At 35.6% G+C, this 144,179-nt stretch overlaps 5 protein-coding genes across 5 annotated transcripts; 1 reads left to right on the forward strand and 4 right to left on the reverse strand.

Moving 5' to 3' along the window:
* Positions 1-3,363: 3,363 nt before the first annotated feature.
* Positions 3,364-16,247, reverse strand: LOC135153886 (mitochondrial pyruvate carrier 1-like). Its single transcript, XM_064098511.1, has 5 exons — positions 16,213-16,247; positions 10,864-10,879; positions 8,817-8,897; positions 7,728-7,863; positions 3,364-5,089 (listed from the first exon to the last, which is right to left on the reverse strand). The coding sequence occupies exons 1-5, from the start codon at positions 16,225-16,227 to the stop codon at positions 5,068-5,070; spliced, it is 270 nt and encodes an 89-aa protein (XP_063954581.1). The 5' UTR covers positions 16,228-16,247; the 3' UTR covers positions 3,364-5,067.
* Positions 16,248-29,983: 13,736 nt separating this feature from the next.
* LOC135153887 (histamine N-methyltransferase A-like) lies at positions 29,984-38,739 on the forward strand. Its single transcript, XM_064098512.1, has 4 exons — positions 29,984-30,382; positions 34,139-34,456; positions 36,382-36,518; positions 38,372-38,739. Exons 1-3 carry the CDS (start codon positions 30,010-30,012, stop codon positions 36,465-36,467), a joined length of 777 nt encoding a protein of 258 aa, XP_063954582.1. The 5' UTR covers positions 29,984-30,009; the 3' UTR covers positions 36,468-36,518; positions 38,372-38,739.
* A 50-nt stretch (positions 38,740-38,789) lies between these two features.
* LOC129259443 (ribonuclease Oy-like) lies at positions 38,790-52,046 on the reverse strand (the record flags this gene model as incomplete). The annotated part of the gene is made up of 7 exons (XM_064099016.1): positions 38,790-40,897; positions 42,007-42,124; positions 42,530-42,649; positions 43,374-43,441; positions 48,996-49,068; positions 51,000-51,049; positions 51,948-52,046. Coding segments are annotated over 7 exons (654 nt in total), but the record flags the coding sequence as incomplete, so codon positions are not given.
* Positions 52,047-61,844: 9,798 nt separating this feature from the next.
* On the reverse strand, positions 61,845-101,898 carry LOC129258927 (uncharacterized). Its single transcript, XM_064099017.1, has 15 exons — positions 101,887-101,898; positions 91,260-91,319; positions 90,760-90,797; positions 89,022-89,216; positions 82,244-82,364; positions 80,302-80,394; positions 79,582-79,742; positions 78,938-79,020; positions 77,686-77,874; positions 76,799-76,923; positions 70,586-70,622; positions 69,951-70,099; positions 68,689-68,827; positions 66,198-66,282; positions 61,845-65,102 (listed from the first exon to the last, which is right to left on the reverse strand). Exons 1-15 carry the CDS (start codon positions 101,896-101,898, stop codon positions 64,886-64,888), a joined length of 1,704 nt encoding a protein of 567 aa, XP_063955087.1. The 3' UTR covers positions 61,845-64,885.
* Positions 101,899-102,729: 831 nt separating this feature from the next.
* Positions 102,730-105,985, reverse strand: LOC129258379 (dnaJ homolog subfamily C member 28-like). Its single transcript, XM_064098513.1, has one exon. It carries the CDS (start codon positions 105,955-105,957, stop codon positions 104,743-104,745), a length of 1,215 nt encoding a protein of 404 aa, XP_063954583.1. The 5' UTR covers positions 105,958-105,985; the 3' UTR covers positions 102,730-104,742.
* Positions 105,986-144,179: the final 38,194 nt, after the last annotated feature.

Here is a 144,179-nt window from a genome sequence, read left to right on the forward strand (position 1 = left end):
CTTGTTTATTTTGTTTTGTTTTTTTGAGCGGTTACCCCATTCCTCATTAAGTGCATCCCACAATGTCATACAAGTCAAATCATATTTTCTTCTTTGTTTTTTTTTTACAACATTGCTTCCGGTTGGAGCTTCTATTCAAGTTCATTGCTTTGATAAAAATGCAAAATACTGAGAAGGTATGATGGACAAAGGAGCTTCTATTGGAATGTATTGCTTTGATAAAAATGCAACTGAAGGGGCGATGGAAGAATTGAGACAAAGGGGGGGTATGGGGTAGAGATGAAGACAGAGGGGAAAAGAGATATGAGAAAAAATTATTAAAAGTAGTATAAGGCGGACCAAAAAAGATAGAGATGTGGAGCTGGAGATCGCATCAGTATCTTCGTCTGACGAGTTGTCAGGTCTTTTCAGACGTATTATCCGACAAGTACTGTTTTATCCGACAGTTACTATGGTAACAGTGCCTCTCAGCCAGTCATAATCAAGGAAAGTTATCAGACTTGACAACTTGTCGGACGAAAATGTTGATGAAACGCTCCCCAGACCCGACACTGATCTTTCCTTGATTCTTATTGGCTGAGATATTTACTGTGGTAACTGTCGGATAAAACGTCCGACAAGTCTATTCATGAAAGCTTCCCTGGACTTGATTGTGTCACCCCGTCCCCACCCTCCCCTCGCCCCCCCCCCCCCCAACAAAAAAAAAGAAAAATACATCTGCTTTATGCTTGTGTGATATAAACTATAGGTTTTTCTTAATTTTGATTTTTGAGTCTACTGAGTAAATATAAATTATGCCAGGGGACGCGGAACGGTTTTGAAAGTGGGGGGCTGACCATACAAAAATTCATAATCAGATGGTAATTTTTATGTTTTTGTACACGTTCTTTGAAAAAAGTACGGGGGCTGAAGCCCCCGCAGCCCCTCCCCCTTCTGTTATGTAATGTACATCACTCCCCTCAGTAATTTTGCAATCGGATGTTATTCGTTACATTTAAAGATCATTTCATACAGGAAGGAATGCAACTATGGTAGCTATTTCCGATTGAAAATCCATTCTTCCGAGAACAGACTTCGATCGTACCACCTTGCCAAATTTCTACAGATTATTTTGATACCAGTGGCGTACAGATGGGAGGGGCTTGGGGCGCTTGCCACCCCCCCCCCCCCAAAAAAAAAAAAAAATAATAAGACTGAGAAAAAAAAAGAGAAAAAAAAAAGAGAAAAAAAAAGAGAAAAAGAAAGAGAGGAGAGTGAAATATGGTAGGCCTATTATTTTCTGAATATTATGTCAAATTCTATCACAAAATTGTTTTTATTAATAAATATGTCATTTTTATATACATCCTTAATATACATTTTGATCGATACGCCAAATCTTGACTCCTAAAAATTTTCGGCTCATTACGGCACTGTTTGATAAACCCTCTCTTGCCATATGCCCCGCTACTAAGATGAATCATTGATAATTTTATTTTTATTTTATTTTTATTTTTTGATACATGAACTTTCTTTGTTGTTGCGGTGCTTCGTTCTGAATCATTCAAGTGTGGCCGTAATTTCGGTAAAAAAATATTCTTGACATGTTAGTGAAGTGTATCTGATGAAAAAAAACTATCAAATCATGTACCATAAAGTCAATAAAAGCTCCATTCTTTACATATGTCATAAATTGTGTAATGTGTAATTAGTTAAAATGGACGATATACCATATGTGGTGAGGGTAGCAACAACATCATGATCAAGCGACGATGCGAATTACAAAGTTAAAAAAAATATAAATTAAGTAATAAGTCGATTTCGATAATGCATTATCAGTCATCAAGCACTGCAAGTATACAAAACTTTATTCAGCAAATGAACCCCCCAAAAATGTGAATTGTTCTACAAAAGTCAATATTTTTACAAGGGCTCATCCAGGATTTTCCAAAAGGGGGGGGGGCATTTTCCCGATGAAAATTTGACAAGCAAAAAAAAAGGTCTGACTTTCAAATTAAAGGAGGGCACACTTAGGTAAAAACGGTATGTTTACATTACAAATTTTGATAATGGCTCTCAAAGGGGGGGGGGGCACGGATCGGCTGTGCCCCCCCCCCTGGATCCGCCACTGATTTTGGAAATGGTTGTTGTTTCAATTCATTCAGAATTCTACACTAGGTGTAGAGTAGCCTTTTCCAAACTTCCTAAACACTACCCATCCACCCATTCCCCTCTCTTTCTCGCTTACACCCCCCCCCCTCCACACACACTCACAAGCATCCATCTCACTTCTTCCTTCTATCTCTCATTGTCCCCTTCCCCTTCTTTCTCTCACGCTCTCTCTCTCTCTCTATCAAATACATACACTTCTCCCCCTCCCTCTTCACCGCATCCTCTCTCTCTCTTCCTCACTCTCCCCCTTTAGGGAGGGGGTGGTGGGGACGGCGGCGGTAAACTTTGCTAATACCACGGTCACATTTGCTCTACGGCGGCCGTACGGCGAGTCGAAACCAGCCGTTTTATTCATTTTTACTAAAACCAATGATGTAGCTGGTACAAACAAAATGTTAAAACGGCTGTTTCCGACTCGCCGTACGGCCGCCGTAGAACAAATGTGACCAAGGTATAACTCTCCATCATTTGACAGGAACCCTTTTCCCAACGTGATTCCAAAATAGATGGGTCGCACGATCATGGAATGCATTCTTTGCGATACATTTTGTAAAAGGTGTCAGAGCAAAAATAGAAATATGACAAAATCTTTAGATTTATCTAAGTGGGCAATTGAGTGTTATTAATAAATGTAGTAATCGGGTTGTCACAAGAGTTGACTTATGCAGTTTCGATGAAGAGTACGAGCATATATGACATAGTATGAATCTGACTTTCACTCTCGCTAGTTCTCTCATGCAACAGTATCACTCTCCCTCTCTCCTCTTTCACGCACACACACACTCTCACACCCAGGCGCTGTGCCAGTGATATGGGGGCTGCACATGCCACCTTGATAAAAGTGAATATTTCGAGCTCTCTTTTAATGAAATGTCATAGCCTCCATCTTGCGATTTTTTTTCACCCCCACCCTCAATCGGTTCCTTGGTTTACTTTGTATGAATATATGGTGCCCCTTTGAAGCTTGAAGTGTCATTGCCCCCCCAATGATTTTTCATTTTACCCCCGCTTCCTTCACTACCTGCAAAACCCCCCTCTCTCTCTCTCTCCCTCTCTCAGTCTCACTATCCCTCTAACCTTCATCCACCATCTCTCTTAATTATCTTTCCTGCTTTCACTTTCCTTTATTCTCTATCTTTTAGACCATTTACACCTTCACTCTGAATCAAGGTAATCTCAATTGGGCAACACAAAAATAATAAAGACAATATATTATTTCCTTTAAATAATCTTTATTTCGAATTGAACCACATAATTTCTCAGTCAAATCTCATGACTTGACAAGTTATCCCACCAGATTGATCACAGGGGCAATAAACCCCTTTTCAGCCAGTAGCATAGTAATAATAGTATGCCCTTTTAGTATACTTTTATAATATAGAGTAAAGAGCAACACTGCATTCTGCAGCTGTACAATATTTGAATACATGAATACTGATGTACCATCATTTCTCTATAAACTTTCAAAAAAATAAAACAAGTACAAAGTACAGTGAACAAAAATATAGTATAAACAGTAGTAGACATAAACAGACTTTAATTTGCACACACCAAGATTCACTGTAAGAAATCAAAGCTGTTAAATTGAGAGATCATCAAAATGCACAACACCGTCTTGTGCTTGATGGGCAAGTCTACAATTTATCATGTGACTCCCTTTTTTTACAAAGTGGACTTCTACATACTTATTAAGTATAGTATAAAGAATACTAATAGCATAGATACAGTGAAGGTGTCTACCTTTTGTGTCCATCTCTTCCCTGGTGCTGTCATTATGCTATTTTCCAAATCATAACCCTATAAAGGCCCGATCCGACTGCACTTACAGAAGCAGAGAGGATGTAAAACGGAAAAGAATCTTGCCATCCGTTGGAAAATGTTACGTATCCGTTGTGTACACTTTGCATATGTGTTTCAAACACTATATCCATCAAAGCATCCGTCCACTGTGATTTCATTGTTCGCCCATTTTGTCCAATGTCTGGAGCAGATGAAAACGGATAGAGCCACCCCGAAATTTCGCTTGTCCACTGTATCCGTTATGAATACGTTTTGTATCCGTCGGCCAGTGGGACCAGGCCTTTTTATCACAAATGCACATCATTGCCTACTACTGCATAGAAAACCAACTAAATAAATGATGGACCCCTAGTGTATGCACACATTTTCCTGGACTCTTTTTATCACCAACATAAACAAAAAAAACACAAGGTCCTGCACTTTAATGAATAAAACTTAAATCTTAAACAAAAATATTATACAATTTGTTTTAAATCTAGGGCCCCAGAATTTGTAAGAGCAGCATTTGGATGCAAACTTTAAGATGAGAGTGGCAAAACACCAATTATCAAAGGTGTCTTTCATAAAGAATTATTTGAATGCAATTATGCTTTTCTGTTTTCTTGTAACTGGTACCAAGAGTGAAAAACTCAGTGAGTGTTGTTACATGTTTATTCAGGCATCTAGTGGAATGATATTTAGAAATACATACCCTGTGAAGATCCCACAGATTAATTTACAACACTAATGGGGAAATCCTTGGAAATCTCACTCTCTATGTAAAAATAGATCTTTACAGCTATACAAAGTTTGTAAATTATTACATTCCAAGTTTACATTTCAGAAGGGACATTATGCCACTCTGAACTACCACTATAATAAGCTACCCTACAAAAATAGTTTTCTCACGAGATGGCACACCAAAATAGTGGATAAATAGTGGATAAATACAAGATAAATTAAATTTTTATTGCATTTAAACACAACACCTCTTATCTGACAACCAGACTCCAATAACAATGAAATAGTGAAGGAGTATAAATTTAGTCTGTGTAATTCATGTATTTATAATATATAAAATATTTTCAGAAGGTATCATTTATCTAAAAATATAGCCTACTTGAGAAGACGTGTCTTTCACTTTGATGGCTTTTTACTCCTGAAAGGAAAAACAAAGGAGAGGGAGAGAAACAAGGCCCAAAATAAGTTTTTTTACTTTCAAACCAGGAAATTATATATCACTATTAATCACCACTTTAAGAATGATTTCACTCTAATGAATTAAAACCTACAGCCATTCACATACATGTATTTATTTGTAGTTTGAAAAGTAGACAATAGATCAGTATAGTTTAGTCTATTTTCATTATGGACTTTAGTGCCTATCAGGAAAGAAAGAGTAAACAAAACTACTTGAAAAGGACAGGTTTGCAAGTGAGCTAATATAAATATTTGTATTATTACCAACATTTAATAAAAACTAAGCGATTAATTTCAAATTCAAAATTCCCTTAAAGGGATGGTACCAATCGACAACTTTGGTGTATCATAACAAATCTCACCAAACCAGTCACATTATTTTACCTTTCAAAAAGGAAATTTTGATAAATCATTAAGACAATTAAAAATATATATGTAAATGTAGGATTTGAAAAATGGGGGGGGGGCATAAGGGGCTAAAAACCCCATGACTGCCCCCTACTGCACAGTCATAACGGACCCACGTTTGTGTAAATCACTATGTGAATTCATTACACAAAATCTGCATAAAATAAGGTTCTACCAACGATAACAATATTCTTGTACGATTACGATATAATTTATATTTTCTGTTTATGTTAGTTTACATAGAGAATCCCCACTACCTCCCAGGTAAGCCTATGGAAGGGTGACGATGGTGTGTTCTGATATCAAGGTTAAAGGACAAGTCCACCCCAACAAAAAGTTGATTCGAATAAAAAGAGAAAAATCCAACAAGCATAACACTGAAAATTTCATCAAAATCGGATGTAAAATAAGAAAGTTATGACATTTTAAAGTTTCGCTTAAAGTGATTGGCTAACATTGATTCGACTTTCAAAAAATCTGAGCTAGAAGGTCATACTTGTCACCTGTGTGTGTGATATGTTACAAAAATGAAGCCCAGAAAAAATCGCGTCCGGAAATCATTATTTAGTGCTTCAAAGAGTGAAATATAAAGTGACCGGAAACACCATCTTAATTTCATCCCATACACTTATGTGTTCTATTCAAGCATCTTCAAGACACCTAATCACAAAATTGGGGTTTGCCTTGTATTTTTAGCTTTTCATTCTCAATAATGGTTGTTTTCAGGGTTTTTTAGTTCTAATACATGTACTTGTACACATGTTTCATCTTGGTTTGAGAATTTTTAAATCGGCTGCTCACAAAGTTAAATACCTTTAATTTCACAAAACAGTTATATTCACATCCTTGACGGTAGACTGATGACATCACTCACTCACAATTTCTTTTGTATTTTATTATGTGAAATATGAAATATTCAAATTTTCTCCCTGTTGTCATGTGAAATAACGATTAATTCCTCCCTGAACATGTGCAATTAGCATTGTTTAATGCTATATGGTTCAATCAAGTTGGTCCTTATTGTCAAATCTGTAAAAAATGAAATATTGTATAATTCAAAACAATAAAAAACAAAAGAAATAGTGAGTGGTGGACATCATCGACTGACTCACCTAGTTGTGCATATCACTGTTTTGTGAAAAATAAGCGAAACTTTAAAATGTCATAACTTTCTTATTTTACATCCGATTTTGATGAAATTTTCAGTGTTTTGTTTGTTGGATTTTTCTCTTTTTATTCAAATAATTTTTTTGTTGGGGTGGACTCCCCCTTTAAAGAAATCAACAGGAATAAGGAAGACAAACCAGGAAATTATCTTATCATAATGGGAGTATACTAGATCAGTGTCCTTTATAGAGCTCTTTCATTGAACATGTACAGTGGTGCAAAAAAATTAGTGAACCCCACCAGAAAATTCACTCCTTCATGCTGAGTGTTGAATGCAAACAACACTACAATACAAGATATTGATTTAATGAAGAATCAGTAAGAGGACACTCAAAATGTACTCAATTCTGATTTATCATTATTGGACAGGCCTTGTTCTGTTTTACCTCAGTGGCATAATGAGACAAAAAATTTGATGGGTCTGTGGTCCCCCAAGCCCCCCCCCCCCCCCCCCCCCATCGTTACAACAGTGCTCACCCTCAACATTGGAAGATATGGACCTATTTAATGATCTCTTCAAATAGATCTACCAAGGAAACTGTGCACTAACTTTAGTACAACAATGGGTGTTTTCAGAGGATACATGAAAAACCAACCATTCCTCCATTACAAAATTTTAGATTGCCATACTTTTTTAACAAATATATCAAACTGATACAAATGATATTTTCTTCTCTTTTGTGAATTATAAATATGGCTCTCTAAAATTGAGAAATGGCTTTCATGAGTGATATTGAGTGTGTGCTGGGCCCTAGTTTGTTTGTTTATTGTTGTTGTTGTTTTTTTTTTTTGGGGGGGGTAACAATAAGCAATAAACGACAGAATAATAAAGTCTTTTTTAATGTTTTTCTTTATTTCTTTAGTAAATTTTAGGTTCGGACCAGTAAAAATTGAAAAATTGGGTATCTACTGGTCCGACATGAACAGGTTGGACCAGCAGAAAAAAAGGGTTGGTGTGGAGCCCTAGTTATACCAGACCCTTCTGAAAGAGATCGATGTAAAAATATGGTAAAATAATTTACCTTGCATAGTTGACATATCTGCCAAGTTGTACTAGTTGAGCACCCTCATTGGTGACATGGCAGGCAAAGAGTAGCCAGTTACGGGGATTTACCATGTAAGCAAATCGCATGAAGAGAGCAGAATACACACATAGAGCTGATAAAATAGAATAAAAAAAGAGAAGTCCAAGATTTAAAAAATAACACGTTAACAGTATTGATTTAAAAATCTATGAAATTAGGAAAAATCTAGATAAATGCATGAAAAGCTATAAAGAGAAAATACATGTAAATGTATTGTAAATGAAAAGGTAGTGAGTTGTAAACAGACAAGGAAAAAGTTAGCAAATAAGAGATATGTGTGGTATAAGGAGTAACTTGTTTAATTTAATTTAAACTACTCAACACTTTCATCATTATAACCATCATTACCATCATCATCAACATAATCATCTTTACAAGTACATGCACTACATTATCATAACCGACCACAATCAACATCATCATTACCATCAACATCTTCATCATCACCACCACCATAACCATCATCATCGTCGTAATCACCACCATACCATCACTATCATCATCATCTTCATCATCATCATCATCATCATCATCATCATCATCACCATCATCACCATCATCACCACAATCTTCATCAACATGATCAACATCACCATCATCATTGACATGATCATTACCATCAACATCACGATCAACATTACCATCACCACCATTACTATAACCATCATCCTCATCACCATCATCATCATCATCACCATCATCATCATCATCATCACCACAATCTTCATCATCATCATCATCACCACCACCACCATCTTCATCGTCACCATCACTACCATCCACATTGTCATCATCATCATCACATTTATCAACATGAACATCAACATCATCACCATCATCATCATCACCACTACCATCACCACTACCATCACCACCACCATCATCACCATCATCTCCACCATCATCACCACCATCATCATCATCAACATCTTCACTATCACCACCACCACCATCACAATCATCATCATCACCACCACCATCATCACCACCATCCATCATCATCATCAATATCATAGTTGAGCCCACCTGCTGTCATCCGAGGGCTGATAATCTCAGGATCTCTTTTCATATCAGCTAAGGCAGCGAGCGGAATACCCCAGTTGGCAACTGAAATTTAACAGACAACAAACAGTCTCCAAATATCAACTTTAATTAAGAAAATCACAACATATAAAGAAAATACAGTTTATTTGAAGAAACAACAGGGGTGTTAAGAGTACTATATCTCATTTCTTTCTCTATTCTATTCAAAGCTGGTTGATTAAAATCAAAGAGGTAAGTTCACCTGTAAACACAAATGAAATATTTACAATTACAAAGAAAAATAGTATACATGTATGCTCTATGAATATTACCATTATATTATAATTACACTGTGCACACTTGAAAAGATTTATTTCTTTATTTATCTATTTATCTATTTATTTATTTATTTATTTATTTATTTATTTATTTATTTATTTATTTATTCATTTATTCATTCATTCATTCATTCATTCATTCATTCATTCATTCATTCATTCATTCATTCATTCATTCATTCATTCATTCATTCATTCATTCATTCATTCATTTATTTATTTATTTATTTATTTATTTATTTATTTATTTATTTATTTATTTATTTCAGTAAGGTGGATCCATCAGTAATAAGGATACTGTTGTCCTTGGAGGCCCTACATAGAGATCAATTAATATTTTGAAAACAGTGGTCATGTATAAAGTTTCATTGGATACTCAACTAAAAATGTACAAATAATTTTCTAAAAAATAAATCTACAGAACTTACATGTATTGAAAAGAAATGTAAAGTTTATTTTCCTTCAAGATCTCCTACCACTACACCATGTAGTTAACTTTCGTAGCACAATCTGATGAACTTTTTTTTTTTACATTTTTTAAAAAACATTTTATATGTCACTCACTTGTTTGTACTTTGATTAATTATTTGGTTTTCTAATAGTTTGCCATACATGTATTTCAATCAACTGAAATTCTATTACACCTTCATATAATTAATTAATTACCATTCCCCTTTTCGTGTAAAGCTCTCAACTTAGTTCTTGTCACATCAGGCCAATGCTTTGAATGTGTGTTTCATTTATGATTGATTATTTGATTTTCTAATGCTTTGCCATACATTCCCATTCTTCATATTGTATATTTTTTTCTGTTACACATAAATTTATTTACTTTTCTTGATATGGTAGCTTAAATTCAGTTGATATCTAAGAAGTCGTTTACTTTGCTTTTTTTTGTTAAACCTGCACATAACCGTGACAAATGTCATAATACAACAATTTATCTCAGACTCTTGAAATTCAATAAGTTGACCTACCATCTCTGTCTCTAATTTGATAAATGACTAATTTCTGATTTGACCCAATCTACATTTTTTTTCTTAAAGTATGAATTTGAAAACCTTGGGTTTTTTTTTTCATTCATATTACGATGAATGTTAATTTATATAGAAGTATTGTAATTACATGTTTGAATTTATTGCTATTTTGTGTTATTCCATGTAGACACCAGCCAATGTGGAGAACCTCTCGACAGAATTTTCAATTCTTTTAGGTGATCCCCAGGCATTGGCTGGTGCTAAATTTTATATTTCTTTTGTAATGTTTCTATTGCTGTCATGTTTTCTTGCCTGGAAATGAAATAAATAAAAAATAAAAAAATAAAAACTTCAAACAATAATACATGTAATGATACCCAATATTTATAACACACTTTTCCCAAATGGCCCAAAGCGCTCACAATTTCAAATGCATACAATGATACAAACAAACAAAACAAAACAAATACGGAATGCCATACATATAAAATGAAGGCAATTGCCTAGAACAAAAAAGTTTATAGGGACTTCTTAAAAGATTCAACAGTTGGGGATTGTCTTAATGTGAGGAGTTTGTTCCATTCAATTGAGGGTGCAACAGTGAAAGTTCTATCTCCGGTCTGTTTTCGTTTAGTTGGATATATGTTAATTTAAGTGGGTCTTAAGGGGATCTAGTTCTACCTGGGACATATTAGCTGAACAATATTAGCTAATAATGTTTACTAATTTACTTACCAGGACCCCAGAAATGCTGTAGGAAAGTTATGTAAAGAAAGAAACAGAAACAACAAAGGGTTAATATGTCAGTAGATAAGAATGCAATAAGCCAGTTCGTAGTTCCTTTCTGCACATGATCAAAAGATTCTACGCATGATCAGAGGAAGGTCATTTGTACTAAAGTGACATGGTGGTTTAAAATCTAATGAGATAAGCACCAACTTTGATTTCTTGATTATTCATATATTCTTTTGAATAGTGGTTTTCATTTACATCCACAAAAAACAACAATGCGTCCACGAACGACTGGTATTTCACAGTTTGCCAAGTACATTGTGCAACATGCTATGATATGCATTCAAAGTAGGAATGCAACAAATACATGTACCTTCATAAAGTGTTCATTGGTGCGCTATTCTAGTCACCTGGTCTATTCAATTTCTTCATCCTGCTATGTAAGGCAATCTTACATAATATCTTGCTTTGAAATCTGCCTATCATAATGAAAGAAATGAAAGGTCATTTGACCAAAATTGTCCCTGAAGTAACTACGAACTTGTCTATAGGACAGTGATTTTCCGTTCAACTGTAAATCAGAAATGGATTGTCTGTTTTGAGTTTTTCTACTTTTCATGTGAAAATTCATTGAGTTTACCTTTGCAAAACAGAATCCATGTTTCCATTATCTATGACAAAATTGACTTATGTTAGATCAAGTTTGAAACGGAATTCAGGTTTTCAGTTCAGAAAAGACCATATTTTGAAACTGAAAATCAGTGTCCCTACATTGTGTCAAAGAACATAAGACTTAATATCTGACTTTATATACGTTGTATCAATCATGAGGACCGTTAATTATAACACATTTAACATTATCATTATATCATTAATTCATGAACTTTAAAAAAAAAATAACAATCAAGATCTGTGAACTGGGGGAAGTGTGTATTTTTGTTTATCTCTGTTTGTGGCTTATTATACTTAATTCAGACGATAACTTGCTAAAATGCTCCATGCCAAACTCCTTTTTTCATGGGGAATGGGCCTAAAATATGAAAATGTGTAATTGTGCATACATGTATGATATATTTGGCCTTGTGCTAAGATCACTACACTGACACACATTAGCTCTGGCAACAATTGCTCCTAACTTTATTTTATCTATTACTAGGTTAAGGTTGCAACAGGGTTTTACATTGGGTTTAGGGTTAGGCTTAGGATAGGGTAGGCCGGTAGGGTATAGTTTTAAATCCAGGATTGAAGTTGGGGATGTCATTAATGAGTGGAATATGCAGCGGAGCAATTGTCATAGAAGCAATCACTACAAGTGTAGAGCTTGTACATGTATTTAGGAGGGACCTTGTAGGTAATTGTTATTAAAAATCAGACAATGGCTTGAATTTGAAAGCATGTACAAGTACTTCCTCATACCAATGATAATACCTCTACTGATCTGATCTCCATTCAAGAAGTTCTAACAGGTAATGGTCTGATGGGCATATATGGAGAGGCTGGTGATGTCACAGAAACTCGATTACAATCCTCCCCCCCCCCCCTTCAAGATGACTCAAATTTGACATAAAAAACAAAATTTGTTTAAAGGAGAATGAAACCTTTGGAACAAGATAGCTTGTGTGAAAACAGAAAAATCAAAGAAACAGATCAACGAAAGTTTGAAAAAAATCGGACAAATAATGAGAAAGTTATGAGCATTTGAATATAGCGATCACTAATGCTATGGAGATCCTCACATTGGCAATGCGACAAAGGTGTGTGATGTCACTTGTGAACAACTATATTTCACTTAAACTGCCTCTTTTATCACATCTATCAGTAGATCATGTGTTCTTTCTATAAGAGGGCATGTAATACAGATTTTCAAAGAATACATCATGAATAAAGAGTTTGTATCACCATGAGAAAAGCAAAAAGAGACATTTTGGGGGTATTTTATAGTCCATCAAAGGGAAAGTTGTTCACATGTGACATCACACATCCTTGTCGCATTGCCAATAGGAGGATCTCCATGGCATTAGTGATTGCAATATTCACATGCTCATAACTATCTCATTATTTGTCTGATTTTTCTCAAACTTTCTTTGTTCTTATTCTTTGATTTTTCCGTTTCGACACAAGCTTACTTGTTTCAAAGGTTTCATTCCCCTTTAAAGGTCAAATTTGAGAAATAAGATGAAATGTAATTTCAAATGCCCTTCATGACAATGAACAATAAAAAAGTATTTGTTAAAATAAAAAATTTGTGAATCAAAATCAGTGGTTTCATTATGGACTCTGGACAAATGACATACATGTATTATCATAATTTGCATTTTTTTGTCAGCCCAAAAAAATTACATGTAGGATAAAAGTGCTGTTCTGGTTCACCAATTTTAGACAAAGACCTCCAAGCTCTTCTTAGTCATTTGAAGGGCATTTGCAATATACTGTGTTCTTGAATCTATCGTGCACCTTGGAACGAAAACTCCTTCTAGGATGGAGAATGGAGATTATATTTCTAATCATAATTATGTGTGCATAGATGCAGCCAAAATGTACCACAGTAGGGTCGAGAGAATCTAGTCTAACAACTTCAGACTCTACATTATGCACTATGATGCAAAAACCAAAGGTCTGTGCCGGCAGACTACTCACTCCCCCTCCATAGACATGCACAATTATAAAATACCTATTTTGACAAAAGGAATCAAGTGAAATATGAGTTCACCAAAGTTGAAATCTCAATGTGTTTACATTTTAAACAAATTAATTTTTTTCTTCTATATTATAAAAAAATATATGCCAACTTTCCAAGAAAAACGCTAGACCTGCTCTGAGAATATGTGTCTGGCTGGGCTTAGATGTAAACCAAAGGCGAATTACAAGAAATTACACTTTTGTTGTTTCCTGTTGTCAATCTATATGACCTGTCACATAAACTGAAATGGAATGTAATTAAAAACAACTCTTATTTGCAAATATAAATGTATTTTACACATACAGTATTATTTATATTCTCATTTTTCTTATAATTTCTATTAAACTCTGAAATACACAAACTTTTCACCTGAGTCAGACAAATTTTCACTTTTGAATTCTTGAAATTTCATTGAGAAAAAAGGAAATAATGTGTGACACAGATATCATCGGCTGAATCATTTGAATGAGTGCCATTCATATTCATAAAGGATAATTGTTTTGAAAAACTATGAAGACAATTGAAAACAGAGTATATTTACATGTAAAATCTTATTACGAAGTTTCGATTGTTTTGCTTGTTTAAATTTCATCGATACTGAAACCAACATATTGTGACGGTGGACTTGGCCTAAAAATTAACTGCACATAATTTGCTCATGAGAGCGGAAGAATGCAACACAAATCCGAACAAAAGGAGCTCCATCGATGACCTGTAATGAGCTATAGGGATAATGTCTTATACAAGGAAATATCATACGTGGATGCTCAAAACACAAAACACGCCTACGTATGACTACCAACCAGCTATTATTAAAAGACAAAGGATAAAGTTTGTTTATGAGTACACTGTTGTCGTTTTTAAAACCTAACATGGCTTTATGACCTTCTTACTCATGAAAGGTTCAATAATTGCAATGCAAATGATATTGAACTACATGCATATTGTGCATGCATGAATGCTCAATTAACAGAATACTCAGTAACCAGGCAATATCATGATTTGTTTGTAACATTTTATGGTTACTGATAAGTACTCTAATATTGACTGACTCCTACGTGATAATGCAAATTTTATTTAACTATTCCAATGTTAGTGCATCTTTATGACTATCAATAATTTTTCATATTTTTTTTAATGATTATATTAACAAAATATGAACCTTTCTCATCATTAAATATAGTGCCTTCTTTCAGAAAAAAAAATATTTAGAAAGGTACCAACTTTTCCACATAACATTCAGAGACTGCAAAAGAGGTGTATTATTTATACAGAAAAGAACATTTAGTTTTATTTCTTTTACCCTAAAGTAATTGGCATACACCTTACTTATCAGGGTGGATAAAGTGCATACACCCACGCATATTGTGTGCGGACAACTACGGACCCGGATAGGGACAATGTTCTGATGTACTATTATAAAGTGCAAAGTGTAATACATATCCAAATTATTACTGTACTTGGCTGTTCCAAGCACAACTCTCAAGGGGGGGAAGTCTCTTCCATGACCTCAAGTCGCCAATCATTTAAGTGCGACTCGAAGTCTTTGTGAAACACCCCCAGGTCTAGGATTTGCATTTAAAGTCCACCCCAACAAAAAGTTGATTTGAAAAAAAGGGAAAAAATCCAACAAGCATAACACTGAAAATTTCATCGAAATCGGATGTAAAATAAGAAAGTTATGACATTTTAAAGTTTCGCTTAATTTCACAAAACAGTTATATGCACATTATGGTCGGTATGCAAATTGGCAGACTGATGACATCACCCACTCACTATTTCTTTTGTATTTTATTATATGAAATATTCTAATTTTCTCCTCCTTGTCAAGTGAAACAAAGTTTTATTTCTCCCTGAACATGTGGAATTACCATTATTTTAACAGTTTATGGTTATTAAGTTAAGTTGGTCCTTATTGTCAAATTTGTAAAAATTTAAATATTGTATTATTCAAACAATAAAAAAAAATAAAATAGTGAGTGATGGACATCATCGACTCTCTCATTTGCATATCGCGGAGTTGTGCATTTAACTGTTTTGTGAAAAATAAGCGAAACTTAAAAATGTCCTAACTTTCTTATTTTACATCCGATTTCGATGAAATTTGCAGCGTTATGTTTCTTTGATTTTTGTGTATCGATTTAAATCAACATTTTTTGGGGGGTGGACTTGACCTTTAAATAAAGTAAATAACAAATAAAGAGGCTTTAATAGGAGCCGGAGGTAATAATAATTTGTTAACAAATTTTCGGCATTATTCCTACATGTATGTGTTTAAGATCGCATGCTCGATCTGTAATGAAAATCATGAGTGAGAAAAAGTTGGAACCAGTGGGATTCGAACCTGTCATCTACTGCTTGCCGGGTAGCGACTCAACCACCAGGCTATTCTGGTTCACAAATAAGTCACGGTGAACTGGAATGCATTTAATGTATGCAATAACTTTTTGTGAAAATAATGAAATGCTAAAACTTCACAACTTAAATCTGTCTACTTTACAACATATTTTGATGAATTTTCAGTGCTTGTCTGAGCTCTCTAGTATCGAAACTCAGTTGAGGTTTTTTTTCTCAAAACTAGCATTGACGTAAACATTCGCACAATGCATTATCATAATGGTTGAGTGTGTTCCTTAATATCATCATGACCAAGAAAATATGAATGTACTTACCGTACTGAAAGCCATCGTAAAGAAACCATTGCACAGTCACGTGAGTTATCCACAAAGCAACAAGTCATAGAAGAAAAGAAAAGATGATAAATACATTGTCAATATTAAAGTATCATCATATCATGTCTGCTTGAAAGATGTACAAAAAAAACCTGATGGATTTTTGCCTCATAGACTGCTAAAAAGAGTTTTCTTTCCCATGAGCACTGTAGTAAGTACACTATTCAGTCATACACTGCAGGTCTTTGAAATTGTCCCAGGCGGGAGGGGGGGGGGGTTGGGGGGCACCCAAATTATATTATGATGGGGTGTGCCTCACGAAACCCTGAAATGGGGGTCTAAGGAACTGACTACAAGGGTAAAATATTTATAGGAACTAATAATATAACCAGGCTTTGTGAAAAACGGTCTACGCAGCGGGATCCTGGAACTGTCCTACTAGGTATACGGTGGTGCGTGCTAGTGCTTTGCATGTGGGCGCTAGCATGCATGCCTTGCGTGCAGCTGCAAGCTTTGCGATGCTCGCGCCGGACCATTTAGACAGGGCTTGGGAACTGAGATGTTTCGATGTTTGAGAGCAGGGCGCGCGGCTTCTGAACGGAACTCTTGTCATTCGGAGTCTCTACGGAACTGAAAATTAGGTCTGAAAAGGGGGTATTCAAAGCGGCACATCCCTGTATCAATATATGTGAGTGACCCCCCCCCCCCCCGGGGTCTTTGTACAGGCAAGTCTGCATTTTATGAGTGTAATCATTGGGACCACAGAAATCTTAGGATAAATTTGACTTCTAAGAAGCTAATCTGGGGCCTGTAACACAAAGCTTAGCGATGAATCATACACTTGATTTTCACGATTGATTGTACATTGCAGTCAATGCAATCAATCATAGAAAAAAGTTATACGATCATTGCTAAGCCTACTTCTTCCAAAGGTTTCATTCCCCTTGTCCTCGTGAATAAATGAATATGGACTTATACATGTATGTATTCAGACTTTATTGTAACATCATGACTTAATTTACATTACAGGTGAGCTATAGAGGGGTAAAAAAAATTGGTGATTTCAGAATCGATTTTATCTCATTTGAAACAAAATGTTGTCCCGATTGACACGACACAATTTTAAAGGAAATCGGTTGAAAATGGGACAGTGCAGCAAAAAAAAAAGATTTCGAGGGGGCGTGGCTGAAAAGTTCAAGTCATCGTTTCTTGAGAATGGTAAAAGTCCTACCAGTAATTTGTAGGCCTATTGAGCTGATTCTGCTGTCTATTTATATGATATATATAGCCCACCTCTATTTACAGATAAATGCCAGTTTGATGTGGTAATGATCTAAAAACAAGTTCGAACAGAATCCAATAAAATGACCACCCAAGTGTTTACAGTGTAAATGAATTGTGCCTTTAGAATGGCACTGGGAAAAGCTGTGTAATTGCTGAGAAATGAGCAAAATAAGCACAGATTTTTATAAAATGACGGATATTTTCCAAGCAATATCCATACTTCCCACAAATGTCTTATCGTGTTAGTGATCATCAGAATCATTGGTTTTCAGATAAGATCGTGATTTCACAAAGTTTATTTCAATGTACCAGATCTAGATCTTTGATGGTGGCAATTAACCTTGATTTTAAAGACTTTCTCATAAAATAACTATTTGCTGCAACTACTTTCTTTTACCTTTAGTTTAAAGTGCAAAAAGTAAATAGCACAGTGAGTGTACTGATAAAATAGCTATTTTGCCCAATATGTTCGCTTTCACTGGGTATGCGTCAGCAATCGTTAAAGACCCAGACAAAAGCTAAAAGTAAAAGTGAAATTGACAAATGGAAAATATAGTTCAAGCTACATAGTACAACAATGTATATTCACCGCTTGACAGCCAAGTATTTTGCTTAAGAAAAACTCAAATTGACAGGGTTCAACAAAAGGCTTTTTTGTGCTTTTCCCTGGCCTTAAGACTTTGACGTCATCTTGTGTTTAAGAAGCGTTGTGAACCCATACGCTTGTATACAGAAAGACTGGTTGATTTTTCTGCTTTTCAGAATATGAATTTGATATTTTTCTTACCATTTTCAGAAGAAATGGCATTGACATTTATTCAGTGCTTACATGGATGGAAACCTCCAACTCTTCACTTGTTTTTCATGCTGACTTTGAAAACAGGTATTGAATAATTATTCACACTCATATGATAATAAAATACTATATCCATTGACCCAAAATGACCTTTGACCATGATCATGTGACCTAAGACGTGTGGAAAACAATCATTCATGGGTCAATCCGTGTCAAATCAACCAATTTCCAAAAAGATGCCAAGTTCAAGGTCATGGATCACCCCTCGTCCCATCAAGGAATGACACCAATTTCTGTGCTTTGATAGAAATTTACCCATATTTTCAAGGGTTACCTATGAAATTTTGCTACCAAATTGTTAAGCGGCTTATTTATGCATTAAAAAATGGTCGTAAATGCCCCAAACTGATGTCAAATGACACATACAAGCGTATCAACACATTACAAATTGTAATTTCTCGAAGATGAAGAGCCAAGACACAATGATATCTTATGTGATGATAGTCTGTAATTAGTACTAAAAGAATATTACATCACAAGTAGTTAGTATTGTGGGTAATGACCTTGGAAATGCACTTGAAATTCACAGAAAAACAATAAATTAGTAATTTTTCCAAAATCATAGACTTTTAATAGTGTGCCATTTCAATACCTAAGGTGACTTTAAGCTAATAATTGGAAATTGTGTTCCATATATGATCTATTTTTAAGCAATAATATTAGAAGTCATACATATCACTTGACCTTGAAATCATGTCGTCCAATATATGTGGCAGGACCAATGGTAGGTAGAAAAGGTACAGCAACTTAAGATGACGATGAATTTTATGGAAAAGGGTACAAAGAAGACGGCGTGTATCTATCCCATCCGAGTGCACATACAAGGGCTGAGGAAGATGTTTGAGGTCCTGGGGCGCGATTTCTCAACACCCGGACAAGTCAGTCATATATTTGTCCTCTAACTACGGCGTTAGTTCCAATCTTACTAAACCCGTTTCACGAAAGGCATAACTAGAATTCCCTTGATATCGATACTGTCGGCAGAAAGAGCAGACGAGATGTAGCCTTAGTCACAAAATAGCATAATTTTCAAAAAGCAAAATTATGATAAAACTGTTATTATTGTGATGAATTGGGAAATACATCTAATCAAAATAATAGCATAAGCAAAATATACGGCATACATACTCAAACCGTGAAGACTGGAGCATTTAAGTGATGAGAAAATAAAATTATGAATAATTCATTTCATGAATAAAAAATCACATGTGGACGTTGAGATGGGTACCCCCGGGAAATCAAATTTTGATAGTTTATGGAAGTAAACCATACATGTATAAAGGTTCTTTTGTAAATGATGATAATTATACGCTTTTGATTTTAAATGCCATCAAGATATACACTGTACTGTAGTGTAAAATTATTTTTTTTAAATATCTTTAGATACCGAAACATACCATTTGACCAATTTTATGCATAAATTAGAGATATACTTTGTAAAAATGTTGGTAAGGGTCTGAAAACAACAAATACGAGTCCAATTATGGATGGCCTGACGTGGCAGAATCTTTTTTTTATTCAGTTATTTTACTATGTCAAAATAAATGGTTTTATGGCTTTTTATCAACAGTGTTTACAGTTTCTGTGTATTACAAAATCTAGGCCTATCCCACTTGTTTAGCAATGTAATTTCAACTTCTATGATTGATTACGTAGATTATGATTTTTAAATTTCTAGGCATTTTTTGCGTGTCATAGTCTACCCAAGTGACACCACTAAGTCAGTACAAAAAAAGTTATGACAGGTTCTTAGGTGTCATAAATATTTAGTCAGGTTGTTGTCCCAGATATTGGTAAAGAGGGCTTTGTGAAATGGTTAGCGGACAAGTAGCTCACTATCTCCGATTTAGTCAAGAAGTTAGACTTATGACGGTGTTGAGAAACGGGCCCCTGTAGTCACCGTGTACAGTCACGTATTGTACCACCGGACACTATCATCCTAATCATGATTCCGGGATGCGCATATTACTGCGTACGAAAACAGTTTTGTACGGTATTACTTCCGCAGTTCAATTTCACAGAGCAATACGTAGAACAAAATTGCAAAAACAAGGCAAAAAAATCAAACTTTTACCTTATTTATCTCTCAGAAAATGCTTAAAATATCATAACTTAAACATAGTTTAGCATTAAAGGAGAATGAAACTCTTGGAGCAAGTTAGCTTTTGTGAAAGCAGAAAAATCAAAGAATAAGATCAACAAAAGTTTGAGTAAAATAGGACTAGCAATAGAAGAGTTATGAGCATTTGAATGTCGAGATCACTAATGCTATGGAGATCCTCCCATTGGCAATGCAACTAAGATCTATGATGTCACAGATGAACAACTCTCCCCTTTTGGACACTGAAAATATACCCCAAAACATCTCTTTTTGCTCATTCTAATCATATGACAAACGATTCATCAATGCTATAATGTTGTGAAACCTCTGTACTTGTCCTCTCATAAAGAGAACACCTCACCTTGTGATAGACTCTATAAAAGTGAGAATATAAGTGAAATAAGTACTAAAGTAATGAGGGGGTTGTACGTGTGTGACATCACAGATCTTGGTCGCATTGCCAATGGGAGGATCTACATGGCATTAGTGAATAGTGATCTCAATATTCAAATGCTCATAACTTTCTTATTATTCATTCAATCTTCCTCAAACTTTCAACAATATGTTTCTTTGATTTTTCTCTTTGATATGGATTCAGCTGGTTTCAAGGGTTTCATTCTCCTTTAACAACCGATATAAATTTTCTGACGGAAATATGGGCCTGATCTGCCGAATTTCAATCTCGTCCACTCCTTCGATCGAATGTTAAGGTGTGATGTATTGTGGGTGATTGTTGACGGCTAGTACGCATTCTCATGGTACCCGTGCGCGAGGTTTACCGTGATTAAAGCCGTCGACGATCGACAGCGCATCGAACTTGATGAGCGTCACGATACGAACGAGCATAATATTGGAATTTAACGTTAAAGTGCCATAGAAAATATTGTTAACAAGAAAAAAATAAAATCAAGTTAGCAAACACAAATTTATGATATTAGCAACATCTGCTCAGAATCAATATAATAAAAGCAAACAAAAACTTTAGTCTAGTATAATGAAGAAAAAATCACACCAATTCTTTTTTACATTAGTCATTAATTATATTCAAGAATATCTTCACCCATCCAGTGCGCGTCCAGAATCATAATGTAATTTGTCAAATTTCGTAGAGGGGTATGCAGCGAGATGCAAAGAAAACGGTTGGTAAATTATTAAATATTAAATTTAAATAATTTTATCAATATTGAATATCATAATTCATATTCATCATTCATCATATCATAATTTCCAAGGCAAGGACCAAGCAAGTGCGAATTTTTCTTGACTGTATGGTCATTTTTAAGGCACTTAAATAAAGGAGTTCGGCAATAGGATACACTGCCACACAAAGCGAGCAGCTGATCTTTGCACTGCAGTGCAAAATGCAATTGAAAATTTAGACCAACATGATTCGTAACGTATGGGACCAATATGAAAAAAAAATTGCTGAAAATGTAATTACCTCATGAAATACTGCACCCATGTTAACTCAATTTTCTTTGAATCTGCTGCTGCTTTAGTGTCAGTAGCTGCATGACGACGTAATGTCATCTGAATGTTTTGTTTGATGTTATTACGAGCATTGTAATTCACAAAAGTATTCAAGGGACGTCTGAGAATGAGGGAGGCCATCGCAAGAGATAAGGATTTGTGTCTGTATGATAACGCCATCTACGTTTAAGGACAAGTCCACCACCCCAACAAAAAGTTGATTTGAATAAAAAGAGAAAAATCCAACAAGCATAACACTGGAAATTTTTATCAAAATCGAATGTAAAATAAGAAGGTTATGACCTTTTATAGTTTCGCTTAATTTCGCAAAACAGTTATATGCACATCCTGGCTGGTATGCAAATGAGGAGATTATGACGTCATCCACTCACTATTTCTTTTGTATTTTATTATTATGAAATGTTATAATTTTCTCCTCATTGTCAAGTGATACAACGATTAATTCCTTCCTGAACATGTGAAATTGTTTAATACTATATGGTTCAGTCAAGTTGGTCCTTATTGTCAAATCTATAAAAAATTAAATATTGTATAATTCAAACAATAAAAAACAAAAAAAATAGTGAATGATGGACATCATCGACTGAGTCACCTTGTTGTGCATATCACTGTTTTGTGAAAAATAAGCGAAACTTTAAAATGTCATAACTTTCTTATTTTACATCCGATTTTGATGAAATTTTCAGCTCTATGCTAGTTTGATTTTTCTCTATTTATTCAAGTCAGCATTTTCCTGAGGTGGACTTGATCTTTAATGATCACTATAATTCGATCTTCTCCTTTTTTCCTTCTTCTTCTTCTTTCTTCTTCTTCTTCTTCTCCTTCTTCTTCTTCTTCTTCTTTTTTCTTTCCATCTATATATTTATCTATCTTCTTATCCTTCATAAAAATGATGTCACGTCCCTTTAACTCGTTATTTTGTATATGAAATTACGCGTGTCAAAATGTTTCCTCCGGCCGAGAATTAAAAAAAAATAGATGAACAACTGATTTAATGCATAAGATATTCATTGCTGGAACTTATTTTAATATAAGGGAGACATTATCATACACACATGCGTGGAAATATGAAATAATTATGGTTTCATTTGATAGAAATAATAATAAAAACATCTGACACACATTATTTGTGTTAAACAACCTGAAATTGACTTGATTATTTGCGACTTTTGTATTAGAATGGCCCCGTCCTCACGGGCAGAATATATTCGACTGTGAATTCGATGGAGTTAGAATGATAATAGGAAATGTTTATTTTCCAACTAGGAATAAGGCAAATGAGCAAATAGATTTCCTGAAAAAATCAATGTCATTATAAATAAAATGTTTTCTCTCAGTCATGTTATTATATTAGGTGGTGATTTTAATATGATATTAGATGATAAATTAGATCATATGGGGTCAACCATACAGGTGAAATCTAGATTTAATACAGAATTTTTGGAGTTCATGGACAAATTTCAATTAATAGATATTTGGAGGAAAAGATATCCAGGAAAACAACAGTTTACTTTCAGACAGAAGACACCACCTATTCAAAGAAGGCTAGATTATTGGATAATATCAAAAGACGTTGAAACATTAGTGTTGGAATGTGACTTTTTACCGTCTATTACTCCAGACCATTCTGGAATCTTGCTTACCTGTATAGTAATGGAAAAAAAAGAAGTGAAGCGAGGTCCTTCATACTGGAAATTCAATAACAGTCTATGTTATGATAAAGAATATGTTTCTGCTATGAAAAATGAGATTCTTAGTTGGAAAAAGCAATACAGAGATGTCTTTTCTAATTACTCATTGCTTTGGGGCTTTATTAAATTAAAGATTAGAGAGTATACACTCGAAAATATTCTAAAGAAAAGGCATGAGAAAGAACTAAGCAAAAGCTGATTTTTGAGTCCGAAGTGAAAGACTTAGAACAGCAAATTGCTGTGAATACCTCTAATGTTTTGCGGAAAATTTGGAGGAAAAAAGGGTTATTTGACTTTGGCCTTGACGGTCTCAAAGTAAGGTATGATATTTTATTTCAGGCTTTGAATAACAATATAAAAGGCTATTTATTAGCGGTGGATTTTGAAAAAGCATTTAACTCTGTATCGCATGAGTTTATACAAAAGGTATTAGAAATGTTTGGATTTGGTGTATCTTTTAGACAGTGGATCAAAACTTTGTATAGTGGAGCATGTAGTTGTGTTATGAATGGTGGCTTCACAACTGGTTATTTTGATATGCAGAGGGCAGTACACACTAAGAAATAAAAGTTCAAAATTGAACCCCGAAAGGTTGATGCAAAATCAGCACCCTATGGGTTCAAAAATCGAACCCCTGATTGGGGTTCAAAAAATGAACCCCTGGTTGGGGTTCATTTTTGCACCCTGCGGGTTCAAAACTGCACCCCTAGGGGTTCAATTTAAAATTTAGGGGTGCAGTTTTGAACCCGCAGGGTGCAAAAATGAACCCCAACCAGGGGTTCAATTTTTGATCCCATAGGGTGCTGATTTTGCATCAACCTTTCGGGGTTCAATTTTGAACCTTTATTTCTTAGTGTGTAAGACAGGGAAATCCCCTCTCGCCTTACGTTTTTTTATTATCTATTGAATTACTTGCAAATGTTATAAGAAATGATACAGGGGTTAGGGGTATTTTATTGGCTCAGAATGAAGTTAAACAAGTGCTGTATGCCGATGATGTATCGATTTTTGTACGAGATGAACGGTCCTTAGAAAGACTTGAATTGCTTTTTGATATTTTTGGTAAATTAAGTGGTCTCATATTAAACAAGGATAAAACAAATTTAATGAGATTAGGAACCAGTACAAACCAGGACTCTGTCCCAAAAGGATGGAATATGGTTAAAGAAGTGAAGATTTTGGGAATATATTTTACCATTGACGTGAAGGTCAAAGAAGAAATGAACTACAAAGAAATATTAAGCAAAATAAAAAAGTTATTGAGTTGGTGGAAGCAAAGAGATTTGACTACATTAGGGAAAATTCATCTTCTAAAAACTTATGCACTTTCAAAACTGATTTATGTCTCATCTTTTATTGTGGTCCCAAAGTGGGTTTATGTGGAAAAAGAAAAAATCACATTCGAATTTATTTGGAATGGACAAGATAAAAAAAAACAATGTATCAAAACTATGAAAATTGAGGTTTACGAGTAACAAATTTTGAAGGTTTTATTAAAGTACAACGTGTAATGTGGATTAAAAGATTAATATATTGTGACAATCAAATGAAATGGAAAATGCTGTTCAATAGTTTATGTAAATCAATTGGTGGTGTGTTCATTTTTCAATGTAATTATAATAACGCCAAGATCAAAGTAAAGTTATATCAACATTCTATGTTGAAATGTTAAGAATTTGGCAAGGAATGGAAGAATGTAGGACAAAGGAGCATGATTGTGTTTCAAACGCTATAATATCTAATAACAAACATGTATGTATTGATAGCAAAATGGTATTTGATATAAAACCTTATACTCATAACATATTTAAACTTATTCATTTGATTGATGGAAACGGCCACTTGAGGCCAGTATCTTACTTTTCAAACCGCGGTTTGGACCCTAATGATATTTAAAGAATATATGGTATTATGATTCTCTGCCAATTGGATGGAAACGTTCATTCAGGCTTAATCCATTACAAAGTAATCACTTCCATGACGACCACATCTCTTTAGAACTATTGGGAAAAAATGTAACTCGAGACAAGATCTGTTCAAAGCAGTTATATAGATATTTTATTAACGGTTTAAAAAAGACGGATGACATACATAAAGTCAATCACATTTTTTCAGGTTTAACAGTAAAACAAATTAGGCATATTTTCATGAGACCGCGTTTTTCTACCGTGCATTGTAAACTTAGTAGTCCAGGTTATAATTGAGCAAGGTGCCACACGGAAAAGGATAAATTTTCATATAGTGCTACTAGACCATTTTTTTACGCTGAATATGAATATATGCATGAGGTTACCAGGCTGTATCCTGAAAATTAACCCGTGAGGGCGCTTTTTTCAAAATGGCCGCCAAATTTTTGTTTTACCAGCTACATATAAATAAGCGCTAGCACATCAAACCCTAGCCCTCTCAGGGACTGTCTAAGTCAACCCTCCCCCCCCCCTCTATATATCATGTATGTTACCGATTTATTGAATATTTCACCATTTTGGGTCACCCATTGAGGCATAAGGGCGTTTCTTCTATCTCATATAGCCAATGTTATTTTTTGCAATTACTTGGAGAGGAAAGCGTAGGCTTTGCTGTATCAGCTACATAATATTATTAAAAAGCGCTGGCACATCAAAACCTATCCCTCCCATATGCATGCCTTTAATACATAGCGCGATGAAGAAATTGAATAGACCAGGTGACTAGAATAGCACATTAATGAACACTCTATGAAGGTATTTGTTGCATTTCTACTTTGAATGCATATTAGAGGATGTTGTATAATGTACTTGGTAAACTGTGAAATATACCAGTCATTCGTGGACGCATTGTTTTTTTTTTGTGGATGTGAATGAAAAACACAATTCAAAAGAATATATAAATAATCAAGACATCGAAGTTGGTGCTTATCTCATTAAATTTTAAACCACCATGTCACTTTAGTACAAATGATCTTCCTCTGATCATGCGCAGAATCTTCTGATCATGCGCATAGTGGAACTACGAATAGTAGAGCGGATAAGCTCAAAAAATCACAACAATATTGTGCAAATTTTGACTAAAGCATGAAACTTTCACAAGTATTAGTATATGCCGTAAGATTTATTTTAAAGATGGGAGGTAAATTTATAAATGCCATTTTCGGCCGTTGCCATGGCAACGGATTAATTTCTCAAAAAGAACATACACTCCCATGTAAATGGTAAATAAACATGATATAGATGACCAAAATGATAATTTTCAGGCTCCCAATTTAATACATATGAAATTTAGAAATATTTAAGATCATCAAGACTTAGTGGAAATGAATGAATTTTTTTTTTCTTCAAAGATGGTATATTTGGGGGAATAAAATGATCCGTTGCCATGGCAACAGAACACACATTTGTAAACATTGATATCATTAAATTCAAGCATTACCAAGGCAACATCATTTTATTATTCTAATGACCTCATGCGGAACACTTCTTACTGTAATTTTTGTTCAAAACTTAATGACTGGGTCAAACCTATGTAGATTAAGTAAATCTTTACTTTACATTCCACCTGTCCATTATCATTTCAACTGTGTTATATTTTTGTTTTAAAATTTATATCTTAATTGCTTGCCATGACAATGGCTGAAGATGTCATTTATTTATTAACAGCAAGCATATATATGCTTAGCACCCTAAAATTGGGGCAAATTAAATAAAAATCAGAAAAATCAGATTTTACAATTTTTTTGTTTATCAAAGATGATACTTTTCTGGGGGAAAATGAGCTGTTGCCATGGCAACGGGACATTTGAAACACTAATATTTATCATTAAATTCAAGTATTACCAAGGCAACATCATTTTATTATTCTAATGAACTCATACAGAACTCTTACTGAAATTTTTGTTCAAAATTAAATGACTGGCCAAACCTTTCGCATATTGAGTTATTTGTAATTGTATTTTCCACCTGTTCATAATCTTGTCATCCAAATTATTATTTTTTTTTGTAAATTAGATATTATTTGGTTGCCATGGCAATAGCTTCAGATGTTATTTATACATTTTGCATCAAACATATCGATGTTTAGCACACTAAGATTAGAGGAAATGCAAGAAAAATCAGAAGGACAGTCGTTACGGTTCTTGATGGTTCTCGTCTTAGCCGGTGCGTGAGAATCCAGGAGTGTGCCGAGCTGAAGATTGTACAATCGCACAGCATTGCATAAACTGTCCGTATCAGAGGCTGTAATGGTCAAGGATAAATATCTGTTCTTTCCCCCCTTCTACTTTCCTTAGCATAAAGCATGCAATTTTATTTCCTGATTAGGATTATTATGATTGATTACTTTTCCTTCACATTTCCTTTCGCCTGCTTACCAGACATTCTTGACTACACCACGCTTACCATGGTCTTGATACAATGATTCTGTTTTGGAGACCCTTCTCTTTCATTATTCCTACTCTTTTCTTCTCCCCACCCCCTCTCTCCCTCTCGCTTTATCTCTATCTCCTCTCCTTTCTACACTTTATTAATCTAATTCTCCCTTCAACATTATGTAACAATGCATTAAAGGGATTGTCCTGGCTGAAAATATTTATATCTGAATAAATAGAGTAAAATTCACAGAGCAAAATGCTGAAAATTTCGTCCTTCAAAATCGGATAACAAATAAAATTTTTAAAGTTGATCAATATTTCATGAAAACAGTTATATGCACACGGTCATGAATATTCATTAGGTGGGCTGATGATGTCACATCCACACAGACTTTCATTTTTCTTGTTATTACATGAAACATGTGAAACCATAAATGTTTCATTTTTTCATACATGTGTAAATGATGTGTCTCTATCATGATAAAATAAGTTGCAGCAATAATTAACTAATGCACGTATATAATCAGTTGTCTATCCAATAATGTTTTAGTTCTTGGTAGAAACATTTCGAATAAGCCTAATTTCATATTATAAAATACAAAAGAACAAGTGGGGATATGACATCATCAGCTAGCCCACCTAAAGAATATTCATAAAGACATGCCTAGAACTGTTTCATCGGAATAATGCAAATCTTTAAAATTCAATAACTTCGTTATTTGTTACCCGATTTTGATCAATTTTCAGCATTTTATTTCGTGAATTTTACTTTATATATTTAGATATACATATCTCTAGCCTGGACCATCCCTTTAAGCACTTAATGTTCATTCGATGCTATCCTTTATGTTTTTTATCATGAATGTACAGTGATAATCTTATTCCTTATCTTATTAATCTTATTTCTTATCCCGTTTTGTTTCATAATGATTATAACGCTTTCTCACTGTACATGTATAATTTGTTTAGCGTTATGATATATTGAATATTGAATTTTTTTACATGATGAAATTGTTTTAAGGAATTAATATTTTTACTTCCAACTACTCCCCCTTTTTTATAATCCAGTTTCACCAGATCTTTTTCAACAATGTTTTCTAAACGGATATTTCAGTTTGTTTAGAAGGCTTCTTTGATATCGTCAATTAAGTTATATACATGTATGCCTTGTATACTTGCATTTTTTAAATCATATTCTTGATCAGGGCCCCGTCTTACAAAGAGTTACGACTGATCCAATCAATCGTAACTCTGTGGAAATCCATCAGTGTCCTGATTTTTTCCTACAAAAAATTTGCACAATGTCCTTTGTATGCAAAGAGAAGCGCAGTGAATTTTCAAGAAAACAATGAATGCATGAATATTCATCATATACCTAGAAAATATTTTGAACAAACATGCATGATAGATGTTGACGTTGCTGGCCGTCCATAGTTGCGATTGGTCGGATCAATCGCAACTCTTTGTAAGACGGGACTCAGAATGATACCTATTGTAATAAGTATAATCAATAATGCAATGATTATCATAATTACCGTTAAGCATCGAGGTGTTTTTTTTTATTTACTGTTATTTTTATTTCTGCGTGCAGCTTTTGCAATGGTAATATTTATTTATATTCCCAATACATATCTATATTTTCTTCGATTCCCCCCCCCCCTTCGTTCGATCCTCTGCATTCCTACTTTTTAATACGCAATATTTTGTTTAAGAGATTACACACTTGACTTACGTCATGGGAGCGGCATGTGTGGGGGCACATGCCTCCGGGCAACAGTGCTGAATTTCACTGTTGCGCCCCTGACCCACTTGCCGCTCCCATATTTCTTTGCATGTTTGTAAAATTGTAATTGTTTTCTGATGTATTAAATATGTACTTTTTATATTGGTCAAATAAATGATAATAATAATAATAAATTGACCTAAATAATCACTGAACTTGAAGTTTAGTGATGGTACTGCAATTGTTCAAGGGAGGGTGGGCGTATGTGTAGCGGGTCCCGGAGTGTGCGTTCATTGTTACGACGGTATGCTGGTTTGCATGCAGGGCACTTGTCTTAACGATCTCAACTATACGAAAAACTTCAAATACAATCGTCATTATCATTATTGTTATAAAAAAATTGAAGTAACTCATCTTAAAGGAACATATATGTCGGAAAAGAGGAACACCGAACGATGGACCAAAGCAATGAGGGAAATTCCTTCGTTGACCGAAAACCACGACAAGTACCGTGAGGTATTTTTAAGAGTCTCTCCGAGTTTTCTCCAGAAGGGAAATGTGTATGGTACCATCACCGAATATTTTGACTCCCACGTCATGGGAACGTTCCAGAACGCCACCGATCACGACTCTCATCGGAAAAGGATGTTCAATGTGTTGGCTGTCGGTTTAGGAGAAGGTAATTTATTTCTAACTTGACATGCAATTTCTTAATATTTTGCTAATTCTATTTTGATAATGACGATTTCATATACCTCCATGCATCTTTTGTACTTTGAAGGAAATTTATTCAAACGTCCAATCAAATATTTATTTATTCAATTCAGTTTTATTCACTCGGTGTATCCATTCACGTTCTAAAACTGATTTTCATCGAGGGGCTCTGCATCGGGAAGACATAGCGTATGAAAAACAAAAACAAGAACATTATAATATGAAACAAAAAGACAATGAAAATACCCTTTGGTAACATAATGAGACTGAAACAAACTTCAGAAAAATCCAGGGGTCTAAACTCTCGACCTTCAATGGAAAGAATTTTAAAGGTAAAGTCCACCCCAGGAAAATGCTGACTTGAATAAATAGAGAAAAATCAAATTAGCATAGTGCTGAAAATTTCATTAAAATCGGATGTAAAATAAGAAAGTTATGACGTTTTAAAGTTTCGCTTATTTTTCACAAAACAGTGATATGCACAACTAGGTGAGTCAGTAATGAAGTCCATCACTTACTATTTCTTTTGTTTTTTGTTGTTTGAATTATACAATTTTTCATTTTTTATAGATTTGACAATAAGGACCAACTTGACTGAACCATATAGTATTAAGCAATGCTAATTCCACATGTTCAGGGAGGAATTAATCGTTGTATCACTTGACAATGAGGAGAAAATTAGAATATTTCATATTTCATATAATAAAATACAAAAGAAATAGTGAGTGGATGATGTCATCGGTCTCCTCATTTGCATACCGACCAGGATGTGCATATAACTCTTTTGTGAAATTAAGCGAAACTCATGAATATGACAGATCACCTTTTATATTCGTCAGAATTTTCTTTATTTTTATTGCCAAATCTTTGTCCCACTTTATCTCAAAATTGGGCATGTCAATTTTCTTGATTTTCATGTCATGTATGGACATCATTATGGACATGGGAAACGAAGCTTTTCAAGGTTATCAAATCATGATGACGTCATCTAGGCGTCATTTTGTAAAATTAAATGATTGATCATCATTATCATCGCAACTAATCATAAAAAATCATCCATATTTGCATCATATCAAGTTCAGGTGACAGGTCATCAGGACATGTCATCAGAGGTCATGCAAAGGTCACGACGCGCACGTACACGCGCGTCAAAATTTTAAAATTCCCCAAATCGACCGTGGTCAAGTTTGGGTACGTTTCAGGGGGCCGTTTCATAAAGCTGTTTGTAAGTTAAGAGTGACTTTAAGAACGACTGGTGATCCTTTCTTGTGGTAAATGATATTCACCATCAAATGTTCATTGGTGATTATTTAGCGCGTAAGAAAGGATCACCAGTCATTCTTAAAGTCGCTCTTAACTTACAAACAGCTTTATGAAACACCCACCAGGTCATTTTGAGCATGTCAAGAATTTGCGCTCGCACATGTATGCATGCGCGTTTTTGCACCTACCATCGGTATGCATCTTCGAGTCACCATCTAGTTTATGTCCGTCCATTGTCCATTATCTTCTGATTAATTTGATACCTCACTCAGCCTCTTACGACCAATAATACGGGAATGCGCGTCCATTTAAATTTGCATTACTCGCGCGTGCAAACTCGCAAAATGAGTCATAAATGGGCAAAAATATGCCTATATAAGATTCACTGTAGCTCTTCAGGGAGTCCGTTGACCCCCAATTTTTCCTCACTTTTGGATATAGTCAATATCTCATTTGGAGATTTCGTAATTACGTCAAAATTACGTTAGAAGTGAAAATTACATATTTTCGCAACATACGTCAACGTATTTATGCATATTTGACCGTATCTTCGTTATGAGTGTTCAGTTTTCTCCCAAATTTTGATATGATGTAGTGAAGACAATTCTCTACAAAAATCATGACCACAGCATCAATGTGTTATGACTTGTTTAAGTTTTTGCAAAATTTTTCTGGACCTAATTTTTGAGAATTTTTTAAAGGATATGTTTTATTAATCAGTTGTACGGTCTTCCTGAAAATTCAAGCCCACTTGCTTTGCGGTTTTTTATGTAGGACATTTTTCGTAATTTTTCCGGAACTTTTTTGTGGTCATTTTTCACTATGAATTTTAATTAAACACTGCAATATTGAAACGCTATTGGGTTGAAAAATCTCATTGCGGACATTTTGCGGAATTTCCCGGATTTTTTTTCTATTTGGTCAGTTTTACTAAATATAACGTATAACAAATTTTCAGGTACCTTGTGTGGAATGAAAAATTGTGCAATTTAGTTCATTACACATTTTTCAGAAATTTTGCGGGAAAATCGCCGATATTTGAATCTTTTACCTGACTTTTTTCATTAAAAATCACCAAGAAAATTTTTTCAAGTAAATGTCAAAGTCATACACAATTAATTAATGGATATTGAAAATTCTTGACGGAAAATATTATGTGAAATGTTTAGAAATTTGCAGACATTTTGCAAACTTTTACAAAAAAATCTACATAATTCTTTTATCAAAAACATCACTGATGAATTTTAAAGTGAATGCTGTGAAATTGTAGCATTGTGAAACTTCTCATTAAAAATTATTGAAATTTAGCAGAAGTTGTGAACAAAAATATTTAAGATATTTTAGTTTTCAAAAAGTATCTCCTATGAATTCTCAAGTATTCTGTGAAATCAATACCCACTGACATTGTGAAAATTCTTGCTTGAAACTTAATTGAAATCTTGAAAAAAGATTGCTGACAGTACACAGAATTTTCAAAAAGATTTTGCATAAGAAACATCAAACTGTCCATTAGAAATTAGCTGCTGTGAAAATTAAGGCGCCTTTCATCGCGCAATTTTGGAAAGCCAATTTCGGTAAAATCGTCTGAAATTTTTGAAAAGTTTTTAAGGCGTTTTACTTGCTCTAAACTTCATTTCTTAATTGCCGTATTGCATTACCACCAACATATTTATAACCATCACGATTGTCATCACCACATTAATAATTGTATTTATCAATGGTCAAAATTTACTCTCATGATGTCTATGATCAAGATTGTCAAATAGATCCTATCTAAATGATTCATGTTATACATTAGCCGACACTTAATGAAAAATCATGACAGACCACCTAATTCGTCCTCATGACGAATCAAAATCTAGTTTATTATTCTTGTCTTATTATTTGCAAAAAAATGGGCGTTGCACGTTGACCACAGAAGTTTGCCTTATATCGAGGTTTTCTTCGTCGTAAAGCAAGGGAACCCTCAAACACTGAAAATTGCCAAAACAAAAAAATTTCAGTAAAAATTATAATAAATAAATGAAAAAAACCTACATCGCAACAAAGTCCATTTACTCTAGCTGAAGTGAGTGGTAATGACTCTAATGAGCCAAAAAAGTAGAGGGAATAAAACATTGCAAGTTGGGAAAAACTTCTTAAAAGTGTGAGAAAGATAAAAACTGTTGACCATTTTAAACAGAAAATCTAATTCTGTGACAGATTTTGATGTAATAAACAAAGACGTATTTTACCCTTTCTTCTTTTCCTTTTATTTCTTTAATTTTTTTTGTGGGAGGTGTTTTTATGAACATTGGGCGGGGGAAAGTGCCCCCTAGCTCCTCCCCCCCCCCCTCCCATCTATATACGCCTGTTACTGAAAACAGAGACATATACACAGAGTGGTTTTGTTCCTATTATTTCTGTTAACTTACTTTGCAAGGATCAATTTTTGCGCCTTTCCTACTTCTATATATAGGTAAGAATGAATTTCACATGCTGCAGAAGCTTTCTTCTCATTTCGATTCCATCCGGGTAACAGCGGTGGAACCTAACAAAGGAATGCTCCTAACGTTCGTCGAGAAGCTCAAAGATTGTGACGTCACTAAAGCGATTGAATGCCGTCCGTTCCAGGGGACCTATGACGAGTTTCTCCAAAGCACATTGGCTGATTGCAAGTTTGATTTCATCACTGCCATTCACAGTCTGTATTACACAGGAGATATTAAATGTGTAATTGAAAGCATGCTCCTCTGTCTACACAATACGGGCATCATATACGCTGACGTTATGTCCGGTAAGTAAGCGTTTATCCTCAACCCACCCCCCTCCCCCTTCCTTAAAAAGGGTGAATAAAGAATGATAACGATATCAACAATGAAGAAATAAAGAAAAAACCTTTAAGAAAATATCAGGATTTAGTACATAGGTCCTGACTTTACATGTCAGAAAGAATAGAATAGCCTAAAATGACACCATTACGTTTTGCAGCTCGTATGTCCATCCCCAAGAATGAAATGCATTCCTATCTTTTATAACAAACTGATCATTTTTTATAATATGTAAGTTTAATTTATCGCCCCACGTAATGATAGACTATTTTCGCGTTCCCCTAACCGACAAAATAATGGCTGAAGATATAAAGCAGAGGAATAGGGCGTCATGGGCGTTTTGAATGGCCGGCCGGGCGTATAGAATTGCTGCAAAGTGAAAACCCTTCGACCCTCCAACGCCATGATGCGTGCTGAATCTCAGGGGCGGCGATCCCGGGGCGGGGGCATAGTGCCCCCCCCCCTTGGAGCACTGAAAAGGTGCCCTTTTTATGCAATAAAAATGCCGCTCATGATCGTGTACTGTGCCCCTTTCACCTGAGGAGGACCCGTTTTAGCTGTGAGCAAGTTCCCCATTGCCTTCTGGTAAGTGCCCTTCCTCGAATCAGTGCCCCTTTTTACCCAAGAAAAGTGTCCTTCACGAACGTGTTCTGTGCCACTTTCATACCTGAAAAGGACCCGTTTTATGCTGTTAGAAAGTGCCCCTTTGCCTTCTTATAGGTGCCCTTCCTCATATCATTGCCTCTTTTTACCCAAGAAATTGTTCATGATATAGTTAGGGTCGTATGGCAGCCATTTGGAATATAAAAATACAACATTTCTCACATACATGTTTTCAGACAGTTTTCACCCACAGATCGCAATTACATACATTTTAGCGCTCACTTTTGTGAACTCAGTTTCCCCATTCATACTGTATATGATAAAGTATACAGGGGTCTATGGCGGCCATTTTAAATATCAAGAAAATGAATATTGGTGGTGGCGTCATTCAGATTTGGAATCAGCACCCTCGAATTGACAAGAAACCATTAAAAAAAAGCATTGTCTACATTGAAAAATAAGGTTTGGTCCATTTTCTATGGGGCCTATCTATTCTGGATTAAAAGCCTATACGTTGAAAAACACAATTGAAAAAAGGTAGTTATTTTGAAAATAAAAGTTACCAGACTTCTTTTCTTTTCTTTCCGTGGGTTGAGTTCAATATAGTCTCTCAGTTTGTTTTTTATTTTCAATTTGTTTTTATTTCATTTTCAACAGAACAAAGTAAAGTTGTCGAAAATAATTACAATGACACTTGTAAATGAAACTTATACAAACAATATAAATTGATGCATGTACAATATATGATTTTTTTCATAAGTAAAACAAAGCAAAAAGTAGTATATATAAGCAAGTTATCAACGCATTACGATTTAATATTTTATATATATATATATATATATATATATATACATTAAAGCGTTGTTTAAAGTTTTTATACAACGCTGTTTACCAAGGGCGGAAATCTCTCTCCAAAGCTAGGGGGACCAGGGGACAAAAAAAAAGAAAAGTTATCACCCCAAACCCAAAAAGTAAGGTCATCTCGCCCAAAATACATGTTTTATTTAGATTTTGAATGATGTATTTCTTTCCATCATAAACGACCAAAAATGATAGGGAGACTTTTGATATTGTGTCCCCCCCCCCCTACTTCTTTGGGTAGGGGACGCGTCCTCCCTGTCATTTCCGGCCATATGCATGTTGTTTACTATAATCACGAGCCAGTAGTTGTTTTAAAACAGTTTAAACATGTTTTTAAATACCTAACTACTGTAAGGTTCATATAGTAAAGTAGAAAAAACTTTGACTGTTGAAATATATATATATATGAATTTATATATACACGCAGATGAGAATGTCCTAGCTGAAGAATGCATGACGAAACCGTGGCTATTCGAGAGATCTGTCTGGACTCCATGCAACGACATCGGCTGAAATAGCAGAGATAAATGGATGCAACGTGATCACACAACGAGCCCCTATCAGGTGATTAGATTCCTAGTGATGGCGAGGAGGAGGAGCGGGATGAGGAGCAAAAGAAGGGGGAAGAGCGCCGTTGATTGCCCCCCCCCCCCGAGCGTTTTTCGAGTAGTGAAAAAAATATGCATAAACCGTGACGAGGGAGGAAGGAAGAAAAAGAACCATAAAGGGAGGAAGAGAGAGACAGGGGTCTTGGGTTATGTTTCTCTGCAATAACAAGAGGGAAAATGACGTCACCTTCATTTAAAGTCATCTTAACCCCACCCCTTATCACTGACGCCATACTTGTAGCGAGTGGATTATTTGACAATGCACACGAATACATCGAATGGCCCGTTTTGTAGATCATTATTCAAAGTCCAGGCAGGGGCCTGGGAACGATATTTTGACTGGGGGTGCTGATGTAAATTCGAAAGCAAAAAAAAAGGGGGGGTTCACTTCAAAATGGAAGTCAAATTGAAATGCAAAAAAAAGGGTTTCTCTAAAAAATAAAGGTACATTTTTCCATTTTTACACAGTCATCTTCCAGAATACCTGGGGTGCTGCCAATGGAGAACAATACACGCAGCATCACAACCCCCCCCCCCCCAAAAAAAAAAAATTCCTTGGAGGTGCTTCAACACCCCGCTTCCCATGCAGGGCCATGAGACCAAGTAGGTGTTTCATAAAGCTGGACGTAAGTTACGAGCGACTTTAAGAACGGCAGGTGAACCTATCTTATAAGCACCAAATCAACATTAATGAAACTTCGATGTATATATAAATTAAAGTGGGACACCCATATTGAAGAACTGTGTAAGAAAACTAATAAGCTTGTCAAATATTTAGCACGTCTAAGACATTTCGTAACTGAAAAAAAATTAAAATTATTGTATAATTCGGTTATACTTCCTTTATTTGATTACGCTGATATTGTATACGAATCCACAAATAAGAAACATACTGAACGTCTTCAAAAAATTCAGAACCGAGCTGGCCGTATTATGTTGAATGTTAAACCGCAAAATCGAATATATAATAGAGAAATACACCAACGACTCGAATGGAGATCATTACAATCACGAAGAAATATCCATGTGTGTACAATGGTGTTCAAATCATTGAACGGCATGGCTCCATTATACTTAGCAGATTCATTTCAATATTGTAATTACTCATATAATTTAAGAACCGTAGGTAATGTAATTATGCCAAAACCAAATACAGAAAATTGTCGTAGAATGTTTATATATAGAGGTTTGCGCCTATATAATGACTTACCTTTAGATATGAAATTTATCAAAAACTTAACATTTATCACTTCTTTTAGCTCTAAGATTTCAAATTACATTGATCTCTGAGCATCGCGTTGTTTTGCCGGGAAGGGGGTGTATTTGCCTGTAGCTTGAACTCATCACTTTAAATTTGTTTTATGTCTATTGTCTAGTTTTCATTACTTTATATTTTGTTTAACAATGTTCTTTTCTGCTTGTTAATGATGTTTATAATACAATTTGATCTATTTCATTACGTTCTGGACCCCTAGGCAGAACAGAGTGGTAATAATTACCACTCTGAGTGGGCAATCCAGCCATTCATATGTATTCATTTTATTTTGTAATTATATCTGATGTATTTTGTTTGTATTTTGCATGTTTTTATGAATGGAAAATAAATACAATACAACAATATCATTTACCACAAGAAAGCATCACCAGTCGTTCTTAAAGTCGCTGGTAACTTACGAGCAACCTTATGAAACAAAGGTACAAATTGAATGAAACAAATAGAAAAAAGACGCACAATCGAAATCGGATACTGCCGTATCAGTTTAACGAACCATTAATACCTAATTATTTTTTTAATACAACCCAATTCAGATACGACTGCTCGTTGCTTTTTGATGAGAACTCGGTGGCTGGCAACCAGATCCTCGATTTCATGACGATGACACCCTACTTCAGGCGGGAAGCACCACGGGATATCGTGGAAGATGTCTTGAAATTCTGGCGTTATAACGTTACCGATGAAAATGGCGTCTTGACTGCATGTGGAGATGATAGTCTGATTGTTATTTCAAAAGCCTCGAGGCCCACTTAAACCTCATCAGCACAAAATCGAAGCTCATTCAAGACTATCAATGATGCAAAGTGTAAATATATTACGATTTACGAAAATAATTATAAAAAGAAAGGGAATATGTGTAGTTATCATGGGCAGAAATCCCAGGGGACAGAGGGGACGCGTCCCCCTACCCAAAAATAGCAGGGGGACACAATATAAAAAATGGTCCCCAACTATTTTTGGTATTTAATGATGGAAAGAAATTCAAAATCGAAATAAAAAAAGATAAAACATGGATTTTGGACGAGATGACTTTACTTTTTGGGTGATAACCTTTTTTTTTCTTTTGCTTGTCAAATTTTCCAGCCCCTGGTCCCCCTACCTTTGGGAGAGATTTCCGCCCTTGGTGGTTATGAACGCTTTATACCATAACACACTGCAAAAACTCCGGTGTTGATTTAACACCAGCCCGGAATCTATATATGTCCACACCAGAAAAGTATTGAAACAACACCAGTTTGGAATCAATCCGATGGTGCTTTAATACTAATTGGTGTTGTGTAAACACCTATCTGGTGTTAGACCAAAACCAAACTGGTGTTGTTTAACACTTCTCTGTTGTGGACATGTATAGATTCCGGGCTGGTGTTAAATCAACACCGGAGTTTTTGCAGTGCACAGTATGAAAAATTATTTATTTCAAGTTCAAGTTGATTTATTTAATGCTTTCACTAAAAACATACGAATGTATAAAGGCATAGTACATACTGATTTACACATCAAGCCCGGGTGTCGATCACGGGGGATATCCCCTCCCCCTATATTTCAGGTGGGGGTGTGTCCTGTGTTATCATTCCCCCAATAATTTACGGTAGAACATCATATCATTTTATGATGAATCATATGATAATGGTAATGATTAGGGAGTATATGATGATCGACTCGGTGTAAAAATCGCATTTTTACCTTTGCCATTATTACCTCTGCCATTTTTACCTCTGCCATTCTTACCTCTGCCATTTTTACATTTGCCATTATTACCTATGCCATTATTACCTATGCCATTTTTACCTCTGCCATTTTTACCTCTGCCATTTTTACCCGGCATCATGATGATCATGTTCATGATGGTTATATCATTGTTTATACACCATGAAAAGCATAGTCTTCGTGGTCTTGCCGTACGTGACGATGTCACCATAGGCATAGCGGTAACATTTTATTCGTTCCCTTTAAATTAAATTTAAATACTCATACTGTTGAATAACTGAAATAAAATCGAATGAAATGTTCAAAGTAAAGTATTGTCCATCAAGATAATAATTTGTGTAAGGTGGTCTGTAGTGTGTTGTCAGAAAGTATTGGTGTAAATGTATAAAAATTTTGGGGAAAAAAATTAAGAAACCAAATCAAAAACCAATTACTTAAAGGAGAATGAAACCCTTGAAACCAGCTGAATCCATATCAAAGAGAAAAATCAAAGAAACATATTGTTGAAAGTTTGAGGAAGATTGAATGAATAATAAGAAAGTTATGAGCATTTGAATATTGAGATCACTAATGCCATGTAGATCCTCCCATTGGCAATGCGACCAAGATCTGTGATGTCACACACGTACAACTCCCTCATTACTTTAGTACTTATTTCACTGATATTCTCACTTTTATAGAGTCTATCACAAGTTGAGGTGTTCTTTTTATGAGAGGACAAGTACAGAGGTTTCACAACATTATATCATTGATGAATCGTTTGTCATATGATTATAATGAGCAAAAAGAGATGTTTTGGGGTATATTTTCAGTGTCCAAAAGGGGAGAGTTGTTCATCTGTGACATCATAGATCTTGGTCGCATTGCCAATGGGAAGGATCTCCATAGCATATTAGTGATCTCGACATTCAAATGCTCATAACTCTTCTATTGCTAGTCGTATTTTACTCAAACTTTTGTTGATCTTATTCTTTGATTTTTCTGCTTTCACAAAAGCTAACTTGCTCCAAGAGTTTCATTTTCCTTTAACAACGACGTCTGATCTTGATCATCTTGATAGCTGGTTAACCGTACCAGCGAAATTGTGTGCTTGATGGAAAAATAAATTCGTTATGACCTTCTACAAACATAGCATTTATCCAAGGACAGAATGACCTTGCGGAACTTTGGGCGTATAATATATATATAGAGACATCCAAAAGCAGCCACTGATCAACATTAATATATTAAGTCTTTGGAGGTATCATTATCTTTCGTTTGGGGTCACACTGCTGTCCAAAAATGTCCTTGCATTCGATGACTTTTAATGACAATCCGTAACAGATTCGAACCTCCATCAAAAAATTAGAGCTCTGTGAAAAAAATTAACAAGATGATTTAATGTTGGCTTGGATTGATTACAATCCAGAGGTCACATAATCTCTTGTAAGATCCTTCGCCAAATAAAAATTAATAAAGACATTTTACTTGCTTACAATAGGTGTATGTTGTGCAAGGTTTTCTACATTAGTATATTTGTCCACTTCTATGAGCACGATGAGTGAAATCAAAATGATTTATGATGCAAAAATTGAACGAAACTTCTCACACTGCATTTTGAAGCCCGGCAAAGGCTTTACACTCTAAAAAATATCGGGTAAATGTGCTCCATGAGGGTAATTATGTGTCCAACCAACACTGGGCATTACTTTGGGGCAATTTTATTTATCCAGTGTGATGAAAATTTTGCCCATTCTTAAGTAATTGCTGCTTACTTTTTAACCTTACTGGAAAATATGCTTCCTGCATTGGGTAAAATACTGCCCCAAATTGGTTGGACACATAATTACCCTCGTGGTGGTAAACATTTTACCCAATATTTTTTGGTTTAGTAAAGGGTCAACTATAACATTCCTATCTTATAAAGTGCAGTGGCCAACAATTTTTTTTTCATTCCGTGTGCCAGACTTAGGAAATGAATGAAAAAAAAATGTAGCACCTCGATAGATTTTTAATTGTCATTTGAGTACTTCTCTTACAAAATAATGTTTTGATTGGATATAAGAAAGATACATAGAAAGATTATATCCTGAAATAATCGGCTCATTCATTCTTAATAAGTGGTTTTATATTTATGAAGACAAAATCCAGATACAGATATTTCAAAATATATTTTCGTGTAAAATAGCAATAATGGAAATCCTTGACATCCATAAGTGCTTTTGGGGTATTGCATGCACTTAATGTGGGATTAACCAAAAACGGTGACACGACATTTGCTCTGGCGACAATTGCTCCGGGCTTTAATCGTCTAAGATATAGGGTTAGGGTTGCAATAGTGTTTTATGTTAGGTTTGTGATAGGGTTTAGCCACAAATCCAGGGTTGAAGTCGGTCGTTCCATTAATGTGTGGAATTAGCAGCGAAGCAATTGTCACCGGAGCAAATGTCCGATGGAACCAACAAAAATTGACTAGGCTCACCTGATCAACGCAGTACATTCCGATACTATGACCTAGTCCTTTTTGGATCGCTGACCTAACCGAAGCTGAAGGGTAGAAAAGAACCTCCGATGGCCTGATATTATCTCGAGCTAGAAGCCTGGAATGCACGAAAATCAAGCAACGACAATAATTGATCTCAGCATGTCCCTATACCTCTTTTCTTTTGTTACTCCCCCCCCCTTCCCCGTTTGGGGTGGGATTTTGGTTCTTTTTTAAGAACATTTTGGAGGTAATTTTTATTTCCTCTTAAAATTTTCCTGACATATATCGGCATATATCACCATTCATTCGGAATGAAGACCTTTGGGAGGGCCTTGGTTATTTTTTTCTGTACAAAAATGCCCCTCCCCTTTTTTATAATTTTTTTGGGGGGATCCTGGATCCGCCTCTGGTCATTTTTAGTGTTTGAACACAGTATTTGACTAGAGAGTTACTCGAACAATTAAACTGGAAATGTTGATTTTAAAACTTACAAAACGATCAAATAGCTTATATTACTTACCGGTAGATATTTACAGCTGAATTCAGTTCAAGAGCAAGAGCAAAGTAGCTGTGTTGTGTGCGTAGGCTAGCAATGCTTCCTTGGGCTGCACAAGTTCCATGTTTGCACCACTCGTGGGCCCTGGGGATATTGTTTGTAAGAAAAATATTTTTTTCCATTTTTTTTAAAGGGAATTAAAGAATAACAGAAAGATGAATTAATGTTTGGGGGATAATAATGACAATTTATTGTTTCCATGCTATTTTCTTTAATTCAAGATATCCATATTGATTGATTGATTGATTGATTGAATGATTGATTGATTGATTGATTGATTGATTGATTGCATTTATTCTTTTCATTCCAAAATTCAACAAAAGTTACAATGTAAGGCAAAACACAACAATATAATATTGCACGAATATATTTATTATTATTATATAGATGTTATCCAAGAACTACTGCCTAGCTTATCTAATTTGAAGATTGGGGAGAAAACTAATTATTATAATTTTTTTTTTTTTTGAATTTAAATGTACCAATATGCAAAATTGCAACATCGGCTCGCAAAGGGTTAGATCACTGCCAGTCCCTGGTGGGTGTTTCATAAAGATATTCGTCAGTTAAGAGCGACTTCGAGAACGACTGGTGATCCTTTCTTGAGGTAAATGGCATTCATCATTATTTAGCGCGTAAGAAAGTTTCACCAGTCGTTCTTAAAGTCGCTCTTAACTTACGAACAGCTTTATGAAACACCCACCAGGACAAAATTCCAATTGAATACGTACTGGACCTTTCGTAAGTCCTTCATCTCCGTCTCCGTAAGATAAAAAAAAATCATGACGAAAAATTAGCTTTTACTCACCAAAATGCTTCATTTGATGTTCTCTTATGTAAAGTAATCCATTCCTTACTCATTGCACTCCGGAGATCCTGCATAAATTTTAGATTATAATTATGAATGATATATGGAAAAAATAAGAGATAAAATAAAACTTCCCCTCTTTTATTTCATTTAGCTTCCCAACACTCTAAATTGAAAAAAAATGTTCTATCATCGTTTAAATTTTGTCTTACTGCATGTCTCCTAGCCTATAATCTAGGCGGAGGCTGCAGTTATAATTGTCTTTGCTGTTATGCTGAACGTCTGATCTGGCAAAGACTACGCATTGTGGCTGCTTTGCCAGATCAGAGACAATAACTGCAGCCTCCGCCTAGATTATAGGCTACATGTCTCCTGATTCAATTATTATGATTTTGAATATAAAAACATGTTTGTATTAGCGGCGTATGGATATATTAAAGACCGCATTTGATCAAATGAAAAAAAGCACCATTCAAATCACTTGATGCAAGGCATTAGGTATACAGAATACAGAATACTTAACTCTAAAAGGACTGGGGCCATGATGCCCCCCCCCCCCCTCATCAACGCTTCGCGCGATATTTCCGAAACGCAAAAAGATAGCGCCGCAAAATTATATGATTTTTTTCTTTGAAGTCTCGCGCAACTTTCGTGACCAAATTCGCGACGTACGAGTACAGCATCGCGACGTCACGTGACTTTTTACGAGACAATGTGTAGTAGGTTCATGATCATGCCGAAAATGCCATTGTTATATACTTTGTGTACAAAGTCTATGGGAGATGAAATTCATAAAAGGGCGACTATTTTTAGTTCTAATTGGTCTGCTTAATTAATATAGGGTTTAATTTAGTTGTTAAATGGTCAGTGGTAATTTTCCAATGAAAAAAAAAGAAAAACAAAAGAAGAATCAAAGAAATACATATAAGTCTAAAAACAAAGAAATACATAAGGAAAAAATTGGCTCTCGCAATTCTTCTTTGTTATTTTGTGGAAACCTTATACATTAGATTACAAAGATGACATCCGGAAAAAAAAAAGTGAAGTGAATTTGGGTGTTAAATATGCAAATAATGTTTTTCACGAATAAATTTGCATACTTTATTCATAATAAATAAAAATTAAATATTTTCAGATTTTTTTGTACTGGCTCGTAGTAACATTGAGAGAGTCGATGATGTCCCTCACTATTTCTTTTGTTTTTTCTTGTTTGAATAGTACAATAATTCAATAGATTTGGCAATAAGGACCAGCTTAACTGAACCATCATGATGAAATGTTAAAACAATGGTAATGTCATGTGTTCAGTGAGAAATTAAACTTAGTTTTGCAGGACAATGGGGAAAAATTAGTATAATTCATACTCCGATTATTAAGAAGAAGAAATACTGAGTGAGTGAGTGACGTCATCAGTCCCCTCTTTTGCATATAGACCAGGTTGTGCATATAACTGTTTTGTGAATAAGTAAATTTAAGCGAAACTTTGAAATGTCATTTCTTATTTTACACCCGATTTAGAAAAAAATTTCAGTGTTATGCCTTTTTTCTCTTTTTATTCAAATTAGGATTGGTAACACTTGGTATCACTGAAACATGGTTTTCTAGTGAAGTTGACAGGAATCTTGTTACAATTTCTGGTTATAATCTTGTAAATAATAATCGGACAAGCAAACGAGGGGGAAGCGTTGCTCTGTATATCCCTTCCCAAATAGAGTACCAGGTTAATCAGGACCTTAATATAATGTCTAATCATCTAGAAACTGTTTTTGTTGAGATCGACAACTCTGGCAAAAAGAATCAGATTGTAGGTGTGATATACGGGCCTCCAAATTCAAACTTTAATGATTTCATAAATGAACTCCAGTTCGTACTGAACAATCCACTTTTAGTTGGAAAATCTCATGAGAGATTATAATCTGAACCTCTTACTTTGTAATAGTGACCCTCAAGTTGATATTTTCCTGAATACACTAATGTCCTCCCTATTGCCTCTTATCACTAAACCAACCAGAATCACAGAGGTTTCGAGTACTTTGATTGTCAATATTTTTTGTAATGTGCAACCATATCCATGCTCTTGAATAATAGTATCTGATATATCAGACCACTTTCCTGTATATTGTAATGTGTCTTTAGGGAGATCATATTGTAAATCCGAAGACAGGAAAGTTGTGCGCAAAAGTACTCCAGAAAATGTTGCTAATTTGAGAGAAGCTCTGACTACTAACAACAAATTGGAATGATGTTCTTATGTAGATCAAGATGTTGAAAACGCCTTTGAAAATTTCTTCAGTAAATTCATGCAGCTCTATGATTAGAATGTTTCACTAGTTGAATATAAGAAGAATAACTACAATAAAGTTCCACGAGTGCCATGGATAAATAATTCAATATTAAAGTCTATCAAAAAGATAAACAAATTATACTATCAATATAAAAAGAGAAGTTCTGATTCAAATAGAAGAAAATATGTTTATTATAGAAACATCCTTACCTCTTTAGTACGTTCTACTAAGAAACAATATCATTCTGCTCGTTTTTAGATGACGTTCAAAGATATAAAAAATACTTGGAAAGTAATCAGAAGTATTTTCAAATCGCCCATAAAAACTATCAATGTTAAATGTATAAATGTAAATGGTTGTTTGGTTAAAGATAGGCAAATTATTGTAAAAAAGTTTAATGATTTCTTTTGCACTGTTGGGCTGAAACTAGGAGTCTATCCCTAAATGTCAGATGAAGAACTTTCGTGATTTCATGCCAGAGACAAATACAGAAAGCCTGTTTTTACTGCCAACAAATGAAGATGAACTATTGGGACTTGTGACCTCGCTGAAAGGCAATATATAGTCCTGGGTTTGATGGTATTAGAAATGAGCCGATTAAAGATATTGTGCATGGTATTGTGAGTCCCCTTGTACAAATTTTCAATCTATCTTTCACATCTGGCATTGTGCCAGGACGAATGAAAATTGCTAAAGTGGTGCCAATTTAAAAAAAGGGTGATCCTCAAACACTAAGTAGTTATGGACCTATATCATTATTGAAATCTTTCTCAAAAATTTTGGAAAAACTTATATACAATAGAACAGTAACCTATTTCAAAAAGACCGAAATACTTTTAAAATACCAGTTTGGGTTTCGTGAAAAAACATACCACTACCCATGCAATACTGTATTTCATTGATAAAGTGGCTCGATCTTTAGATAACCATCACCATACTAGGTATTTTCTTGGACTTCTCAAAAGCTTTTGATACGGTTGATTATGAAGTTCTAATAAGTAAGCTTGAGAATTATGGAGTTTAGGGCATAGCTCTTAGTTGGTTCAGGAGTTATTTAACTGACAGAAAATAATATGTATCGTTATATGGAACCGACTCAAGTTATCAAACCATGATCGTGTGGAGTCCCGCAGGGATCTCTTCTTGGTCCCTTCTCTTCATACTGTATATAAATGATTTTAGTCTGTCATCTGATGTTTGTCAGCAACGGCTAATACCGAACTAGGAAATGTAGTTCAGTGGATCCATGCAAACAAGTTGTCTTTGAATCTTCAGAAAACTAACTATATGCTTTTTAGTAATTCTCTGTCAGTTTTACCACAAGGTTTATTACTTGAAAATGTTGATATTATGAGGGTTGGATCCACTAAGTTCCTTGGATTACAAATTGATGAGAAGCTGACCTGGGTGTCTCATTGCAACAGTATATGTAAAGTCATATAAACAAATACTAGTATAATCTATAAATTGCGTTCTTTTGTACCAAAAGAAACGTTGCTTATTATATATTCTACTCTAGTTTTACCTTATCTTAATTACGGAGTGTTGGTATGGGGCAAGTCACTAGAACACAATTAGGAAAGATATTTATCGCACAGAAAAGGGCAATTCGAATTGCTTTTCATACGTGTTATCGTGCCCATACTAATGTTTGGTTTCACAGTAATAAATCATTGAAGATAGATGATATCTATCTTTTGCAGTTAGGTTCAATCATGTATGATTTTGAAGATGGTACTCTCCCAAATGCATTGGCTCAACTATTCATTAAAAACTGTCAAATTCATAATCATAACACAAGACAAGCAGCTGCTCTTCATATACCACGGGTAAGAACTACCTTTGCTATGAATACATTATCCGTTACTAGTCCTAAGTTTTGGAACACACTTCCCATTGAAGTAACTCAGTGTGTCGGTCTATAAACGTAAGCTGAAATTACATTTGCTGAAAAATTATGCTGAAACTCTTCAAAATATTTAGTGTAAAATAGATTATTTATTATAATCCTTTGTTGTTGTTTTGTACACTTATTTTTTCCTTTCCTCTTTTGGTGTTTATCGTATAAACTCCTTTATACAGCTCCCTTATATATAGCTGAAGCTCTCTCTTTGCCGTCTCAACAACTTTTCTCCCTAAACCCTTTCTCCTCATTTCATAATCCCTCTCTTATCTTTCCTTTTCATTAAAGGACAAGTCCACCCAAATAAAAAGTTGGTTCGAATAAAAAGAGAAAATTTCCTACAAGCATAATACTGAAAATTTCACCAAAACCGGATGTAAAATAAGAAAGTTATGGCATTTTAAAGTTTCTCTTATTTTTCTTAAAATAGTTATATGCACAATTTAGTCAAATGCAAGTGAAAGAATCGATGATGTCCTTCACTCACTATTTCTTTTGTGTGTTGTTGTTTCACAGGACAATGAGGAGAAAATTAGAATATTTCATATTTCATATAATAAAATACAAAAGAAAAAGTGAATGAGTGATGTCATCAGTTCCCTCATTTGCATACAGACCAGGATGTGCATATAACTATTATGTGAAATTAAGCGAAAATTAAAAATAACTTTCTTATTTTACATCCGATTTTGATGACATTTTCAGTATTATGCTCGTTGGATTTTTCTCTTTTTATTCAAATAAACTTTTTGTTGGGGGGACTTGTCCTTTAATGTCTTTTTCATTCTGTATATATATTCACTCTTTCCTTCTTTTGCTAATTTTTCTCTGTATTTCCTTCTTTCCTTTTTTTTTCCATATGTAGATTTAGATGTGTAGTCTTATCCAATGTATTTAAATATCTATACAATTGTCGTATCCTAGTTGGGGACCTTGTCGTGACAAACCTAGCTTTTCTAAGGTCTCCTCCTTCATTCAAAATGTGGAATTTTGTGTAACTTTTGTCTCCGGAATGTAAATGATATGATTAATGTAACAACCTCATACAATTGTATGTTTAGCGCTGAAAATCTGTTTTTTATCTTGCTTTTTATTATTATTATTTTTTTAACTACCATGTATCAATGTTTTTGTGAAAGGAAGAAATAAATGAACTATTAACTATGAAAAACAATTTGTAAGGATGGACTTGTCCTTTAAGCCAGAATTGTCATTCGTTATGATAGGCTTTTCGTCTAAACATCAACTCTCTTTCAAAGGTAGTTCATGTGGCGAAACAGCTGATAACTGCATGAGTAAAAAAATTCGAGTATTTCTTGGGTAAAAGTTGAGTATTATCTGTTATAGTAATAGGATGGTCCTTGCAAAGATAATAAAAACATAACATATACTCAGTATATCGTACAAAATATGAATAAGAAATCAGTTTATTGCCTTTACTGCTTGAGGGTCGAAAGGCCATGATTTGTTGCAGCATATTGGTCCGTGTGTTGATCCTTGGTTTGGCCTGTAAGTGAAATAAAAAATAGTGAAGTGAAAGAAAAATTACTGATTGATATATCCAGGGGCGATTCAAATTAGACTTCAGACTTAGAAAGACACAGAAAGCTGTTATTTTCGATTTTTTGTTGTTTTTGCCAAAAGGAACAAAAATGTTGGTAACAATCTCTATTCCAAAAAAGGAGAAAATTCATTATTCCGAAAATATAATTTGCATCCCAAGGAGAAAACAAAAAGCAAAAAAACTGGTTCAATTCGCATTTTTACCCTCCCTGAATTCTAGCAGAGAGGCGTATATAGGCACAGTTACAAGAGAGGGACACGTCATACAGCGCCAAATGTTAGAAAATTATCAATCACATAATTATTCAACACTATCTGTAAAAACTGTGGCGTTAAAACGGACACCAGTTGGTGTCTATAGAGGACCACACCCTTGGGTGTTAAAATTACATCCTAGCAGTCCTGCATTCACCCTAGAGATTGAATATCACCAAAGAGTGTAAATGTAACAACCGAAGTTGACGCTTAATCATACACTTGATTTTTAAGATTGATTGTACATTATAGTCAATAGAATCAAACGTAGAAAACTGCTCTACAATCAATGCTAAGATTTGTGTTACAGGGGGTTACAGGCCCTACAGATCTGCTTTTTGTGTGCAAAATTCTGTCCCGCGACACCCGCACCATACATGCATGTATTACGACTGATGGCTGGAGATATTCGAAATGCAGGACCTAAAATAGAAGATAACTTGGATAAGAAAGTGGTTTTTCAAACAAATCGAGTACATATTGAGTGAGGAAAAACTTACTGAATTAAGGCTTAGATATAGATCATGACAGTCCATCGAATCGATATTGCATTTAATGTGGATTATTGGTGGATGACTGGCAATTGATTCCATGGGTCGGATCACCTCTCCAGCCGAAACCATTACGCATGCGTTGATATGTAAACAGCGTATGCAATACGTTTGTACCGATGCGGGTTTCTTTTGTTTCTTTTGTTTACTCCTTCTACACAAACGATACGCCTCTAGCACACGATGTAATGGGCATTATGTTTTACTTTCCCCAGAAATGGGGGATTAGATTCAAATTCCGGGGGACCACTTCCATTGATGAGTGGATACCAGGCACGACCATGGGGTTTCGAAAAGTACCCTAAACAAGGGAAGCAAGTCTTTTCCAGATTATGAAAATGCATCTTTTAACAAGTATTTGGCTTGTGAAACCCTACAAGTATTGGAAATATATCAATTTTTCCAGTATTTTAATAATCGTTTTTGACACCTTTATAACGTTACATATATAGGCCTATACGTAACGTACTTACCCACTCTTTCCCTTTTTACGCGTGGTTGCGCCTGGTATCCACTCTTCAATGGAAGTGGGCCCCCCGGGCGGCCTCTCGAGCTCTGGGAGGAACCAAATGTGGATTTGGAAAGTCGTCCTAAATCGGATATATCGCTGTTACCATAGTAGCAACCAGAATTTTGCACATTGAATGTTTCCGTTCCAGATGCGAAACAAAAAAAAATTAATGTTACACAATTTGCATTGCAGGACAGAGTTTTACGGCCATGACGACGGGCCCAAAAGTCACTTCCAAAATCAACTAACGTCGTAAATAAGCGTTCGCGTTCTTCCAACGAAAGGTCGGGACTGTCAATTTAACACCCGTGTAAAATAAATGGTGTGGTCCTGTATGTACACCGGTTAACACCGCTGTTTTCGCTGTGTATGAATCCCAAAGTACAATACAGAACGGCCGGCCCTTTTGGAAAATCCCGGATCCGCCACTGAATATAGGATATATAGATTCGATTCAATTCATGCATTATCAAATTGCAGGCCTATGTGGTAAACAACTATACGTTCATGTACTCAACTCAGTATTTCTGATAACAGATAACAATCATGATAATTTACCATAAGCCATGTATGGTCCAGTTGTTCTTAACGTTGTTTTCACGACAATCCTGAGTATGAGGATAAAAACAGCGAAGAGTGATATCAAGGAAGCAGCTATATATATATATATATATATATATATATATATATATATAATATATAATTCAAAAAGAAATAAAAACTGCGTAATGAAAAGTATTACACGAATTTTCGCCCATAGGGCTTTGTCAAGTGATTTATTGATTAAGATCAAATTTATATATATATAGTGGGTTGAGGGGTCACAATTTGCCCCATTCTAAGATTATACTACGATGAAAATACAAAAGGGTGACATAATGTATATTATTATTAACATAATTATTGCAAACAACAAAATTAAATTTGGGGTGGGAATCAACAATAAAAACAAAATAAAACTTCGTCAAATATAAATTATCCTCTCCTTTTTTTTTGGTCCAAGTGCTCGGCATTGAAAAGTCAGCGGTGATGTTCGTTATGACGAACTTTGTATATTCCGAAAAACGCAAATTGCATCATTTGTTCTAATGAAAATAACGTTTAATTTGTTCTGTTTATCGGGAAAAACATGTGGCATTTTTCCAAATACTGGTTAATCCGATGATCTAAGATAATTGTTCGTTGGTTCGTTGTTCCGAAAATGAAATCGGGTTTGTTTACGAAAAAAACATCTTTATGTGGTAGACTTTGACATGATATTCAGAAAAGTTTTAATATAGATTGTTCAAATTTTTCCCGTTCTTTCTTTTCTCCCTTTTTCTTGGTCGTGAAACTTTAGGGGGTCTACCCCCCCCCCCTTTGGATGCCAGTGGTAACGGACTAATAAACTTGGGAATATTGATCCTTCAGAGTTGGCCTATTCACGAGCTGTTATCCCATCAAATAAAGATTTTTAATTTATATTTATAAGGCTCTCGGCCCGTATGAAGAATGAGAATAATATACCTTTCCAAAGTTTCTGCAGACAGTCGGTGGCCATTGTAATACGAATGTTAGATGATCCCATTCACTTTGAAGAAAAGTCAAGAAAATTGAATTACTTATTTTAGGTTATAATCAGATGATTACGGTCTCATAATATCGAGTATAATAGGAGCTATATTGTATTGGGCAAACGTAGGTTCAAGGGACCATTACGAAAACAGATTTTTAACGTTTAGGAGATAAACGAACTCTTTTTTTATTGCTTGTCAAAATTTTTTGGCAACGAGAATAATTTTTTTCACCTTCCACCCTAAAACATGAATAGACATGAATACCTTTTCTTACTCAGTACAATGAATACAAGAAATCATGCTAAAATCATGTGAGAATGTTATAGGCCTCAACCTAATTAAGTTGACCAGAAAGCAGTCGAGGTTTTCTCAAATTGGGCATTGCAAGAAAACTCTATTCTTTCTTATACTAATATGTGATATAGTTCTCTCATGCATATAGAGATATATGAGCATATGGAAGAGCTTAGGTTGTAAAAACAATTGAATTTAAAAAAAATAAAAAATAGGCCTATATACACAACAAAAGAAATGACAAAGTGACATCAGAATAAATGTGGATCTCCATTCACTGACTCAATTCCGTAGCAAGACAGTCATTGCAGTCAGTGGCAGCACCAATGGGATGGGACATGGGGGCAATCACTCCCATCCCCCCCCCCCGGAAAACTTGAAAATGAAGAAACTTTGAGTAATTTATAAATGATAGTTGTATATGCTGTCACAAGCATCATATTCAAGCTGTATGTGATCTTAAGTACCATATATCACTCTTCTTCTTTTTTATCCACCCTTGCCCCCCCCCCCCCGAAAAAAATATGTTACCGTCTACTTGTCAGTCTGCTCAACACTTAAAAATTTAGGTGTACAAGTAGCAGACAACAGCCATCATTTTTTTTCTGCATGATATATTAAATTGTCACACAATGTATCATGTTAGAAAAAATCCATAAAATGAGTTGTACGACGTTACCTGGTCGAATCTCCGAAGTCTGTTTGAAGCTCCGATTTCACCACACCAAATACTAGTGAAAATAAAACCAGACTGGTCAGCACCAAGAATTCCATGACTTTGACAATCAATTCTGGATAATAATGTACACTGAAATACCAGTGAAGTCCCACAAATGATTTAATTGTTATGCGATGTATCTTCTAAAAAAAATACATCACATAGAAATTAGACCACTTCTGGCTACAAAAATAGCCTCAAGTGATATGGTTTCTATTTCAATACCTGTCTTTATCTTATCCACTTCAGACTGTGAAAACATAATGGCATTAGATGGCCATGAGTTTCCTCTTAACTTCTAATTAGATGGTGATTATACAAAGAGTTACGATTGATCAATAGAGATGTATACTAGTAACGCTTATACATCTCTATGGATTGATCCTTAAATCGTAACTCTATGGAAATCCATCAGTGTCATAATTATTTCTACAGGAAATTTGTAAAATGTCCTTTGTAAAGAAAGGAGATCACACCAAATTGTCAAGAAATCAATGAATTTAGGAATATACATTTATATCTAGAATTATTTTTGAACAAACGTGCATTTTGTATGTTGACTTTGCTGGCTTTCCATAGTTGCGATTGATTCGATCAATCGCAACTCTTTGTAAGACGGGCCCCTGGTTTCAAAATCAATTCCTTGTTTCTTTCTTGAGATCAGTGTGTTTTTTGCTCAGCAATGTGTGTTGCATTCGGTTAAATATATTCACTTGGTCGACAAGCATTAGGTTTACTTTGGGCTAAACCCATTTGGTCCACAATTTGATCTAATTGCCATTTGGTCTACACTACACCATGGGCCCGTCTTACAAAGAGTTGCGATTGATCCGATCGATCACAACTATGGACGGCCAGCAATGTCTACATCTATTATGCATGTTTGTTAAAAATGTTTTCTAGCTATGATGTATATTCATGCATTGTTTACTTAAAAATTCACTGTGCTTCTCTTTGTTTACAAAGGACATTGTGCAAATTTCCTGTAGAAAAAATTATGACACTGATGGATTTCCATAGAGTTACGACTGATTAGATCAATCGTAACTCTTTGTAAGACAGGGTCCATGTTTTATACCCACTTAGTATAATTAAAGGGATGGTCCGGGCTGAAAATATTTACATTTAAATAAATAGAGCAAAATTCACTGAGCAAAATGATGAAAATTATATCAAAATCGGACAACAAATAACTAAGTTATTGCATTTTAAAGTTGATGAATATTTTGTGAATATAGTTATATGCACATCATCATGAATATTCATTAGGTGGGCTGATGATGTCATATCACCACTTTCCTTTTTCTTATGTTATTACATGAAATCATAATTGATTCATTTTTTCATTAATGTGTAAATGACGTGTCTCCATTATACAGTGCGTATCAAAAAAAAGTTTACACTTAGAAAGAATCCTGTAAAATTATACATTTGTAATATCCTGAAGATTTTCCAAATTTTAACATTGGTACAGATCCATTTAATCAGATGACAATATAACTGTCGAAAAATATTTCCGCTTGAGTGAGCCCCACTTACTTTTGAAAGTTTTGTGAAAAATGATTTGCGCAGAACTTTGAAATAGTTGTGCAAATAAAAGTAGACCTTAATCATGAAGAACACGTGGAATTTGGCTTGCAAAATTGATTTGAAGATCTCTTTAACCTTTTTTAACTTGTTTCCTTTCCCAAACCCTTCGAAGAGTGCATTGCGCCCCACCCCACTCCCCCACACACCGAGGCCATTATGACGATATTTGCTTTACACTGAGCTATGAATTACATGAAATAACTTAGGCTTGATTTTCATTGTGTTTATCATTTTCAAGCTTGGGAAAAGTGTGGAGAAACAAGTATTAAATGAAAAATGAAATATAAACCCACTTTAAATTATAAATACTTAGTGAAAAAATGCTGGAGATGTCTGATATTAACTTTTCTTCAGATTCAGTTATGTCCTAAGATCCAGCTGGCACAAAATGGTAAAGGTTGTGCTTACGTGTTGAAATAAGTTGAATTTTGGTGGAAAATTGTTACAAAATGGTTGAATGTATCCGTTTTATTTCAATTGACTGAAAGTGCAAGGGAAATGTACGAGAAATGTTTCGCAAGGTAAGTTTGATTTCGCCCTTTCCCCTTGACACAGCGTGAAAACGAGCATTTCTGCGAGCTTAACAAAAATGGACAGTGCTCACTTAAGTGTAACATTCTGTCAAAACTTTTACTTTCATGTGATAGATGAGACCCTAACCCAAGATTATATGTAAAAAAATTACCCACATGTTGTATATTTTTTAATTCCCAGAGCTTTTTCAAAGTGTAAACTTTTTTTTGATACGCACTGTATATGATGAAATAAGTTGCGGCAATAAATAATTAATGCAATAATCAGTTGCCAATCCAATTGTTTTAGCTCTTGGTAGAAATTTTTTGAATGAACCTAATTTCATATAATAAAATACAAGAGAACAAGTCGGATATGACATCATCAGCCCACTTAATGAATATACACGAAGACATGCTTAGAAATGTTTCACCGGAATAATGCAAATCTTTAAAATTCAATATTTTTGTTTTAATCAAATTTTCAGCATTTTGCTCTGTGAATTTTACTTTATTTATTGAGATATAAATATCTCCAGCCTGGACCATCCCTTTGATTGGTGTTAGACCGAGTGGATATCAGATGAGATGGGTATAAGCCTAAATAGACCCACATGATTTCAAGATGAATCGGATGTAGCATGATTTACATACAATGAATGTTTAAGAGTGTAATGGACCATGGCCGTATGAATAAAAAAATAATTTGCCGGGGGGGGGGGGCGGGGGCAGGACGCGTAAGCTTTTTCGATAAAACTTGAAAGCGAGGGAGCAAAGCGACCAAGATTGTCATTTGGGCGCTTATGCATTTCATATAGTTAAAGTGAAGGATTGTATGCATACTTTTGGTGGATTTTGTGAAAAATTTTAGTAATAAAATGTAAACTTTCAAAATTTCTGGGGGGGGGCGCAACTGCCCCCAAGCCCCCCCCCCCCCCTCACCCGTCTGCGTACAGCCATATAATGGACAGAATGCTTTATGAGGTGACAGATGAAATGATCCATTCAAAGATCATTCATTTCACCTTTCACGGAATGAAGTATTCCGTCCATTGCACATATAAAAGGAACATTATTTGTTTTATATGACACCTCAAATAGATACTTATCATTTGACATTTATAAATTTGAATGGAAATGTTGATTGTTGTATATATACAACATGCGCATTGTGTTTTTACGTAACGTCGGTGGTCTCTGCAAGCATGCAATGGACAAAATCGTACGGATCCAAAACTGCACGGATGATGACGTCATTGTAAAATGGGCTGAATGATCGACATTAAACAACCAATCAACTGACAAGGATCTATCTAGGAGTCATATAACTTAGTATGTTATACGATGTATGTTTATTTCATTTTTACAATTTATTCAACCTTATATTTACCCAGACTTTCATGAAAAAAATGGAGAATGTGAGAAAATAGGGTAACAACAAGATATAAATCATTAAACCAAGGAACATGAAAGCTCAATAATACTTCTTTTTTTAATTACATAAATGTAATTTATACATCTTACAAGATGAAGAATATAAAATGCTCATCTTATTCATCAATGGGTATAAATTTGCATATTGCAATCAAATATATGTACATGTATAAGATGATCATTCAGGATTTTTAATGTTCATTTTTTTTAAAATGATTGAATTGCAATACACTTATAGGAGACAGTACCATCAAAGGAATATTGAAATGAATTTTCACCATGATCTCAGTTAAAAGTGAAAATAAATCATGTCAGGTAACTAAGTGTTCTAGCTACATGAATAGTCAAGTTTCATTAAAAAGTGGAATGCCTCTGGCAGTCTCGCCTGCATTACGCAATTGGATATAGCAGCAGTGCTGCCTTTGAAAACAGCTAATGAATAATTATTCACAGAAGAAAACACTAATATGAAAATAAAATATATTGTCCATTGACCATGTGACCTAAGACATGCGCAAAACAATCATTCATACTTGATTACCCTTATGTCGATGTTTCATGAGCTAAATCCATAAACTTTCTAAGTTATGATGCCTATTCAAAACATACTCCCAACACAGCCAGAGTTCATTGACCTTTAAATGACATTTGATCTTGGCCATTTTTCTGAAATGTGCACAGGGTATTCAGGGATACATTGCTGCTCTTATGTCCAAGTTTCATGAACTAGATCCATAAACTTCTAAAGTTATGATGACAGTTCCACAAATACCCCCAACATTTCCAAAGTTTGTTAACCCTAAATGACCTTTGACCTTAGTCATGTGACCTGAAACTCACACAGGATGTTCAAGAGTACTTGTTGCTCTTCTGTCCAAGTTTCATGAACTAGATCCATGAAATTTCAAAGTTATGACAATTCCTCAAATAACCCCAACATGGCCAAAGTTCGTTGACCCTAAGTTACCTTTGACCTCGGTCATGTGACCTGAAACCGGCACATGGTATTCAGGGATACATGGTTGCTCTTATGTCTAAGTTTCATGAACAAATACTATAAACTTTCAAACTTATGATGACAATTCCTCAAATAACCCCAATATAGCCAAAGTTCGTTGACCCAACGTGACCTTTGACCTTTATCATGTGACCCGAAACTCAGGCAGGATCTTCAGTAATACACTATTACCCTTATGTCTAAGTTTTATGAACTAGGTCCATATAATTTCGAAGTTATGACAACATTTCAAAAACTTAACCTTGGTTAAGATTTTGATATTGATTCCCCCAACATGGTCTAAGTTCATTGACCCTAAATGACCTTTGACCTTGGTCATGTGACCTGAAACTCAGGCAGGATGTTCAGTAATACTTGATTACTCTTATGTCCAAGTTTCATGAACTAGGTCCATATACTTTCTAAGTTATGATGACATTTCAAAAACTTAACCTTGGTTAAGATTTCAATGTTGACGACGCCGCCGCCACCATCGGAAAAGCGGCGCCTGTAGTCTCGCTCTGCTATGCAGGCGGGACAAAAATAATAGTAGTTATAATTTTTAGAGTGCTTAATACAAAATGATTCAAAGCACTTGCTTTACAAAAACATGAAATAAGATAATTAGCACAATTTCAAACATACAAAAATTAACAAAACATCATCAATCATATTGGCAAAAAACAAAACAAAACCAATACATGTATATTTTATCAACCCATATGAGCTTGAATACAAGTGGGGCAAATATGTGTAATTATTTGAGCAATCAATCATATCATTGTAAGAACCAGGAATATTCAAAGAAAATTGTGATCATAACGGTACAAGATTTTGTTTTAAATGAAATATATACTTAAAGCCGTTACAACAAATTTCCTTTCAATTCTTCTTTAAACCCATTATTACATCACAATAATTTTATATTTAGTGAATTTTTTTCCAACATATGTACTTTTTTCAAAGCTTTCCAAAACTAAGATCACTTCATTATTATCATGATTATACCGTAATTGTTTTTGTAATTTCTTGACTCTTTTGTAACATTACTTTTTTGTTGATTTTATGTATATTTTTATGCTCTTTTGTAAAACATTTGTCAATTCATCTTAACAAGCTGCGATCATATGTTTTAATCAATCTTGAATCTTGAAATATTCTCAGTTTCCTGATAATCAAATTCTATTTATATCTATGTCAATCATAAGTCCATCTCTTAATCAATTAAGGAGAAATTAAAGTTAAGAAAGATAATAGGATACATTGGCCTTATCCCAGTAAAAAAAAAAATCAACACAAGGGCCAGTATTCTGAACTCGGGTTTAAATTAAACCCTGGTTTAAAGTTGTGGTTTAACTATGGAGAGCCAATTGGAGCACAAATCCCTTACAGTACACATCCAATTTACTAACTCGTATGACACCCAAACTGTCTGGGAATGATAACTAAAGTATTGAAAGGTCAAGTCCACCCCAGGAAAATGCTGACTTGAATAAATAGAGAAAAATTAAACTAGCATAGTGCTGAAAATTTCATCAAAATCGGATGTAAAATAAGAAAGTTATGACATTTTAAAGTCTCGCTTATATTTCACAAAACAGTGATATGCACAACTAGGTGACTCAGTTGATGATGTCCATCACTCACTATTTCTTTTGTTTTTTATTGTTTGAATTATACAATATTTCATTTTTTATAGATTTGAAAAGACCAACTTGACTGAACCATGTAGTATTAAACAATGCTAATTCCACATATTCAGGGATGAATTAATCATTGTATCACTTGACAATGAGAAAATGAGAATTTCATATTTCATATAACAAAATACAAACGAAATAGTGAGTGGATGACGTCATAGTCTCCTCATTTGCATACCAGCCAGGATGTGCACATAACTGTTTTGTGAAATAAAGCGAAACTTTAAAATGTCATAACTTTCTTGTTTTACATCCGATTTTGTTGAAATTTTCAGTGTTATGCTTGTTGCATTTTTCTCTTTTTATTTAAATCAACTTAATGTTGGGGTGGACTTGTCCTTTAAATTATTTTTCTTCATTATGAAAGCAAAAGGAAACAAAATAGTAAACATAAGAAATATACAATATAAATAAAAACAGAATGTTAGAATTTTTGGCTCCCATAATCTTAGCACAGACTTAGACCACGGTCTAATTTAAACCCGACTACAGAATACGGGCCAAGAAGTTTGGGGAGCAAAAAATACTGTTTGATATCAAAGGGTCCTGAGACATAAAAGTAGCGATCTATCTCTACACCTGCATTGGCCAATCAAAATAACTGTTGCATACACACTTCCTTCCAAAGACTGACCATCGACCAATCAGAAGTGTAGTCTTTAGTTTGCAATGTAAATTTGAACTTGGTCTACAAGTGCTCCGTCTATTTTTCATTTCATCTAATTGCCATTTGGCCCAATTCCACTTCGTCTAATTTCCAGTAAGGGTATATTTGGGCGATTCCATGCTAGAAAATTTAGCCATTTTCACAACATTTTTCAACCTGCTGTCCAAACGAACAAAGAACTTCAATTTGCTTTGTGGTAATATTAAAGTACTACTGGGAAGACATGGAAGAAACCGACAACCAACAAAATATGTAGTCCATAGGTGAATTAGAGCCTAAAACGTTGCGTGTCGTACGGGTCATTTCTGCGTCCCGTAAGACACACAACATTTTCACCTATAACTCGCCTATAATTTTTTTTTGTGTTGGTTATCAGTTTTTCACATGACCACCCACTATAGCTTTATCAGTGACAAAAGAGAATATTTTATTGCTCAAGCATTTGGCTAGAAAACTAGAAATTGTTGTCAAAATGTACCGTACGACACGTTTGGAATCGCCCATTTGTCTAATAAGCAATAGACATGACACCACCAAATCTATATGGTTAGATGGACTGTTTGTGAACCCAATTTTAACTTGACTAAGTGCAAAATAAGAAGTTGATGATGTGGAAAACAAAGATAATGATGCATAATATGATTTCATGACTATTACATGAATCTCATACAACCAATTGACCTAACACCACTAAATCTGTGTGGTTAAATTAGCCGTCTGTGAACCAAATTTTAACTTGACAAAGTGCAACATAAAGTAGTACAGGTGAAGAGGAAAAGAAAGATAATGATGCATAATGTGCTTTCATGACTATTTTCTCAGACGACTGTTGACACCAAATATGCGACTTAAGGTAACTTTGCAAGGAGATAGGTAAAACAGATATGAACTTCACTTTAACCGAGGAACATCCTTATGTGAACGAGGAGAAAAAAAGTGGAAATTTAGATCATCAAAACCACCTTGTTATGCCCCACTGCACCTTAAAACTATTCACACACACACACAAATATATGGTGGAATTCCCCTGATATAAAGAAACAGACTGGATGCAGATAAAAGTATATTAAAGCTCAAATAATGCTTTTCCACAAACTTGGGATGTACCTCTGTGTTTTTAGCTAGATTTGAATATGGGAATGATCCTCACAAATGGGTCCTGCATTTCTAAGGCTCTTCAGACTCAAGTCACCTCTAGTGGAGTGAGGGCTTTATTCCATCTTCTAATTTACCAAATATAATACTGATAAAACTTTGGTTAATCCAGCAATGTTATTATGCTCCAAAATAATGCAATCTATTACTCACACACAATGCCTAAATATCCGCCCTTTCACTTACCACCAAAAAGAAATGTACATTTAAAGGCAGTAGTAACTTTCTATAGATAGTTGGTTTGTCTTGGCAAATAAAAGAGAATAGATTCAATGAAATCAATCTCTAATTACTGATCATCTGTAATTGATTTCATCAAAGGTTGCTCACTCTTGCACATTTATAAAAAGGAGATAAGTGGGGCAAAATCACTCTCCAAACACGGCTCAACAGAAACTGAAACATAGACAAGATGTGAATAAATTAGACTCAATGGCCCGTATTCAGAAGTCAGGTTTAACTTAGACCACGGTCTAACTCTGTGCTAAAGTTATGGGGAGCCAAAAATCAAAACTTCTGTTTTTATTGTATATTTCTTATGTTTACTATTTTGTTTCCTTTTTGCTTTCATAATGAAGAAAAATACTTTAAAATACTTACGTTATCATTCTCAGACAGTTTGGGTGTCATATGAGTTGTGTACTGTTAGGGATTTGTGCTCCAATTGGCTCTTCATAGTTAAACCACAACTTTAAACCAGGGTTTAATTTAAACCTGAGTTCAGAATACGGGCCACTGGTATCATTTCCTAGAGATAAATGCAGCAGTGAATTCAATCAATCATCAATAATTGCAAATTTATGACATCGTCTCAAACCTCAATGCTAACATACATATACCGTCCTAAAAGTCAACAGAATATAAACATATTAAAATAGGATAAAGAGATCATGAACACAACATAGCCAATATTTTGCATAAATCCCTGATTTAAAGTGAAAGAGGATGGCAAAATAAAATGATAATTTGGCAGTGTCCTAAAATGAATAGCAAATCTCAACATCAACAAACAATTTATAAAAAAATCAGCTAACAAAATTAGTACACAGTAGTAAACTAATACCTTTTACAAAGGTAAGAAACAAAGACAATCTTATCACAAGTGACTGACGCAAGCAACATCACAAATTTTAAAGGAGGGGGGGGGATTATTCATGAACATCTTTAACTTTTCAAAGAATTTGGGTCAAAGGTGATGCCTCATTGTGTCACTAAAGTAATATCAATATGTAGTAAGAGGGATTTCCAGTTTTCACAGCTATCAGTCCCCAACGTTTTACATTCACCCCCATCAAACCATTACTTTGTGAAAAATCCCAAAAGCCTAATATGTTCTGTAGTAATTTAAAGGTCAAGTCCACCCAAGAAAAATTTTGATTTGAATAAATAGAAAAAAAATCAAACCAGCATTATGCTGAAAATTTCATCAAAATTAGATGTAAAATAAGAAAGTTATGACATTTTAAAGTTTTGCTTATTTTTCACAAAACAGTGATATGCACAACTCAGTGATATGCAAATGAGAAAGTCGATGATGTCCCTCACTCGCTAATTCTTTTGTTTTTTATTGTTTGAATTATACAATATTTCATTTTTTACACATTTGACGATAAAGACCAACTTGATTGAACCATATAGTATTAAACAATGCTAATTGCACATGTTCAGAGAAGAATTAATCGTTGTTTCACACGACAACAGGGAAAAAATTTGAATATTTCATATTTCACATAATAATGATGACTTATACATATCGTGCAGCTACTATAGAAATACTGGTATACTGTGCAGATACCAAGGCAGATGTGTTGTACACATGCCATTCTGGGATCCTTCACTCGATTGCATTCCCACATAGAGACAGTCGTGCTAATTCTAAATTTGCCAGAAACATTATGTAAACTATATAAACTGAGATATACACATCAGAATATGCTTTATTCTAATACCTAGAATCTATTCACCCTTCATAAATCAATGTCACAGAGTATGGTTTGAATCATAAGAGCAATTTACTCTACACTTAATTTGTTTTAGTTTCACAATCACATGTCACTTTATAAGGACAGGGACAATATTGTGTGGACACAATTCTGGTACAAATGATTCACAGCACAGCAAAACCTATGGAGTATTTCTATTTCATGAAGCATTTCATAAGTGATTTTTCACTGACAAATTTGTTCTGAGCCAATCAGATGCAAGGATTTCAGTAGCTTATAACAAAAACCTATTTCTCCTTGTTTCATGAAATGCTCTCCAGGTTCAACCTATGGGAATGGAAGGAAATGTAGCCATGTCTTCAACATAAAAGGTACACAAATCATTCACATAACAATGCAAAATTATAAACGCGTGATTTGGACGGTTTCATTTTCCATACAGATAAATTATTGTCGATCAGTTAATTAGGGTTCCAAGCTTTTCAAGAAAACAAAATTCCCTGATTTTTCCCTGATTAAGTTTAAAACTTCCCTGATAATTTTATTTCAACCCATTCCCAGGTTCGCATGTTTTCTAAGCTGTTGCAGTGAATTCATTTGAAAATTCTCGTTTCAACTATAATAACCCCAATTTCGAGTTCCTAACCATTCTCACCGACCCCTCCCCCATCCCGATATCAGCAATCCTTTGCAGGAATTGTTGCTGTTGCGGTGTGTTAAGAGCTCTTACCAGCTGTCAGTCCACCCCTCCCAGTTTGAACGAGAGAAATGAAAACTCTCCTCAAAACTGAAAGTGGGGTGGTAAATACCCCACTTGAGCTCCCATTGACATAACACGCAAGGCAATGGGGTTCGTGTGTTATAAGCTAGTGGGGTATTTTGAAACGGAGGAAACACGTAATCTACAAACTAATTATTACCACCATAACCAGTCATTTAATGGATACTGTTTTGATATGCAACAAAATATAACAGAGTCTGACTGACTACCGTGCTTTCGACTTTTGGGCTGAACAAAATTCCCTGATTTTTCCTCATTTGAGGCATTTTCCCCTGATTTGAGGTATTTTTTATCAAATTCCCTGATTTTTCCCCAACTTGAAAAATGTAAAATAATTTTCCCTGATGGGCTGGGAACCCTGTCAATGACACTGTCAACAGATTCCTAGATTTGAGAAGGTTTAGAGCTCATATTCCTATTGACTTCTTTAATTCCCATAGGCTTTATATACAAGAATCATCCAGATTCAGTATACAACAGATTAAATAGTACACCTATATCTAGTTTCTTTAAAATCTCATGGGTATATATATCATGATTTTGCCCTGAGTTCCAAATACAGCACATTGCACATCAATAATAATTGTCAGAAAACAAATAATTGGCAGAAATTGAAATTGCCAGTGAAATAATTTGAAAACAAATAATGTGAATTATAGATAGCATCACACGAGCTCATTGCGTAACTTTTCATGGCAGTAACATGATCCATTGTCTTAGTACAATGGCAGACCTTGTCACCATTTCACAAAAGTTGTCAGCACTAAATGATCAATCATTCTCTGACAGTTGTCATAGTAACAGACAGAGTCCAGTGGTTCCCAGCCAATCAGAGCTCCTCAGAGCTGACAATTGAATAAGGGTCCTGTTTAATAAAGACTTGCTATAACAAGTTTACTATCAGCTAATCTGGGGCCCGTTTCATAAAGGACTTACAGCTGTTGTAACTTTGCAATTATGGCAACTACCATGGCGACATGGCTCATCAGCCAATCAGAATCAAGGTTGCCATGGTAGTTGCCATAATGGCAAATTTACAACAGTTGCAAGTCCTTTATGAAACGGGCCCCAAAATGTATAATTTGAACTTTGAAGGATCATGGTGAACTCATAGCTTCTTTGAGGACATCGAAGTAGACCTGTGGTTGGTGCTTCCTTGCAAGCATCCTCTCTGCCACCGCCCCTACCCTCAGGAGGCGGCCTTCCTCCCACCAGGGACCCATGATCTGGAGACTAATGGGGAGGTTCTTAGCGTCGTAGCCCACCGGGACGACCAGCCCAGGGATGCCTGATATGTTAGCCAGTGGGGAAAACCTAGGTAGAAAGGAAAGTAGATGTCATATCAAGATAGTAATATTAGAACGTGATAGGAACACATTTTTAAGTGTGCTAATTTGACATTAAATAATGGAAACCAGCCATGCTGTCATCGATTATCTAAACTGAATATCGCCGAGCTATTAAAACCTCGTACCCCCCCCCCCCCCCCCCCCCCCCCCGCGAGGAAAAAAAATTATTTGAAGACATTATAGAGTTATGGCATCACAAGTTGCAGACTTCTGCTACCTAGAAAGAGATCTCTACTAGAATTAAAGAGACCATTTTCCGACAATATGAAGCTGCTAACATTGCCGTATTTCTTAAGTACAGCCTTTTTATGAAACTTTTTAAAATGTTTAAAATTTGATGCACAAGATTTCAACAGCCCAGTGACAATGTGCGCGACGATATGCACTGTCCCAATGTAAATTTATATGCCGTTCCTCTAAGCCAATACGGCAATATTTCAGTAGTATCATCAACAGGATGATGCATTTCACAAGATACATACATTGTACATGTAGATTGATACGGAAGGACAGATGAGATCTAACATTTAATTCTAAAAGCTGGCAGTTATAAATATATCAACAAAACATTCTGTTACATCAGCGCTTCACAACCTTTCTTTACTCTAGGACCACTTTGACTCTCAGATTTTTTTCGGGGCCCACCTCCCAAAATTTTTATAAAATGTCCATTTTGGTGAAAAAATGTTTCATGAAATTTGAACACAAAGCTCTTAAGGCACATTTGAAACAAACAGTTTGAGAACTAATCTGCATTTGCAAAAGTCCGGTAAATGGGCGACAATTAACTACATACACAATATGCATCCACACTAGGTTCACATTAAAGTTAGATCAAAACCATCATAGTGTGCATGTGCATGCTTTTCGACATGCATGATACCTAAGCGTGCTTTAGTTTTGGTTGACCCACGTTGACTGATCGGACATACCATGTTCGGACAGGTCTGTGAAATATACTATAGTTTTTCTCCTATTTTTGGGTCTCCCTCTGGAGCTTCTCATCGTTTGAGAAGCGCTGTGTTACAAGTATTTCCTATAATGATGACGAGATATTTACCTCATGACATCAATGGTCATAGCAGTGTCATTGACACCATATTCAAGGTCACCTGGTTGAATCCTTGGTGCAGTGACCCCACAACCTATATAAGTAAATCAGAGGTCAAAGGTCAAGCATCATACTCTAGGGAACCTGGGGCTATTTCACAAAGATTTAAGTATGAATTAGAATCGCACTTAAATGCTGACGCGTACATGATATGCAACGCGCAATCTTATCGATCAATAATTAGTAGTGAGCGTCCTCTTGGCATTGTCTGGCCAATGCGGTCATGTTTTTTTATATCGCACGCAACTAGGAATTTAAGTGCGACTCTAAGTCATAGTTAAATCTTTGTGAAACACCCCCCCCCCCCCTGATTGCAGGGGGGGATCCAGAAGGAGTGGTGTAAAAAGATTCTGGGCAATAAATAAAAAAGATCAACATTCACGATCATAGAAGCGATTGCTAAAGAAACTTGACAAACAAAAATGGAGGTCTAAGCAGGCATTCTACTATAGTTCATGATATTTTCTTAAGTATCATGAAAAGAATTTGAGAACAAGCAATATCTTTTTCCATCTTTACGACAACTTTCGTTTGTCTTGAATGGGCAGTCTATATTAATTAAACATCTTATTATTTATTCAGCATACAATTGTTAGATCATCTATTTCTTTGGAAGCCATTCTTCTAGCTTCAAATCTTCAGCATCAGTTCAGGTCAGCCCAAACAACACAAGGAAGTAATATTTTGGTTATTTAAAAGACAATATGGTTATCCTAATTTCAAAATTTGGTACATTTTGGTCAACCTGTACCCAATTCAGAGACATACTCTTACTCTGATATGTATCCATTTACATGAATCAAACACAAATGTTCATTTTAAGCTGTCATGCAAAGGAATTTGTAGTAATATCACATCTACCTTCATTCATTTGTTTGAAAATGAGCAGTGTTTTAAAACTTAAAAAAATCTCAAATCAATTTTGAGAAAGTCAGTCATCCAGGTTGTTTAATCCCCGACTACACGGGTGGCTGAACCCACTTCGCAATCACAGAGATCACCCTCATCCCCTCCGCCAATTGTGCATCATCCTCCCTCAACACAACCCTTTTAAAATCTAACAAGAGTGTTGCTAAGGCGAGCACATAATACGCCCGCCTGTAACGTGGAAAATGGAGTTATTGGTCAAGCAAGAAAAGTGGAAGATGGCGACTTCACCTTTGACCTTTTGACTAAAATCAATAGAATTGCTCAGATCTATGCAAGTATCATACCAACCGAATTATATGAGCCTATGTTAAGTTAAAGTAAAGTTATCGCGTTAACAAGGACTACAGAAGGGTAAGATGAAAACATGTCACTGTGGACTTGACCTTTGACCTTTTGACCTCTAAATCAATAGGCTTCCTGGGATCCATGCTAGTATCATACACATCAAATTATATGAGCCTAGGTTAAGTTAAACTAGGTTATTGCGTTTACAAGGACTTCAGAAGGGTAAGATGAAGACATGTCAGTGTGACCTTGACCCTTGACCTTTTGACCTCAAAATTAAAAGGCTTCCTGGGATTCATGCTAATATCATACACACCAAATTATATGAGCCTAGGTTAAGGTAAACTGAAGTTATCGCATTTAAAACGACTTCAGAAGGGTAAGATGAAAACATGTCAGTGTGACCTTGACCTGTGTCCTTTTGACCTCAAAATCAATAGGCTTCCTGCTATCCATGCTAGTATTATACACATCAAATTATATGAGCCTAGGTTGAGTTAAACTAAAGTTATCACATTTACAAGACTTCAGAAAAGTACGATCAAAACATGTCAGTGTGACCTTGACCTTTGACCTTTTGCCCTCAAAATCATTAAACTTCCTGGGATGAATGCTAGTATCATACATACCAAATTATATGAGCCTAGGTTAAGTTAAACTGAAGTTATCATGTTTGCAAGGACTGCAGAAGGGTAAGATGAAGAAAACATGTCACTGTGACCTTGAGCTTTAACCTTTTGATCTCGAAATCAATAGGCTTTCTGGGATCCATGCTAATATCATACACACCAAATAATATGAGCCTAGATTAAGTTAAACTTAAGTTATCGTGTTTACAAGGACTGAAGAAGGGTAAGATGAAAATATGTCACTGTGACCTTTACCTTTGACCCTTTGACCTCAAAATCAATAGGCTTCCTGGGATCCATGCGAGTATCATACACACAAAATTATATGAGCCTAGGTTAAGTCAAACTGAAGTTATCACGTTTACAAGAAAAAGTTAATGGACGGACAGACAGATGGACAGACAGACGGACACCGAGCGCGATACCATAATACGTCCCGCTTAGGACGGGCAGGATGGGCGTATAAAAATATGGCATTGATTGGTTCAAGAATCCTTACAGCTTTTAGCTGTATTTTGAAATAATCTTTACAGCTAAAATTTTAGCTCTAAGTAAATTCAAGATAATTCATACTCATCCATGCATAAACTAACTACCTGGGCAGACGATGACATCAACCTGTCTGAAGAGCTGTTTGAGGTAATGCATGGTTCTTGTCCTCTGCTTGTTGGCATTGATGTACTCCACTGCATTGACAGAAGAAGCCATAGTAAGGACCAGAGCAGTATCACCAACCTAATCCAAGTAAAAGTTATAAGGATAACAGTGTGATTATAATTAGTAATGACTCATTTAATGAAGGAAGGAATGAATAAATGAAGGAATAAATCAAGGAATTAATGAAAGGGTTAAGGAATGAAGGGAGGGATGAAGGGAGAAAGGAATGAAGGTACAAGAATGATGGAACAAAGGAAGGAGAGAAGGAAGGGGGAGAGGAAGAAAAGATGGAAGGATGGACGTACTAGGGATGGAGGAACGAATGAACAAAGAAAGGAAAGGAGGAAGGAAAGAAGGTAGAAAGGAAGAAATGGATGGAAGGAATGAAGGAAGGTACATGTATGAAGGAAAGAATAAACAAAGGAAAGAAAGGAGGAGGGATGGAAGGAAGGGAGGAAGAAAGAAGTGGATGATGATAGGGAGATTGGAGATTTAATTTCCTATAACCCTTACTGAACTTCACCACTAATAAGCTTTGCATCCAGATGCTTCTTGACAACAATACATACAGCTGATAGAAATCAGAATGATTCAAAGCCTCATCGAGCACCTAAGAACAGATTTCACTTATACACATAGTTTTACAGTATACAAATAATGCATGTAAGCGCGTGCATGCAGGGCCAAATAATGAACGATGTGCGAGAAGAGCCAATGGATATACCGCAACGAGGTCCGCAGGACCAAGTGCGGTATATTTATTTGGCGATTCGAGCACAGAGTTCATTATTTAGGTCCTCTATGCACAAGAATGCGTGTATTGTTTGTTTTTATAAAACTCCCCCTCACCCATGTTACTGAGTTGCCCCGAATGCTATATTTGATCTGAATTCTAGATAGTTCCAGAACTCGCACTATCCTCCACTCTGACGTCAGAGTGCAGGAGAGTGCATTTTGGATGCAATAGTGCAAGTCGCTGAATATCATGTGATCCAATTTGGACCAATCAGATTACCGAACATTCTTGGGAGATGTATAATACAAGCTTACGAAGTTCTTTATAAAACACCTCCTGAATCCTGAATTTTCATGCCTTGATGTTAGTTTGTGCAGGATTAATTTAATTCAATTCATTACAATTTTGTTTCAATTCAATTGCTAAATCTGAATGTTTGATCTTTGAATCTTGAATTTAACTTACAAAGTCATGGAAATTATCTCTGAAAGCTTCTTGAAGGAAAGAATACATCTCAGTTGATATAAGGAGAGCGTGGGCCATCCTCATCTCCTCACACTCAGGGATGTTAATAGCTACCAGCTCTGCTCCTTGCTTCTCTAAGTAAATAACAGCTGAGGATAAAAACAATAATGAGGATAAAATCAATACAATACTCTTGATAATGATAAGCTTCTTGAAGGAAAGAATACATCTCAGTTGATGTAAAGAGAGCGTGGGCCATTCTCATCTCCTCACATTCATGGATATTAATTGCTAAGTAAATAAAAGCTGAAGATGAAAACAAAATCAATGTTCTTGATAATCACAATAGAGTAAACCCTTATAGTTTCAGGGTATTTTCATTATTTTTCTGGGAGGGGGGATATGGGTCATTATGCACCCCCTCCCTTGATCTTGGCTGCAGACTGCAATCATGTTGAAAACTTGTATAATTGTAGAGAATGATGAAATCTACAGGTAGGAAGGTACAAAAGGAAGGCGCAAAATATTGGGGAAATGAATGAAACAAATTTTAAATATTTTTACACGTAAGGCTTGAATTAATTCTAGATGTAAAAATCTGATCAAGAATTATCTTTTCATGGTTTAATACTGACCTTTTTCACATTCAGCAACAATCTCTGCATTAGCATCCTGTAAAAGGAAATTCAGGAAATGACAGGCACATGATTTGATTCATTATTCAACACATAATCTAAATACATAGTGAGTATTTCCTTATGCTATTTCAACAAGTTTTCTGTATTAAAAAGTATCATCCATTAAAGACACTGATGATTCTTACACGTCATGGCTCCTAGAACAACCCTTAACATTTGATCATAAGGACGACTAGATTACAATGATCAAATGTATGTGCAATTGTCAGCCATAATATTAAGTGCCTTGCGTCACAGGCCCTAGATATAAAAGGGAAGATGAATGTTTTATGATCTTAGCATCACATTGTAAAATAATAAGCAATTCCCATACATCATTATTAACATCTTCCATTCTTTATTATTTAGTCACATTTCTTCTACTCTAAAAGCTCTTGAATTTGTATATAGAATCTTTATTACAGAGTTTGGATCAAGATAATAATTTCTCAGCAAGATACATAGGAGTATACCACCACAAGCTTTTGCTTTCTGGGAATTATGCTTTCTTCTAATTATGCTTTTTTAATAAATCTAACAAATGCTTTTTTAATAAATCTAACAAATGTAATAAGATACCATTTTGCGAGCTTCTGTATACGCTCTGACCAGTTATCATTTGTCTCTTTCACGATTACATTTTTAATTGCCCTTTTCATTGATTTCCATTGTTGTGAATCATTATTCATATCCCTTGCTTGATTGCTTTTATTGATTGCGAAATCAGACGAGACTCGTTGTTTGATCATATAATTATGGATAATTGCGTCACATCTGTCTCCCAATAGTGGAAACCCCAACTTTAGACCATGGTTTGTGTTCAGAATTCTGGCCACTTCGAAAAGGTATATTTTTGAAGTTTATCCTGATTGTTTCAATGCATTAATAAATCGATGCGTCAACTATTTATCAATGTTACGTTCTATGCTTATGCCACGCAGTGTCCTGATGTCACCATGCCTGTGTCGCTCAGTGTCTGGCCTTTTAAGGATCGGCACGTATCTCAGGAGGTATCGTCATGATCCAAAGAAAGAAACTGAACAATCAAAAGAAAATGACAATGCCAAGAGACAGAATCAATCTTCCAATGTTTCCTCAAGAGGTGAAAAGAGCAAAATTGTCAGTACATCCTGTCAACAACATCCTTCTTCTTCTGTAGACCTGGAAACGGCCAAAAATGAATCTCCAAGTAACATCAACAGGAAAAAGGATGTGTGTTCGGAGACTCTGTCGACCTTTGCCATTCCTGGTTGTGACACCGACAATGGATCTCCATGTGATATCAGAAGCCTCCGTAATATCACTCAACATGCTCAGCAAGGATCTTTGAAGTGTGCTGATGACCATACGTTTTCAACTTGTTCAACAGAGCCGACAGGGACGGAATCCATTCCTGTCTCTGATCCTTCTGACGCCAAGGCTCCAGAGCCTTGTGACCTAGGCGAGTTGGACATGAGATATATAACCATTAATGGCGTATCACCTGCTAGCCCCTGCAATTCAACTTTAATAACTGAACCAGACCAACATGATGGCGCGTTGGAGTCAAACTCACAGGTAGCTAGTTCTCAGGACGAGGGCAAGCATGACGGTAAAGAGACATCAAATTCTTTCCCGTCGGGGATATATGGCCTATTTTCGCCTAGTACTGGTCTAGATACATCTAGCAACGCTCAACACACATCGTGTACGAGGGTATGTATGATATAATAATTAATATATATATATATATATAAAAAAGAGGCAAAGTGGTAATGCATTGTACTTAGTTCCAACAGAGTTTATTTTGAAGTCCAAATTTTCGACGTTAAACACACGTCTTCTTCAGGGATACAATAAAGCTCACAGTGACAAGAACTGAAATAATAACATTCATGATTGTGGTGGTCATGGAACCGCGCACAAAACAGCATCACCATCATAATAATAATAAAGCATATTGGAGGCGCAGGCTGTAAAAATTATCGTGTGAGGACATCATTGTTATGTCACAATCACTTATTATGACGCCACCACAATCATGAGAGTGCAAGAATAGAATGGATAAAGGCTTATATATCAAGAAAATAAATTACGATAAAAGGAGGTGACAATGACCTCTCAAATCACTCTATCTTGAAATCAAATGTTAATATGTATGTATGAGGAGAGTAGAGCAATAATAATAACAAGATTTTAATTCGTCATGTGGACGAATTAGGTGGTCTGTTCTTATTCTCACCATCATGATCACTATCACCATGTTCATGCAGATCAATATGATCATCATGACAACTTAATGTTCATTCTGGATAGAATACTTGTGAAAGACGGGAGATGATAAAGCACTGTGAAAAAGGTCTCTTTAAATGACAGTACATGTGATATGAAAAAAAGTAATTATAATCTGTTTTATCTTTTAATTTGTATACCTTTTAATTGTCATTAAGGATCATGTACGAGGTGGTAAAAAAAAATATGAAAACAAAATCATCTTGTTCACCCCAGGACTCGAACCTGGGACCCCAAGGACGCTAGTCAAGTGCGTTATCCATTTAGTCACGATATTCCCCATAGAGATTACACGTTCCCATAGGGTATGTACATTCAGGTAATTTATTACCCTCCTGGTGCCCCTTGCAGTCAGGATCTACTTGAACACATTCAGCAGACTGTTGATGACATCCGTTCACATGATGTTTCAGCTCATATAAACATCGTTGGTGACTTCAATGATCTGCAAATTGATTTGCTCGCCAAGGATCTTCTTTTTGATCATATTGTCCAGTTTCCAACTCGTGGATGTGCAATCCTTGATAAGATATTCTGTAATCATCCATCTTTATATAAACCACCAGTCTCCATGGCTCCTTTGGGATCAAGTGACCACTTATCAATATTGCTGACTCCAACACACAATCTACCTTCGAGTAAGAAACTGACCATCGCCAGACCTTATCGGGATTCTTCGGTAAGAGCCTTTGGACAGTGGATCACTCAGCATGTTTGGAACAGTGATCATCCTAGTGATCGAGTCAATGATATTGTTGATAACTTTAACCAGGATTTACAAGATGCCTACAGAAGATCTTTTCCTGTCACCAAATCCCTGCCATCGGACAGGGATAAACCTTGGATGACCCACAATATTAAACGTCTCGTAAAACTTAGAGACAAGGCATACAGAGAAAGGCACTTGAACCCAGAGCAATGGTCATCATTGCGTTACTCTGTTCAAAAGGAAATAAAACAAGCTAAAGCAAGGTATTATAGACAGTCAGTGAAAGATCTAAAGTGTAGTCAACCCAGTCAATGGCATAAACATATCAAGAATTTATGTAAGTTAGGTACAAAGCGTGTACCAATTCCCGGTGCTGAGACTAACCCTTTAGAAACTGCAACATGCAACATGCAACACCCACTTTGCGGCGATATGTTCTCAATTGCCTTCATTGGATTTGACATCATTGCCTGCATACTTACCTTCCAAACCACCTCCAATTGTTAATCATGGTCAGGTACTTAAGGCATTGCAGAAGCTCAAGATATCAAAATCCAGACACCCCAATGATCTTCCCTTGATTGAAGTTGATTAAAGAATTCAGCATAGAGCTGGCTGAACCTTTAACTTCAATTGTTGCATTCAAGATGGCATTTTCCCAGACAGTTGGAAAACAGCTGCAATTACTCCAATTCCCAAGGAAAAGTCAATAAGCACTTTTGATCAACTGAGACCCATATCTCTCACACCAACTTTCTCAAGAGTATTTGAGTCATTTCTTGCTAAGTGGATAGTTGATGATATTGCAGAACATATTGATATCAAACAATTTGGTAATGTTAAAGGATCGTCTACAGTACATTACCTGATTGACCTGTTGAAATTTGTACTTGAAGGTCTTGATAAACCTGGGAACTATATGTATTTGGCGACAATTGATTTTACAAAAGCATTTGATTGGGTCAACCATAACGTTCTGGTTAAGAAAATGATAAATATTGGTGTACGCCGAAGCATCATACCCGTCATTTGTAGCTTTCTCTCAGACAGAACCCAAAGTACCAAGATAGGAAGTGAGATCTCAACTTTGTTAAATGTATCTTGTGGTGTGCCGCAAGGCACAAAGCTATGTCCCATCTTATTTTTAATCCTTGTTAATGACGCCGCTAGTGAAGTTGAAAATAAGTGGAAATATGTAGACGATCTTACAATTGGAGAGGTCGTTAGGCGAAACGAAGCCCCCAGCCTCCAGAAACTTCTTGGTAGTGTTTCAAATTGGTGCACTGAAAATTATGTTCTTCCCAAACCTGCCAAATGTAACTTGATGAATGTGTGTTTTTTAAGACAAATGAATCCCCGAACAGATTTCTCATTGAATGATGTGTACCTTAATTCTGTTTCACATATGAAATTGCTAGGAATTACCATCCAAGATGATCTGAAGTGGAATCTCCACGTGTAAAACTTAGTTTCAAAGGCATCTCGTAAGTTGTATACATTGTGTATTCTTAGGAAGTGCAAAACACCAATTAAAGAAATGGTGACGGTCTATTCTTGTTATATCAGGCCAGTTCTCGAGTATGCATGCCCAGTTTGGCATACCTCACTGACGGAAAAACTAGCAGATAAAATCGAATATGTGCAAAAGAGAGCACTTCGGATCATCTTGGGCCGAAACTATACATGTTACGATGGTGCATTAGATGTGTGTGGACTGCCCTCACTCCACAGTCGGCGGGATGCCCTTCTTCATGAGTTTGGATTGAAGTTATTATATTCTGTCCGACATAGGCATTTGCTTCCACCATCAAAGGCGAGTAGATGTAGGAGACAGTTAAGGAACATGTCTGGTTTAAGTATCATCAAATGCAATACCGAAAGATATCGGAAATCAACAATACCCTTCTTGTCGAGACACTTACAAACTTGATTTTTATGACAAATATAACTGCATGCATGCCTTTTAATTTACTTTTTGAAATTGTTATGAATTGTTTGTATTTTCAGACGTTCCCTCCTCCTCTCTTTCTTTCTCTTTCTTACCCCTTTTTTTTCTCCTTCAACACCAGCCTTCTTCCCTCTCTCTTCTTCAACTTCTCCTTCTTCATCTTTTTCTTTGTCTCCTTCTTTAATTTAATTCTCCTACTCCCATTCTTCTTTATCTTTCCTTGTTTACTCTAATATTTGCCATGAAATGTAGACAGATAATTAGATAATGATAATTATATTATATATGTGAATGAGTAGAATGTTCACTAATGTACTTAATTTTTTGAAAACATTTATAATGTTCTTGGTTTCTGTCTCCTCTTTAGTCTCTCTGACCACCCTCTATTTCCCCGTCTCAGGTTTCTCTTTCTGTAATACATTTCTACTTCTATCCCCCTGCTCTCTCACATTTCTTTCTCTTATCTATCCTTTTGTACTCAAGAAATACATATATCTTCATGTAAATTGATTTTCATGCCATTCAATCATTTGGCCAAAATTATACTTACTGTACCTGTTATGTTTTTTTTTTTACTTTGTATTATTATTGTTAATTGACCCTTTCAGCCCTGCTGCTGGTCAATATATGTGCATATACCAATAAATAATAATAACTACATAAATTACACGTAAGCAAATTTGAGAATTACAAATCCAATTTTGCAAGCGAAAAACGGGCATGATCCCGGCATCTGATCAAAAAGTGGAGTAAAACTAGCGAAAGCTTAGAATCTCAGCTACAACATACTAAAAGCTCAGGGAAAACTGACAAGAAAAAAATGGAGATATGGCCCACGAAATAGAGGAATGTAGAATCTAGTTTTGAGAAAAAGTCATGTCCCATAGAGATTACACGCAAAATACTTGTGATATAAAATTTAGCAAGATAAAACAGACTTGTGGTCTTTATTATGGTTGTTCCACTTTATATGTTTGTCATTTTGCCTCCGACGAAGACTCTGCTAGGATCGAAAGCTTAGGCCCCTTTGACTTTCTAATTTACTCCATTGGCTCTCTTTTATTAGATAAGCAGTTTTCAGCAGCTTCTTTTTGCCGTTTTCAATAAATCTGTTATACAAATCTCTTATGACAAATGATGTATAATTTATATTGAAAAATGATATACTGTGAAAATAGAAGAAAATATAAGTTTATTTGAATGAATGAAAAAAAATTTAATCTAGCAATAGTAAGATATGTACTCGAAAGTGTTTCCAGTCGATGCCAATCTTGAGTCCACTCAAGCTCTTTGTTTGAAGGTCATTGATTTTCAAGGTCGGTTGATGCCATGTTGCAGAGTCTTCAGGGTCCTCACCGGCTAAGTATTCTGAAAAAGAGTTAAAAGGATATGAAATATCAGAAATTTGATTTGAAAAAATGCCAATCTTCCAATCCATATTTGCTTAAAACTTCTTTATTCACTTTCAACCTAGAGTCATATCTAATTCAACTATTAAGCTGTCTGTGTGAAGACAAAGGAGGCAGAGAATAAGTGGCTAACGCGTATATATTTACATTTGGTCCTGAAAGTCAAATTATGGCAATTAGGTTGACAAAAACTTTATACAATACGCGCATTTACTAGTTAAGTCAGGTAGCTAAATAACTCAGATTTCCAATGCATAGTTCTATTTTTTTAAGAAAACCTGTCACCATGTTATTGTCGACTAAATTTGGTGGACACAGAGTAGCATAGTGACAATTTCCGACCAATTATAAGTATCCCGATGCTAAATGTAACAGCATTATACACTGTTTTACTCAAAACTTCATAAAAATTTCAACCAAAATGTATGGTGATATATGGTCTTAATATAAAGGTAAAGCCTGCAAACAATAAATGTATAGTATAATTAGTATTAAGCGTTGCTGAAATGTCACAGTTTGTACCCAAACTTTACGAAAACCCCAATAACAACATAAACCTTGATTGTGATTGGCTGCTGAGAGCCCTGTTACCGTGGTAGTAACCATAGTGGCTAAGTTGCCACGAGCACAACTTCCATATGACAAAGGCACAATCACAATTTCCATGCAGTTTCTTCACACTTTCATGGCATTTTATCTTTGAATCGTGAAATATCATTACCTAAAAGCATGGCTGTATCTTGCACACATGTCGTCATGGGTCCTGCTACGGATACTGTACGACACAGGGGCATAGTTCCGTGACGAGACCAGCGCCCATAGGTTGGCTTCAACCCAACAATGCCGCATAACGTAGAAGGAATGCGCACTGAACCTCCCCCATCAGTTCCAATGGCGATGGGGCAAAGGCCTGTAAGAAAAATATAAGTCACAATATTTAATAAGATTTTATTTCATTACTTATTTAAAATTGTTCATTTCATTGTTTATAATACTCCTTTGTAGAGGCCGAGTACTATAGGGAAAGTTTTAAAAATAGAAGTTAAGTACTAAATGCATTTTCTAAGTCTTTCTCCAACACTAATAGTACCACAAAATAATGCAAGAGAGGTTGAAAATCAACCTATCAACCCCCCCCCCCCTTCTCTTCTCCCTTTCATCATTTCCTTCTTCAAGATGAAATCTAGGTTCATTATGTGATAACATGCAAAGAAACTTATCAAATTCCTCTCAATGAAAGAAGAGATTAAGAAAGGCCTCTCCATCCCATTTAAAACCCTCATACCCACTATACATATAAAATCGATTAATGCTGGCAAACACAATAGCAACTTTGCAGACATCATCATCACTTATTTCAGTCAGCATTTTCCCTATTACGAAGGGTTACTGATTCTCGCCAACAACACTCCCTCCTTCCATTTCTCTCAGTCTTAAAGCATCCTCCTCGTTCAGATCTTGCTGCTTTTATTCTTCATCCTGTAATATTTGGACTTCCCATTCCTCTTTGCCATCCACTTCCAGATCCAATGCTATTCTCACAGGGTGACAATCTTCCCTCCTCTACACGTGGCCCATCCATTTCAAACCACTTCTCTTTACCACTTCCAAAACAGTTTCTTCCAAGCCCAAGCAGTGGTCCGGTGACTCTCTCCTTTCAAACAGAGGGTCATAGGTTCGAATCCTAGCCATGGCATGTTTTTGTTCGACAAGATATTTATCCACACTGTGCTGCACTTGACCAAGGTGAGGTGAATGGGTACCCAGCAGGATAAATTCCTTGAATGCACTGAGCACCGGTATTGATAGCTCAAGCGAAAGCCGGGGTAATAATAGCAGCGCTTTGAATCCTCAGGCAAAAAGCACTATACAAATACAGCTATTATTGTTATTATTGTTAAAATTTCTATGAGCTCACTTGTGTTCTTTCTATCAGATATCTTCGCACCACATTTTAGCAGAGACGTACCTACCTGAAGCTACACAGGCCCCTGACCCTGATGAACTTCCTCCAGGATAATGGTTAGGGTTATATGGATTGCGTGCAGTACCGCTCCTGTAAAAATAAGTACAAATGGGTGATAAACATCACAAGGTTGCAGAAATTCCTTATAATGGTTAGGGTTATAAAAATTGCGTGCAGTACCGCTCCTGTAAAAATAAGTACAAATGGGTGATAAACATCATAAGGTTGCAGGAAATGTTAGATACCATACGCATTGGTGCTTAACTCTTTGTTAATTGCTCCAATATAGCCACTATCATCAATATCACTATAAGAAATTTACAACTGACCTCAAATCTGTGTAAGAGTGAATAGCTGATATTCATAAATTCTCATAACATATTAATCAACTTTTCCACAATAAAAATAAAAAAAGACCTTATTTGAAGGTAGAGTGGTTTCGCTATTTACATCAACAGATAATCAACTAGAATAATGTTATGATTACGTTAATATCAAATGGTGCCCGGGTGCAAATTGAACTTCACCACGCAAGTTTATTCAAGAGACCCACAATGGATTATGTTGAAGCGATATGTTACAAAAGAATTTTGGTTCAAATTGCAAATATTGTTTTGTAGAAAAGTAAGTCTCTTCACGAGCTTGACTTACGCACTGATATTCATACCAATAACACCTAGTCCGACTTCATGCATGTTTGATGTTCCTATGATTACAGCACCACCGGCGCGTAGCTTAGCCGCTATGGTGGAATCCTCCTTCACGGGGTCACGGCCTAAGAACGTGGTTCCACTACGTAGATGGTAAGGTTTCTAGAAAAGTTAAGACATTTAATTTGATGAAGCAAAGTTAAGTCATTTCCGTGGCAACAAGATTTAAAAGATAAACACATGGGGTGGTATTTTGATAGTCATGGTTTAGTCAAACCTGGGTTATCTTACTTTTATGGAGTGCCAGTTGTCAACTCATTCACCAATTAAAAATCATTCTTATCCTGCCGCAAAAAATGTCAAAAAATTAATTTAGTTGCGAAATGGAAATAGGAAAATACAAAAATATTATGAATGTTAATGAATTAAACAATATAATAATTGCCATGAATATGGAAGAAATAATATGAAGTCCGGCATTCCATTGACATGTAGCATCTTAGTTTAGACTAGAGATAAACCTAGATTTAATTATCAGAATATCACCCATGCAAGATCAACCCCATCCCGCTTGATAGAATATGAAAAGGTAAAAGAACTGTTTCAATAGATTTAAATTCAATTTCAAGAATGACACATATTTGATGTCAGGTTGCTTAAAAATATCTGGGAAAAAATGTGAAGCCTTGACTGCAAAGTTTGATTTGACTTGACTACTCACCACAGCTAGTTCTTCTTTGATGACAACTGGAACCCCATCAAAGATTGAAAGAGGTTTCTTGTTGTTGATTCGTATGGTAGATTCCTTAGCCATCTGTAAAAGAATGAAAATAAAAAAAAAACATTTCCCAGTCGGTGTATCATGAAACTGTAAATTTACGAGCGACTAGTGATCCTTTCATAGGTGTTAAATCAACATCAATGAAAATTTTGCATATATATCTTTTGACATTTACCACAAGAGAGGATCACCAGTCATTCTTAAAGTCGCTTGTAACTTAAAACAGCTTTATAAAACACCACCCGGCACACAAAAAAGCACCATGAAAAAAGGTCTGTTCACTACCATTAACTTTGAACAGATATATTTGTGTACGTAAGTTTTCAAAAATTAGTTTACAGCAGGGCCCTGTCTTACAAAGAGTTACGATTGATCCAATCAATCGTAACTCTATGGAAATCCATCAGTGTCATAATTTTTTTCTACAGGAGATTTGCAAAATGTCCTTTGAAAACAAAGGAGATCACACCAAATTGTCAAGGAATCAATGAATTTATGGAAATACATTCATATCTAGAGTTTTTTTTAATAAACATGCATTTTATATGTTGACTTTGCTGGCTTTCCAATTATTGTGATTGATTGGCTCAATCGCAACTCTTTGTAAGACGGGGCCCTGTATTGTTCAAAATAATGAGCAACTTCTAGTTTTATGAGTTGAAGAAAATTGAGACAAGAAAGTGCATGGGATGCATCACCCCCTCCCCCCCCCCCCTCCCAGCTTAGTAAGGGTCAACACATGATACCTGCATAGGACATACATTAGAACAGGAAATTTGCCCTTATGACAGCATAAATCCAGAGCTACCAAGTCTCACGCATTGTGCGTGAGACTCACGCATCCAGGGTCCGTCTCACGATCTCACGCATGGCACCCATTTTTCTCACGCATCGGGACCCGACAGAGAAAAAGAGAAAAAGTAGCATTATTCGCTAGATTATACGCACTTGCCGACCGCATTCACACGCCGTCACGTCTACCCCGACACGCGAGACGAATCGAGGGTTAGTCAGCGCACAGCTAGTATGTGCTTTGATGAATCGCGTGCGTGCATCGCATGGTTTTGTAGTATGGATCTATATCATGATGAAACCCATATCTCGCGCGCGCGCAGAGACGCCGAGTCATGAAAATCTCACACATAATATTTTTTTGAACTTGGCATCTCTGTAAATCACCCATAAAATTTCCCAATATCAAATGCTTTGGGGAAACCATCTTTTCTGATGTTGGCCCAAGACCTATGTTCAATTCCTTCATTTAAAAACCCCTATCCACCCTCTCTAGTTTTAAAAAAGAACTCAAAACCATATATAATGTCCAGCAAATGTTAAAATGTCAATGGTTCCTGTGTTACAAATATTTTAATGACTCGAACGTTGCATGCCTTCTGTGTTCTAATATGTATGATTTATATAATGTTTTTACCTTGTATGTTTTTATCACTTGTATATATACATGTTTTGTTTTTATGCTTTTAGGGCCCCTTTTGATACCAGCTTTTGCTGAAAGGGCACCCTATTGAAATATTGTTTAATAAATAAATAAATAAATCTCTCCCAAACAATGATGAAGAAAGTTTAGAAACTCAATACAGCAGAATAATGAGAAATGCTTTTAAGGCATAATTACTTGTTGGACCAAAAAGCAGCCCTTGAATTGAAAAAAATTCAGCAATCGCCCCGACGTGGACAAAAATAACCCCTAAAAATATTATTTCCTACCATGGGTCCAATTTCATGAAGACATCTTGTAATAACAATTGGACAAGTTCTATAACCAGCCAATGAAACTGAATGATTTCAGTAGCTTAAAACTTGTATTGCCAATTTGAATAATATAACAGGTGTTACGAAATGGGCCCTTGATCCAATTACAAACCTTATAGACCTCTTCCACATCATACTCTGCAAGCATCCTCATCCTAGGTTTCATCTGCTCTGTCTTCTCCACGTCTTCCATAACACATTCTGCAACATCCTCTGGAGTCACCTTACCTGACCTACAGAAAAAAAAAGATTTAGAACAAAACAGTGTTAGAGCAATCTACAAAAAAAATCCAAGACGGATGCCATGTGTCAAGAAAATCACATACTTGCCAGAACTTTTTTGGAATTTTCACATGCTTTTGGTGTCTTTTCTGACAAAATCATTACTGTGCAGTTATTGGCAAGTAAATGAGGAAATACAGGTAGTCCAGGAAAATTCCCAACGGATTAAACAAATTATGGTTTTAAGCAAATTACATAATAAAACATGCATTTTACTGTATATACAGAGACATACTTGTATTTCAAGCAATTGATTGACAGTTGCCTGTAGCTCAATGCACAATATCCTGCAGCACAAGTATGAGTTACACTTTTCTTTATCCTTTATTAACTGACTGTGGAACCAAATTAAAGCTAAATGAAAGTAGTTGCAGTAAAACACTGATTTTGTGAGAGAGTCTGTAAAACCAAAGTTAAGTATTACTATATCATCATGGATCTAGATCTGGTACAGTTACATAAACTGAACTTTGTGAAATCATAAAATCTAAGCTGAAAAATGATCACACTGAAGATCGCCAACACAGATAGGCACACGTGGGACAGTAGGTGGTTTCAAACCGCCTCGATCACAAGAATCCCCGTTAAATTACGAGAACTTTTTTAGGCTGAAAAATACCCATTAATTATTCCTGCATTCACACCGCCCTGAAACATACCCTTCGGGATAAGTTCCTGAAGTTACGAGCATGCGCAGTATGGTCTGATAAGCAGCAAGGCGCGAAATTCAAAATCACTAGCCCAGCAGCAACCCATGCACGGCGCCGCACCCAACGACACGCTGGGCTAAAAGTTCCCGTAATTTGCTTTCAGACCGCCAAAATACCCACAACCTTGGAAAAATCCCCGCGAAAGTTCTCGTAATTTCGCCAAGTACCTACTATTTATCGGGTATTTTCTTTCGGGGATATTACGCGTAGTTTGCTTTCACACCGCCAAAATACCTGGTATTTTCTGATCGGGGTAAATTTCCAGATCAGAGAATATCTGGAACTGGCGAACTTCGAGGCGGTCTGAAACCACCTAGTGTATATTATTATTACTGGAATAAAGACCTGACGGAAGTGCCTTATTTCTCAGCAATTACACAATTTCTTCCAGAATCCTTTGGCACATATTTTTTATTCATACAAACAGACACTTGGGTGGTCATTATATTGGATTATGTAAATAGTCATATTGAGATCGTTACCACAACTGGCATTTATCTTTAATGTCATTTTTAGTCACACTGCTTCAATGCTCTTCTCAGTGGCCTAGGATATCATGCATTTTGTATATTCCCTGATTTGTGTTGAAAATTTAGTTAAATCTAGACATTTTTTCCAAGGAGAATGTATCACTGTTTTGCAAGCCAAGGGCTTGTATTACCAGCCAGATTTTATTGCATATTGATAACTGTTTTGTGTGTTACAAATAATAATAACAATATAGGATTTGTATATGGCATGAAACCACCTTGCTAGGTGCACAAGGCGCTCCTATATTACCCCAGCTCAGCTACGTGTAGTCTAACGATTCCAGTGCGGAATGAGGAATTACTTCCTGACGGTACCCATTTACCTCACCTGGGTTGAGTGCAGCACAATGTGGGTAAATTTCTTGCTGAAGGAAAACACATGACTTGGCTTGAAATTAAGATTGAAACCACTAGACCACGACGCCCCCACTTGAATGAAATTAATAAATGAATTGAATTAACCTTTTTTTTATTTACCACAGGAAAAATGGCTTTGCTTATAAAGTATTGAAATCCAAACGCCAGTACATAAAATTCAGGTATTCCAATTCCATAAAGATTTCTTTAAATTGAATGGATTTATATTATCTTTCTCCAATAATACTTCATGAAAAATACCCAAAAGTTTAGGACGTGGTAGAATAATAACCTTTTTATCACTGAAATAGCACAATATATATATTTTTTTAACTGCATGTACATAGTATACTGTAGAGTAGGCCTATAATGATGCATGGCCTTGGCCATTCAAAGATAACCTAACAATTCATACAACGTAAGAGAAACCAGCATTGGGGCACGTCGTATTGCTGTGTAAACATTACAAAGTCCCTCAATGAAGTCAACTTTAAAGGTCAAGTCCACCCCAGAAAAAAAGTTGATTTAAATAAATAGAGAAAAATCAAACATGAATAACGCTGAAAACTTCATCAAAATTGGGTGTAAAATAAGAAAATTATGACATTTTAAAGTTCCGCTTATTTTTCACAAAATAGTTATATGCTCAACTCAGTGATATGCAAATGAGTCGATGATGTCACTCACTTACTATTTCTTTTGTTTTTTATTGTTTGAATTATACAATATTTCCTAATGTTGTAACCCACAAGTGAAAACCCGAACCTTACCATCCCGTATAATCCAATAATTTGCAAGCGGGACCCGCTGACCCGTCGGGTTTTAACCTGCAAGTCAATTTATCTTTGAAAAATGAAAAATAATATTTCTGCAATCCCCACACTATACAGGCTCAAATCAGGAAAATATATGCCAACTACTAACCTAGCCTAGAGTGAATTTACTTACAATTTGCAAATTCGCCTTTTATTCCGGAGAGAAAATGTTTTTTGGGGTGAATTTGTACCACGAAAGGGGTCCGCTCTGATCTCGAAATTGAAAGCATGACGCAATTAACTCCTCTAATTGGAGCCGCAGCTCAGCGCGCGCTAGCTAGCCCAGGCTGCCCAGCAAAGATCGGCAATGTTGTTTTTCAGTCCAGGTCGGTCGACACGGCGACTCACAACAATCATAATTACAATATTCAATTCTATGGGACCTCGTCTATAAAGTAATCAAAATTGAAATAAATACCAGGATAATGATACAGTCAATTTTTTCTTCTTGTATATCTCCATATTATTTCCTTCTGTTTTTGTATTTCTTCCAATTCTTTGTAAACTAATACAAACGTGCACGAGGGCGCCCATGAACTTACGTAAACAGCTCGTGTTACTAGTGCTTAGCTAGGCTTTTATTTATTTTTTATCTCTCTCGATCGATCGGTCAAGAGAGAGGTATTTGCAAGAAACTTGCAATCCATTGCAATCCGATTTTACATCTTCAGAAATCTTAAAGACTTTCAATCAATTGTACATCGGAAAAATTAAGAGATCTGGGCATTCAGGGTGCGGGGGCTTCAGTTTTCATCAGAAAATGTATGAAATAACAAAAAGGAGGGTTAGTTAGCCACTAGACTAGACCAGCTTAGCATGTCTTCAAAAAAGGGCAGCTAACACTCTGACCTGACGGCACGCTCTATCAGGTCATGACCTAATTTGGTAATCCAATAAGCAAACAATTGTCTCACTGCCGTACACCGCAAATCCCTCAAGCTCAAACAGCGAGCGTTGCATTGTATTCTGGCTTCTGTTTACATTCTCCGAACACATCCCCTCCCCTCTCTCTCTCTCCCCCTCTCCCAGTCGTAAAACATTCCTTTCTCTGACTGCGCTGGCGCTCCTTTGGAAGAGCAACTCGATGTATTATGTCGAACTGTCTCAGTCCTGTTCACTGTTCACAAGACAAAAATACGCCGGCATTTTTTTAAAGGAAATATCTACGTCTCTAAAAGAATCCGCCACGTAAGGGTACATGATCCAACTCAATTTTCATTGTTATTGTTTTTATTATGCGCCGTTAATTCTCCCTTTTTTGCGTATGACGGTCTGCGGGTTTGAGAATGAACTCGGCCCGGCCCGCAACCCGCTATCGGGGGCATACCGGCAGGTTAACCCGTACCACAACGGGTGCGGGTTACAACATTAATATTTCCATTTTTACGAATTTGACAATTAGGACCCCCTTGCTTGAACCACAAAATGTTAAAATAATGGAATTCCATGTGTTCAGGAAGGAATTAAACTTTGTTTCACATGACAGTGACGAGAAAATCAAAATATTTCATATTTCATATAATAAAATACAAAAGAAATATTGAGTGGGTGATGTCATCGGTTCCCTCATTTGCATACCGAACAGGGTGTGCATATAACTGTTTTGTGAAATTAAGCGAAACTTTAAAATGTCATAACTTTCTTATTTTACATCCGATTTTGATGAAATTTTCAGTGTTATGCTTGTTTGATTTTTCTCTTTCTATTCAAATCAGCTTTTTGATGGGGTGGACTTGACCTTTGATAGTTCATGTAGATTTCTTCGATAATAAAATTATGGCAAACTCACAATTTTTGTAATATTGACCAACATTTTTCGGAAAATTAATGAAGTGTTTCTTGTAAAATCCTTGATATTGTCATTCTGTCCCAAATACAATACATGTATAAAACCATACAGTAGTTTATCATTTTGTTGAATTTCTTGTTATTTCTTTGAACATCTGTATTCTGTGATTAGGGCTGGGACTAAAACCCGGGTACCCACGTCCCGCCCAGAAGCTTCGGGTACCCGAATAGAAAAATCAATACCCGATACCCGAAATTGCTTACCAATATAACGCAAATGTATATGATTTGTATTGCGTAGTGTAAGACATGATTGTAACTCATCAAAAAAGTACACAAGTCTCATTTTGAATCTCACCAATTACCCTCGGAATATATAATATCAAAATTTTCTTAAGTTGTGACTGAGATTGTTCAATCATCGCCATGTTTCTTTTGCAGCATGAGCATACAAAGCGCCAGCCAATCACCTTCGTGTTACCATTTTCAGTTCATCATTAACCGAAAATGGTAACACGGTCGTGATTCGCTGGCGCATTCGACGCTCCGAAACCCGGAAATAAATTGACTTTGTGCACGTAGCGACAGATTTTACAAACTCACGAACATGATGCAATACGATGCTACTTCGTAAGATTTTGATGGAAAAGCAAGAAGTAATCAAAATTTGCTTACCCGTGTGATATCAGTGAGAAAACAGATCCCCCGAGAAAACCTTTCATAATTCATATAAAAAATAGGAAAGTGGAATTCTAGGTCAATTTAGGTACGAGGTGATAAGAGTATTGCAGACTTGTTTTGATGGAATACTGCGTGGGGCACGGGAGGCTTGCACTGCGCATGCTTACTATATTTTCATTCATAAATTGGCTTGCAGCAGTGGCTGGATGACGTTACCTATGCCACTGTGTTATGGGGGTTGTTCCACCAGTCTTTTTCATGCGACATGATTTTTGGGTACTCGGGTACCCGCCCCCAAATTACCGTGGGTACCTGAAGACAAAAATACCCGAAAGTCCCAGGCCTATCTGTGATATTGGGTTTTCCCCAACATCAACTGAAATTTTCACAGTCAAGACAGAAGGGATTATTTTTCACTTAAATGATAACTTATACATGTACATCCAATTAAAAATAAGGACAATACACAGTCACTTTATGTACATTAGGCCCTAGTATGTAAAGTGTGAATTTTCTGCAGGTTTTAGGGAAAGTCCCATCCCCGCCCCCTTGATAACCAAATTCAAAAACATTCATGACTCAGCCGCTCAGGTCTAATCTTTCCTAAGCAAGCAAACTGTATCAGGTTATAAACGTAATGATGAGTTTACGAGAATCACAATTCATATCCTTATCTCCTCAAGAGATACATGTAGGATACAAATAGTAACACAAATACCCCTCCAAGATTTAAGAAATATGATTTTGAAAAGGGAACAATGATAAACTTTTTTGGTTCTTCTGTTGCCCCAAATATTTCATAAGCCCCTCTCTAATGGACAGTATGCAAGCCCTTACTGAATGCTGTGACATATTAAAGAAATAGAAGAAAAGTGTAAAAAAAAATTGTCTTCTTAACTGTAGAGGGGGTATGCTTAATATCACTTCTTATCTTTGCCCATAATTCGTCCATATAGTTTTATATTATCTACAAGTATATATTGTTTTCTATCACTCATGCCGCATGCTACACCCCTTACGTTACGAGTACTTTATTATTGTTTAGTTATTAATATATATTGTAAATCAACCATTGAAATTGGGACAGGAGGCTATATGCCACAGTAATTTAGTTAACTTTTTCTAGCAGAAATACAACTCATAAAATAACCCCTCTCAACACCATCTTATGAAATGAAATAGAATGAAAATGGTACGAACTGGATTCCAATAGTCTTTCATCTCTGTCACAATCATTGAAGTCTGAGGAATATTATGAAACTACAAACTTTAATTTTTATACACTCTTTGCTTTTTTTAGTTACGTTCTGGCTAGCTTTGATGTACGAGTATTAATAAAGTTTTCGATCAATAGCCGTACTAGCCTATAATTTAGGTGGAGGCTGCTGCTTATTATCTTTGCTCTTACGCTGAACCTAGATGGAATATGTCTGATGCAGAAGACTATGCACAGTAGCTGCTTCACAGCCCCTGGCTACGATCCGATCTTGCATTTAATAGTTGTCATTTTATTTATATCAACCAGGATTCTCGTTATTAAACATGCCACCAGACATTTGTTAACGAAAGGAGAACAACGACAAACACGAGACCGGTCGATGTCTGCGAACTATGCGTAGTCTTCCACATCGCATGTAGTGCTGACGTTTTTGCGCAACAGCATCAGACTCGTAAAGACAAAGACAAAATTTGCAGCCCCTGCCTAGATTATTGAGCTATAATCTTACCTGTACGCATGATAATAATCCGAGACCGTTCTGAACCTAAAATCATTACTTTCTTTCCTCTCTGGCTGAATAAGGTAGTCTAAATCAATATTCAGAGGGTCACTGGCTTCACTTGGCTCTGTGGCTGGTACAACAGGTTCGTATGTGGGCGGGTCCTCTATTACAAAGTTGTGAAGTAAATTGTAGTGGGTATTTCTAAAAGACAAGAAGACAAAGAGCATTGGAAAAATCATCTGCAGAAAAATATGTTATATTGTGCTATCAAAATGTTTTGTTCTTTCAACAGTAGTTGATATATTGTTTTATTTTGGGGCCTGCATAACAATAACAGGCCTCATTTTGTGAACTGTAAACTGATTGTACCAGAAAGAATACAAGTAAAATTGCAAATGAACTCTGCTTATCAACACGGATTAAAAGAGTCATACACACACCTAATATGACTGCAAAACATTTTTACAGAATACCTCTACAGAGTCAACTCCATATCTATTACATACATGAACCTAAATCCCACCGCCTTTTTTTCACAAATAGGATTAGGAAGTTCATATACAAGGTGGGACCAAGGAAATAGCATACATGTAGTAACACTGCATAAAGAGATTGAAATTAAAATATTGACCTTAATTGTTTTTTTTAGAGTAACTGTCCTTGTAATAATATGTGAATGAAATTGGAAAGAAGCAAATATTGCATGAAGTTATACCCTCCCGTTTCCATAGAATCTGCTCTCAATTTTCATTCGACATCTTTAAATAAAAAACTTAATACCCGGTAACCAATTTATATGAAATACTTGAACTTTGAAGAACATACTCAGCAAGTCATGTTTATAAAAGTATAAAACAGGTTTAAGAAAACAAACATGAAATTAGTTAAAGTTGTAACTTGTGTCTAAAAAAATGAAAAGCAAAGCCGGTATTATGTGTGAGTTGATATTTATGTACCTGGTATTAATCAAATGTTTATCTGCTAGATCACATCATGAAGCCCTACATGATGACCTTTGATCTCTAAAATGGATTGACCATTGTTTCCTTTGATTGTAAGGGAAGCAGGTTCAAAGGTAGTCTGCAGGCACAGACCCTGATTGAAACTTTGATCAGCAAGTGTGTCTCCACACAAAGACTAGCACATACAAAACTTGCTGTTTTCAGTACACGAGGCATGAGTAGGCTGCACATTCAGACCCTTAACCCGAGTGAAGAGTTTGCACAGCAGACTAGGTCAAAGGTTTATGAGAATGGTCCACTGAAGAGCTTACAATCTATACTCCAGTACTTTACCTTCTCATTTTCTACAGATTCTGTTGAACATAATAAAGTTCCTGGAGGTCAGGTTCTGACCTGCTTCAAGATTCCAAAAGATAAACCAAAGTACACCCTCAGCCATATTCCATATCAAAGTCCTCCATTTCTTTCAGACCCAAATGTATTTTGATACAATTTGAATTGGCCAGTAGCCAGCCAAATCTTACAGATAATTAGGATTTGTTCACATTACAGTTAGCCTAGTCTTTACTTGCAAGAAATAGATGTGCCAAGTTAAATATGTGAAAATGTCCAATTTGCACTTGAGAACTGACAAGTAGAACTAAACATGAATAATAGACAATAGTAGGCAGAATCTATGCAAAAGCAAGTGAGGTATAAAAGGTGGAGATGAGAGAATGAAAAAAGGGTAATATGTGACAATGTAAACATCTGATAAAATAGATATATCAAAGATGATTTACCTTTTCGTTTTAGGGTTGAGAATTAACCTGCCAATCCACTATTTAGAGTTGATAAGAAAATAAATAAAAGATCATAAAAATACATTTTATTGTTTTTCTATTATCATTATCACCGTAAATAGTTGATAGAATAAAGTTAAACATTGAATCTAATGAGCATTCCAAACCTGTCATACAGTACACAAAGCATAAATTTTGAGAAACTTAATAAAATGATGGTTCTGTGTTTATTCACAAATGCATTTAAGGCATTATATAGCTTGACCTATACCCCTTTCTATCTCTATAAACATACAAAGGATGATAAGGTAGCCCCTCCCCCATCCCATCCAGACACAATTCAATAGATTTTTACAAATTTAATATATCAAATTGTCCAAGTAAAATTTACCTATTGCCTACCCTTTTACCTATCTTGCGATTTCAGTCCTTGTTATGTTAATTCCACTTTCTTGATAATTATTTATACTACGTATACTCTTCTAGACTCCCAAACTTACTGTGTTAGAAAGATGCAGTACAAATCTTAACAGGTTACCAGAAGCTCGAAGGGGGATGTTCTGAAGAGAAAATAAACCAATAAGTAAAATTTACAAAAGATATTCACATCATAACTTGAATTGTCAGAAATTGTAAACTCAAATGTGAGCCAAACCATAAATGGTAAGAGGCCTGACTTTGTACTAAAAATTGATAAAAGTTTGCTTCTTAACTTTTCCAAAGGGGGCCAAGGCCAAACCGTGGCTATTTAAATTTGATTGTCTGGACACACAACAAATACAGTATGTAAACAGTAACCAGAATAAGGAAAAGTACTATTGAGTCATGATGTTAATTGTTATTGTTATCTTCTCACTTTTGATATGACTAGCAAAAAAAATCACCATAAAGGGATGGTCCAGGCCGGAGATATTTATATATAAATAAATGGAGTAAAATTCACAGAGCAAATCAAATCGGATAACAAATAACGAAGTTATTGAATTTTAAATATTTTCATTATTCCGGTGAAACAGTTCTAGGCATGTCTTCATGATTATTCATTATGTGAACTGATGTCATATCCCTACTTGTTCTTTTGTATTTTATCATATGAAATTATTAGGTTTATTCAACATTTTTCTACCAAGAACTAAAACAATTGGATTAAAAACTGATTAGTGCATTATTTATTTATTGCTGCAACATATTTCATCATGATGGAGACTGGTCTGATGTAGTCTTGAGGATGCAATGATGATGACTTTTAAAATAATGATATATACTTCTTCATCATTGACGTCTTGACACTCTTCCAGTAGGCGCAGAAGAGAAGCACCAAAACAAAGATGGATTTCCCTAGGAAATCCATCTTTTAAGACATGTAAATGAATTTAAGTTTATGAATTTTATTGATTTCTACACCTTCCTACGCCTAATGCGTAAGAAGGTTTTAAAAATTTTCACTAGAAAAGTATAAAAATTAAGGTTTCTTACCAGACTGATGTCGCGTAGACCCCTCGATCCACATGTAAACGGTATGAGTAAACAACGCAAATACAATGGCGACGACCCTTGAACCGCTTATGTATTACGTACTTCCGTTACGCAATGCCGTTTTGAATAACAATTTATAGATAAAAAATATTATTTTACAAATATTAAAAAATTTTACGTAATTATAAAAAATTGACATAATATTGCTAATTATTTATAATCACGTAAAAAAATTTAATATTTGTAAAATAATATTTTTTTTCTATAAATTGTTATTCAAAACGGCATTGCGTATCGAAAGTACGTAATACATAAGCGGTTCAAGGGTCGTCGCCATCCATTGTATTTGCGTTGTTTACATGTGGATCGAGGGGTCTACGCGACATCAGTCTGGTAAGAAACCTTAATTATTTATACTTTTCTAGAGAAATTTTTTTAAACCTTCTTACGCATTAGGCGTAGGAAGGTGTAAAAATCAATAAAATTCATAAACTTAAATCCATCTTTGTTTTGGTGCTTCTCTTCTGCACCTACTGGAAGAGTGTCAAGACGTCAATGATGAAGAAGTATATATCATTATTTTCAAAGTCATTATCATTGCGTCCTCAAGACTAGGTCTGATCTGCATCATTTAAACATGGATGAAAAAAAACAAAAATCTGATTTCATGTAATAACATAAGAAAAAGGAAAGTGGGGATATGATCATCAGCCCACCTAATGAATATTCATGACGATGTGCATACATGTACAGTGTATATATTAATAATATTATGGAGACCGCAAGATTTTTCTATCTCATCAACCACTTCATTAAACTGTCTGATTTTTTCAGATCTTGATGAAAATAGTACAAAGTAGAAATCTACCAAATTTCATAGTAATCCATGAATCTATTTTTTAGTAATAATCAAATGAAATTCAGCCAAATGCTCCCGATAGGCTCTGTACTTTTTGTCACAACACACACACAGCTGAAACACACGACCACATCGCTCATTCAATGAACAAGGTACACAGAGTGCAGATATTTTGTGTGCAGTTTTGCATTGGGCTTTCTGGAGTAGTGGGGAAAGGGTATTTTGAAATCAATTCTGACACTTGATCCTAAAAGAAAGGTGAAAAATTAGTATTTCCATTGGATTTGCCTTTATCAATACTACAGAAACCAGTTGCTAGTTTACAAAAATATGGTACATTTATTCACAAGATATGAGACTTTAAGTTTGAACTGCCTTTATTATTGCCACATCAAAATTATGGTAGTATTAGTATACTAATACTAACCTCGCAATACGTGTGGGTGGGTAGTAACCAAATGTAAACTAAGGAGGTTATTTGGAGCTTTTTTTTTATTTGATACCAAATTCATCATATGGGCAATTCCATAGGTTGGTGGACATGAGCTCAATGTGTCTTTGTACATATAACCCATCTGAACCGTAACGTGAGTAACCACTTTATCTGCACCCCTCGTAAAAACCATGTGTTCTTTATTCTTTTAATTATATACAAATTAGTCTCCCTAATATACTTCTTTGAAATGGATATAATCAACTTTCATAAAAGCCTTGTATGAGGACACTTTTCACTTATGTCCACTTTTCATTTTTATGCATGTCCAAATCATGTAACATGAGTAACCGACACATTTCAAAGATTTGCCAGGAGCATAATGAAATTTCCCAAGTTTTGTTTTCATACAAAGGATAGTCAGACTGCGTACTATGTTGTGATAAAGAGATGTTTAGACTTTAGTTCCTATCAATAATAATGGAGTTACAGCTCCAACTGAGTCCAAGTATGAGTCAAGGTGTCTCCAAATGTAACGTGGGTAACCATGGAATATATATATCAGAAATGCGTTGAACTTGAACTTTGATTTTTCCCTCAAAACCATGACCATTTTGGCTGTGTGAATGCGATGAAAAGGGCGAAATTTTTTGCTCTGTGAGTGTGAGTGACTGTGTGCAGTCTTCACAAAATATTGATAAAATTTAAAATTCAATAACTTCGTTATTTGTTATCCGATTTTCATGAAATTTTCAGCATGTTGTTCTTTGTATACTCTATTTATTTAAAAATAAATATTTTCTGCCCGGACCATCCCTTTAAAATGGGATCACTGATGTGACAAAATGGACCGCTGCAGTCGCAATCATGCTAGGCCCAGGGCCAGGCCATTGTCATTACCATGGCCATGCCATGGCGCTGTGCAGGGCCTGCGCAACTCACTGTCTGTACTATGGCAGTGAGTCCAAACTTCGCGCGTGTCCATACTTCGCGGACGGTCATTATCTAAAAAAATAGCCAATATCCTTAAAATCTGACGTAATCAACGTGAAAAGCGACCTAAAATTACACTTTGGTGTAAGTTTCTTTAGGATGAGTTCAGTATTCATGAAAATATTGGCAAAAAATCAGCAAATTTGTCACCGTTAGCGCCCGTTTTAAAGAAATCTGATATTCTCAACAAGCATCACGATATCACCATTTTGCAAGCAGAAATCATCAAAAATGTGAGTTAAATGTGGTACTAACCGATTCTATAGCATTTTGCCATCAATCTGATGTAAATATTTCACTTTTTGAGCTTGAGCTTTTGTTTAAATGTCCACAAAAACTTTGGTCCGCGAAGTTAGGTCACACTTTTTCTGAACGCTTTTCCAGCACAGCGCGCATTCGCCGTTCGAAATAGAATTTTGAGATCGCGATACCGGCGAATCCCCTGGCTTGACCTACTTACTCGAGTACTTTACATTTTCGTCCATGATTTTATAGTTTACGATCTTGCCGTCAATGTGGTAACTATTTCTTGACTTAGTTTTGTATATATTATGAATATTTTGTGAAAACATTTTAGCCTGATGAATATTTTTGAAAAGTGCGCGAAGTTTGGACACCCCATCATTCATGTTAAATCTTAACTCAAATTGTTAGGTGCGCAGACTAACCTCGTACTAGTGTGAGTGGGGCCCACCATCATATACCCAGTGGTTGTGTCCGGACGGGTTGGGTGTCCGGACACATGACTTTTACTCTCAATTTTGAAAAGTTTACAAGCAATGTCTTTAATTCTTTTTAGCACAGAATATAAGAAAATATTATAAAGAACAAATATTGATGGTGAAAAAAAACTATTCAACCTATATTTTTGGTTTATTCCTGAGATAAAAACAAGGCTTCATTTCTGTTGTGTCCGGACACCCAACCCCCCATCCACTCATTCAATGAACAAGGTTATGATACAACCTTGTTCTCAGTTGTATCTCCATGTGTGGCAAAATAAGGATGGCAATGTTTGGCTTATTTTCTCTTTTTCTTTGGGACAAATGCTTGATTTTTTACACTGACAGTTTACAATACACCTATTTGTCATACAACTTGGTCCTTAAGTAAATTTGATTCTTTAAATTATTTTTTTCTTAATTAAAAATAGAGATAAAAAAATGAAAATTTTCTTGCCATATTATTTTCCACCAAAGGCAATAGAGGGCGTACACAAAAATATGTCCAAAATTAACGTTTTTGAGCGCTCTAGTGACGTGAATACAAAAATTATTCCCAAGTTTCTAATGAAAAATAAATTGCAACTGTATTGAAATTAGTAATTTTGGTCACAAAAGTGATACTTTAATCATTTTTTAAAGTGTGTGCTCTGTACAGCATTGGCATGCCATATAGTAGTCCAACCTGTAGATTCCCCACAGGCAGGGTGGTTGCAGTGAACAAGTGAATCAGGGACAACTCGGACCACGAGACAACTCGGACCGCGGGCCGAGTTGTCCCACCCATTACGAGATTTTTTTTTCACAAATTTGCGTCTATTTTTCCGTCATTTCGTAATTTCTTGTAAAGATTTTCTAGAGATATGGTCTGATGGTAATGTTCTTCACTTTCTATTGCTTTTTTTTTCGCTGAAATAAAAAAAAAGTGTAATTTTAGGCGTTTTTCGACAGCTCGCGAATCCCATAGGCGCGCGTGTATTAACTGTGTCGGTGCTCGGCTCGGCCCCGCTCAACAACTGACTTGATTTTGTGATCATTTCTCCTCAAGTTACCACTTTTATCGCAGAAGATGGACTTTCTTGTATTCCATTAACTCCATTTTCTCATCACAAGAATAAAATTTGGTGCATTTGCACGATTTTGTTAAAGTTTTTCACATTTTCTCTCTGGTCGCAAGAAGCGAACAACCGATGAACGGTCCGCTGCTCTTCATCGCAATTCTACGTAGCTCGGCCGCCTAAACTGGCGGGGTGGGATTCAGCCCGAATCCCCAATGGAAGTGGGCGTGCACAGTCAAAGAGCTGAGCTTGACTGAGTGAGAGAGTCGAGAGTGAACTAGAGCTTGAAGCTTGGCAGTGTCGTATAGGCTCTGCCTTTTTTTGTAAATATTTATATATATTTTATTATTTTTTCTATTTTTATTTTCCCTGGTGTAGAGCTTTAAGATAATAATTTAATATACTTCAATGTCTCTTTGACTGAGTGTGACTGTGGTGTGGATGTTTGAGTCGCACAAAAAATACTTTTACGAGGGTGGGGGCTCGGGGCGATTTCACTCCTGCCCCCGAAATGTGAAAAAATATTCGCAGTGTAGATGTGTAGGCATGCCGGGCTGAGGGTAGCCATAATAAATGTTTATTTGGGGGCTTAATTTTTAACTTCAAATTGATTATTTTTAGGCCTATTTTTTTTTTCATTTTATTTTATTTTTTTATATTGAGTTTCCCTGGTGTAGAGAGCTCAGTTTTAAGTTGCAATAATTAATATGCTTCAATTTCTTTGACTTTGAGTGTGACTGTGGTGTGGATGTTTGAGTCGCAAAAAAAATACTTTTACGTGGGTGCATGGGGCTCGGGGCGATTTCACTCCTGCCCCCGAAATGTGAAAAAATAAATATTCGGGGTGTAGCTGTGTGGGCATGCCGGGATGAGGGTAGCCATCAATAAAAAATGTTTTATTTGGGGGCTTAATTTGAAATTAAATTAAGTATTATTTTTTATTTTTTACAGGATTTAAAACAAAATGATGTAATTTATTGTGCCCCTTTCCATTCCTCGTTTTCCCTGATTTACTTTCTTTAATTTCATTTCTTGGTCTTAAGGGTGGATGTCAGGCTGCCGGGGTGGAATTCAGCCGGAATTGCCAATGGAAGTGGACGTACCTGCACAGTCGTGAGCTTGGAGACTGAAGCCTTGCCCTATACAGTTGTGAACATTTTTTTCAATCAAGTTTTAGGGCCACTCAGTGTTATTCCCATTTGAAATATAATCAGGGGCGGATCCAACATTTCCCTACAGGGCCAGGGGGGCATTTTGTATAGGAATTTTTTGACAAAAGGTCTTCACTGCCAAATCATAGTAATTTGTTTCCCCCAGGAAAAATTTGACAAGCAAAGAAAAAAAAAAGGTTCTCAGTTGCCTTTTGAGTACCTCTCAAGGGGGAGAGGCCGAATGTGCATCCCCCCCCCCCCTGATTCGCCACTGGAACTAATGTCCATTTCATTTAGTTTGTAATTTTTTACAGGAGGAAAGAATGGAGTAAGAAGTTTTGTGTTTTGTATTTTTACCAATTATTGTTTATTCAAAGTAAAACGTATTTAAGTTAGTATTGTTCCAAAATGCATCACTAATCTTAATTAACTTGTTTAAATTTAAAATGTAAGCCTGAATAATAATGAATTGTGAACTTTGAATAAATAGAAATATACATGTATATGTCATATTCTGTAAATTGTAATATTTTCAAATCATATTTTATCTCCATTATCTAATCATTGTCTCCCTTTCTCATTATGTTCATCACTCTTCAATTAAATTTATATTCTATTACTGGTATAAAAAAAGCCAACAATACTAAACACTGATACATCGATCAATAGAAAAAACAAAGAAAAAGAGGTAAAATACAAAGAAATGACAGGTACATGGAGGGCCCAGGCCGGGGGTAACAACAAATCATGCTTGTCTGCATGGGTATTAAAAACAGGAGAAGGGTGGTCAATACAATATTGCAAATAGAAACTATGAAGTGGGTTTTGTTTTTATCAAATAATATTTGCAGTTCCTTTGGAGTGATGTTGTTTTTGTTTTTCTTTAATAGAATATCACCCATTCTAGAAAACTGAACTTTGTATCTAACACTAAGTTGCCCTAGTGTTGTTTTCCAATCTACATTTTCTAGTTCCTGGTATCATGATTATGGATGTAATCATTTAAGGTGTACCAGTTTGAAAATTTTTGACTTTTTGTATATATTTACATAAGTCATGCAAGTTGCAGGTCACGTAGTTGATATTGTTGACACAAGCATTAGCTCTATGATCACCTTCTCAATGACTCTTAAGACAAGCTTCTGTAACAATAAAATTATTGTATTTACAAGATAATTTGAACAACTTGAACAAATTGTGGCAATATTATTTAATAAGTTATATATCAGTGATAATTGGGTACTCCAGGCAGAAAATTATATGATTTGAACAAAGAAAACATTAAAAATTTGATCAAAATCGGATAAGGAATAACAAAATTATCGCTGCATTTTAAAGAATGATTTGCATTATTCTGGTGAAACAGGTCTGGCGTGTCTTCATGGATATTCAATAAGCAAGCTTATGATGTCACATCCTCACTTTTATTATATGAAATTAGATTGATTAATTTTTAAACGTTAAATTCAATAACCCCGCTATTTGATGTCAGATTTTAATGAAATAAGCACTTTGATATGTGAATGTTACTATATCAAAGTGCTTATTTCATTAAATATTTTCATTAAATATTTTCATCCCGGAGCATCCCTTTAAATGATTTATTTATTATTTCTGTTTTCTCAAGAAAGAGTGGTCTCTTTAATAAAAAAAAAACTGAGTTAAGTAGAGAGCCCTGTAATGATACAACAAGTGGAACGTCACTGGCAGTCTCACCTGACACCTGCATTACACGATTCAATATAGCAGCAGTGCCCGGGAGCAGTGCTGACTTTGAAAACTACTATAAAATAGTTATTCAAAATTAGTTATTCAACAAATACCCCCACATGGCCAAAGTTCATTGACATTGAATGACCTTTGACCTTGGTCATGTGACCTGAAACTCGCTGCAGGATGTTCAGTGATACTTGATTAATCTTATGTCCAAGTTTCATGAACTATGTCCAAATACTTTCTAAGTTATGCTGTCATTTCAGAAACTTATTCGGTTAAGATTTGATATTGACGCTGCCGTCGGAAAAGCGGCGCCTATAGTCTCACTCTGCTGTCCAGGTGAGACAAAAATCATGATACAGTGATGAAAAATAAAGTAAAATAAATTTGATAAAAAAGAAAAACCACATGCTATATAAAAGAAATGAAATTCAAGATCATAAATTCGTCATTTTTATTGAATGAAGAATTTAATTTATTGATAATTGGAAAAAATATTACCCCTATTTTCTTTCAATATAACCAAAATACTTGTAGGGCCTAGTGTGATTTTCATCACATAACATGATTTAGAACAAAAATCAAGCCATATTTTTGGGTTATCATGTGGGACGGAATCTTCATGACTACATTCGTCGGACTGAATTTTCCTCTTAAATCCATCTCTGCCGGCTTTTCACCTTCCCTCCCCATCATCCTCATCCCTATCATCATCCCCATGGGCGGAAATCTGTCCCCAGGGGGGACCTGGGGCTGGAAAATTTGACAAGCATTAAAAAAAAGGTTATCGCCCAAAATGTAGGGTCATTTTATAACCCAAAAATAATTGACAAGAAAAAAAAGGGGGTTTTCAAAAATATAAGGTCATTAATTTAGTCCTAAATACATGTATTATTTCGATTGTGAATGATGTATTATTTTGTTCTCCATCAAACAAGAAGAAAAATAGTAGGGTGGACATTTGATATTGTGTCCCTTTACTATTTTTGGTAGGGGGACACGTCCCCCCCCCCTGGGATTTCCTCCCATAATCATCCCCATCCCTCACACCCTTGTCCCTCTCACCATCTCCATGCACCCCTCTCATCATCCCCATCCCTCTCATCAAGAGTCATCATCCCCATTCCTCTTATCATTGCCATCCCTCACCCCCTCGTCCCTCTCATCATCAAGGCCCATCCCTCATCATCGCCATCCCTCACATCCTCGTCCGTTTCATCATCCTCATCTCAATCTCTTTCATTACCTTCATCCCTCTCATCACCCCCCCCCCCCTCTCATTAAGAGTCATCAAAAATTATCATCCCTCTCATCATCACCATCTCTCACCTCCTCGCCCCTCTCACCATCTCCAAAACTCGGCTCTCTACACCAGGGAAACTCAATATAAAAAATAAAAATGAAATTGGCATGCCCACACAGATACACCTAGAACATTTTCACATTTCGGGGGCAGGAGTGAAATCGCCCCGAGCTCCATGCACCCACGTAAAAGTATTTTTTGTGCGACTCAAACATCCACACCACAGTCACACTCAAAGTCAAAGAAATTGAAGCATATTGATTATTACAACCTAAAACTCAGCTCTCTACACCAGGGACACTCAATATAAAAAAATAAAAAAAAATGAAAAAAAAAATGGGCCTAAAAATAATCAATTTGAAGTTAAAAATTAAGCCCCCAAATAAACATTTATTATTGATGGCTACACTCAGCCCGGCATGCCCACACATCTACACTGCGAATATTTTTTCACATTTCGGGGGCAGGAGTGAAATCGCCCCGAGCCCCCACCCTCGTAAAAGTATTTTTTGTGCGACTCAAACATCCACACCACAGTCACACTCAGTCAAAGAAATTGAAGTTTATTAAATTATTATCTTAAAGCTCTACACCAGGGAAAATAAAAATAGAAAAAATAAAAAAAAATATATAAATATTTACAAAAAAAAAAGGCAGAGCCTATACGACACTGCCAAGCTTCAAGCTCTAGAGTTCACTCTCGCACTCAGTCAAGCTCAGCTCTTTGACTGTGCACGCCCACTTCCATTGGGGATTCGGGCTGAATCCCACCCCGCCAATTTAGGCGGCCGAGCTACGTAGAATTGCGATGAAGAGCAGCGGACCGTTCATCGGTTGTTCGCTTCTTGCGACCAGAGAGAAAAGGTGAAAAACTTTAACAAAATCGTGCAAATACACCAAATTTTATTCTTGTGATGAGAAAATGGAGTTAATGGAATACAAGAAAGTCCATCTTCTGCGATAAAAGTGGTAACTTGAGGAGAAATGATCACAAAATCAAGTCAGTTGTTGAGCGGGGCCGAGCCGAGCACCGACACAGTTAATACACGCGCGCCTATGGGAATCGCGAGCTGTCGAAAAACGCCTAAAATTACACTTTTTTTTTATTTCAGCGAAAAAAAAGTAATAGAAAGTGAAGAACATTACCATCAGACCTTATCTCTAGAAAATCTTTACAAGAAATTTCGAAATGACGGAAAAATAGACGCAGATTTGTGAAAAAAAAATATCGTAATGGGTGGGACAACTCGGCCCGCGGTCCGAGATGTCCCGTGGTCCGAGTTGACCCGACCCCGAACAAGTGCCCCCATCCTACTACTAGCGAGTAGCGGTGCACTCTTCTGGCTCTGCTAGCTGCTGCTGGTCGGCTGAACCCCCGTGAACTAACAACCAACCTCCCGTTCAACTTGAACTTACCGCTCGAACCATGTTGTAATCGTAGCTCTCGGGTGTCAATCTTCGTCTTTTTATAAGCTTTCCTGGCTTTGTAGCTCTTTTTATAAAGAGCAACCAAATTACAAAAGCCCCAGAGAATATACCACATAGCGACGGCAAGTACCCCATGATTTTCCTCCGAATTTCTCACGTTATTCATCGACCACTAGTCTACCACTTTAAAATACTACCGTCGATCTGTCGCGAAATGACAACCTCTTTCCGGATTTTTCAGAAGCTTGATTAGTGATCTGAAGGCCTTGCTTGAGATCGCGGCGGCCGCGGAATAGAAACAGGGTGAAGTATGATATCTTTACATATCTTGTAAGATCTGTCCCAAAAATATAAATTTTGTATTAAAAAGGTGAAAATTCTTGCTTGCTCGTTCAGCTCTCTCGCAGTTGCTTTTTTAATGAATTTTATCCTTTAATGAATTTTTAATTATTTATCCATTTTTATCATTTAATGAATTTATTTTTTACCCACTAAATAATTTATCCTTTCTTGCCATGTCATGTCTATAATAATCTATTCTAATCATGTTTAGCCCTTAAAAATTTCAGACTTATCATGCCATTGAGCACTAATCTCCCCCTCCCCCAAACAAAAAACAAAAATTGTGTCAGTCGTCCCCCACCACCAACACTGTAATGGCAGTGTCAAACTCCCTCCCTCCCCCTCTTCCTCACCCCCCCCCCAAAAAAAAAATCTCTCTCCATGTCTCTCCCCTTCTCTCTCTCTGTCTTTCTCATCTATCTCTCTCAAACACTCCAGCTAATCTATCACAATGTATACAAAGCACATAATTCAATACTGAAAGCATAATTTAAATTTGATAGATTTATGTTAAAATATATTTTATATCACTGTAGAATTATTTAAACTAGGATGCTGTTATTATATAAATGTATATCCCTCTCATCATTAGAGTGATTGCACATTTTTGTTTTCTTTATTTGATTTTTATATCTTAAATAATAAGTACAGTATATTACCAAGACATTGCCATACATATGTGCTTTTATCTCCTAAATAGAGAAGGGTTACCAACTTCTCAGGCTATCTTTAATAATGGCACAAAATTCCCAAAGCCATCTTTAGTATTTCATGCACATATACTCTACTAAGATAATTTGAATAAATACAACTCTAAATTATACGAGTGAACTAAATATAAATTATGGATGAAAACTAAACCTTCAAATTGTCATACAGGAATACTTTATGTCTTACCTAATAAATCCAATTATTTTCAGGGTGTACAGGTATTCCCCAAAGAGATCACTTGTCAAATTAAGTTTGTTTACTCCAAGAAAGTACATGTGTTTCTAATTCATTCTTGGCTAGAAAATAAAAAGCCAATTTCTATTCATCTAATTATCAAGTTAACAGTGGGAGAAAATCCACACAACTGCTGTTTTTTTGTTTTTTCTATTTATTTGTTTATTAAAGCAGACATGTGCCAGCAGCCTTATACTTATAGTACCACCTTAAGTCCTTGAGTATTCAAATCAGGCCAGGTTTCTTATCCTACCCATAATGCAACATTCTGGGCAGTGTACAGTCTTGTAATATGGGCCCACTTGAATGATAACATGTTAATTCACTACTCAATGCATTCATGCCACTAGTATGAATACCATACCAATCTGAAGCAAAAAAATGTACTTTTCTCTTAAAACATTTTAGTTTCTCTTTACAAATAAAATTATAGACTACTTTATTCTCTGTATCAATTAATAGTCATTTCATCAAGACAAGCTACTTGTAACACAAAGTAATGAGAGACCATACAACTTACAACTGTACACAGTTGGTCGCTTGGCTTGGCGACCGGCTTGACTACCCCTTTAAAGTGCATCATCATTGACAACCCTACAAACTTTCCTGATCTCATCCAATGAGATACAGTTCAACTGAGAATCTTGGTGAACAATTCAACAGAGTTACATGTGGCATGTACAGGTATGCCAGGCTAGGGTTGGCCAAAGGTGGTGCCATGTCATTTTGATAAAAGTGCAAGATATCAATTTTTGTGTGTGTCAATTTAATACAAAGTCAAAGGTAACACATATCCCTCTCTTCATTTTTCTCCCTATTTTTCCCCTTTTATCCCTTTTATTAACTTTTGGAAATAACATACTCGTACATGTGCAAGTAAATCGGTAACATAATCATAAAGGTAAGAGATAATGTGGTCTAAAGTTAATTTCCTTAATCTATTTGCTCAAAAATGTTACTGTCAGAAGTATGTGAACATGTACTGCACAGAAAGGCACACTTGATAAAAACAAAACTAACTTTTACACATGTACATTGTAATCTGTTTAGTTTAGGTGTAGACATGTTTTTTTTAATGTAAAATGTTAAATGCTGTAACAGTTATGCATCCCTAAATAGCTCATGGGTTTCACAGTTTTCACGTATGTCCAGGATAATGTAGCCCCGATAGAGCATGTCCATATACACGGCATGTATATCTAACTATCCCACATGGTTAAAATGCATAGTTCATGAATCAGGAGAAACACACATGGCCAAGATTTTTTCATTACAATGTTGCCATCAATAATACAAGTTACCAAAACTATGTTCTGAGGGTTGCTTAAATTGAAGATATCAAGTGCTACACATATTAAGATCAAAAGGAAGACTTTTTAAAGCTGGTGACAAAGTGTAGGCTACGGTAAGATTAAGCTCAATTGTGAACCGTTTACAAAAGGTTTCAATCATCAAGACAATCATCATGTATGAAGCAGATGTCGGTCTTAAATTTGTCAATTCATGTTTAACCATAGTGAATAATATTTTGATATAATCAGTTATTTAAATATAATTTCATCTTAGTCTTTCCCTTGCTCTACCATCTTCTCTTGCGAAGAAAGCATTGGAGAGCCTTGTCATAAAGGCAGACATGCTCTGGAACAGTCTAGATGCCATCAATGCTACTTCATCTTCAACAACTGCTTCCTGACTCTCGTTTGAATTACTTCTGATAATGGATTCTCTCTGATCTATTTTAGAGTATTCATCCAAAACTTTGGCTATCTCCTTCTCAGGCTGGATGTGAACTTTTTGGAGTGTGATAATGGGAACAATCAGGTTAAAATCATTCACTCTTCTGTTGATTTGTTTAACTTTCTCACTGAACTCAAATTGTAGATCTGCCCATTTGCTTACATTGTAGTCATTCAGGGGTTCTGCACCAAGCTTCAGACGTTCATGCAAAAGGGCATTCTTGGCCTCAGTGAGCATGTTCCGTATGTCCTTTTCCAGTTGAATCCATTCAGGGGCATAACCATTGTTGACAAGAACCTCATTCAGGTTGTGTGTGGCAGCATCCACATAAGGGCAATAGGCCGTTTTGGGTGGCAGGGGTTTCCCCATACCTGGCAGATCATCAAACTCGCCTTTAGCCATGGAGTCCTGGATCAAATCCTCGACAAGCCTCTCAATGACATTTGTTGTTCTTATCTTCCTTGCAGCTTTCTTATCCTTCAACACCAAGCCTTTCTCATCGGTCACAGCAATCTTATACATTCTGTGAGTGCTTACGGCTTCCGATGCTTTCATAGCACGATATTTCTGATACTGCTTCTGTCGCTGACTGGGTGTGCCGAACCCTATTCCCTCATACTCCAGATACTGTCTATGTTGAGGAACTGTATGTTTGATGTCAAATTCACACTCATCATCATCATCATCATCCTGTGACAGTTCATCCTCTAATCCCTCCCGTCTACCTTGCTTTTCCATCTTTTCCACATGAAGGCAAATGGTGTTGTAGGCTTGCTGGATCTGGGTGAACTTGTTCCCATCGGCCTGTCTGCTTTTGCTATCAGGATGGTAGACCTTGGCAAGTTTGAAGTACGCCTCCTTGATCTCTACCATACTACTTTTCTCTGACACATTGAGAAGCTGGTAGCAGTCTTTAACATTCTTGCTGATCTTGTAGCCAAGGTAAGGAGAACTTGTGTGAAAAGAGCTGATCCCTGACCACATCTGATTCAGAAGCCTCCTCCTGTGACAATGCAGCAGAAGACCAGCCATCATGATATCATGTGTGGTCCATTCACTTTGTTCCTGCAAATGAAAGGGAAAATAGCTGAATAGTATCCTCTTTCTCTTATCAATATGAATTATCAATATTTTTAACATCATTTCCAAACTTCAATTTGTCCATGTTTTCAAATTCAACATTCATTTTTCACAGAGAAATAATGGGTCAGAATAAAATTAAAATCAATTAACACTATTCTACACATTTTCAAGATTGGAAATAAGTTGCAAGTTAATTAAAATTCACAACTGTCTGACCTTAGTACAGTTTTTGTTCCATTCAAGAACACAGTGTCATATATTCTGGGGTCCCACACACTTCCTACATGTATATACACGGCAGATTCTAAATCTAAATTCTAACTTCTAAGCTATTTGATAAGACTCAAAGTCAAACTCAACTTAAAGTAAGACAGTGAATGGGGGACACAGTCACAGACAACCCAAAAGAACATTCTTCAAGTGGAATGTGAATGACTTTCTTTTGCATGTTGAGACTGAGAGAAGCGACTCATCTTTTCTGTCGCTGTTGGTTTTTTGTATTTGCTTCGGTATTCTTTTTCTTTGAGTGGTACAATTCAAGTATTTCACCCTCCTTCATAATTTACAGTTACAGACGACATTGATATAGGCCTACTTAAAAAACTTTTGTAATCTGAGAGAAAAATATTATTAATATGGCAAGTCGTAAAACAACTACAAGTGTAGGGAGAGGAGCTTCGCGTAAGGGGAGTGTAAATTCAGATGTTCGTGGAGGAAAGGCAAAGAAAGATAATTACTCCGGTGGGAGCTGTAATCTGATAGTAATGGATGAAGATTCTGCTGTGGAATGTGAGGTTTGCAACTACTGGTTCCACTGTACTTGCCAAAATGTCTCTCCTAAACTTTATGAGATTATCCAGGAAGAAGCAGAAGTCATTCACTGGTATTGTAGAACATGTAATGCTACTTCTGCTATATGCTTAAAATTATGACTCAACTACAATCACAACAAGCAAGCCTACAGCAAGATATAGTTGGCTTGAAAAAAGACTTCTCAAATCATGAGCAAGAGTGCAAAGACAAGCATCAACAAATGTGTAAGAGGATAGATGATGTAAGAAATGATGTCACAGAGTCAAGTAAATCTGTCCAATCTGGTTCCACTAAAAAGGTCATGGAAAGATTAGAGAAGATGGAGAAGTCAGTATCACACAAGTTAGATGATTTTGAAGAAAGAGAAAGAAGGAAAAACAATCTTATCATCTACGGATTATCTGAGTCTGAAAATGCCAATCCTGAGGCAAGAAAAAAGGATGATGTTCAGCAGGTAAATTGTCTTTAGACAATCTCTTGGGGTGAAATCTTTTGAGATTCGTGCATTATATAGGCTTGGAAAAAAGTCAGAGCAGGTATGTCGTCCTCTGAAGGTCATAACGAGCACAGCTGACTCACGTGATGAAATCCTGCGTTGTTATAGAAGTGTTGATTCCCCCTTGGATAAATCAATTCAGATGTCAAGAGATCGCACTCAGAAAGAGATGAATACAGAGAACTTAGAAAGGAATTGAAAGAAAGAGAAAAGAATGGCGAGGAGAATCTTGTTATCAGAAATGGTAAAATTGTCTGACACAGGTTTCGTGACTCACAGGGAAAGGAGTAATGTTTATGCTGGAGTTACAGCAAGGACTAAATCGACGTTGAAACCTAGTGAACAGCTTAGCAATTCACCCTTTATTTCAACTACTCAAGTGCAAGGAAACTTGTCAAGTAATGAGTCATCCATAAATAGTAACTTGTTCATGAACACTACAGCAAATAATAATGTGAATTTCTCTTCAAGCAAATCCAAATGTGATTCTTCATTGAAATATTGTCCATTAAAGGTATATTACACTAACTGTGACTCTGTCATCAACAAGAGAGATGAGCTGCTTACGCAACTAGAATCAATGAAACCAGATATTGTAGCATTAACTGAAATTTATCCAAAAAATAAACAGTCAGAGATTCAACAAAGTGAATTACAACTTTCAGGATATCATTTGTTTATGTCCAGTGATGATCAGATTTCAAAAAGAGGAGTCGCTATTTATGCAAAAGATTCCCTGGCTTGTAGAAGTGTAGAATTGGACAACGGAGTGTTTGGAGAATCAGTTTGGATTAATGTGGAGTTGAATAGAAAAAAGCTTCTATTTGGATGTATCTATCGATCTCCCTCAAGTTCTACTGAAAATAATAATGAACTGTGTAATCTGATTGAGAAGGCTAGTCAAAGATCGCATATGTATGACCAATTGGTATTTGCAGGAGATTTTAACTATAGATACATAAATTAGGAGACTCATTCCATTTCAAATTGTAACGAGGACTGTCAAAGTTTCTAGACTGTATTGAGGATCTCTTCCTGTATCAGCATGTATCATCTCCGACGAGATATAGAGATGGGCAACTGCCCAGTACCCTCAACTTGGTTTTACGGATGAAGAGGAACTCGTACTCGATCTAAACTATGGGCCCCCGCTTGGGAAAAGTGATCATGTTTGTCTGCTACTGCAACTAGCTGTGCAGCCAAAGGAAATTGACAACGAAGTACCAGCGAGGAACTACTACCAAGGCAATTATGATAAGATGAGATCAGTTTTTAAAGTAAAGTTTAAAGTAAGACAGTGAATGGGGGACACAGTCACAGACAACCCAAAAGAACATTCTTCAAGTGGAATGTGAATGAAGTCATTCACGAGGAACTACTACCAAGGCAATTATGATAAGATGAGATCAGTTTTTAAAGTAAAGTTTAAAGTAAGACAGTGAATGGGGGACACAGTCACAGACAAGACAAGAAGATCTGACTTCTATACCAAATATTCAGAAGAAGACTCGGACAGAGCTGACAAAGATTGAATTCAGGGAACAAGACATAGAAGAGATACTGTCCAAGCTGGACATTAATAAGTCTCCTGGTCCAGATGGAATCAACTCTAGAGTATTAAGAGAAATTTATAAGGAGATAAGTACACCACTCAAGATAATCTTTACGAAGCTGATGGAGGAGGGTACTATTCCTGAGTCATGGAGTCAAGCTATTGTAATTCCTCTGTACAAGAAAGGAAAAAAGAGTGACCCATCCAATTATAGACCCGTTAGTCTAACATCAGTAACTTGTAAAGTCATGGAAAAGATTGTACGGAAAGTTTTCTTGCAACATTTAGAGGGAGAGGATCTTCTATGTGACAACCAACATGGATTCCGCAGTGGCAGATCCTGTACGACACAGTTGCTGGAAGTACTTGAGGATTGGACCAGGGACATCGATGACGGTCACTCAATTGATTGACTATCAAAAGGCTTTCGATAGTGTCCCCCACCAGCGTCTGATCTCCAAATTGAAAGCATACGGTATTGGTGGCCAACTGTTAAACTGGATCGAAGCCTATCTATCTGGTAGATCTCAGAAAGTATCTGTAAATGGAAAACTTTCCACTTCGCTTCGCTTACTAGTTACGCGAGCGTCGCGTAACGTTGGGGAAGTACAATAAGAAACAAGATGGCGGCGTAAACATCGGGCAAGTCTCTTCCGTCTTTTCACAATATTTTTTCATTTTTTTGATGAATTCTTGTTTTAGAAATAACAACGAGAGCGTAGAAATGTCGGAAATGAAGTTTTATCCCATGTACATGATTTAGAGCTAGATCTTTTAGAAGGAAAGTAGAAATCTCGGGGGTGAAAGTTTCAGGTTTTGGCTTCCATTGTGGGTCTAGTATGGGATAGAAGGCCTGGCTTCGTGTGAGAGTGACCTTACGTTAGTAAATGATTTTTACTCTCTAGAAGCCGCCTGGCTAGGCCCAGCCCACTTGTTCACTGAAACCACCCTGCCTGTGGGGAAACTACAGGTTGGACTATGGCATGCCAATGCTGTACAGAGCACACACTTTAAAAAATGATTAAAATATCAGTTTTGTGACCAAAATTACTAATTTCCATACAGTTGCAATTTATTTTTCATTAGTAACTTGGGAATGATTTTTGTATTCACTAGAGTGCTCAAAAACTTGAATTTTGGGCATATTTTTGTGCACGCCCTCTATTGGTGGAAAATAATATGGCAAGAAAATTTTCATTTTTTATCTCTATTTTTAATTAAGAAAAAAATAATTAAAAGAATCAAATTTACTTAAGGGCCAAGTTGTATGACCAATAGGTGTAATGGAAACTGTTGGTGTAAAAAAATCAAGCATTTGTCCCCCCCCCCAAAAAAAAATAGAGAAAATAAGCCAAACATTGCCATCCTTATTTTGCCACACATGGAGATGTACCGGTACTAGTAACTGAGAACAAGGTTATACACTAACATAACCTTGTTCATCATGTCATTGAATGAGTGGCCCAGCCCTGTCAGTGAGACCTTACTGTAACTTGTAAGTACTCTTAGTCTTACAGTCGTGACCCTTACCTCAAACCTGAATTATCTGCACCAAGACAAAGTTGCACATATAAACAAATTAAATGAAACAGCCGCCGCCACGCCTCGACGATAGCGGCCACTTCCCGCCGGCGCCGGATGGCCGGCTCGAGCTAGCCCGGGCCGGGCAGCCGGAGTAGAGTCAGCCAACAATAAGCTAGCCAACAGCAAGCCAGCCAACAGTTCCAGCCAACAATATTAGCTATCTAAGATAAATCAGATACAGGATTTTGCGCGCGCAAAATAGCACGCATTCTTGGACAAATCAAACAAACGGTGGGGTTTCCCTTCTTTCAATTTGTTTAAACAAACACGGGGCTAGTTCCCATGTCTTAGTAGCACTCCTGTTCAGGGGCGGCGGAGCGAAGTTGGAAGTGGGGGCACAGAAGAAAAGGGACATTTCCTACCTTGAAAATTGTATTGTTTAATGCAAGAAACGAAGCGAGCGAGCCTGAAAAAGCCAAACAAAAGCCCCCCCCAAAAAAAAAAAAAAAAAAAAAACCCAAAACAAAACAAAATGAAAAGAAGAAAAAAAAAAAAAAAAAAACCCACGATTTTCTGGTTATTAGGTAGCCCGCACCCCTATATAGGATGTTTCTTTGTATATGGAAGAGTAAATTAGAATGAATGTCTTCCTGATAAGGGCCATTTGGAAGACTGCTCCTGAAATATGTTTTGGGTGTGTGGAGGGGAGTTTCCCTTCTTTCAATTTGTAAAGAAAAACAACGGGCTAGTGCTTTAGTTTTAGTAGCCCACACCCCTATATATATACTCTATGTTTTTCGTATATTGAGGAGTAAATTTCAACTAAAAGTCCTCTTTATAAAATACAATTGGAAGATTGCTCCTAAAATATATTTTGGGTGTGTGCTGGGGGGTTTCCCTTCTTTCAGTTTGCAAAGAAAAACAACGGGCTAGTGCTTTAGTTCTAGTAGCCCACACCCCTATATACTCTATGTTTTTTCGTATATTGAGGAGTAAATTTCAACTAAAAGTCCTCTTTATAAAATACAATTGGAAGATTGCTCCTGAAATATATTTTGGGTGTGTGCAGGGGGGTTTCCCTTCTTTCAATTTGCAAAGAAAAACAACGGGCTAGTGCTTTAGTTTTAGTAGCCCACATCCCTATATACTCTATGTTTTTTCGTATATTGAGGAGTAAAATTCAACTAAAAGTCCTCTTTATAAAATACAATTGGAAGATTGCTCCTGAAATATATTTTGGGTGTGTGTAGGGGGGTTTCCCTTCTTTCAATTTGTAAAGAAAAACAACGGGCTAGTGCTTTAGTTCTAGTAGCCCACACCCCTATATACTCTATGTTTTTTCGTATATTGAGGAGTAAATTTCAACTAAAAGTCCTCTTTATAAAATACAATTGGAAGATTGCTCCTGAAATATATTTTGGGTGTGTGCAGGGAGGTTTCCCTTCTTTCAGTTTGTAAAGAAAAACAACGGGCTAGTGCTTTAGTTTTAGTAGCCCACACCCCTATATACTCTATGTTTTTTCGTATATTGAGGAGTAAAATTCAACTAAAAGTCCTCTTTATAAAATACAATTGGAAGATTGCTCCTGAAATATATTTTGGGTGTGTGTAGGGGGGTTTCCCTTCTTTCAATTTGCAAAGAAAAACAACGGGCTAGTGCTTTAGTTCTAGTAGCCCACACCCCTATATATATACTCTATGTTTTTCGTATATTGAGGAGTAAATTTCAACTAAAAGTCCTCTTTATAAAATACAATTGGAAGATTGCTCCTAAAATATATTTTGGGTGTGTGCTGGGGGGTTTCCCTTCTTTCAGTTTGCAAAGAAAAACAACGGGCTAGTGCTTTAGTTCTAGTAGCCCACACCCCTATATACTCTATGTTTTTTCGTATATTGAGGAGTAAATTTCAACTAAAAGTCCTCTTTATAAAATACAATTGGAAGATTGCTCCTGAAATATATTTTGGGTGTGTGCAGGGGGGTTTCCCTTCTTTCAGTTTGTAAAGAAAAACAACGGGCTAGTGCTTTAGTTTTAGTAGCCCACACCCCTATATACTCTATGTTTTTTCGTATATTGAGGAGTAAAATTCAACTAAAAGTTCTCTTTATAAAATAAAATTGGAAGATTGCTCCTGAAATATATTTTGGGTGTGTGTAGGGGGGTTTCCCTTCTTTCAATTTGTAAAGAAACACAAATGGCTAGTGCTTTAGTTTTAGTAGCCCACACCCCTATATACTCTATGTTTTTTCGTATATTGAGGAGTAAATTTCAACTAAAAGTCCTCTTTATAAAATACAATTGGAAGATTGCTCCTGAAATATATTTTGGGTGTGTGCAGGGGGGTTTCCCTTCTTTCAGTTTGTAAAGAAAAACAACGGGCTAGTGCTTTAGTTCTAGTAGCCCACACCCCTATATACTCTATGTTTTTTCGTATATTGAGGAGTAAAATTCAACTAAAAGTCCTATTTATAAAATACAATTGGAAGATTGCTCCTGAAATATATTTTGGGTGTGTGTAGGGGGGTTTCCCTTCTTTCAATTTGTAAAGAAAAACAACGGGCTAGTGCTTTAGTTTTAGTAGCCCACACCCCTATATACTCTATGTTTTTTCGTATATTGAGGAGTAAAATTCAACTAAAAGTCCTCTTTATAAAATACAATTGGAAGATTGCTCCTGAAATATATTTTGGGTGTGTGTAGGGGGGTTTCCCTTCTTTCAATTTGTAAAGAAAAACAACGGGCTAGTGCTTTAGTTTTAGTAGCCCACACCCCTTTATACTCTATGTTTTTTCGTATATTGAGGAGTAAATTTCAACTAAAAGTCCTCTTTATAAAATACAATTGGAAGATTGCTCCTGAAATATATTTTGGGTGTGTGCAGGGGGGTTTCCCTTCTTTCAATTTGCAAAGAAAAACAACGGGCTAGTGCTTTAGTTTTAGTAGCCCACATCCCTATATACTCTATGTTTTTTCGTATATTGAGGAGTAAAATTCAACTAAAAGTCCTCTTTATAAAATACAATTGGAAGATTGCTCCTGAAATATATTTTGGGTGTGTGTAGGGGGGTTTCCCTTCTTTCAATTTGTAAAGAAAAACAACGGGCTAGTGCTTTAGTTCTAGTAGCCCACACCCCTATATACTCTATGTTTTTTCGTATATTGAGGAGTAAATTTCAACTAAAAGTCCTCTTTATAAAATACAATTGGAAGATTGCTCCTGAAATATATTTTGGGTGTGTGCAGGGAGGTTTCCCTTCTTTCAGTTTGTAAAGAAAAACAACGGGCTAGTGCTTTAGTTTTAGTAGCCCACACCCCTATATACTCTATGTTTTTTCGTATATTGAGGAGTAAAATTCAACTAAAAGTCCTCTTTATAAAATACAATTGGAAGATTGCTCCTGAAATATATTTTGGGTGTGTGTAGGGGGGTTTCCCTTCTTTCAATTTGCAAAGAAAAACAACGGGCTAGTGCTTTAGTTCTAGTAGCCCACACCCCTATATATATACTCTATGTTTTTCGTATATTGAGGAGTAAATTTCAACTAAAAGTCCTCTTTATAAAATACAATTGGAAGATTGCTCCTAAAATATATTTTGGGTGTGTGCTGGGGGGTTTCCCTTCTTTCAGTTTGCAAAGAAAAACAACGGGCTAGTGCTTTAGTTCTAGTAGCCCACACCCCTATATACTCTATGTTTTTTCGTATATTGAGGAGTAAATTTCAACTAAAAGTCCTCTTTATAAAATACAATTGGAAGATTGCTCCTGAAATATATTTTGGGTGTGTGCAGGGGGGTTTCCCTTCTTTCAGTTTGTAAAGAAAAACAACGGGCTAGTGCTTTAGTTTTAGTAGCCCACACCCCTATATACTCTATGTTTTTTCGTATATTGAGGAGTAAAATTCAACTAAAAGTTCTCTTTATAAAATAAAATTGGAAGATTGCTCCTGAAATATATTTTGGGTGTGTGTAGGGGGGTTTCCCTTCTTTCAATTTGTAAAGAAACACAAATGGCTAGTGCTTTAGTTTTAGTAGCCCACACCCCTATATACTCTATGTTTTTTCGTATATTGAGGAGTAAATTTCAACTAAAAGTCCTCTTTATAAAATACAATTGGAAGATTGCTCCTGAAATATATTTTGGGTGTGTGCAGGGGGGTTTCCCTTCTTTCAGTTTGTAAAGAAAAACAACGGGCTAGTGCTTTAGTTCTAGTAGCCCACACCCCTATATACTCTATGTTTTTTCGTATATTGAGGAGTAAAATTCAACTAAAAGTCCTATTTATAAAATACAATTGGAAGATTGCTCCTGAAATATATTTTGGGTGTGTGTAGGGGGGTTTCCCTTCTTTCAATTTGTAAAGAAAAACAACGGGCTAGTGCTTTAGTTTTAGTAGCCCACACCCCTATATACTCTATGTTTTTTCGTATATTGAGGAGTAAAATTCAACTAAAAGTCCTCTTTATAAAATACAATTGGAAGATTGCTCCTGAAATATATTTTGGGTGTGTGTAGGGGGGTTTCCCTTCTTTCAATTTGTAAAGAAAAACAACGGGCTAGTGCTTTAGTTTTAGTAGCCCACACCCCTTTATACTCTATGTTTTTTCGTATATTGAGGAGTAAATTTCAACTAAAAGTCCTCTTTATAAAATACAATTGGAAGATTGCTCCTGAAATATATTTTGGGTGTGTGCAGGGGGGTTTCCCTTCTTTCAGTTTGTAAAGAAAAACAACGGGCTAGTGCTTTAGTTTTAGTAGCCCACACCCCTATATACTCTATGTTTTTTCGTATATTGAGGAGTAAAATTCAACTAAAAGTTCTCTTTATAAAATACAATTGGAAGATTGCTCCTGAAATATATTTTGGGTGTGTGTAGGGGGGTTTCCCTTCTTTTAATTTGTAAAGAAAAACAAATGGCTAGTGCTTTAGTTTTAGTAGCCCACACCCCTATATACTCTATGTTTTTTCGTATATTGAGGAGTAAATTTCAACTAAAAGTCCTCTTTATAAAATACAATTGGAAGATTGCTCCTAAAATATATTTTGGGTGTGTGTAGGGGGGTTTCCCTTCTTTCAATTTGTAAAGAAAAACAACGGGCTAGTGCTTTAGTTCTAGTAGCCCACACCCCTATATACTCTATGTTTTTTCGTATATTGAGGAGTAAATTTCAACTAAAAGTCCTCTTTATAAAATACAATTGGAAGATTGCTCCTGAAATATATTTTGGGTGTGTGCAGGGGGGTTTCCCTTCTTTCAGTTTGTAAAGAAACACAACGGGCTAGTGCTTTAGTTTTAGTAGCCCACACCCCTATATACTCTATGTTTTTTCGTATATTGAGGAGTAAAATTCAACTAAAAGTCCTCTTTATAAAATACAATTGGAAGATTGCTCCTGAAATATATTTTGGGTGTGTGTAGGGGGGTTTCACTTCTTTCAATTTGTAAAGAAAAACAACGGGCTAGTGCTTTAGTTTTAGTAGCCCACACCCCTATATACTCTATGTTTTTTCGTATATTGAGGAGTAAAATTCAACTAAAAGTCCTCTTTATAAAATACAATTGGAAGATTGCTCCTGAAATATATTTTGGGTGTGTGTAGGGGGGTTTCCCTTCTTTCAATTTGTAAAGAAAAACAACGGGCTAGTGCTTTAGTTTTAGTAGCCCACACCCCTTTATACTCTATGTTTTTTCGTATATTGAGGAGTAAATTTCAACTAAAAGTCCTCTTTATAAAATACAATTGGAAGATTGCTCCTGAAATATATTTTGGGTGTGTGTAGGGGGGTTTCCCTTCTTTCAATTTGCAAAGAAAAACAACGGGCTAGTGCTTTAGTTCTAGTAGCCCACACCCCTATATACTCTATGTTTTTTCGTATATTGAGGAGTAAATTTCAACTAAAAGTCCTCTTTATAAAATACAATTGGAAGATTGCTCCTGAAATATATTTTGGGTGTGTGCAGGGGGTTTCCCTTCTTTCAATTTGTAAAGAAAAACAAATGGCTAGTGCTTTAGTTTTAGTAGCCCACACCCCTATATACTCTATGTTTTTTCGTATATTGAGGAGTAAATTTCAACTAAAAGTCCTCTTTATAAAATACAATTGGAAGATTGCTCCTGAAATATATTTTGGGTGTGTGCAGGGAGGTTTCCCTTCTTTCAGTTTGTAAAGAAAAACAACGGGCTAGTGCTTTAGTTTTAGTAGCCCACACCCCTATATACTCTATGTTTTTTCGTATATTGAGGAGTAAAATTCAACTAAAAGTCCTCTTTATAAAATACAATTGGAAGATTGCTCCTGAAATATATTTTGGGTGTGTGTAGGGGGGTTTCCCTTCTTTCAATTTGTAAAGAAAAACAACGGGCTAGTGCTTTAGTTTTAGTAGCCCACACCCCTTTATACTCTATGTTTTTTCGTATATTGAGGAGTAAATTTCAACTAAAAGTCCTCTTTATAAAATACAATTGGAAGATTGCTCCTGAAATATATTTTGGGTGTGTGTAGGGGGGTTTCCCTTCTTTCAATTTGCAAAGAAAAACAACGGGCTAGTGCTTTAGTTCTAGTAGCCCACACCCCTATATACTCTATGTTTTTTCGTATATTGAGGAGTAAATTTCAACTAAAAGTCCTCTTTATAAAATACAATTGGAAGATTGCTCCTGAAATATATTTTGGGTGTGTGCAGGGGGGTTTCCCTTCTTTCAATTTGTAAAGAAAAACAACGGGCTAGTGCTTTAGTTTTAGTAGCCCACACCCCTATATACTCTATGTTTTTTCGTATATTGAGGAGTAAATTTCAACTAAAAGTCCTCTTTATAAAATACAATTGGAAGATTGCTCCTGAAATATATTTTGGGTGTGTGGAGGGGGGTTTCCCTTTTTCAATTTGTAAACAAAAAGAACGGGCTGGTGCTTTAGTTTTAGTACCCCGCACCCCTATATACTCTATGTTTCTTTCGTATATTGAAGAGTAATCTAGAATGAATTTTCTTTCTGATAAAGATTGATTGGAAGATTGCTCCTAAATCAAATTTCGGGTGTGTGAAGGGGAGTTTCCCTTCTTTTAATTTGTAAACAAAAACAAATGGTTAGTGCTTTACTTTTATTAGCCCATTACAGACGTTTAGCGAAAAATGTCAAGGGGGGGGGGCTTATTAAGCTCCCCCCTTCTCCTCGGGCTAGATAGGGTTAAGGGGGCTACAGCCTTCTCCCCCATTAACCCCACTTTGATTTTTTTTGAAGCAAGATAATACGCGAAAAAGAGCATTGTGAAAAACAAATATAATTCGCACTGTATAGGCTTTTTAAGTGGTGTATAATGCAAACTAACTTTCAATACCCAAGAAATTTTTACGCTTGGTCACTTGTTTCTATAGCTGTTATTCTGACTCTCTTTTGTTATCAACACTGGCGTACAGATGGAGAGGGGGAGGGCTTTTGTGGGCTGGAGCCCTCATAAATTCCAACCATTTTTTTTTCAATTCCCTCGAAGTTATATATAAAAAAATATGAAGCAAAATCTACGAGTATTTTATAGCAAGTAATTTTTGCTTATTCGCTTTACTGGCTAGCAAATTTTTCATGGCAAAGTAATTTATTCAGATATATTTTGCGATAATTTGTGCTCTCCCATGTCCCTTATTGTAAACTTTGTTCATATCTCTAAAACTTCAAGTCAGACATTACACTTTTCTCTATTTTCCCCCAAAATTTTCAGCACGTTCTCTTTGCTTTCTTGCAGAACACGAATTACGCTGCAAATATTTCCCAGAAAAATTGGGATCATGCACATGCCTGAACCTCGGGCCCCTCTAAATTTTCGTTCATTATACCACTGGTTATAAGCGAGATAAGCGAGGTGAGAGGGGGTATCCTAGCCAACTGCAGTCGCTTCACTCTCTTATATTGGCCCGAACCCCCTTTATAATTAGTTCTTGCTCGGCTTTAACATTTAAGCGAAGGCTGATAATAGTGCATTTTCAAGTTTCAATTGGAAGAGGGAGGCTGTGCATGTTTTGTTTCTCTCGACTGATTAGTTTTGACACAAGAAATTATGTATTTCATTTACATTACAATTATGCACGAACAAACTCTATTTTTTTTTAAATTATGATTTAAATAATAAAAGAGATTAATTTTTGGTTGATTGCACCGCTCGCTCGTAATACTAGAATTATTGCGAGCGACCACAGCAAGTGAGCGATTTTTTATTGCGAGACCGTACTTAGTTGATTATTATTATTATCATTGTGTTATTATTATTTGTTTAATTATTATTATTTTAATTTATTGATTAATTAATTTGTTTATTTATTATCATGATTATCAATAGATCATCATTATGGGGGCGTCGTGGCCGAGCCATTCATAATCTCGTCTCTCAATCAGAAGGTCGCGGGTTTGAATCCCAGACATGGCATGGTTTCCTTCAGCAAGAAATTTATCCACAATGTGCTGTTCTCAACCCAGGTAAGATGAATGGGTACCGGTAGGAAAGCGTTCCTTAAAGAGCTATGCGCGCTCATGCAGCAGTGGGTAGCCTATAGCTTAGCCGGGTTATAGTATATCGCGCTTAGACGTTAGCATTAAGCGCAATATAAATGTTGAATATCATTGTTATCATCATCATAAATTAAGAGTCAGAAATTATTCGGATCAAATATTATATATATATATATATATATATACATACATACATACATATATATATATATACAGAGAGAGAGAGAGCCTATATGTGTGTGGGGGGGGGATGCGTGTGTATGTAAATTCATATTGTGATTTTAAGACGACTATACATTTATTTGAAATCCTTAATTTTTATATTTATTCCTTTATTCATTTTCTTTTTAAAGGGCCTTAAAATGGTTCTCATTCTACCAAGCCTGGCCTCTTCGAATTAGATATCTGTATTCAGTATTCGACCCTCACATAATTATTCCTCATGTCCTAATTTCTCATAGTTTGGAATGGGCTTGGGAACGTTGTAAAAATGGTATACTGTATTACTAATATTAGCCGCCACCCCAGGCCTTCTTTCTATTAACCAAAAAATGTTTCCTTTTTTCAAAAGTTTTTGGTCACACATAATTATGACAGCATAACAATTTACGAGAAACAATGCTTTTATCTTAATACATAGATTGAAAATAAAACAAAAAAGAGAGAAAATTGGTTTAGTCATTTTTTACATCATTTCATTTTCTTTGGACCACCATCTTCTGAATATAATGTTTGAATTGTGTTTTCCAATATAAATCTCATATTTCTTTTATTTCCTTTATTTTTCTATCTGCAGAATTGCTTTGCTATCCGATTCCTGCCCAAGTCAAATCGAAAACCTGGAAAAGGAAGAATGGATGTTTATGATTACGGCGTTAGCGATATATCAAGTCTTAAGACACATGGCCTAAATGGAGTCTTCTTCTTCTTCTTTTAATATTACTTATAATGATATTAATAATGGTGATGATAATGATAATGTAATAATAGTAATAATAATAATGTAATGATAATAATAATAATAATAATAATAATTATTATATTAATAATAATAATAATAATAATAAAAATATTAATAATAATAATAATAATAATAATAATATTAATGATAATAATAATAATAATAATATTAAAACTTTTATGGGATTTTAATATCCAGACAGACAAGGTCATTGAAGCTAGACGACCAGACATCGTTCTCTTAAAGAAGAAGGAAAAGGAATGTCTCATCATAGATATTGCGATTCCGGGAGACTGCAGAGCTTGGCGTAAAGAGGAGGAAAAGATACAGAAGTATAACGATCTGGCATGGGAGCTGAGAAGGATATGGAAGGTGAAGACGAAGGTGGTACCAATAGTCATCGGAGCCTTAGGAACAGTGACAACAAGACACAGAAGCTTTCTGGCTGTTCTAGGAGTCGAGGTGTCCTTTGAAACGATACAGAAGGCAAGCTTGCTTGGAACAGCTCATATCTTACGGAAGGTCTTGAATTAGAAAGAGAAGTGAACAATGAGAAGAGGACCCATTTGATAGAATATAGAACAATAACCCTTGATTTCTGGAAGAAGTCCGGTTGCTGTTTAATATACCAACAGAACATCAAGTTGTGGACAATGGAAATAATAATAATAATAATAATGATAATAATGATAATAATAATAATAATAATAATAATAATAGTATTAATAATAATAATAAAGATATTAATAATAAAAATACTCAAAATAATAATAACAATAATAACAATAATAATAATAAGAAGAAGAAGAAGAAGAAGAAGAAGAAGAAGTAGAAGAAGAATCAGGGGCGACGCCATGGTGTTTTGATAGGAGGGGCGAAATTTTCGTAGGAAGAGGGCAAGATAATGTTTTACTGATGTTATACTCCACTCTTCTTTTGCCCTATCTGTCTTATTGCAACTTGGCGTGGGGAAGTACTTTTCAGTCCAGTCTGAAGAAATTGCTAGTAAGAATCATACTGAGAGCGAACCCAAAATCTACAGCTGGCCCGTTGTACTCGAATTAAATTGTTTACTCTAGAAAATATGACCACCTTCCAGCAATGTATTTTTATTTCTCAGGGTGTCAACAAACTTATGCCTTATCAATTTATCAAATTACATACGAAATGCACCATCCTTAAATACCTTTAAAATAAGACTTAAGAAGAAATTATTATAATGTATATATAATATAAGTTAGTAGATAGTGAGTGGAATTGCATATGTGTACAATGTTGTTTTTTTTTCCTTTTTATGTGTTTCCCCTCTCTATTCCCCCTTTTTATTCTCTCTTTCCTTCTTCCCGTCCGTCTGTTTTTGTCTTTTCTTCTTAGCCTTTGACTCTTCTGTATCGATAATTTTCGTGTTATAAATGCACATTGTATCATTGTATCAAAGCTGCTACTATGTTAGCTTGTTTAAAATTAGATTGTTTCTGATGTTTATATAATGTTGAAGGTGCACTCGTTTCAAGCTGTGCTTTTTGAGTTGTCACCTCCAGTTTATTGCTATTCAATTGTTATTGTATTTACTTGATTTGTTGCTTGAAATAAATGTTCTTTGAATATATTTTTTTGAAATTGAATAAAAGGGATAAAATAGATGATACATGATCAAGAACACTATTCTTAATATTTTATTCCCTTCTCCTTTAATTTTCTTCCTCTTTTTCTTCTGTTCCCTTTATTTTTTAAATCACAAAAAAATTCGTAAGGGGAAACTGCCCTCTGCCCCACCTGTGGCACCGCCCCCGATAATAATAATGATAATAGTAATGATAATGATGATGATAATAATAATAGTAGTAGTAATAGTAATAGTAATAATAATAATAATAATAGTAATAAAAATAACAATAATAAAAATAATAATAATGATAATAATAATAATAATAATAATAATAATGATAATAGTAGTAATGACGACGATGATGATGATGATGATGGTAATTATGATAATAAATTATCATGCAGTTCTCGTTAATTGCGCTAGTCGTAATACAGCTGGAATTAAGGAGGGCCAAAAGGCAGATTATGGACTGGCATAGGCTTAGGAAGATTTTCAGGATTGAGAGGGGGGGGGGGGCCTTAAATAATATATTTTTAGGATTGGGGGGCTCAATCAGTAGATTTTCAGGATTGGGTGGGGGGCTTAATCAATGATTTTTCAGGATTGGGGGAGGATCAATCAGTAGATTTTCAGCATGGGGGGGGGGAGGGAAGGGCTCAATCAGTAATATCTATAGGCCCTGCCAAAATAGTGTTGGGGGCTCAATGATATACAAAAGCCCCCCCCCCCCCCCGTTCCTCACCCTATGACTGGGATAATGACCTAGTCACAGAATAGTGTGCACTAATGTGTCCATAGAAAGAAGGTCAGTTTTTCGCCAGAACTCCAAGGGTCCGATTGCGTCCTCATTCAAGCATTTTTCCGAAAAAAATACAAGGGGAACTAGGATACGGACGATACGGATAGATACGGGTGGATACGAACAATCACTTGCGCCATCTTGCCTATCTTTCGACTTGCGTACAGTCACATAGAGTTGGGTGTATTTTGCGGAGATTTCGAATCCGTGCGAAGAAATACGAAGAGGAACGAATTATAAAAATAATAGTAAATCATGTGATTTTCTGATTAGTCCACTGCTATGCTGAAGTACACAATGTGGCTCACATTTTCTTTTGCCTTCATTTATTTTATTCATGACTAATGTTGTTGGTCTGAAAAAAAAAACCTGTCCTATTGTATTGTAGGTGAGAGATGGGATAATTGAAATGACGCCGTAGTCATTGTCGACCAACCAATATTATAAGAATTATCATACCTTTTCATCGTTTAGATAATCTTATTATCCGACGGATTTGTCGGTTTTATTCGGTCTGGATTCGATCTTATGTCGGGCTGAAAAATCGGAATGCGATCGGTTTCAATAATAGGTGGAGTCCAGTTGTTGTCGGCCAAATTAATTCTGATTCAAGGTCGACAGCGTAAACAATAGCACACATGTAGACGTCCCGAAACTGAACAAAGCCGCACTTACCCCGATACAAGACCGAATAAGGGCTGCATTAATATTGGACATGAAACCGATGACGAATATTCTAAGCACGTCAATTTTTGATAATTTTTGTATGTTGTAGAAGATCTTCAGGAGTTGAGCAATTTATTGAAAGTTTAATTTACCTTCAAATATCCATCGAAATAGCGGCAACGAAAAATATTGGTTAAAACATCAATTCCCGCCCCCCCCCCCCCCCTTAAAGAAGAAGAAGAAGGAGAAGAAGGAGAAGAAGAAGAAGAAGAAGAAGAAGAAAGACTCGTCATCATCAAAATCAACAGAGCAGAGTGACTGTAGTACCTATATTATAATTGTTATCAATAAAAGAGATAAATTCTTGGCTCACTCACTTCACTCGCTTGTCATATAAGAAATATCTCAAGCGAGCAGAGCGAGCGAGCGAGCGATTTTTTTTTTCGATCACGAGACTGTGCCACACCCCCACCCCCCTCTTCATGGAGGACCGATTTTGCCACCTCCCCCAGTCTGAACAGTGGATCAACGCCTCTGATGGAAAGTGATATAGACTGAATAACGTGCTTGATTCCAAAATGAGCCAAAGCCACCACTGGCGAGTACTGGCTGTGGTGTGATGTGCATCTCTGACATGGAAATCAAATGCACCATAAAATATTATAAATGTTCTTCTAGTATTGTCCATGGTTCTAGAATGAGAAATAATTACCAAATATTTGTTAATATCCAGAAGGCACTAAATCCAATGCGATCATGCAGGTTTGTTAACCTTATTTCTGAACTTCAAAGTTCAGATTTTAAAAACCAATATTGTGGATACCGCAAACAAAAATAATCTGTATAAATAACCACTTTTTTCAGGTAGAAATAATTTTTTTGTAGCACATTTTCAATCCAAAATTTCATCCACATCACAAATGTTTTTACAAGTTTTAAGTCAATGGCAATTAAGAACGATTCTTCTCCTTTACATATACCAAAAACATTAAATTTGATAGAGATTTGGAGCAGCAATGACAAAATTTTAAGAGGTGTTTTGATCCGCACTCAGCTCATTAAGTATGCAGAACATGCCTCCGTCACGCATGACTGAAGAAGCTACTTTTTGAGGACCTGCGTATTTTTAAGAATCTTTGTGATGTAGCGCAGAGGGAGGGCTTGTGATTTAACAAGAAAGTTAGACAAGAAAGTTATTCAAAACAAAAAAATTAGACAGTTCATTGCTTCGAGCTCCCTTTGCATCTTTTTTTTCTTGCCCTCTGTTTCTCTCTTTGAAATTCATTACAAGTGGACCTGAAGCCAGTTTGGTTGTCGAACCGATCATGGCTGTGTTTTAAGTCCATGAACCGATCAACCAGGTGGGAAAGTGAATGACGTTGAGTGAATTCGCAGGTGAGAATCAATATCTTGAATTTGAGATTTTTTTTTTGTGTATTTTGTTTAATGCAATATCAATGTAGGTAATTACCGACTAAAGTGGTGTGATTATCTTATATCATCACATGTTTCCTCATTGTAAAGGAGGAAATAGTAAAACTTTTGATATAGAAACATATAATTGATACAAAATATAAATACAATAGAAAATTAATAAGAAAAATAGTCATAGAGGGGAAAAGGTACAATTTTAATTATCAAAAGATTGATATTGCAGCAAAAGAACTAAAACTTGCAATATTGGGGGGGGGGGGGTCCTTAATCTTCAGAAACAGAATATGGTTAAAAAACAAATTGTAAAGTTGATTGATGACAACGATATACGGTGTGGGAAAAACAAGAATACGTCTTAAAAGAAGGTGCTATCTATTTTTGAACTGCTGTATAAGAATATCATGGAAATGGAGATGCAAATTTTTCCCCTCACATTTTAGAATAAACTTTTCACAGTCCAATATGGAAGAGGAGTATTTTTTAAATGAAAAACAGTTAGGCCATCTGGTAACATGGATTTACAGAAGATTTCCTGAAAGTTTCTTTCTACATTTTAGGAATGACTTTTTTCCCCCCTCAAAACTTGTACGTGCTGAAACCTCTGGAAAATTTTATATTTCTCAAAGTATTTGCATAACAATAAATTATGTTGCTGAAAGGTGTGAAGGTAGCATTTCATTAAGTACTGGAGACCATTTTCTTTTTGAATGTTGTTATTATCGTGTTCTATTATTTATATAGACTAAAGTAAGGTGTTCCAGGTATAATTCGTTCATGTTATACGGGATTCATGGCTGGAAGGTTTACATTAGAATTTGTACGATTTAATTGCGTACATATAGAGAAAGAACATGTGCCTAGCACAATTTTATTGAATATTTTATTTTTTATTTCGAAAAGGACTCTCGAGAGATTTTTGCTGACTTTTTTTTTTTAACGAATATGTATATTTTCTTTTTTTGAAAATGATTTAAAGTAGTTAAGGTGACAATACGCTCTCAGTAGATTTGTTTTTGTTAGATGCATGCTGAAATTCTGCGTCGATTCGAAATTCACACTCGTTAAGAAATTTCATTAATTTGTTTTAAAGAAATTCAGTATATCCTTGAAACATTTTAATTTAACATGATACAGCTGTCATTTTTTAATATTTGCTAAATGTATTTTAAAATAATGTGTGAGTTTTAGTGCATGGGCTGAAGATTAAAATGCAGAACATATCCAACATAGGTCTGTGCTTCACAAAGGGTAAGAAGGATTTAGAATTAGATGGGAGAAGGGAAATAATGTTGTGAAAACCTAATTTAAAAGAAGAAAACTTTTGTTACCTTGGTCTACTTTTCATGTTGTCATTGAGAAAATACCAGGCTTTAATTGCGATATAATATTTGAAATATAAAAACGCCATGTGATTTTATTTTGACTTTTTGCTATGTGCATTATAAAACCTCAGGCTGCCGGATTATTTCTAAGGTGGCATGGTCAACCATAAAACAGTGAAGATTTATCAGAGAATCAAATGTCAACAACAATTAACAATCAATGAACGAAACCTGCGTGTATCAAGAACACGCACACAATTATGTGATGAGGGTAGGAAATCGTGTGGCTGTTTTCATTTCGGGCGTAGAGGTCGAGGATTGTGTTATTGATCAACTGAAAAGTAGAACAGTCCTGGCAAAGGACTAGCACACAATAGGATTAGAGCGTGCGTGTGGTCAACACAGTTAAAGCACTAATCCTTTTGTTCACGCTGTCTGTGATGATAGTCAACATAAGCAAGCAAGCGCTGGTGACAGGAGTCGACTAGGAAGCGGGGAAACGGTTAAAAGATAAAGGCGGCCATCCTCAGAATCCACGGTTTCAGCTAAAATCTTCGAAAACAAGGCTTGCATATTTGATTTATATCATAACATTGCATTAAAAATGATAAAGAAAAAAATTTAAAACATCTTTGAACCCTGTTTTCAAAACGGCTTGTTTTTCCCGCATATAGTTACGGATCCTTTGTTCAAAGAAAATGATGAAAAATAATTACAGTGATTAACTTGATTTAAATGGGAAATATTAAAGAGAGATAGCTGGATGTTTCATGGTTCAGTTGTAATTTAAAACATATTTTAAGTGTATAATATATTACAAATTTACAAATTATTTCAGCAATATTTCATTCAATCAAGCGAACATAAATTCCGTTTTCACATGATTTCAAAACTGTGTTGGCACTGATTTTGTTTTGCATTTTTATTTTAAATATTTGTACCTTTCAATTCGTAATTCAGGTTTTTGATGATTTCCATGTTTTGTGAATGGATTTTTCTGAAATTGATAAAATTTGATATTTTTTTTCTTGTATTGTTAAGATGGGGCCCTGAGAGCTATAGTGCCAAGTCATGCAGCGGTGTTCCAGTGGGTAGTTCAGAGCATCATCCACCCTCACACCAACCATCACCACATACCAAGAGTTTGACCCATGTATCGCCAGCTTAAAATAGCTTGTGAGGTAAACGAATATTTTTACAACGTTGAATTGAATATCCTTCATGCAAAGTTAATGTGACTTTTTATTTAAATTCGATTAATTATAATACTCGTGTGCGCTCATGATGTCGATTGGCGGGAGGAAAGTTTCTATCCTGCAAGTTTCGAGTTTCGAGTGGCATTTTCGAGTTAAACCATATTTTCAAGTTTTACACTCTTAAAAAGGGCTTGTATAGCTAGGACTGCACTACTGCGGAGTGCTGATTTTCCTTTTCGAATTTGAACACTTATACTTTCTTCTTGAAAACGCATAGATGAAATAAAAAAGTAGATAAAAATATCAAAAAGGAATTTCATATTAAAAAAAAATCCTTTTAGGAAATTGTAATAAATAAAATAAAAAACTATTCCCGCATGCATTCTGAGCTTGAATGACCACTTCATCTTTTTTGTATGTTTTTTTTTTTTTTTTTTAACAATATGCCTTATAAACAATGGGTAATTAATGATCAATATCAATTAATAAGTGATGGACCTGGGCATCTCTCTCACATTTTCTCCTACACATGCCTGAGGTTCAGCAATGTTCATGTTTCAATTTTTTGGTCCATTTTAGCAGTGTAATTTGTGGTTTGCAAGCGAACTGATTATTTTAGAAAAAAAAACCAATTGAGCAATTTGGCGTGATTTTGACATGAAATTGGATAGATTTGCACAAAGTTTCCAACTAGTGACGTGAGCTAGCTAAAGTTATCTCGAAACACTACCTGAAAACATAATTTTTCCATGAAAATTTACTTGAACTTGAATTACATTGGAAACATTGAAGAGAGATAGCTGGGTGTTTCATGGTTCAGTTGTAATTTAAAACATATTTTAAGTGTATAATATATTACAAATTTACAAATTTAGTATTTTCCCCATTTCCCCCTCTTTCTCTCTCCCCGTGCCCCCGTAGTTACGCCAATGATTATAATAGATGCAGGGGCTGTCATCATAAACATTCGTAATGTTTGATATGATGGCAACCTTTCCCTTATAAAAGAAAAAGACTAAGGAACAAAAACGCCAATATTTAAGGGTCAACTTAAAGAGAGAGAGAGAAAAAAAAGTGCAAGTGCAGAAAAGGGAAAAAGGTGGGCATACGGTGGGGGAGGGGGGGGGGGGTTGGAAGGCTACATAATATCTGCAGGCACTTTCGAAAAAAATATCCTCTCTTAAAATTACAAAACACATTTCAATGAAACTCTGCTAAAAATTTGTATACTTGTACAAATTAACCTAATTAGGAGGTTGCTACTATACATTACGGATGGTGACAGAGTTTCCAACTTATACTTTAAAAATTTACATCCAATTCTGCTCAAACTCGCAATTCTGTTTTGTTCTCCATTGACTGAAAGCATATCAATATCTTCTTTGTTAATTTCAATCGATGGTATTCTTGAAAGCTCACTAACTTCGATACTAGTTGTACCCTCACAAAATCTGTAATTTTAATCACCTGTTTTAGTTAATTCCAAGTCATATACAGTAATATTAAGTACAAGTTAAATGTCATAATCCTGCACAATATTCCCTGTGCCCCCCCCCCCCTGCCCCAACTATTCGGAGGACCAAAAAAATGTTCTCGTTTTCTCTGAAAAGTGACGCAGCTTTTCCAGGCAAAAGGCCGAAGGGGAACTTTTTTGCCTAAGAAGGGGCATGCTCAAGAGAAAGGAATATAACTTTTTTTATCACTCACTTTGCTCGATAATTTATTTTTTTTGCCAAAAACTTTTTATTTTAATCCAATAAGAGGTAAAAGTGGAGAGTAGGTTTATACAGTGAATTTTCATGCACCCTTTTTTTTTAATGATTTTCTTATTTGTGTCTTATAATATGTATGTATTTTGCTTTCTTTATTTATTATTTGTGTAACAGGACCTTTAAGTAAAGAAGTGCTTATTGACCATTGATAAAGTTGATAACTTGATGAGTTGATATCTATTGAAGCCCATGATATGGAAATGTGCTTTCCACCAGCATTACAATTAACAAAACATTTGAACATGATAATGGTATATACAGAATAAAAATTGTAAAAAAAATAGCAAACAAAATATGATTCCTCACCAGTAGACATCCCATAAATATTGCAGTAATATATTCGTAATTTTACTTATTTTCATTGTATTCACATCCTTTTATTTTAGTAATTCTTCCGTTATAATTATCATTATTATTATTATAATTATTATTATTATTATATTATTATTATTATCATCATTATTATTATTATTGTTATTATTATTATTTTCATTATTATTACTATTATAATTATTATTATTGTTACTGTTGTTGTTATATTCATTACTCAATATTATTTCTATCTATTTCTATACCGAATGAGGAGTGTAAAAATAACAAACAAAATAATGATTCCTCACCAGTAGACATGGCAAAAATATTGCAATAATACATGGGTGTATATTCGTAAATTTCCTTGTCATGTTCATTGTATTATCGTCATTTTACAGTGGAACCTCGTTATAAAGAGCACTGATATGACAAACTCTCGTTACAACAAGGTGATTTTCCAGGTCCCATGTCTTTGCATTTTATTGTTTTTTGACCCCGATATAACAAGGTTTCGATATAAAGAGGTAATTTCTTTGGTGCCCAAGACCTCGTTATAACGAGGTTCCACTGTATTATAATTGTTATCAGTATCATTACTGTTATTATTATTATTATTATTATTATTATTATTATTATCATCATCATCATCATCATTATTATTACTATATTTATTATTATTATTATTATTATTATTATTAAAGTTATCATCTATAAAAAGACTCAATAACTAATAAATGAATAAATATGTACATACAGTATTGATGTGCTCAAGAACTTTAGAAACCCACTACTTACAAAAATCAAATAATAGGTGAAAGTGGAGAGCAGGTTTATAGAGTGTGGAAAATGCTCACGTACCATAGGAAGTTTTTCGTGAAAAACTAAAACGTTTAATATTTTATTCCTCTCTCTCTCTCTCTCTCTTCTTAATTTACAGAAATTTAAGGACATTCCTTGAGAAGTCGACGGGATTAAACATGCCACTTAAGAGGAAGAGAAAAGATGTCAACTACAACGTTATCAAATCCGTGTGCACCAAACACATTCAGAAGCAATCTAATGTTTCTGAAGAGACATATTCCTCTGTTTGGGCTTCTGTTCTTAAAGATTTAGGATGGCCTGTGACAATTGCTAATATTAAGTATTTGAAGCTCATATGGAGAAAAGACAGAGGTCAAGTTAGGACACACACTAAAGCTAATTGGATGACTGATGTTGAAGGTGAACACAGAGCCTCACTCACTGAAAGACAGAGGAGGAAAAGAAAGGCAAAACCCAATAGATTCTCTAAGTGTTGGGAAACTGACAAAATGTGTCTCTGTCAAAAACCGTGGAAAGGTATTGATAGACGTGCTTGTATAGAATGCGAGAAGTGTCATGAATGGTACCACTTCGACTGTGTCTATTTAGAACAGTTTTCAAGTGAAGACTTGACAGCATATACATTCTATTGCGGCTATAGAGGCTGTAATACTGGGGAAAGAGTATTTGGACTGAAGGATCGAGTGAAAACGACAAACGCAAAAGAATCAAGTAAAGTCAATAAAGGTGAGGCTGGTAATGATAATGGTAATAATGAAATAAACCGAATACCAAGTACCCTGAAAGAAGGATATGGCATCAAAGACACTTTACCCCTGGATGACTCAAGCAGTGAGAATGATGATAACGACGATGTACAATGCAATGTGTCTACGCACATTGAAGTTGATGTTACCAGTGAATCTCATACGGCAGAATCACAGGAAGACACGGACAATAAGAATGATGGTGACGGTGCAGGTGGCGATGTGTCGATGCAATCCGAAGATGAGGATAACAAAACAAATTATGAAGATGATACTAACTTAAGCACTGACGTGTCACCTTTGCAGGCTGACGTAGATGACACACCTATGGGATCCTTTATGGAGGATGTCCCAATTCATAAGGAAACCATAAGTGCCTGCACTGGAGATGGTGCTAACCTAACCACTGACGCGTCATCTTTGCAGGCTGATGTAGATGAAACACCTATGGGATCCTTCATGAAAGATGTCCCAATTGATAAGGAAACCATAAGTGCCTGCATTGGAGAAGAGGTGGGTGATAATGTAGTTAAAGAGTTTCGCATTCAGAAAAATGCAACTTTCCGCATAACAGAAGAACAGTGGACAGAAATGTGTAAAACTGTTAAGACCAGGTACTTCCAGAAAGGTCAATGGCACGAACCTTTCATCAAAGGAACGAAAGAATCGAATCCTTACTGTGTCCTTATGATCAAACGCCATCGAGTGACCGCAGGAAAGAAGAGGTTCCACAGCGGCAGGTCAATTTTTCACGCAGATCTCTACTGCAAATTCGAAGATTGTCCCATTACTGCCACACTTACAATGGATAAAAAGTTTACAGTAGACGTCACTTACAGCGATGGCGTCGTTATGCATCATATTGGGCAGAAGCACGCACGGCCCATTCGCGGGACTGAGAGAGAAAAACTTAAAGAAGTCTTCAGGTATGGCCAAAAGCCATTCAATGAATACATTACGCGTCTGGCGAAAAAGGATGCCGCGCATGTTGTACTTGCTGGAAATTTCGACGGAATTGGTAGAAACAAACAGGTACTCAGACAAGTTTCACATGAAGGTGGAACAGCGACAATCCTCGACAGTGATGAGCTCAAAAGTCTTCACCTCCTGAAAGAGAAGATGGAAAATCAAACAAAGAAAAAAAGGGTGAAAGGCTTCATCCAGCTAATAGCATCATCACCCACCTTTATATTCTACTGGACCGAAGAAGGTGTGCGTTTGTGGCACGATCTTTCCAAGAAGGATGTGGCTGTCATAGACGCCACAGGAAGCGTTGTTCGTACGTCAGTGGGTATGAAAAAATACCTATTGTATGAAATGTGCCTGAGGAATCCTGAAGAAGGAAAATCTACAATACCGATCATGGCTATGCTGAGCAACATACACACTGCCACCGTCATACGTTTTTGGATTGCTGAATTCCGGCGGTGTGAGAAGCTTCTATTTGGTCACCAGGCAGTGTCGACTCCCCGCCAGATCAATATGGATAGAGCAATGGTTTTTATTGTTGCACTTCTTGCCGAATTCAATAACGAATCATTGAAGGATTTCCTAGATCGTTGCTGGAGGATTGTGACTGGAAAAGCGTTGGATACAGACATGGCGAAGAAGATGGTCCCTCATGCCTGTGCCTACCACGTAATGCAGGATGTCAAGAAGGCTTGCAAGAAGCACTACTCTGGGAATATTGAATACGGGTTGTATTCATTCAGCTCCATTCTAAACAGCCATTCACTGGAAGAGGCTGAGAGTGCACTCTTCGATCTTGCTGTGATTTTGCAAGGCCGCAAACTGACATCGGAAGTTCAGAAAGCGAGCGAGAGAATGTCCGAACGGATAAGGCTTCTCTCTAAGGACAGAGTGCAAGAGGTGACAGAAGCCAATGAGTACAAAGAGAGTACAAGCATTAGCAAAGAAGAAGAATACACTGACAATATGAACAAAACTGAGGAAGAATATTTTCAGCTAGCAGAAGGAACGTGCTTTAAAACATGGTCCAAACGAACAATCGAGCGGGCGAAGATGAGTCTTTCAGTTGGTGCTAACACAATGGAAGACAATGGGAGGTATGGCCCCAAATTCCTCGAAGAGATATCTAGGTTGCTTCTTCCCACGATTCCACTCTGGTCTGCCATAATGCTCGGGGACTTAGGGAGACATGGCAAATCAGCCCCCTATCAGAGGTACAATTTCGTACGAGGACTACGGGAACCATCCAAAACCACCAGCGTTCAAGAGGGAAGATTCAATCTCCTCAAAACGGTTATTCTACAGGGAAAATCAAGGAACCGAATAGATGTATTTTCAGAGAAGCTGATGAACAGCACAAAAGCAGTTCAGACACTTGCACTAAGTGATACCATCAAACGGACGAAGAGAGCAAGCGGAAAGAAGACAATCTTAGTAGAAGAATCATGGGACAAAAAGGTTCGCGAACCATATCAAATGCGTGAGAAGAAGCTTGGAAAATACCAGCAGCCGCCTTCTAGGGACATACCAGTCACCAAATCCTCGACACCAAATTCAGTGACCAAGAAGGATAAGCAGCCAAGGGAGAAGAAAAAGAGAAGCTTGCAACTAAGCGTTGACGAGGAAACATACCGGGAAAAGAAAACATTTCAAAGAAGGCACAGCAAATACCCTTTCCGACCGCTTCCCAACCTCATGAGCAACTGTTGGCTGAATTCTATGATCCAGGCTTTAACTTCTACGAGAGCTGCAGAAGCTATCTTACAGGTTTCTGCTACTTCATGGGAAAACCAGCAGCAAAGGGCAATCGCGGAATTTATTAGCAAATACACAAGCAACGGTGACGTTATGGAAGAACATATTCAGCAACTCCTTCAAGTGTTGTCGTCTTCCGGAGAGGAAGGAATCTTGTATGGGCAGCAAAATGATGCTCATGAACTCATCGCACGTTACATTGGGCCTATGATGTCATACCTCGGACTTAATACCTTTGAGGTTAATCAGTGTGTGGTCTGCACACATTGCAATGAAAAAACTACAACTAGACAAGAATTCAGGGAAATCATTGTGCCTGTGCTCAATGACCAAGATGTGATCAATTTGCAGGAAGAGGTTAATAGGGCGACCAGGTATCCTGACGTCCTAGAAGGTGGGAAACCTTGTAACAATTGTCTGAAAGAAGGCTTGCGAGTAGCACAGAAGGAGTTGAAGACAGTCTCTTCATTTCTGTTGGTTGTTATCCAGAGAAATCAAAGACAAGGAAAAGTACTCTCACATGTGGAACCCTCTGATGAGATTATCATGACATATTCCGAGGAAACAAAAAATGCAGACACCACGTGCCGTTTCCAGTTAAAGTCGGTAGTTGTACACAAAGGAGATACATGTCAACAAGGACATTATGTAGCCATGGTTAGGGAACCTGAAGCCATCAGTGGATGGGTCCTCTGTGATGACCACATCATCGAAACGCCCGGGCCTGAAGACATATCAGCAGTCTATGACCAGAGTTATATGCTCTTGTATGAATACGTGACGTCAGAAGGGTCAGACCAGTGCTATTCAAGCAGCAGTAGAGTACCCAGTCAAGGGGCTAGAGAAACAAAATTCCAAGAAGAAAATAAACAGCAGTTTCGTCATACCCAAACAAAGACTGGCCTCAAGAAAGGAAGGAAAGCAGAAAGTTCCACCGGGAAAGATGACATTATCGAGAGAAAATTACCCAAAGAAGACGAAGAGCAGTCTAGCCATACCCAAACAAAGACGGGAATCAAGAAAGGAAGAGAAGCAGAGAGTTCCACCTGGAAAAATTACATCATGGAGACGAAATTACCCAAAGAAGATGAAGAGCAGTCTCGCCATACCCAAACAAAGAGAGGTCTCAAGAAGGCAAGGAAAGTAGAAATGTCTACCTTGAATGATGACATCATAGAGGCTATCAAAGTTAATTGCAAACGGTGTCCTAATGGTGTTATGGCACAAATAAATAAAGTTGCCGTTTGCTACAGAGACATGGCAACATTACTGAGGGAAAATTGGCTGAATGACGTGATCATCAACGCTTATCTTGAGCTGATACATCTGAAGTCAAGGACTGATGGTAGGGCAGCGAAAATATACCCCTTTCTCTCCCAGTGGTACCAGTTTGTAACTCTGAAAGGTGCGACATTGATGGAGAGGTGGGCAAGGAATACAGATCTTGCATCATACGAATGGTTATTGTTTCCAGTCAACACAAACGCCCATTGGTTTCTTATAGGCTTTCAGCCAAAGTCGAAGACCATTGCGTCATTTGACTCGCTGCATGGAGAAAATGAACTTGACATGGAGCTCGCAATAGATGCGTTGGCAGTCATGTGGAAAAAGAAGTATGGGATGCCATTCGTATGTCAGGCAAAGGTGGTGCCCGTTCCACGTCAGAAAAATTCCTACGACTGCGGAGTTTATCTATGTTACTTTGCCTATTACTTGAGTATTCAACCGGATGCAGAAGAAATACCTGACATAGATTCCAAAGAATACAGGCATAGGATGGTCCTAGATCTGTATCGAGGTTCATTGATGCTTTAGCCGTGCACTCGTTCTGGACAACTTAGTTATCACTTAAAATAAGTGTTGGTATTCCAAAAGGAAGATAAGCATGCTTACAAGTCAAGCAATCTAATCATCATAGTCAGGCAATCTAAACACTGCCACATCTTAGCTAAATTGAATATTTCTAAGCCAACAGTGTCTTAACGTAACATTTTCTTTTCCAAAGATTTGTGAAGACAATTGTGAGATGTCTTAAGTTAGGTTGTTGGGCTGAAAATATAGGGAATATGAAAGCTTCTATCCACGGCCTGCATCACAACTGGCACCGACGGTCTGACGACTCAATGGAAACACTTCATAAGAAAACCGTTTTCTCTTTTTCGCACTTTTTTTTCACATACTTTGAATCTTGCGTCCATATAGGTATATAACACGAAATGTGTTTTTTAAGGATGCGGAAATTAAAGTGCGTAACCCGTGATTTACTTGCTGTCGCAACACCTTGCACAAGAATTAGATGGGCGCGCGTACTTAATGTATACGCGTTGGTCTTTAGGTCTTTTTCATGGAGTTAGATCTGAGATTGAACGCAATTAATGAACATATATTTTTGTTCCTCCCTTTGGTTTTAGATTGGGAATATAAAGCAAATAATCACCTTTTGATTTCAGAAGACGAGGCAAAGCATCCCTTTCTCGGCAAGCTTGATGTATACGCTATCTTTTTCTTAGCTTTGCTTCGGAAAGATAGCTACATCCCGCCTGCCTCCTAAATAGTTTGCTCATCACTAATGTACTGACGCTCACAGTAAAATAGTCAAAGTTAATCCCAAGAAATGACTGCAAATATAGCCTAAAAGCAATGGCATGTCTATTATTTCTTAAAACTGTTAAGCCCCTCAAAATATTGAGTTAATTTGGTCAAATAATACATTAGTAGAAAGAAAATATATTACGCAACTAAAAAAGAATAATACTTTACAATCCCTTCAAGTAAATCCATTTAGTATTGAAATCGTTAAACAAATCGGAAAGAGAACTAATTCGTCTTAATAATACAGAATATATATATATTTTTTCTTTACATATGCGAATAAATGTACATGGATTTTTTTTCTCATTAGTTTTTTTTTGTAGAAATAGATGTTGTTTCATTATAATTACAAACAGGGACAAATCAAAAATCATTTCTTTCTTATCTTATCAAAAAAAAAAAAAAAGACATTTTAAAACTTAACTTAACATGCGTTTGAGAACCACATATACTGTAAATCCTCGTTAAAACATGAGCATTTTTCTTCTCTAAAAGTCTTCATCCAATACAGTTGTTTATTGAAAACTAAAATCCTATTAAGTATCTTATATTTTAAAGAAAACTTAAATCAGGCAACAGGGCATTTTTCCATTTTTATAATAGGAGGGGAATCATCAAATACCGATGCCGTTTTGAACATTTTAAATGAATGTATTTTGTTTTCCCGAGTAAAGTTTTATAAGCAAGTTTTATAAACATTTTTGGCATCCTTTTTGGTCATGTAATAAGGATTGAATGTGTGAGGGTATCAAAATATTTTCCATATTTTTCCCGTAATTTTCAACATTCACTATAGATATTGACACTTTATTACTTGACTAAAAGAAAAATTTAACATATAATGTAATTAAAACACAATTTTTTTATCACATTCGTCATCATTAAATTAATTGATAATTTAATGTCCTCGTCATACCAAATCTGAAAAGAAGATACAGATTTTTTTTTTCAAATTTAAATACAGCTATTCGATTGATAAGTAAGCTAACTACTTCTTGGGATTGAATCAACAAACACATAGCACAAAATACGTATTTACAAAATGAGTAAACACGTTTATGTGATCATAACGATAAAATATATACGTCTCCAAACTCAAATGGTTTAATCACAAATGACTTCACTAATTTTTGATAAATTGATTTGTTACAAATGACATGTCCGTTAATATCACTACTCTGGTATTTTTAATGGGGAGGTATATAAGATGGTGCTGTCTTGAATGATCGGTGGCTTTCCGTCTTTCCTGATTTTTTTTTCCTTTTGGGGGGGGGGGTGCTACTTTAAAAAAAATTTTTGTTACACTGTAAAAATATTCTTTGAAATTACTTGAAATTCTTCAACAATTTGCCTCAATTTTTAGAAGTAATTGTGACAACACCATTTTTAATCAAAATATACTAAATATTACTTGTAGAATATAAACTATCGGTTTCAGTAAAATCTACTCGGTTGATTTGAGAAAAAAATACGAATTAAAGAAATTTAAGTAAAATTGAACGCAATTATAAATATAACGACGTCATCATGACGTCATTCACTACTTATTTTTCTTGATTACTTAAACCAAATAGTGCCCGCGGCAATCACTCTTGGCAGTTATGGGCTCTTTTTTTACAAGATGTTACATACTGTTTGATATGCTTACCCCTCTTATATATGCTTGATTTGGTATTGTTACAAATTAACCGGCTAGCAATTCCTTTTTAAAAATCCAAATTTTTTATCTACTTATAGAGAAATGGCAATTTAAGTGTCCTTGCTTAACTTGAATATCACTATATAATATTCAATAGTCATAACTGTCTCTCAATTTCATTCAAATTCGAAAATATTGCTTGATTGATTTAAAATTTGTAATTTTTTAACCTTATCAATATTCATGGTTATAGTAATACCAGATTACTCATTTCTGTAGAAAAGATAAGTCAACGTAAAGCATTTTGGTTAAATAATATGTATACTTCCAAAATTGATTTGTTAGTACTTAACTGAAACAAATTAAACTAACTTAAATGTTCTCGATATTTGTGTTTACTTAACATGCCATTTACATTCTACGATGGTAATGATGATGAAAATTTGAGTTAGTAAAACTAAAATAGATCATGTATGAGTTATGTTTTCCATGATATAGGCAAATTTTACTTAACAGAATCTAATATAGAAATTACAGATGAGAATTTTTCTGACAGTGCTCTTATCCATTATCCAGACTGCTGCTAATCTACTGTTTGAGCGTCAATTCAGGCACATATAGATCATTTAAGTTACAATTACCCATTATTTTTTGGAACTTGATACACACAGTTTCTGATTTTAGGGAACTATACGTTAGCGTGCATATTATTTGAGACTTTTCTAAAATTATATTTATTATAGTTATTTGTTATGTTGTAATACGTTGATAAACAAATAAGCTATTGATTTTCTATTTTTATTGGCTATAGTACTGATTGATGTCCAGTTTTCTCCTGAATAATTCATTTGTAAATAACACTAAAATTGTTGTTGTTTTGTCTTTCAGAACATTCTTTGGCCTGTTATCCCCATTTTACAGGTAACCCTCGGTCTTCGTGTTAGGTTAACTACACTTTGTATCTCTTCTCTCTTTCTCTGTTTCTCCTTTCTTTGTCTGATTCTTCGCAGTTTGTGCATCAATGTCTGTTCATGTCCACATTGTCATTTTTGTTGTAGTGGTGTAGTGCCTCTAAAGTTGTTAAATTTTTTTCATGACCTTTATGTTCTGTTATCTACTAATATTCCTTTCTTTTACCATTATTTCTATTGTTGTTGCCTATTTTGTTATGTTTTTTATCTAGTCGCTTCAAAATAGAAGCTCATGTTTTTTAGTGGTTTGCTTCACTTTTCAACGTTGCATTTACGTAATTCTAGATAATCGTAGTAAGATGTTTCACATTTATGTCTTTAAAAATTACCTTTCGCTTTCGTACATTTGGTTATTTTTTAAAGATATATTTCAACAATATTCTACTAAACTTATCTTTTTTTGCGTAGCTATGGTATAATGCATTTTTATTGGAAAATAAAACAATATGGAAAATGAAATGGGAAAAAAAACACCGTACGTGCTGTATGGTAAAAGAAGAAGCGGTGATTTGTACTATTCTCTTTATATTTAGTTTTAGGCACTTATGCATTACATGCTGTACCATCCATTTCTCTTGCTTATATTATACCTTTCATGTACGGTTTCTACTATTTTACTGTGTTGACAATTTTCCTTATCAAATGTAGATAAGTCATTGCAGCGTTACATGCTTGTTGGAATAGAATACTTGCCTGTATTCATTATTTGTTCCGCTGTATTAAGTTAAAACAAAGTTTTTCCGAAAAAATCAATTTGTTCAGAGTAACCGATTGTGTATTCTGACAGGTTACATGAATATATGCTTTACTTAAATATTTTTGCATATTAATGTGTAATTCTGTGTATTAATAAAGACAAGGCACACAGCGAATTTATAATAAAAACATGTAATAATTCATTGTTCAAACATCCAATCCATCGTGTGAACTAAAAGTAAGAGGAAAAAAACAAACATGCTGGTTGACATTTTGCTTTTTAACGTATTATGTTCTTAATACAGGTTGGACAGACATTTCACTACTTCTGTAAATATATAGCTATTAAAAAAAGGGCAAACCTTTCTGTTCATGCATTACAAAAATAATTTTTTGGTCAGTATTATTTCCGCGATACCTATTTTGCAAGGTTTAGTTGTTTTTTTTCCAATAAAACGAAAATAAATTAATAATATACCATAAATGTTTATCCTGAACTTTTTGTCATACGTTGACGATACGTTGACCGATATGATTGTGTATTTAACGTAAAGACACATGTAGATGAATGATATCTTGAGTAAATTCAGATTCGACTTTTTTTTGTTAAATTAAAGATAACATGAATCGATAATTTTATTTCCCGTAAAATAATTAATTCCATGAAGTCATGTATGTGAGGAGGTGGTCGATATGTAGTGCACCTACCATCAATAGTTTGGTAATTTAGAAACATGACATCGAATGTTGATACAATTTCGAGTTATACCATATTATATAACACATAGCACACGCTTATTGTCTTTCAGTATACCATGTCATTCGCATCCATAAATTTTGAATTTCTCTTGTGCGTTTATATATCAACTCGGCCTGCGGCCTCGTTGAATATAAACGCACGCGAGAAGTTTGAAATCTATGGATACTTATACCGTGTTTACACTTAATCGGCATTTGGTTCTGAACCAAATGCCGATGCAGAATCGGCATTTGGATTGCTATTACACGTTGTTACAGCTCGCGGTTCAGAACCGCGAGCCGATGCAAAAACCTGAAATGATACGCATACCTACAATATACTAGTACGTCATAGTAAAGACAACGCTGGATCAGTGCGCTTACAATTACGTCACAATGGTAAAGTAATTGAAATGCGCACAAATTGCCGGTGCAGAATCGGCTTTCTGTTTACACGTAGTAAAAAAGCCGATTCTGCATCGGCTCGCGGTTCAGAACCTACTACTTTGGTGGTGCAAATTGCCGGTTCTGAACCGCGAGCCGATTCAAGTTGCTCGCGTTTACACGATATGAAAAAGCCGATGCTGCATCGGCTCGCGGTTCAGAACCGCGAGCCGATTCAGATGCCGATTAAGTGTAAACACGGTATCATATTATGATATTTTGAACTCTTTAGCATGCACTATATATATGTATATATATATATATATGTATATATGTCCGTGTGAGGGTGTGTCAGTGTGATGGTGTGTGTTTGTGTGTGTGTGTACGCGCACTTGCCACTTGTTAATATAAACGTATTGAAGGAATTAGGGAACTCGCTCCACATACCCGAAATTTCTTTATGGATCAATCTTCCCAGGAGGGTGGGATCACTATTTTTTTTTAACTTTAGGACTAGCCCCTTGTTTGTAACCCTAGATTGCAAATATGTGAAACCCCCTACAAACAACTGAAAGCTCTACCAGGAGCAATCTTTCTATTTGCTTTCAACAGGCAATCTTTTTCCATTATATCATTCTCAATATTTTTAAAACATCGAGTATATTATAGGAGTGCGGGCAACTAAAAAAATCAGCCCTAGCCCTTCTTAGTATCCAAAAATTGAAATGAGGTTTAATAAACTTCCTACAAACAACCGAATGGTCTTCTAGAAGCTATATTTCCGTTTGCTATCAGGAGGTTTTTAATTTTATTTAATCCCCAATTACTGTCAACACTAAAATAAGGACAAAAAAAGGATATATATAATATATAGGAGTGTGGGCTACTGAAATGTTGGCACTAACCCCCTCCCCTTTATAAACGAATTGACAGAAGGGAAACTCCCCTCCACAAACACCCGAAATTTCTTTCAGGGGCAATCTTCACTTTTGCTTTTCAGTCAAGAATACTTCCATTTTTATTCACCCCTCAATAGTAAAAAAGAAATACTTTTTAAAAGGGCGCAAATAATAAGAGAGGGCCAGTGAACCTTATCAAAGGACAAGCCCCTTCATTCTATCAATACAGTGCGTATCAATAAAAACTGGACAGTTTTGAAAAGTCTATCAAAAATTCTTTTCAAATTATGATGTCTATATTTTGATGTTTATAGATGCTCTGAAACCTTGTATTTTAAATGCAATTTTAAGAAATTAATTTTGTTCATGCTTGAACGAACACGAGATTTTTCAAGGGTTCAAAAATAGGTTTGTGCAGAAATGAGAGGAAACAAAATATATGGTCATTAGACTTCCTGCTAAGCAGTAAACTTCCTCTTAACATTTTCATTATCTTTGCCATTGTTTTTAAAATTATGTTTCAAAATTCACTCACAAACTTATTTAGTTACTTTTAAAAAAAGTTATTTTTTAGGATTGCATATTTAATAATTAATAAAAGTCAACCCAAGAAATGCCTAATTGCATTTTTTTTTGGCCTCAATTAGAGGATTTTATTTACAACAAAACACCATAACACATTATGAAAATGAGCATACATGACATTACAGGAAATTTCAGAAATTAAAACAAAAATTTACATAATAATGTAATTGTGCAATAATCTTACGTAATCTTTAACATAAATAAAAAAAAACATTAAATGGAAACATGAAATTCACAGTGTTTCAAATATATTCCATAATTTCTTTGGGTAGATGAACATATCTTTTCCTGTACCGAGGTTTCATTTCTATTCTTCTTTCTATTGCTCTTAAAAATATGAATTTCAGATGGCCTCTCTTTTCGTTTCCACTCATGTTTCTTAAAACGATGACTTTGTGAATGCACCAAAGTGCGATAGTCAGAAGTAAAACTAATTTTTCGTCTACTTCATGTTTAAACAAAATTTTAATGATTGATTTCTAAATCTTTATGAAATATTTGCTGGATTATTTTTTTCAAAAATTCAAAGAATGGTTTGTTCAAATCACAAGAAATGAAAGCGTGATGAATATCTTCATCTACTTCACAACGAGAACAGATGTTATCATTCACCAAACCCCTAATTGTTAATTGTTAGTTGTTAATAGGGTGAATTTGCTGTACTTTATTCAAATCATTATAATTGTGTGTTAGATAGGATATCAAATTATCAATTCTAACAGAAAAGGATTCATCTGCTTGTTGCATAAAATAAAATGGTTTGAATTGATTACAAGCTCTCAAATTCCTAATTACAAATTGGGTCATTCTTGGATGACAAAAAATGTTAGTATGAAAGAATATTCATTGCTAAAAAAATAATTTATTGAAATGAAAAAGTAAAGTAAATATACAGCTTTGTACGTGACATTTGCGACCAAAATCTGAAAACTATGGCAAAAATAATCTGCTGATTGGCAAGAAGTCTTATAACCATACACTTCATTTCCTACCACTTAGCGCAATCCTATATTTGAACCCCCGACAAAACCATCTCGTGTGCACTCAAACATGAACAAATTAAAAAAAAAAGCATTTTGAATTTGATCGATAAGATTTCAGAGCATCTATGAACATGAAAATATAGACATCATAATTCAAAAGGGTATTTTGATAGACGTTTCATAACTGTCCCGTTTTTATTGATACGCACTGTAAAATGGAATAAAAAGGGTCACCCCCTTCAAAAATATGATAGCTCTCTTCATTTATTAGGAACTTTTTTTTTACATACTCCTCAATATTCTTAAAACTGGAGTATATAGGAGTGTGGGCTACTAATACTAAAGCACTAGCCCTTTCTTTTTGTTTACAAATTGAGAGATATTAACCCCCCCCCCCCCCTCCACAAACCCAAAATATATTTCAGGAGCAATCTTCCAATTGTCTTTCATCAGAAGGACTTCTGGTTGAAATTGAGTCCTCAATATCTATAAAAAATGGAATATATAAGAATGTATGTGATTGTGGGCTACTAAAACGAAGGTACTAACTCGTTGTTTTTGTTTACAAATTGAAAGAAGGGAAACCCCCTCCACACACCCAAAATATACTACAAAAAAATACTAAAACTAAGAAAGTAGCCAGTTGTTTTTGTTAACAAATTGAAAGAAGGGAAACCCCCCTACACACACCCAAAATATGTTTCAGGAGCAATCTTCCAATTGTATTTTATAAAGAGGACTTTTAGTTGAAATGAACTCCTCAATATACGAAAAAACATAGAGTATATAGGGGTGTGGGCTACTAAAACTAAAGCACTAGCCCGTTGTTTTTCTTTACAAATTGAAAGAAGGGAAACCCCCCTACACACACCCAAAATATGTTTCAGGAGCAATCTTCCAATTGTATTTTATAAAAAGGACTTTTAGTTGAAATTTACTCCTCAATATACGAAAAAACATAGAGTATATAGGGGTGTGGGCTACTAAAACTAAAGCACTAGCCCGTTGTTTTTCTTTACAAATTGAAAGAAGGGAAACCCCCCTACACACACCCAAAATATGTTTCAGGAGCAATCTTCCAATTGTATTTTATAAAGAGGACTTTTAGTTGAAATGTACTCCTCAATATACGAAAAACATAGAGTATATAGGGGTGTGGGCTACTAAAACTAAAGCACTAGCCCGTTGTTTTTCTTTACAAATTGAAAGAAGGGAAACCCCCCTACACACACCCAAAATATGTTTCAGGAGCAATCTTCCAATTGTATTTTATAAAGAGGACTTTTAGTTGAAATGTACTCCTCAATATACGAAAAACATAGAGTATATAGGGGTGTCGGCTACTGAAACTAAAGCACTAGCCCGTTGTTTTTCTTTACAAATTGAAAGAAGGGAAACCCCCCTACACACACCCAAAATATGTTTCAGGAGCAATCT

The sequence above is a fragment of the Lytechinus pictus genome, chromosome 4 (genome assembly GCF_037042905.1).
Source record: "Lytechinus pictus isolate F3 Inbred chromosome 4, Lp3.0, whole genome shotgun sequence".
NCBI lineage: Eukaryota > Metazoa > Echinodermata > Echinoidea > Temnopleuroida > Toxopneustidae > Lytechinus > Lytechinus pictus.

Coding starts and splice junctions, on each gene's coding strand:
- LOC135153886 (XM_064098511.1), bottom strand. Junction 7,864..8,816: donor CAGCCCTCGGATGACAGCAG/GTGGGCTCAACT, acceptor CTATTTTATCAG/CTCTATGTGTGTATTCTGCT. Junction 5,090..7,727: donor AGATATGTCAACTATGCAAG/GTAAATTATTTT, acceptor TTTTCCTTTCAG/GAGTAAAAAGCCATCAAAGT.
- LOC135153887 (XM_064098512.1), top strand. CDS start 30,010: ATGCTGGTTTGCATGCAGGGCACTTGTCTTAACGATCTCAACTATACG. Junction 30,383..34,138: donor GGCTGTCGGTTTAGGAGAAG/GTAATTTATTTC, acceptor TTCTATATATAG/GTAAGAATGAATTTCACATG. Junction 34,457..36,381: donor ATACGCTGACGTTATGTCCG/GTAAGTAAGCGT, acceptor ATATACACGCAG/ATGAGAATGTCCTAGCTGAA.
- LOC129258927 (XM_064099017.1), bottom strand. Junction 68,828..69,950: donor GAGATAATTTCCATGACTTT/GTAAGTTAAATT, acceptor TACTTGGATTAG/GTTGGTGATACTGCTCTGGT. Junction 65,103..66,197: donor ATGACCATTGATGTCATGAG/GTAAATATCTCG, acceptor CTTTCTACCTAG/GTTTTCCCCACTGGCTAACA.
- LOC129258379 (XM_064098513.1), bottom strand. CDS start 105,957: ATGATGGCTGGTCTTCTGCTGCATTGTCACAGGAGGAGGCTTCTGAAT.